Source organism: Rattus rattus, chromosome 6 (genome assembly GCF_011064425.1).
Source record: "Rattus rattus isolate New Zealand chromosome 6, Rrattus_CSIRO_v1, whole genome shotgun sequence".
Lineage (NCBI taxonomy): Eukaryota > Metazoa > Chordata > Mammalia > Rodentia > Muridae > Rattus > Rattus rattus.
Window position 1 is genome coordinate 20,224,555 of NC_046159.1, and position 144,179 is coordinate 20,368,733.

General features: G+C 48.2%; 1 protein-coding gene across 1 annotated transcript; it reads right to left on the bottom strand.

Annotated features, from left to right (window-relative positions):
- Positions 1-12,841: 12,841 nt before the first annotated feature.
- Cracr2a (calcium release activated channel regulator 2A) lies at positions 12,842-100,839 on the bottom strand. Its single transcript, XM_032905609.1, has 18 exons — positions 100,596-100,839; positions 77,888-78,127; positions 74,697-74,808; positions 73,189-73,372; positions 70,280-70,426; positions 56,409-56,499; positions 52,848-52,943; positions 50,705-50,892; positions 46,199-46,270; positions 43,506-43,551; positions 41,377-41,483; positions 37,741-38,074; positions 32,977-33,109; positions 25,541-25,622; positions 25,343-25,457; positions 17,653-17,754; positions 15,191-15,267; positions 12,842-13,778 (listed from the first exon to the last, which is right to left on the bottom strand). Exons 1-18 carry the CDS (start codon positions 100,599-100,601, stop codon positions 13,694-13,696), a joined length of 2,217 nt encoding a protein of 738 aa, XP_032761500.1. The 5' UTR covers positions 100,602-100,839; the 3' UTR covers positions 12,842-13,693.
- Between the last annotated feature and the right edge of the window lie 43,340 nt (positions 100,840-144,179).

A 144,179-nucleotide genomic window follows, 5' to 3' on the forward strand; every position in this document is an offset into this window, starting at 1 on the left:
CTGATATGGCAATGATTGCTTTCTGGCCACGGTTGGTTAGCTCAACTGGATAGCGAGTCGTGGTGCTTGAAGCCAAAGCACAGCTTCACAGTCATGGACGATGCCTTGAACTCTTGCCAACCTTGGAGATAAACAGTATTGAGGTTAGGCCTTGCTCTTCCGGCGTACAGCCGTGAGACCTGCAGCATGTTACTTGGCCTTTTGTGTCTGCTCCTGCCTGGGCTCTTGGCCTGTTAAATGGGAAGGATGATAATAACCCCTTCCTCCTGGGTTCGTTCCAGTATCAAACGCTACAGCCTGAGGAGCGGGGACAGTGATGCCCCTTGTGTGATAAGTGGCTCTCGACAGCTGCATATAAACTGGAACTCTCCCTGTTATTGGAACTGAAAGCTTCAGGTGAGACAGTACAGATAGATGCTCAAGGCTCTCCCAATGAAAGAGAAAGGAGCAGATCACCCCGTGATAGAGCCTCTTCCTGTCTCGAGGGGGTCAGAAGGTTGGCTTGTTGTGAGCAAAGATAGAAGGCACTTGACCGTATGCCATCTGGAAACAATTCTGAAGGTGGCCTTGAGGATGCCTGGATTGGGACGCTGTACAAGCTCAGATCAGGACCAGACTTGTGGAAATGTTAGATCAGCAAACACAGCCCAAGGTTGGAATGAGAGGCACCTAGGACCCAGCACCACCAGATACTAGGCAGGTTTCCTGGCAAACCTTGGGTAGCTCAGAGTAAGGGATACAGGGGTAGTTAGCAACATTGAGTGAGAAGACTTAGTCCAAATCTCCACTCTCCCACTACAGGTTGCACAACCACTAGCCTCTCTCTGCTTTGGTTTTCTTTCTTGGAAACCGGTGGTGACCCTGTTGTCCATTCCATAGCGGAAGGGGTAAGGAATGAATGTGAAGCAAGCAATCCATGCAGTGGCTACTCTCTTGCTACAGGTTGCTCCTCTGAGCAGCCATAAAAGGGTTTGAGTCCAGGAATCACATGTCTTGGTCCCCTCTGAGCATGCATGCCCCTGTGCCCACATTTTCCGTGTTGTCTCACTAGAACTAAAATCTGTCTTCCCTCCATAAGTCAGACTGTCTCATTCCAATGCCTTTCGGTATTGAAGACAGATCCTGGTTCATTCAAATTTTGTCGACTAATCAGAAGATACAGTGTCATCTTGATGCCTCTGTCACTGTGCCCATAGCTCTTATTCTTCTTGGGAACCCACTATGTGACCTTGAGTTATTCACTCAACATCTTGGCCTCTGTTTTCTCATTTATGAAGATGAAGGCGTTAACCTGGAATGATCTCCAGGTCCCTACCTAGATGGAGGGATCTTTCCCATTCTGCTGCTTTTATTTTGTGACAATGTGTCCTGGCCTTTCCAAGAAGGGCCTGTCTCCTACTTTGAGGGAGTATAATGGATGTTGGGATCATCATCATCATCATCATCATCATCATCTTCTTCTTCTTCTTCTTCTTCTTCTTCTTCTTCTTCTTCTTCTTCTTCTTCTTCTTCTTCTTCTTCTTCTTCTTCCTCCTCCTCCTCCTCCTCCTCCTCCTCCTCCTCCTTCCCCTCCTCCTCCTCCCTTTCCTCTTCCTCCTCCCCCTCCTCCCCCCCTCCTCCCCCTCCCCTCCCCACCTCTACCTTCTTCTTCCTGGAAATGGGTGATGAATAAAGATTCAAGGAGCAAAAGAAATTTCCTCCAGGGCAGCTGGAGGGCATCCTGGAGTTGTTTGATGCATGGCTACAGGAAATGGAGATGGGTCAGCAGGCAAGTCTTCTGGCCTTGATTTTTGCTTATTAGTCTGGACTCCATGGAGATAGGCTATCTGGGGGAAAATCACTTTAATAACTGAGAGGAAATAGAATTAAGGCTGCTGGCTGCTGGCTGGCAGCACTGGGTGACTCTTGTGTGGGGAGTTAATTTGTGTCTGCTCATGTTGCCTATCTGATTAGATGCTCACTCGTGTGTCACTCTGCCAAGAGTTTCCATTGAGATGGTCCCCTGTGATATGGCTTCAAGGGCTTTGTAAGGGCAGAAGACTGGGGAGGTGCCCAGGGTAAGGGGAGGTAGAGTGAGAGACTCCTAGTCCAGGCAGGACGGGTCTAAATGTGGAGCTCACATGGCAACACAGAGGACCAACATGAGGGTCATTAGCCTCCCTTTGAGGAAGGGCTGTCCTCTCCTAAGGCCTCAGTTTCCACAGAATACTGTGGCAGTGCCCTATAATCTGCACTTTGTTATGCACCTGGGCTTTCTGTCACCCACTCTATGCACAAACCATAGCCAGCTTTGATCATTCACCTATACACAGGAAAGTGGGACCTGGGACCCTTCCAGTGAGAGATGATACAGAAATTAGTTTGTCTGGAGGCCTGAGGCCCAACATGACCTCATGGTGAGGAGGGGAGTTAGCAAGTGGTTTCATCAATGTGTGTGGTACACCCAAGGCTCAGGGCAGGCAGTCAGCTCTCTGTCCTGTATGTGGGCAGTCAGAATGGACTGCTCTCAGGCTCGGCCACAAAGTGGGCTCAGCAGGTATGGGCAGGCTGAGGACACTGTTAGGCACCTACAGTACTAACCACTGCTGTCTTTCACAGAGAAGTCACCAATGCTCTCATAAAGGATCGAGACCTATTGGTCTAAACCTGGCCTGGACAAAGACAGTAACATCAAAGAGCAGAACCAAGGTCAAGGAGACATTCACAAACTTTTGAGATCTTTCATTTTCTCCTAATCCATTCTGTTATTGTTGCTACTAATTCTGTTATTGTTGCTACTAATTCTAAGGCCGCTTGATAATTCTCTTTGAGCTGTATTTCTTTACTTTTGCATCCTCCTGGAAGGTGGAACTTGGGATTTTAGACATAGTGGCACACCCTCTGTCACTGTGGCATTCTCTCAGTCTTAAATATTTTACATTTGGGACAGGGTATCACCATGTTGCCCAGGCTGACCCTGAACTTACTCTGTAGCCTATGAACATCTTAAACTTGTAATCCTCCTGCCTCAGACTCCTAAGCATCTAGGATTACAGGCCTAGGACAGGATACCTAGCCCACGGTTGTTGGTTGGCTTGCTTTTGAGGCGGATTTGAGCTATGAAGCCTCTGATGGAATTGAGCTTTTAAACCTCCTGTCTCAGCCTCCTGAATGTTAGGATTACAGGAATGCCACCACTGTGCTGGACTTCTTCCAACATCTAATTAAATAAAAATCTCTAGGTGTGGGGAGTGACAAGGATTGATTTTTTTTAATTAAGTAAAGCTATCAGAAGTAGCATAAAAGCTAAACCACTTGAACTCCCACATGACGTGAGCACACATCCAAGGTTAAGAAGCAGAGCTAAGGACTGTAGCCTGGGCTAGGCAGGCAAGAGGCACAGTGCAGGCTGGATGTGGTAGGGTTGTGCTGTGGGGCAGCACAGGGAAGGCTGACTGAGGGCAGTAGTGCTCTTTCCAGATAATGGCACATTCCTGATTTTATTGTCAGATGCACTAGCTGGGTCACTGGTGGCCATCACAGACAGAAGACAGGAAATGGAGTCACTTGTCAAGCCTCAAATAGAGGATACTCAGGAGGGTATACGGTTTAACTTACGGCAAGAGAAAGCTGGGTTAGGCTGAGGAAATCGTTACAGCCCTAGAAGGGTTCCCAGTGAGTGCAGTCTTTGGAGATGAGGGAACGGAGTGGTCTAGTACCGCTGTGGGCTACAGAACTCAGATGCCTAACATCAACAGCAGGGCTAAGGCTCTCCGTGTGTGTCCTGGGTGGGTATGGGGGGGAAACGTCCTTGCTGAAACACCAAGTGAAGACTTGGGAAGGCTGAAGACTTCAAGGGCAATGGACCAGAGCCACTCACTGGCATAGCAACCTAGGTAGGTCCCTCTTCCTGATCAGGATATGGTCACAGTCCCCATGACCTGAAGGAACCCAAGAGGGAAGGTCATCTGGGTCTTCACTTGAATACAACAATAGTGAGGAGACTCCAGTGGCCCCTGCTGGGTAGCAGCCAACAGTCAGACTCTGGCTTTCCCTCTGGGGTTCTCATGGATCTAAACAGAGACTAGCCCCAGGCTGTCGATTTTCTGTGCCTGAGAGGAGAGGGATGGGCAGAAGCAAGGTCATAGATCTTAAGAGTGGAAACTGCTTTGGGATGTGGCAAGGTGGGGAAGGGAAGAGGTACGGATGGGAGGGCAAAGAGGAAGGAGAGAGGCCTCATCTGCTTGTTTGTTGTGTGTGTGTGTGTGTGTGTGTGTGTGTGTGTGTGTGTGTGTGTGTTTCTGCATGCAAGACGCCAACTTCTAGCATATTTTTAAATCCATCAGATGTGAAAGGCTGATTTAAAGGCCATGGTGTGAGCTGGTAATTCCACTTGCTACAATAGAGAGGCTGGCAGGGCCCTGGCAGAGATTCAGCACCCCTGCCCACACCAGGGAAGCTGTAGAGCTCTCTGGGGGGACACCCAGGCCAGGTGCCATCTTCCACGAGATGGAACCCACAGGAAGGAGGGGACAGAGGATGGAAGGAGAGGACCTGGGTGATAGGGAAGCGGGTGCGGCTTTTCCCTTCATTGGGTTTCAGGATGGGTAGAGCAGGGGTGTGAACCTTGGGATTCATCTCTCCCATTGCTCCTTTTCCCAGGAGCAGAGGACCAGGAAAGCTTACTCCACTGCTGATCAGTGCTCTGTGAGGTCCATTCCCCCTGGGAGATATTTCAGCCAGAGGCTGTTTCCTGGCTCTAACTCAACCTCTGGGGCTGCTCAGAGCAAGCTTAGTGCCAACGCCTGTACTCCTGGAGTATGAGCTTCCCTCTCCCTCTCCAGCCTGTCTTTGCCAGCAATGGTTTCAGAGCAAGTCTCTTTAAAGCTCAGGTATTCCCGGGTGCTTCTGAGTGCTTTTCTGCCGTGGATGATGCGGTAGATTTCCAGGAGCAGCAAGACTCCCTTCAGTTGTCTGTTGAAGTGTTATTCAATACACTCTCTTGTACCTACTCTGGAGACCAGAGACCCTCCTGTTGGCATAGAGGGTACAGGGGTTTATAGCCCTCCTGTTGGGGGACTTACCCTACAATGGAGGAGGCAGATGCATTATCAGAAGCTTGCAAATGGTTGACATCATGCCTAGAGCCCCAAGGGCCTTCCTCTGCAGGATCCAGGGAGGTGCGGAGAATCCAGGTATTGGAAAAGGTCTGAGAGGTGGGAAGTCTGTGGGTGCTATAGTGCTGTGTGCATGGCACGTTCCTGGTGGGCTTTTAGGGGTTTCTTCCCCTTGTGTGTCTTAGCGTTCCCAAGGCAGAAAGTGCTTGTTTTCCTCTGCACCCCCTGAGCTCCTCATGTACCCCAAGAGCAACTATAAGTACCCTTGGGCTTCACTTACAGATGGGAGAAAAATCAATCCTTTCTTCATGTATACACAAATGCTTCTAAAAATGGTCTTTCTTAAATTGTGATGAAAATGGGCACAAAATTTACAGTTTAAACCCTTTTAAAATGTATAATTCAATACCTTTAAGTACATTTATAATATCACATGGAGCCATTCCCATTCTCCATTTCTAGAACTTTCTCATCGCCTCAGGGCATAAGTGTTTTATAAACCATGTGTATAAAGGTGGGTCATTTAGGAGCATGCTGTCTGAAGTATTTTCTGGTCCATCCGCCCACCCAGGATCTATTTTGTACCACACCCTGGTAAATACAGCATTGAAGGAGACCAGCACTCTCCTGGGGTCACCTTGCAATTTATAATGCCAGGCCTGCACAGCTTCAAATACAGCAGAAAGAAACACAGCATGCTTAGATAAAAGTTCAGAGCTTGAAGAAACACGATTTACTTAACTCTTCAAGAAGTAATGGGAGGCAATTTTACCCGTGAACACCCCCCACACATGCTTCTCTTAGGTATCTAGAAGTGTGTTTCCCCAGCTCTCTATCCTGCCATGCTCTGGTCCCTTGTAATGTAACATCTATGATTTGCTTGGAGCATTCAGTTGACTAGACTCTCCCTGTCTTGTCTTTCCTCCTTGCCCGCAATGGGTAAAAGAGGCCACACAATTTGTATGTGGGGCCTTATTCTGAGCAGGCCTTTGGGAGCTAGGGAAAGCTTTCAGGATGAGCACAGTGGGGTAGAAAGGACTGGTTTCATACTAGGAGGACAAAGGAGAGCTGGGCAGGGAAGCATCTGCTATGCACGGGGCATCGAGCCCGAGTCAATTGAGCGGTTGGGCTGCCCAGGGGTAATAGATTGCCACTCGCAGCTGGGGTAGCTGCGGGGGATGAGCTGGAAGCGCTCTGATGGGCTTCACACTGTCTGAAAGGCAATCACATCACAGCAACTGGAATGCTCCCCAGCATGGCATTTTAAAGCCAGAAGGAGCACCTCATTTGAACCAGCCTGAGTCTGCCTACGCCGAGAACCCAGTCTGTAGGACCTGGACCTCCAGCACAGCAGTTCCCCCACGTAGACCAAACCGAGACTACAAAGATGGATAGACCTGTCCTTGGGGCCTTAGTCCCATGTCTGTCATTCTCAAGAGTTCTGTGGTCAGTGTGTGTGAATGGGGCTCACATACAGCAGCTAGCCATTTGACTGGCATCATGACAGAGGGGGTAGGAGAGCCCACGCATTTGGCACCGAAACACAACCCAACACTATCCTTGGCCTAGTGTATGGGCTAAATGGATTGTGTTTCCATAGCCACATTTCCATGAGGAAGCCCATCGCTTCCAGAATCTCATACCCATGTATTTGGTCTTCAGGTATTTTTGCTTAGTAGTGCAGAGTTTTTATGAGTTGTAGTTTTTATAGGTCAGGTGGACCCAGACATCATTCATCATGATGGCACAGGTCTCGCTGGTCCTCAGAGTCCTCATTTGTGGGGAGAGGAGCTTCCTGGTATCATGACAAGTGCCTGCACATAACCCTTTTGGATCTGAGCCATAGCCTTGATGAAGTCCCAGCTAGGAACAAGGGTCGGTTATTGGGCCCGATTCAGCCAGGATGATAAATGACAGCACCTCACCTGTACTCTCCAGTTTCTGCATTGATTTCAGGTCCTCTGCCAAACACCATATGGTTTCCCCAAATCCCAACGTTCTCAGCAATGTTCTCCTAAGTAGGACATTCTGATTAAATTGGCCCAAATGAATCATGTGGAAGGTTCTTCAGTGTGGCTGTTACTGGTAATGAACATGTCCTCTAATAGAAACACCAACAGAGGTAGCAAGGAAGTGGTGCTGGAGATTCATCCTCACATCCGTCATAAGGAGGGAAGGGTTAATTGGTGAGAGTCAAAGGCTGTGGATCCTGGCTGAGCACAAAGAGAGGAGAGGTATCATGCTCCTAGGGGCAGGGGCAGACCAGGAAGCCAAGTAGGGGCTTTGATCCCAACCAGCAACCACTTAGGGATTAGACTCCTGCTTATAGACTCTATTTTCATTGTTTTGCAGAAAACTACCTTTTATTTTTCAAACTTCAGATCTGACGTTCAACCTTCCCACACTTGTCATCTCCTTGTGGAGTTTGGAGTGGTCTCTGATGTACATGGAAATATGAGGCCACCAGCATCCCTTCTCCCACTCAAGGGACTGAATACTTCCTTGGAGAGCTCATCTCACCAAGGGCTTCTGGGAGCTCAGTAGGAGAGCAGAGTATCAAATGTCTAAATGTTATCTTCTCTTGTTCAAAGCAGAAGGGAGGAGAGCCTCCAGGGAGGAGCTGACAAGGAGACCAGATTCCTACTGTACTATATGCACTGTGAAGGAAAGAAGGAAGGAAGGAAGGAAGGAAGGAAGGAAGGAAGGAAGGAAGGAAGGAAGGAAGGATGGAAGGAGAGATTTTATTTGCACACAGGGCAGATTTGAGACTTTAAATCTAAGCTATTTTTAAACAATATTTATGTAGTATCACCACCACCACCACCATCATCAGTGGTGTGTGTTTATGTGTGTGTGTAGTTAGAGTGCACAATTGCCACACACATATATGGAGGTCAGAAGATAATTTTCAGGGGCCAGGCCTCTCCTTCCACCATGGGTTCCTGGACTCAAGCTAAGGCCATTAGGCTTTTGTGGCAGGTGCTTTTACCTACTAAGCTATCTTGCAAGCCATTTTAAATATGCCCAAATGACCTGGGGGAAGCCATGCCTGAAGAACTTGAAGTAATGGAAATCAACCAAGACAGAGGGATCCTAACAAGGAATGACATGTATGCTCTGGGGTTATGAAGTACAATAATGATCATAAAAAATGTACCTACAATCTGTATTTGATCAGGCAGAAGAAAGAATCAGTGATTTTGAAGACAGGTCAATTGGGGTTCTCCAGACAGGCAGACAGACAGACAGACAGACAGACAGACAGACACACACACACACACACACACACACACACACACACACACACACACGATGAAGAGAAATGACTTCAAAGACCTACCGAACTGTCAAGCATACCAACTATGCATAATGGAATGTTCAGAAGCAGAGAAGAATATGAAGTAATGACAGAAACCTTCTCAAACTTATGAAAGCCATCGACTTAGTCCATCATCCAAGAAGCTCAACAGCATGTAGACAGGATGCACTGAAAGAAGCCAATAGTTGGACATGCAGATACAGCCATGAGAGACAAAGTACTTTGAAAGCACAAAGAGAAAAGAGACAGCTCACATAAGGGATCCTCAACGAGACTAAGCTAATTTCATACCAGAAACCATGGGTGCCAGAGGCAGTAAGATGGCATAGCCACAGTGCTGAGAGAGAAAAGGAAGTCAACTAAAAATTCTCTATCTCCAAAATGACACTTTCCAACTAAGGGTCAACTAAGATATTTCCAGATCAAGAAACTGAAAGACTCTCACTGTGGTGGGTATGTCCTTCTGAGAAGTACTAAAGGGAGTCCTTCAGACGACCACAAGGGAACCAGATAACATGAATAAACATGAAGGAATAAAACACACTACAAAATTATACACTTAAGCATGAAAAAGAATATACATGCACTTTAATTATAACTCCTTTAAAATAAATATTTTTATTAATTATTTGATGATTTCATATATACATATATTTCGGATCATATTCACCCCATCTCTCCCCCAACCCCTCCCAACACCCACTCCCTCTCCTCAACTTCTTGTCCTTTTTGTGTTTCTAATAACCAAGTTCAATTAGTGCTGCCCATATATCTATGAACATAGGGCCATCCACTGGAGCATGGTTGACCTCCAGTGGCCACATCCTTAAAGAAAAATGGTCCTCTCTCCCTAGAAACCATCAGTAGCTTCTCAACTGAGGGCAAGGGTTCATGAGCACATCCAGCTCTATGGCAGGATGCTGACCGGCTTGATCTTGTTCAGATCTTGTACAGTCAACCACAGCAGCTGTGAGTTCACGAGTGCAATGGATCTGCTAGGTTCAGAAGATGCTGTTTTGGCCCAGTCCTCCTCAAGCTCTGGCTCTTACAATCTTAACACCCTCTCTTCTGTGATAGTCCCCGAGTTTGGGGGTGGGGTAGAGTGAGATATAAACATCTTAATTATAGATGAGCAACTCCATTGACATCTACTCTCTGTATGTTGGCCACATCTAACTCCCTTTAAAGGTCAAACTAAAGGGTGAGTGCATAAAACAACAATTACAAATCTATTTGAAAGGTTCAGGACATATGAAGACATAACTGTTGATAATAAGACATATAGGTCAACATAAAGAAGATGAGAATAGAGGTATACAGAATCAGAGTTTCACATCTTAGTAGAATTAAGTTATTCTTGATCTAAATGTATTATCATAATGGAAATGTTCATGGGAACCCTCATTGCAAGTACCAAAAGGACACATTTTTAAAATAAAGCAGATAAGATAATTAAATGATGAACCAGAAAAAAAAACCTATTTAATAGAAAAAAAGGTAGTGATGGAAAAACAAAGAAATGAAATATATATTAGGTATAAGAAGAAAATAGCAAAGTGGCAGACAATCTTTTCTTATCATTTAGATTAAATGCAAACAAAAATTTCCAATTAAAAGATACTGGAAAATATATTTTTTTAAAAAAAAATGTGCCAACTGTATGGTGTGTACCGGAGACTCACTTAAATGATACACAGATTGGAAGGTAAAAGAAAAAATATACATCATGTAAAACAGCAAATAAAAGAGGGACCATGAAATGGACTTGAAGACAAAAATTTGTTACTCTTCCAAAGGATGCCACTATAAACTAAGATGTCATGGTTTGAATATGTTTTACCTAGCAGAGGAGCCCTCAATACACGAAGCAAACAGATCTCTGAGAGTAGCAGCGGTAAGGGCAGCTTGGAGTTAAATATTTGGCCTTCATATCCCAACCCCAGAGGAGCTTGAAATTCTACCACTAGCGACTCATTCATTTGACTGGAAGCACCACCTCTCTTAGAGTTCTCTGTTCAAGCAAGTGAGAGCTCTGGGGCGGCTAAGCTCGTTAGCACCTTAGCTGAGACTGGTTTAAGACCCCTGGAGCAGTGCTCACTGTAGAGACAGTTAAGCCATTTGGCAAAGTTCATACACATGATTAAAGGGTCTCCTGAGGAGAGTGGGGAGCCCATAATTAGATGAAGAAAGGGACAGAGGTGACTAAAGGGGAGAGGAGAAGAGAGAGCGTGCCACAGGGGAACATGAAGGCCAGCGAGGCCCAGCGAGGCTAAAAGAACCAAACCCCAAGCAGGAGCGAAACACCCGGGATACTGGTTTGGTGCAGGACTTCCTGACCTGGCAACCTAGGGTTGTGGGTGGCAGCAGACACAAAGAATCATGGGTCAGCTAAGGGCAAGAGAGTGAGGGAGCTGTGGGACTGTCATGAGCCAAGGTCACTCATAGTTAAACAGCCATGGACTGACCCCAGGTTTAAGTGGCTGCCGCAGTCCTGGAGAATGACAGAGGGGAGAGGCAGAGACTGGGGCCTGGAATCAGCAAGGACCATTGCTGGGACACAGGCCCTAGCAGGAGACCCAGGAATCCTGGGAGTCCGTGAGAAGAAATGACAGCGAGGTCAAGAACAAAGTCACCTCTGACTCGGAACCCAGACAATGGCCTGAACGGAGAGATGTCCAAACGAGCCAGTTCCAGTAAATGTGCCCGTTCTGGGCAGATGACTGGAAAGTGGGTTGGGCTGTGACTCCAGGCTACCAGTGAAACCAGGTCCTGGTACCGAAGGCTTGTGACATAATAGGTACTATGCTGAGTTCTTCATGGCTATTGCCTGTATAGCCTGTATATGCCTCTTGAGGTCTATGTGAGGTAGACATTGAAACTTTGAGAGAGATGAGCAAGAAAGGTGGCAAATCAGCAGGGGTGCAAATGGGATGGAGACAGAGGGTCTCTGAGCACTCTCTCAGCCTCAGGGCCAGGGGCTAGCCTCTGAGGGTGGCTCTGAACCACGTACTAGTATCTTTAAAAGAGTCAGGGAGAAGCTGAGAGCTGGGGACAAGGGACTCCTCAAGCCCCACCAAAATCCATAATCTTCTCTTTTCTTTATAGTGGGGCTAAAGAAAGAAACAAACCAAGGCCTCTCTGTCCCTGAGAACTCCCTGTCCCCATTCCTTCTACTCCTAGGCCTCTAGATTCATGGAACTTGTCACATGTCCAAAGGTTTGGTACCAGTGTTCTCCCTCTCTCCTCCAATCCCTTTAAGGCCTCTTATTTAAGAATGGTATCCTTAGTTTGGATATCGTGCTGGGCATTAAGGCATCAGGGGGCCCAGAGGATACCAGTAGAGTCTGCATGTCCTATGCATTCCACTTCCATCTCTGATTGGTCAGAAACAGAGGAGCTGGCCACACTGTTCATGGCCATCCAACCTTGTACCTGCCCTGCACACACACAGAGTGGGCACCACTTCTGAGTGGCTCCCATGCTCCCTCTCCATGCTCCAACCCACAAACATAACTACCACCATTGCCCTTCCTTCCCCTAGGGAAAGATCTGAGCCTCAGCTCTGGCGCTAGCCTGTGAGGAAAATGAGTATGTCGTCAGAGTCATCACAAGTCATCCTACGTATCCTAGCAGAAAGCTGGCATGCATCAAACAAACCACCCTTCCTTTAACTGATGGGGTAGGGGTCTGGGGTAGGAGCCGGCCTGTGGCGAGTGTGGACCTCCTCAAGACACGTGGGCATGGGTTCTGTTAGCATCCTCCACTGGCTCTCTGGTCCCTGCAAATGTTAGATCAGAAAAAGAGAAAAGCCTTCCAAAAGCAGTTAGGCATGTGCTTGCTGATGATGGGCCTCTCGTTCTTTGAGGGGTCTGCTGAAGAGTCTGTACAACGTGCCCCGGAACTCTAGCTTGCTGTTTCTCCTTGCTTACTTGGCTATGTGGAGCTTGTCCTTAACATTCTATCCTCTTAGTGAACCACACTTGGGTGTGGGTCCTCGGGCCAGTGCCTGGTTCTTCTGCCGAAGAAGAGAAAGTGTCGGCAGAATGTCAATCCCGGGTGAAAAGCACCCTTTTCGATCTTTCTAGCCTGCCTTCCATCTAGGACAAGGATGCATTTTCCAGGACCCAGACATTTAGTGCTGATCAGAAGCAGGGAATGGACCCTGGCAGGGTTCAGGTCATTCCCTGAAGCCTAGCGCCCTCTGCTGAAGTCACCAGCTAGAGGCAGCTCACCTCCCAAGCACCTGCAAATTGCCACTGTCACAGCTACATTTTAAAAGCCAGTACAACCTCCTGGAATAAAAGAAAATGCAATAAAGGAAGCCGATAATCTCAGACCTAGTGTTGGACGCCATTCCCCTCCACGTGCCCGCCTGTCAATCTGCCCTGTCGATAATCAGACATGATTTTCCAAAGAGGTATTTGGAGAAACCCTCAGAGAAGTGGTTTCTGTGTGCGGCATGCGTCTTAGAAATGGCCACTGTCTTTAGTCTCAGATGTCTTCCCCGTTTTGGTTTTCTTCTTCAAAGTGAAGTAGGACTATGCACGCTGTGTAACTCCAGGCATGGAGCTGTCATCCACTGTTTACCCTGGAGCCAGGGTTGCAGGGTCCTTAGGAAGCACACTGCAGAGACCTACAGGCACAGATCCAGTGAGTGCAGTGGGAGCTGGGAGAGGCCTGTGAGTCTCGTGATTCAGGAACTCCGGGAGAAGCCGAGCGCCCCGGGAGCTACCTCAGGTGTCTCAAGGTCAGTGACCTGTGTGCGGAGAGCAGCTCTCTGGTTTCGGAAGAACCGGCGCCAAAGCAAGACAGGCCACCCCAGCATCACCCAAATGGCACATCTTTGGCCTTCAAGAAGCAGCAAGTTGCCCCTGCACTGTTGTCATGGCAACCACAGTGCAGAACCTCCTGAGGGCATGGGGAGAGGAGAAGGGAGGTGGAGAAGGCACGTGGTGACTTTTCTGGAAAAGCCCATCTGCTCCTTTCTTTCAGAAAACCACACTGGAGGAGGGGAGAGGAGTGGGTATTGGGGGTGTAGATGAGAAGTGGGGAGCAGATTTCAAGATCCGGAAAAGGCAGCCTTCCTGGCTGCAGGTGTTTCCTTCCATTAGGGGAGGCAAGTCACCAACAAGGGCAAGGCAGAGTGGGCCTTGCTAGGTGTTGCTGTATATGAGCCCAAGTGCTGGTTCAAGCAGCCATGTGACCTTGGGCTTTGAAGGGCTGCTGGCTGAAGGTGACCTTGGGCATGGGCAAGCTGGCTGGGGCTAGGGAACTACTGTCAGCCACAACAGGATTTCTTCTTGGCAGGGGGGCCAACCTGAATAATGTCCTTCCTCACTGTGTCCTCTTGCTCCTTGAGTAATCTGGACAGTGGAGGGTGGAGGGAAAAGAAGAGACGGGGTCAGCAGCAGAGTAAAGGCTAAGTTGGGTGCTGGCACTGTGGACCAGCAGCCCTCCCCTGAGCACCAGTGTCTTCCTCTGACAACACAGATGCATGACAAATTTTGAGGACAGAGAGCCCGATCACTTTGGACACTTAGGGACACCTCTGCTAGGAAGCTACCCTAGACCATCTTGGCAAACCTCTGTGCCTAAAAGCACTCTGGTCCCTCTCTTGGTGACTCCATCATTCGGGGTCACATGCATTTGCTTAAGGACCAAGACTGTGTCTTTATCCTGGTGATTCTGCAGGTGCCACTGTGACAGCACATATCTGAAGCTCAGCCAATGTTCACCACTGGTTGTCAGCTCTGCAGAGGGCTGGTGCCTGTGGCCATAGCCCCAGGTTAAACATGGAAGGGGAGGGGTGCCAGCAACAGGGAAGGTCTTGTCCCTGCTCTGTGCTTCCCAGGCACTTTTGCCTCCTGTGTCCCCTTTGATGTTCCCTGGTTAGCAGGCAGGGAAGTCATGACTGATTTGCTTACATTCCCAATGTAGTCAGTGAGTCAACGGGCAGAGAAGGGTCTAGAACTTTTCTCCTCAGTATATGACATAGCCCATGGACAAATACTTGTTCTTGAGTCTTAATTGCTCAAAGTCAAGTATTTTCAGACGCCCTAGTATGAGTGCTGGGTGTAACACGGGCACCATTCAGTACTTGTTGGATGGAGGGATGCACAGAAGCTCGAGCATTCAAAAGGCTCCTGGTGTGGTTTGGTTTGCCTGGTTTTTGGTGTAGGCAGGCTCTTGGGGACTGAGTCTATGTAACTGGGCCTTTCAGCACTGCCCCTGCCTTTATGTGGCTGCCCTGGGTGCTTCCCTCTCTCCCAGCCCCACTTGTCTCTAGTTCCTCACTCTCCACCCCAAGAGTCCACTTGTTCCCACGCTGGCCCTCAACTGATCCCACTGTGATACCAGCCAGTGCTAAGGGGGGACTTTTTCTTTCTAGTTTTTTAAATCTTTTCAACGATTCTTTGTGAGTTTCACATCATGCACCCCAATCCCACTCATCTCCCTGTCCCTTCATAGCCACCCTCTACCCTTGCAACCTCTCCCCCAAAACAATTTCTGATGGGACACTTTGCAGGCACATTTTCTGGGCAAATGGCAGCCTCCGAGATGGAAGGGGACTGTGGTAGAGGTGACAGGAAGGGACACTATCCCTCCCCCAACTACTGTTTCTCCCATAAAGTCCTGGTTCTGCCTCTGCACTCGGGGGCTCAAGAGGGCAAGAAGCCCCTGTGTGGCTAGTATGGGGGCTGGGGCTGGTGGGTGGGCATCACTGGATGGCCATACATGGGCTCAGTATGTTTCACTCATCAAATGACTTTCCTACCTGGCCAGGTGGAGCAGGGACTCTTTGGTGTTGTGACCCGAACAGGCGCTGCACTCGTAGAAGATCAAATTGTTCTCCTGGAATCACAGAGCAGAGCGGGTATGTGGGGGAAACCGGAAGAACTGGGGAACCCGAGGAAGCTGAGGAGAGAGCCGTCTGCTTCTATCTATAACCTTCACCTCCCCTCCTGACCTGGCTGGTTTCTTCCTCCTTGTGCCCTTACCGGATGCTAGCTCTCTATGTAGCTATCGGCAAGCTACAGCACAACCACCACCACCTAGCGTGGCCTTGTGTTTTCACACTCTCTTGAGACTCTGTCAAGGATGTACTTGATGGTTTCAGGTTCACACCAGCCTTGGAAGCAGGTAGAAAGGCCAGGGTAGGCAACACTGTTCCCACTTTCCAGGCAGGGAAACTGAGTTGAGAGAAGCAGTGTGGCAGGTCCACTATGGTCTGGAACTTAACAAACAGCAGGGCTCCCCTAAAGCCCCTGACAGGACACCGTTCTTCTGTGGACCTTGGGCAGACGTCTTGGGGCTCTAGTAAGATCATGCTCTGGCCGCCCAGCTGTGAGCATAGGGTTATGGGGTAACTCATCACTCATCGGGCAGAGGTGGTGCTGGGACACGGGGGCTTTTAGCCAAGTGCTCCGGGCCCACTGGTCACCTCCGTTAATAAGCTGCTCATTCATGGTAACAGTGCTAATGGAATCGAGCTCTGGTCTGGATGCTCTTTGGAGGTTGGTGTCCACGGTGACCAGGGCTGGCTGAGCGTGCACACTGAAGACTGCAGCTCGGGAGGCTTTGAAAACAGCGGCTTCCAACTCAGCTGTCTTCGTCCACACCCAGAGGCCCAGCTCCAGCCTATGCCCCTGACCCCACATCTTCATACCTTACTGTCTTCTTTCTGTCCAACACTGACTCTGGAGGAGCCGCTTCAAGGATGGAAGTGTAAAAAGAAATGCCCAGGACCTAGACCTGGAAGACATGACTGGCCTCCCAGCCTCAAATGCTCTCCCTACCACTGACATACTTGGAATGAATCATTCAACGCCTGTCTCCACGTTTGTTTTTGAACAATTGAAAAGAAAATAGATTAGGGGGTCTGGCTCATTTGGAAGAGTCCTTGCCTGGTATGCATGAAGCCTGGAGTATGATCCCTAGCACCATGTAAATAGGGAGTGGTGCACACATCTGTAAGCCCAACACTTGAAGATAGAAGCAGAAAGATCAGAGTTCAAGGTCAGCCTAAGCTATATGAGATCTTGTCTCAGTATGAAAATAGAATCAAAAATGAGAAAGAACATAAGAGAAAATTGGATGATGATGATGATGGTGGTGATGATGATGATGGTGATAGTGATGTTGATGATGATGATCCAGGCCTATGTTCTTCAGATGAAATATTTTCATCCAGATTCGTTTGAAAATCCAAAGTTTTTAATTTTAGGAAGGTATCACGCATAGATACTAAATATTGCATAATGCCCTTAGTAGATCTGTGACAGCACCCTATCATCAAATACATGAATATTTCTTCAGTGGGACATTTGGATATTCAGTAGAGTGAGATAAAGTCCATAAATGGCCTCATGTCAGTTCCAGTCAGATTTCCTGCTAGATAGCATAAAAAAAACAAAGGAAAACAAACAAACAAACAACCCTCCTATCTTCAAAGCATTTGGGTTTCAGAATTTCGCACATGTGTCTGCTCGGTGACCCTGCTCAGTCAGGCCCTTCGTCATCCTCCTTTGGGTCTTACCATCTGTGCTTACCTCAGGCTCTGAGGTTAAGTCCTGTTTTGACTACGAAGTTCAGGTATCATAAGTCACAGGGCTGCTGGGTACCCTACCTCCCAGGCACACAGATCCATGAAACCAGAAGTGAGAAGAAAGCCTAGGAGGAGCCCTAATCTCTCCTGCCCCTGGTATGCCCCGCCCCCTGCCCCGCCCCCTGCCCCGCCCCCTGATCTGCCCTGCCCCCTGGTTTCTGCTGGGTCCTGCAGGTCCTGTTCATGGGCCCAAAGGCCCAGAGTCTCTCTTGAGTTTTTCTTCAGTTCTCAGCTTTGAGGCTCCATCTTCTATCAAAACCATTCTGTGGCAGGGCGGTCCACACCACTGCCTGGTGGAAAGTGAGGTTTTCATCCTCAAAGGTGATTAAGCAGAGATACAGATGGTGGAATTCCAGAATCAGAGCGAGATTAGAGAGATTCCAGTTTTCTCAGGACACAAGAGCTTCCTCCACACAAGAGGCTTTAGGACAGTTCTCCTGCCTGGTGCTCTCCAAGCAGCCTGGTCTCACATCTGCACCCCTCTTTGCAGTTGTAAATGCCCCAGTACCCAAGATGCCCCAATTGCTTCCCTTCAACAGGGCTTCCCCAAGTTCCCACCAAGGCTCTTGGGCTCACTCCTGAATGCTGGGGTCCCCACCCTGTCTAGAAAGAGGGACATTTGGGCTTTTTACCTTGGCGAGTTGCTCTCCCAGGCCCCGGGGCACTTCCCGCTCCTTCTCATTGTCAAGTTTATTGCCCAGCAGCAGGACAGGAATTCGGTCTCCCACAGCTTCCTGCAGAACAGATCATTCCCTCCACTGAGAGAAGCCTCCCTGGATGAAGCCAGAGAGTGGGCTCACGGGGCTACCTGGAAAGAGCCAGGCTCATGTGAGAGTGAGCCCAGCAATAGAGAGTGAGGTCCCTGCCACCCGTGAGTGAGTTTGTCTGTTTCTCTCCTCCCCTGCCCCCCATCCATGCAATGGTCCTTTCACCGCCCTTGTTGGCTCCTGTTTAAAGCACCTTGATTTCCCACCTGGGCCAAGGAGGATCTGGCAGGGCTATGGCCAGCAAGGATGCCAACAGGGCCGTGCATCCAAGGGATCATGCACTCCATCCATGACTTTCAGTACCACTGAGAGCCTTGCTAAATAACCAGAGCCAGTCTGACCAACCAGAACAAACCTCAGATACTAGTCAGCGGAGGCTGGAGCTGATCTCTGGCTGCTTGGATGAGAAATGGTATCTTGAGCTTCTGTGACACGTGAGCTCCCTGGGGGACATCTGAATCTGAGCCACTCCATAAGTGGCCGCTGTGAGCCTAATTGGGGGCAGGTGCTACTGGACTCTGTTACTTGGACTCCCACGGGGCCCAGCTTAAGGAAGAGCTATGTGCCGTGGCAGCTCTACTTCTCCGGCCAGAAGTGACTTCATGCAAGCTGACAACTGTGTTATCTCTTATGGTGGCTGTAGGATATCAGTCATATCCTGGGGGCTCTGCCCTATCTGCAAAAGGGGGTGCTACACGTACATGCTCAACAGCAGAACAATGGTCCAGGGACTCGCAGCCGTGCAGTAAGTATGGCGGCATTCACGTGTAAGAAGGTTTACTTTGTGAAATACTTAATTAGGGGCTGTTAATCATAATTTGGTAACGAACAGTTACTCACTGGGGCTGAATGTTTTGCTAAATAGAGGGGCTGTGGGACAGTAGACACTTAAGAGCATAAGTAACGGCTTTGCCAAAATGTCTCACTGCTTTGCCCCAGCATCTCGGGCAAATGGCCAAAGCCTGTCCGATCGGAACACCTGCTTTAAAGTTTAAATGCAATTACCTCGGAAATTAAATCCCCCATGTTTCCTTAATCCACACACTCATTTTTACTGCAACTCTGTAGGAGAAAGTAATTCTCCTTTCCTAAATGGGGATGCCAGGCTCAGAGGGCCACCATGGAACACCTGGCCACAAAGCGAGAGAGACGAAGGCCACTTAGCACACAGGTCGGTCATCCTCTGACCTTTTTTGCCCAGAGTCACATTTCTAGGAACGCTCTGCTCCTCGGAATGTTACTAAATGGAAGACTCTAAAAATGGCACCTGCTGAGAAGAGGGTAATTGGTGATCACGATGATGTCTCCTGTCTTCTGACCCACCAGAATTAATGAAATCACATGGGTAGTGGATAAGTAAATTGTACCGTCGTTCTCTTATTCCAGAGCGAGAAACCCAGTTAACAGAGAATACCGACTGCTGGCATCCCTGTTAGCTGAGTCTTAGTTAATGGGAATGCCCCAATCCAGCCTGTGGCTGCAAAGGCAACAGAAAACTTATGCAAAGAGCTTTTCACATAAAAGGAAGGAGAGAGGAGGATGCAGGGAGCTGGGCCAGAAGACTTGCTGTTTAGAGCGCACGAGAGAGAGATATTTGTAGGCTTATGTGTGAGGAATGACTAAGGTCTGTGGGATTTTCTCGACATGGAAACTCTGAAAACATGAGCATCAGAGCTGGAATCTTGGGACAGAGCTCCAACTCCCGTTTTATCAGTCGGTGGAATGGGTCATGGCTCTAACTCCTTTCCTCGAAAAGGGGAAGCCCGTTGACACTGAGTGTCTGAGTGGGATGGGGCAGGGCCCAAGTCTCAAGCCTGATATGTACCCATTGCAGGCAGAATGGCATGCTGCTCTGGGAGAGAAAGGCAAACTTCCTTGAGATCCATTCCTAAACAGAGAACGGGGGAAGGGGGTTTGGAAAAGAGCAGAAAAATAGTCAAGCACCCAACTGCACACACACTCTGGGTAGCTTGCCTCCCCTCAGTGGGCTGCCCTGAAAACAGAGAACAAGGCCCAGCTCCGAGATAAAGGAGACTCCACAAGGCTAGAGGGGGCACTAACTGTGACAAGTCCTCATCACTCTGGCCCGTCACCCACAGAGTCCTGAGGAGGCTTGCCTTTGGATGTCTGTCTTGGGATCTGCCCTGACTCCAGAACTACCTTCTTTATTCCTAACTAGGTTTTCTGCCTGTCTTGTACTACTAGGTACAAAGAGACACATAAGTACCGATTAGATGTGGTAACGATTTCCTTTTAAATTTATCGTTATTTTGGTGCTGGAGATGGATGCAGGGTCTTTCCCATGCAAGGCTAGCACTTTGTCACTGTGCTATGTGTCTGGCAGGACATCTCCTTTTGAAAGTTAAATGGGTGCCTCTGCTAAGACTGGGGAGACTTGGGTGAGCAGGTCCACCTCATCCTCTGGTGTTGATAATGCTGGAGAATCCCAGAACATGCACCACATAATGTAGGCCTTAGCTCATTGGCCAGGCACACAATCTGTCCTTAGGAGAGTGGGCACTGCTACCTTCCCTCTGGTTAATTCCTCTAGTAGCTCCCATTCTCTGAGTCTCTAGTCTCTGATATAGGCCTTCTGAAAAGTTTCTGTTCTAGAATGCTCTAACAGAGAAACCTCTCTACACTTTTGATCGCCACGGTTGCCTTTCTCTATATTTGAGTGCAATGGAAGATAGATTTGTTGAAATTTAAGATCATCCATCTCTAACTTTACAGAATAAGAGCTGTCAACTCAGCAGAGGACTGTCACTCAGCCCAGGGTGTGCAGCTGCTGGGTTGAGCTGGGGTGTGTGTGTGTGCGTGTTCACACACTTGTGCGCACACACATGCGTGGATGCGGATGTGTGAATATTTGTTTGCTGGAAGCATGAAGCAGCACTTAGCTGAGAGAATGCAATTTCTCTCGAGCCAGAAAATTTTTTTTTTCTCAGCACATTAAAGCATACCGTTAAGCTAAGAAAAAAAAATGGCTGCAAAATTATATCTTGAGGGTTTCCATATTTATCCACCCTCTGGACTATGAGTCAAAACAAGATTTATTTGTACAGTTCGTTTTGAACTGCCAGCACTTCAAGTTGGATTGTGGGGGTGGGGGGATCAAACTGCTGTTTTTTGCTCCCTGCTGTACACTGTCACCAAGGACAAAGATCACAGGCTGAGATTTCACTTGCGACCAGGAAGCAAAAAGGAAGGGGGCCAGAACCTCTATGGCTGAAGAATCGCTCTACTTTGACGTAGGAGCAAGAAGGTCTGGAAAGGAGACAAATGCACCCGTGCATTAGCAGATGTAGCATGGGCCACGTGAAGAGAAGCAGAATGCAGAGTCCTGGGCCCCAGGTTATAGCTGCGCTGTGCCTCACAAGCTGTGGGTGCCCTTGGACAAGTCACTTCCTCTCTCTGTTCTCCAAAGTGAGGTGCATGTTCTAGTGCATGTGTGTGTGTGTGTGTGTGTGTGTGTGTGGTGTGCATGCCTGTCTGTGTGTGTGTGTGTCTGTTGTGTGCATGCATGTCTGTGTGTGTGTGTGCTGTGTGTCTGTTGTGTGCATGCATGTGTGTGTGTGTGTGTGTGTGGGTGTGTGTGTGTGCTGTGTGTGTGTGTGCTGTGTGTGTGTGTGTTGTGTGTGTGTGTGTGGTGTGGGTGTGTGTGTGTGTGGTTGTGTGTGTGTGGTGTGTGTGTGGGTGGTGTGTGTATGTGGGGTGTGTGTGTGTGTGGGGGTGTGGGGTGGGGTGTGTGTGTGTGTGTGTGTGTGTGTGTGTGGGGGGGGTGGTGTGTGTGTGTGCATGCTTGTCTGTGTGTGTGTGGTGTGTATGCATGCTTGTCTGTGTATGTGTGTGTGGTGTGTGCATGCTTGTCTGTGTGTGTGTGTGGTGTGTGTTGTGTTGTCTGTGCATGCTTGTCTGTGTATGTGTGTGTGTTGTATGTGCATGCTTGTCTGTGTTGTGTGCGTGTTGTGTTGTGTGTGTATGCTTGTCTGTATATGTGTGTGCGTTGTATGTGCATGCTTGTCTCTGTGTGTGTTATGTTGTGTGTGTATGCTTGTCTGTGTATGTGTTGTTTGTTTAGCTCAGAGATGCTGATCTATACAGTTTCACCTCTCCATCCATTCTTTTTTTACTTCCTTAATGTATAGGCCTTACTATATGGTGCTATCTGAATGATTAAAAAGCAAAAACTAAATATGAAGTTCAATTAGCAGAACAGACGTTGGAGATTTACAACCTAGACCTGGGCGACCTGCCAGCCCACGTTTCTGTACCCAGGTCTGTGTCCTCAGCCTGCTGCAGATTCTCAGGGATCTTCAGCTGCCTAGGTTGTCCGTCTTAAGGAGGCCATGTGCCATGCCCCACTGGTTTCTTCTTCAAATTGGAATAGTGAGGTCCAGTGGTGATGAGGTCCACAGCGAGTGGGCGGGGGATGCAGAACTGACAGGAAGGATGGATGGCTCTGACTTCCGAGTCTCATGGTCCAGTCATCATGGGCTATGGCTCAGCCAAGCTCAAGCATATTCTGAACAAGGCCTGCAGGCATCATGGAGCTGCCCTGGTGAGGGGAAAGCTGGGAAGGGGAGGCAGGGCAGGAGTGGTGAGGACAGAGCCGTCTCATCACACAGGCACTCCTGTGCGTTGTCAGAGAGCGACCCCCAAGGACTCTCTCTGTTCTTGGAAGGATGAAGGTGGAGCCTAGCAAGAGGTTTCAGGTCACTTAGAAGGGAGTGAGGTAGTTCTTGAGAGCCTCTGGTTAGTTGTTATTATTAGTCTTTTTGAGACAGGGTTTCTCTGTGTAGTCTTGTCTGAACTCACTTTGTAGACCAGGCTGGACCCCAACTCACAGAGATACGCCCACCTCTGCCTCCCAAGTACAGCGATTAAAGACGAGTGCCACCACTACCCGGCTCTGATTCAGTTCTTGTAAGAGAGTTGTCATACAGAGAGCAAGGCAGGCTCACCCACTTCCCTTTGCCCCACCTCAACTCCCTGCTTTCCACCAGGATGAGACCCACCATGGGGTAATATAACTAAGAGGGTCCTGCCAGGGCGCAGCCAGTCCAGGTACCACAGCCCCCTGGCTGAATTAGATTTTCTTCACCTGTGGTTTCTTTAGGTATCTTGGCCTCAACATAAGAGCCAGAGAGTAATTCTCTAGCTGTTCTCTCATATGTCAGGTCTCTGATTTCCGTCAAGCTGGATAGGTCTTTAAACACTCTCATTCCTATGCTGCTGCTCTGTCGTGTGTCCTCTAAAAGCTCAATGTTATGCCCTGTAGCTTTTGCACAGGGCCATTAATCCAGGGTCCTGTTCTTCAGTGAATTGTTGGCCCAAGTATCAGGGCCAGGAAGTGGCGGGGCTGAGAGGATAAGTACTTCTTTTCCAGGGAGCTGCGTCTCTTTTCCAAAGCACCTGTTCCCTCCTCCATAACCTCTTCCAGACCACATCTTTCCCATTCATGGCAAACGCAGCAATTTAAGGCCTTGTTCTCCAGGCTTCAGGTGGACTGGGGGGTGGGGTGGGGCACTGGGAACAGCTGGCCACCATTCAGTTAATAACAAGGCTTCAAGCCCTGAAGACTGTTATTAAAGCTCCTCCCACCCTCCTTCTCCAGGCAAGGGAGTTGGCAAAGTGCTCCGAGCTCTTTGAAAGAAATAAGGTTCTCCACAAATATAAAGTACTTATTATTTTCAGTTCCCCTCAGATCAAATTAGGTGTCAAGTTTTAATCTATCACCTGACACCTCTGATTGCTGGTTGCCAAGGCAGAATGACTTAGCTTTTCAAGAATGGGGGGGATAATTACACCTATGATGCTTCTTTTCCACACCTTCAATGCACACTCAACCATTGGCACAGCCTCCTACACTTGCCCCTGAACCCTGAGCCATGGAACTGGATGCCCTTCCTAGGCCAGCCCCTCAGGCACACGGCCGTGTTCAACAATGTCCTGGCGAGGGGTCTGGGGTGCGCGGCAAATGACTCAGAGCCTGGCTCTTTGGAGTATGTAAAGAGCAGCACTGGCCTCCATGTAACGTTGGGAGGAATTTGCAATTGCATTCCCTATGCCTACATCCTGGAGTGGGTCTGCCTTTTAATAAGACTTCCGGGAGACTCCCATGGTGTTTTTCTGCATTTCCAGGCCCTGGAATGGTCTGTTTACAGGGAGGGCCTTGCCATCGATGTTGTTCAGGTGAGCCCAGTGCTCAGGCTGGGTCACACAGGGTTCCTTTAGAGCTCGTCGGAACCTTCTGTCAAACTTGTTACAAAAGACAAACCTCAAACTACAAATTGCCGACATGTAGATGATCCCAGGTTAGTGGTGTACAATTTACTACCTCAGCCCGGTGTCTAAGCCCATGGGTGAGTCAGGGGTCCTATGGGGTGCCTGCTGACAACCCCTTCCACCAGGGGGAGGCACACTCAGCACTCGGCCGTGTGAAGAGGGCCCAGTCACATGCTGTGTCTGCAATGATACCTTCTAAGAGCTCTTCCTGCTCACCAGAGTCAGCCTGCTCTCCTCTCTCTGGACAGATCCCAGCTTCTCCAGAAGCCCTAGAGACTATTGACAGCCCCAGTGACAGCAGAGAGCACAGCCTCGTGTTTGTCTTCCTCACCGCCATACGTACCAGGCATTGGGGCTTCCCAGCTCACAGCCCAACTTGGATATGTGTGTGTGTGTGGGGGGGGTGTCTAGGGAAAGAAAGAATGGTCTTGGAGAAGTGGTCAGCTCAGTTTCTTCATCCTGAGATGAAGTAATGGGTTCCACTAGATTATACCAGACTGAGTCTTTCCAAGGGAATCCCTGTTGTCTAACCACAGTGTATGCAGACCTCCCGTGTGCAAGGCTGGAAAAATGCTGGGTAGGTCAGACTGGGACAGGAGCATGTAGGACCCTGAACTGTGAGCACCGAACCTTTCCCTGCTGCCCCGCCCCACTTTCTAGGAAATGTCAGCATGATTCTAGGGCTCCAAGGATAGAAGTCTAAAAACCCCACTGGATTAGATCACCGCTAGTGTTTCTTTCGGTCCTGCCAACATCACAGGAAGAGAAGGCATGCGATGCCATGATGGCAGCGGTGGTAGTGATGATGATGGTAGGAGGAGGAGAATCCTGTCACAAATTTCAAAGTCAAAGATCATTTGCCTCCTTGATTAGCCCTGTGAAGAGACAACCTAATGCCCGATGCCATTTCAAAATCCAGCTCTTCACATTCGCAAGTGTTTTAGGGACAGGGATTTCGAGAAATGATTTGTATTAAGCAACTGTCTCAGGAACTCTTAAATCTATTTAAGACTCCAACTCCTTCATTTTCTTGGTAATGGGAGACAGGTAGACTGGCAGCTGAGAAAGGGTGTGGTCCAGCTGAGAGATGCTGGAGAGAGGCAGACTTGGGTGGAAGAAGTCAGATGTCAGGGGCAAAGGGTAGGAAGAAACCTGGATGGGCAGGCGATGGGATAAAGTTGTGAGTGTGTAGAGGGTCAGAAGGGAGAGTGGGGGCACAGACAAGAGTCTGGCAAGCCCAAGAGCTGCCAGGAAGGCGGCTGCTCACCTCCACGCTGCTCAGCCACTGGCGGATGGACAGGAAGGATTGCTTGGCTGTGAGGTCATACATGACAACTACGCCGTCAGCCTTTCTGAAGAACTGTTGACTGATACAGCGGTATCTGCCATGGGAGAGCCACTGTCAGAGGTGTGCCTTCCTTGGGAGCCCTGGGCTAGCCTGGGACCTGCAGGGGCGGCTCCTCACCTCTCCTGCCCAGCAGTGTCCCACAGCTGCAGGGCCACCTGCGCATTGTCCACAGTGACCGTCTTCACTCGGTAGTCGATGCCTGCAAGAAGAAACAATCCTGTGAGAGCTGCACTGGCCATGGGCACCCTCGGTCAAGTCAGGAACCATGGCCGGGAGTCTTCCCTGCATAGTGCCTAGGGGATGGTGTGGGAAAAAGGACTGAGCACTGCCCAGGGAGGCATGAAGCTGGAGTTCGGATCTTGACTCAGACTTGGGGCTTAATGATGTCACCAAGCCTGTCTTTGCTGTGGGCTCCTGGCTGTATCATCACGCACCTCTAGGACACTGGATGAAATTCTGCCATGGCCCACGCACAAAAGCAACATGCAGTGAGCAGATGACTTCCTGGTTGGGATAACGATACATTGGTTACATCCCTCCTTCCTCTGCAGCTTATCCCTCTTTACAGAGGTCATCTGCAAAAGGCTATGGCAAGCAAGTAAGTTTTCTGAAGACAGCCCCCAGTTTTGCATGGCTGTGATGGGTGCGCTCTGAGAGGCAAAAATAAACTTCTTCCAAGGATTGCTTCTCGCTTCAGATATGCCTTTGCTGCCTCTCTCACGAAGTTTAGTGAGTTCCTGGGTATTTACCCACGCTATTGGGCAGATCTCCTGCAGAATCGATATGAAGATGTACTTTCATATGGTAGTGCTACTTAAACAAATTGATGGTTTCGTAATTCCTGATAATTTTACAGAACTTCTAAATCCATACAAGTAATCTCAAGCTCCAATTTAGAATAAAAGCTGCAAACAGAGCTTCATGTGCCATGGACTAATGGCACAAGGAAAAGAAAACAGGCTCGGAAGACATTAATGATCAAGAAAAACATTCATTCTAGGTCAGGTCCAGGGATGAGGCCACAAGTGTACGCTATGATAAAGCCAGGCCAGGTAAAACCATTGCTTTAAAGCTCTAAGGAGCTTATAGAATGAAACACTGCTTTGAACTTATTATCAACATTCTTCTGTAACTCCCTTCGGTGTGACATTTTATCTATCGGGTGATTTCTTTCTTATATGGAAGACTTTTGTCTAAAAAGCTATAAAAAAATTGAAAGCCAAAATGAGGGTTCACTGTAGCCCTTTTCTGCTTCATCCAGCCTGCTTGTGTCTGTGTGGTGTGCCTGTCCCTCCCCCTCCCTCTTCTCTGGCTCAGGAAGAGTAAACAAACTCTGAGACTCTCACCTGCCTAGTTAGAGGTCCCTGAGCCAGAGGAAAAGTCCAAGTAACTAAGTTTCTTTTCTTAATCCCCTGCTGCTATCAGCGGGTGTCAATTGCCTGAAGCCACAAGCTTTTGGCCCCAGGAGAGCAAAAGAGAGTTAATTGCCAGAAGCCATGAGCTTCTGGTACCCAGAACAGTGAGAGTTCAAGGCTAGAGGTCATCAGCCTTTTTGTTCTTTGTCCAGTGCTCCCTCCTTAGTATCTGAATGTTGGGGAAGGACCCCTGTGCCCTCGTTCTCTTTTGGTGAAACTACTTTCAAGATGTCCCTAACAAATTTAAACACACTGAGGGATCAAAGCGTATGTGAATATCAAAGGATATTAAAATATCGGATAACCCAAAAGCGTGTGTGGAGGAGGAGTTTGAAGGGGAGGACAAAAGGAGGAGCGGGGAGGTTGGCAGGTAGTGGAAAGAGCCTAGAGGGAGTGGGAGAGTGGGACAAAGGCAGAATTCACCCTTCAGAAGGGTCTAGGACTCTCGATGATCACCAAATCATTCACGATCATCTCTCCAGCTGTGTGACCGTTCCTGGGCTGGACTTCCCAGAGGGGCAGGGGCAGGTTAGTGCTGTGCACTCTGAACCCCCAGCAGCGGTCAGAGCTGAAAATCTCAACACAGGTTCTTCTAGGATTGGCCAACCTTATGGCTTCTTTGAGTCACACCGAAGGACGGATAATTGTCTCAGGCCATACATTACATACAGTGAGGTATGTACAATGGATTGTGCACACACACACTCACACACACACGCACACACATGCACACACACGTACACACACACACTCACACATGCACACACACGTACACACACACACACACACGCACACACACACATACACACACATGCACACGCACATGCACACACACACTCACACACAAGCACACACACATGCACGCGCACATACACACGCACACAATCAGGTAATATTTTGATGAAAGTTTGTGATTTTGGTATTGGTTTGCATTCACAGCTGTCACAGGGTACACATGGACCTCTGGTCAAGGGTCGGACACTCCTGTCATAGACCTTCCTCTGTCCCGTGATCTTAAGAATGCTCAAAAATACAAAGGTGTTTTTTAAAGCCTGATTATTCATGGCTCTTGGTTGCAGAACTTGAAGACATCCCTTTTTCCCTTCACAAAGACCCAGGAGGTTCTTGCCCTGCAGGGAGGAGAGCAAGGGTCAGAAGCCTGAGCAGAGGCAGGAGATACTTGGCCGTTACAGAAAGAGGCATGATGTGTTAGAGGTCACCTCAGGCCCTGTACTTCACAGACAGAGACAAAGACAGGAATGGATTCATCTGGGATCAGAATGAGAGTAGAAAGTTTTTACTATATTTTTACATTTTCCTCCATCCTTTAGTGTCCTCGAGACATCCATGAGGATTATAATTTGCATGCCTTTGAAGATACATGCATGCTGGACACACACACACACACACACACACACACACACATCATGGATGAGAAACTACAATCAAGGTTCCTCCCATCCCTGGGCTAACATGAGGCTCCTCCCATCCCTGGGCTGGTCTACCATCCCTGGGCTGGGCTACCATGAGGCTCCTTCTATCCCTGGGCTGGGCTATCATGAGGTTCCTCCCATCCCTGGGCTGGGCTACCATGAGGCTCCTCCCATCACTGGGCTGGGCTATCATGAGGTTCCTCCCATTCCTAGGCTGGGCTACCATGAGGCTCCTCCCATCCCTGGGCTGGGCTACCATGAGGCTCCTCCCATCCCTGGGCTGGGCTATCATGAGGTTTCTCCCATCCCTGGGCCGGGGTATCATAGGCTCCTCACTCCATTTCCAGGCCCTTACCAGGAGCACCAGCTTCCTAGGGCTCCCCTTCTCCCAGACAGCCCATGGCCATGTGTGTCCATCAAAACAGATGACAACTACCTGCTGCTGAACTGGGGGCAGGTCTTCTTAGTTAAAAGCATGGGAGGGAGGGTGTCCTTCACTTTGTTGAAGCTCTCTTTCCTGCTTTCTTGCTTCTTTTAAGCAACCAGCTGTGGATATTACACCAGCAGGGCCAAACCTGAGACCACTCGGAGCCCCTGGAGTCCAAGAGCAGAGCTTTCCCTTACTGACATAGAAAACTGGGAGAGGGCAAGTGGATGTTCCTGGGGGCAGCTGATCTTGGCTGTCTCCAGTAAGCCCTCTCTGCCTCTCAGCTGATGACTAGAAGAGGGACAAGGTCTTTATTTTGCAGGGGCCAAGGTAGACAGAGGGCTGGACAGTTGTGTTCTGTGCTGAAGGGCATTTCTTTCTGCAGCATCAAACAGGCAGCTGGGGAAGCCCACCAAGGCTGGGTGTGCAGCTAGACAACACAAGGTAAGGACGGAGTGACAGCATCCAGACACCATGGCAGGAGAACAAGAGTTCACCCAACAGAAGCAGTTAGAATAGTGTGGGGCCAAGGGGCCTGGAATAATTGAGTTAAGACCATCCGGAACTTAAAGGGAGACCCAGGTTCTGCCAATGCCCAGCGGTATGACCTTGAGGATGTCATTTCACCTCAGTTTTAGAGGCTCAGATCTTGAATGCTAAAGGGGATGGAGGTTTTACGAGACCAAACCGGAGGTTCACAATCTGTAAGTTCTGCTGGAACGTTCGAGGTTGGCCTTGAGCTATCCTTCAACTTGTGACCTGATTAGTCATGGTGGTGAAAGTGCTGCAGCAGTGGTGTGAGCTAGAGTTGAGCTGAAAGGTCCCAGGAAGGTGACATCAGCCTTTATGGAGAAGATGGGCCAGGCTGTCACTACTCAGGGAGGGTAGGATAGGAGATACACATGCACAAGATGCAGAAACACCCTGGGTGCTTCAGGAATTCTCTGGAGGACAGAGGGTGGTCAAAAGAGAATAGGGTTCTGAGCAATGATTAAAATAGGTTATAAGCCAAGCATGGTGACTCGCACCTTTAATACCAGCACTTAGGAGGCAGAGGTGGGCAGATTTCTGAGCTCAAGGCTTGTCTGGTCTACAAAGTGAGTTCCAGGACATACAGGGCTACACAGAGAACCCCTGTCTTGAAAAGCCAAAACAAACCAAAAACAAAATGACAAATAAACAAACACAAAAATGGGGGTGGGTGGGTTATGAAGCAATGTGGGGCCTGAGCACTGGGGAGGAGTCCTGACTGCTGGGGAGGCTTAGTCTCAGATAATCACTCTGACAGTGTACCTCTGTCCCTAACTATCTAGCTGGATGCAAATAGAACATTTCTGAGGGTCTTTTGAGCTCCAGGTTCAACAGAAATTGTCATTTGATGTCTGCAGGTCCCCACAGGCCCAAACATCTTCTCTGGAAGGATCAGATGGGATCTTGAGGTGGGATAGGTAGGACCCACGAGATGCACCTCATAGTCCATACAAGTAAGGGTTCTACACACTATGTTCTCACGGAGTATAGGAGACCAGGTGAGCTCAGGGGAAGAATCCAGTATTGGCTGCTAAGTGGAATCATACCTGCTGTTCTCAACATGGGGTTAGCCAGAGCTCTGGATAGGGGTCAGGCTGCCATGGCCTTGGGAAAATGTGACTCTTCAGAGCCACATAATCCCCAAAGAAGTTATTTTGGTGGCTGGTGTAACAGTTGCTCAAATGTGGGACAAGGCAGGGCACATTAGTGGCTTTAGAACTTGCCCAGCTGCTGTTCTCGTGTGTTTGGGAACCATGATAAAGGACCTAATTTGGGACCTTTAGTTTGTCCTTGTAGGATTGGAATAGGAAGCCCCCCGATTGACTCATACATTTGAATATTTGGCCCATAGAGAGCACCCTATAAGGAGGGATGGCCTTGTTGGAGTAGGTATGGCTTTGTTGAAGGAAGTGTGTCACCATGGGGGTGGGCTTTGTGGTTTCAGAAGTTCAAACTCAAGGCTCACAGTCTCTCCTGCTGCCTTTGAATTAAGATGTAGACCTCTCAGCTCCTTCTCCAGCACTGTGTCTGTCTGCGTGCCACCATGTTTCTCACCATGACAGTAATGGACTAAACCTCTGAGCTATAAGCCAAATTAAATGTTTTCCTTTGTAAGAGTTGCTATGGTCATGGTGTCTCTCATAACAACAGAAACCTGAACTACAACAGGCCTCTTCCTAAAGTGTAGCTATTTCCCACAATGTGTGGTGGCCTCCTGGGAAGCACAAATGGGTCAGTCTTCCTCTTCCTCAGAACCTTCTCTCTCAGGCCTGGGGTTGGAAGTGGAGCTGGACTTGACCATACTGTCAATGACAGGTATGTGGCTTAGAGATGAGCCCATGACAGAACCCACACTGGAGCACCCTCCAGGAAAGCCATCCTGTCTGCCTACAACCATGGTGGTACCTCTCCATGGTTAGCACACTGGATTCCTCTCAAAGGCAAACTAGGTCAGATTGTCCTGGGTTTAGAGCCAGTGTCCATTCTGCTTCCTTTCATGTCTGATGCTCTGGACTGGGATGCCTTCTGACTTTATGTGGAGTAATGCAGGAGTTGGAAAAAGATATAACAGCACAAGAAAAGGCACCTCAGTAAGAACAGGGAACTGAAACATGTAGGAAGAGACCATGGGTAGGAAAGATGTTAGAAGAGTGAGTTCAGGGTGAGGGGAAAAGGCCGAATCTCCCCAGGAGAACCCAGGGGGCTTTGGATGTCTGCCCTGAAGAACTAGTTTGTCAGGAACTAATGGTATGGATGGTCTAACCAGAGACCAGGCCTTGGAAGCACTGGGGAGGGGAACCAGTATCTAATCCTTTCCTTTTCACATATCAAAGAGGAAAGTGGGGCTGTATCCTCTTGAGATCCCAGAGCCAGTCAGTATCAGAGTCAGAATGAGAACCTAGGATTTCCAATGACTCACTGAGACACCCCAACCTGTCCTGCTCCCAACCCCTGTCCACCTCTAAAGGCAGAAGAGGGACCCTGCCATTCATGGGTTGCTACATGCACACAATACAACACTGTTGGGCTACCATGGAACCAACTAGGTGATGTCTCCTGGGGAGTGTCAGCACTGATCGTGGGAATATGGATAGGGCTCCTCATCTCTCTGGACCTCAGTTTCTCAGTCTATCAGTCTGATCACAATGTGAAGACAGCGGGCAACAGCAGATACATGGTCATGGCCAATGCTCGGATTATAATACTCCATTGACATGTTCAGTTGGCTCAACAGTTCCGCTAAAGAAGCTCGCAAACATTCACACTTCATCTCCTGTTGAGTGACTTTGGGCAGAACAGTTATAAGCCTCTCTTTGAATAAAACATCATCCCTAAGTGGGAACACACTCAGCCATGAACATATCATAGCAGCCAAGCCCAGTATGCTCCTACAGCTAATTCCTAATGACTCCCAGCAGAGACGGGATACAAGACAAGTCCACGTCAGTGAGTAAAAGACGCCTTGCAGGGTGCTGTCTGCACATGTATCTACAGGCCTAAGGGCAAGGCAGGCAGGAGTAGGCTCATAGCAAAGGTGGGGTGGCAGGGCATGGCTCTGGGGGAGTTCCCATCAGATCTGGGGAAACATGAAGGTTCAGGGCCCTGCTGATTGTAGGCAGAGCAGAGGACTGGTGAGATGGCTCCGTGGTAAAAGGTCTCATCTGACAACCTGAGTCTGACCCCCACCCCGCACAGTGAAAGAAGAGAACCACCTCCCACAGGCTGTCTGCTGACTTTCTTTTTTTTCTTTCCCCGGAGCTGAGGACCAAACCCAGGGCCTTGCGCTTGCTAGGCAAGCGCTCTACCACTGAGCTAAATCCCCAACCCCGTCTGCTGACTTTCTTATATGTGTTGTCATGTGTATGCATGCTTCTCTCTCTCTCTCTCTCTCTCTCTCTCTCTCTCTCTCTCTCTCTCACACACACACACACACACACACACACACAATGTGTAATTCGTGCTTGCATGCATATATACATACATAGGATTAATTTTTTTAAGCGAGGCAGACGTATCATAACCTTGGTCAGGGCCCATAAAAGACCTCAAAACTCACCTTTGTCAACCTCACTCCCTAATACCCACCCCATGCTCCCCTCCCAATCCCACTCATACATCATGAGCTTAGCAGCCCAGCAGTGTCAGGAGAGACAGGTGCCTCCTTGCTCCTCCTAGTCCTCTGAGGAGCAGCCCCTGCCACTGCTTCTCCCATCAGCCCTTCATTCCCTCCCTGAACAGAGAACTCACCTACAGTGGCTGCCATGCCTGGGGAGAAACGGGCCTCGCAGAGCCTCCTCAGGAAGGATGTCTTCCCTACTGCAGAGTCACCCACAAACACGATCTTAAAGACCCGGTCGGGGGTTGAGGAAACCCTCTCCTCCTGTGGATGGAAGACAGTCTGGTTACCTGTTGGGCATGGCCACTGGCCTCTGCTGCTGCCAGATTGCCTTTTATTATCACTTCAGGGGTCCACTGAGACCCCAGCATCAGGAAGGCCACTTCTGCCCCAGAATGAAGTTAACATGGTCTTGGAACACAGGGCTCCTTCTGGCAAAAGCAAGAGACCATTTGGAGAAATGACAGCCTTTCACATACGCTCATACTTGATGGGGCTCTGGGACAGGCAGGCCCTGGCTGATGGAGTAGATGGGCCAGGCACATGACCAGTTGTTGGGAGTGTGGTGTTCCCAGAGCATTAAGGTTAAGAATGAGAAAGGGGGCGGGGGTTCAGAAAGGAGGGGCTTAGAGAGAAGGCAGAATTCTCTATATGGGCAGTGAGGAAAAGTGTGCTGGGTTTGTTTGTTTCTTCCTTGTTGTTAATGGGTTGGTTTTTTTTTTGTTGTTGTTGTTGTTTTGTTTTGTTTTGTTTTTTGGGGTTTTTTTGGCTGTTTGTCTTTTGTTTTTTGTCAGCTGGACACAGATAGGATCATATGGGAGGAGGGAACCTCAATGAGAAAATGTTTCCATGAAAAAGTCTATAGGGCATTTTCTTATCCATGATGGTTTTGGGAGGGCTCAGTTCACCGGGAATGGTGCCATCCCTGGGTGGCATAAGAAAGCAGGTTGAGCGAGCCATGGAAAGCTAACCAGGAAGCAGCATTGCTCTATGGCCTCTGCCTCAGTTCCTGCTTTCTGGTTCCTGCCTTGACTTCTTTTCCTGACTTCCCTTCATAACTGTGAGCTGTGAGCTGAAATAAACCCTCTTCCTCCCAAGTTGCTTCTGCTCATGGTGTTTCTCACAGTAACAGAGAAGCAAACTCGGACCACAAGGTGGTCTTTGGAAGGGAGGGAAGATAGACACAGGAGACGTCCACAGGGCTGCACACTACTGTGTAGCTCCTTTGACTTGAAACATCTCTTCCAGGATGGAGGAGGGAGCTTCGTAAGACTCGGGGAACTTCAGAACATTAAAAACATTCACAAGACTTCTTCCAAAGGTTACAGAAGCAGAGACAACTGGTCCAGTGGAGGAAACTCTCTGGAGGACGTGCCTGCAGGTTGTACAGGGAGCTTAAGGAGTAGAACATTCTGGAGCTGCCACCCATGCTGGGGTGGGCTAGTTGGTGATACAGCCGTCTTTGAGTTATTCACCCATGTTCTGGTACGTAATCCCAGTCTCGCTGGATGGAATCATGTCCCTTCTCTGACAGAGGTGCCCTGTCTACAGTAACTAATTATTAACATTCTTGTGTCTACAGGGTTATAGTCTCTGGATGGAATGAAGGCCCTCCTGAGTCTCTGCACATGGCCCTGTGTCCTCTGTTCAATTGCAGTTGTCAAGTGGGGACTTTTTCTACCCTTGTGCTAGTTCGTTTTTTGTCAACTTGACACACGCTAGGTCACTCGGAGAGAAGGAACCATTGAGGAACTACCTCCATCAGATTGGCCTAAAGGCAATATGATTAATGATTGATATGGAAGGTCCCAGTCCACTGTGGACAGTGTCACCCCTGGATAGGTGGTCCTAGGCGTATTAAAAAAGAAAAAAACTAGGGACATCATAGACACAATGCCAGTGAGCAGCCAGTGAAGCATGGTATCTGCTTCAGTTCCTGCCTCCAAGTTCCTGCCTTGAGTTCCTGTCCTGACTTCCTTCAGTGATAGCTGGGAATGTGAGGTGACCCAGAATTTGTAAGATAAACTAAACCCTTCCTTCCCTTCAGTTGGTTTTGGTCATTGTTTTTATCAGATCAGCACAGAATCCATACAAGGACACTTCCATACCCAGGAAGGTGGGAAACCTCCAGAGGCAGCCACACATTGCTCCACTCCTCGAGCCCCAGTGAATAAGGCAGAACTGGCTTGCCACCAGCCTGGGACTGTGAGCCCTGGGCCGCCGGACTTGCTCTAGGACACAGATTTAGCAGGAGATGGTGTGAGGGACAGGCAGTCACTTCTTCCAGAAGTGTGAGCGCATACCTCACCTTCAAGCTCCGCTCAGGGACTCTTTGGGGTAGATTTAAAAGTGGATTTGAGGGAATTAGCTTCTCCAGTTGAGCAAATACTATAAGGAGGCACAGCTGACATTAGCAGTACTTGAGTTTCAGAACAAAGCCACTAACAGACTTTGGGGGAAAGATGCAGTACTTAGGAGAGAATTTAAGGCCAACAATGAGAATATTAAATAAAACAATGCCCTCTGTCCCTCTTTTCCTTTATCCATTGAATACACAGGGCCCTGGCTTCCGCATGTCTCTCGTCATTTGTTTTAATGTGGACGAGCAGACATAGTGAGGGGAGGGAATGTGAAACCCAAGGTGCAAATGGCGGAGATGGAGACTGTGGCTCCGACTGCAGGGTGTTGCAGGGCTCTCAGCCCCAAGGCTCCCTTGTCCTTTCCTGGGAAGAAGTCAGCTTTTCAGGCACAAGCCTACAGTGCCATGCTGTAGGCAGCTTAACCTACAAGCCCAGGGAGGTCCTGCTTGCTTTCCTCTCTTGAGGACAGTCATCCATCAGGTGACAGACAGATGAGTTGTAGGGACTGGCATAGGATGTAAGACATGTGTTGTCATTTCTCTTGCCCTCCTACATGCTTAAAAAGCAGGGGTTAGAGTATATCTAAGTCATAGACCCCTCCCATACAAGGCTGTGAATTTCTGTCCTCAGCACCCCAGAATAGATGGACAAATAAACAAAACCTCCAAACAAAAAGGGATGTATTCTGGGCTGGCAAGATGGCTGTGATAAAGGCACCCTCCTACCAAGGCTGACAGTTCACATTCTACCCCTAGACCTCGCTCGGCGGAAGAAGGGAGCTGACTCTTGCAAGTCGTTCTCTGACCTCTGCATGCATACTGTGGTGTGTGTGTGTGTGTGTGTGTGTGTGTGTGTGTGTGTGTGTGTGTGTGTGTGTGTGTGTGTGTGTGTGTGTGTGTGCACATGCTTGTGTGTGTGTCACACATGCACCAATAGAGTAAATATTAAAAAAACAAAGTGATATATTTTAATTTTTAAGCTTGAGAAATATACAGTTGTAGGGAAAAAGCAAAAATTCTTTATAATCTGAGATAGTCACTATTCACGTTTTATGAATTTTTCAGTCTTTAGAGCTATATGAGAAAATGTTTTATTTAAATGGATTTGAGAATTACATACACACACACACACACACACACAATCCTATTTATTATAATTATTCAATAACAATACAAATCCCTGAGTCACTGAAGATTTTTTGGAACCATGCTTTTTTTAAAGCAGGTATGTAATATCCTACTAAATTATTATAATATAATTTATGTCCCCATGGTGGCCTTTTTAAAATGTTCTATTCTAAACAGCACTTACGGCCTTCGCTTTTCACTGGGAATAGTAGTGTGGGTTCAAAGGTCATGGCATTTGATTCTGATTACCACATACTCCCCAGAAGGGTGATACTGTCTCTGCCTCACTGCCTCATGGAGGGCTTCCACACGAATGGCCTTCTTTATTCTCTCTGCTGTTGCATCAAAAATGGCGGCACAGCCTTGTGAGGACATGGGGGGCAGTGGGGTGCTCTGTAAGAGAAGAGCAATTACAGAATGCACAGCTTCAGAGGTGCATGCTAGGCACTCTTAGGCTAAGAGCACAGCAGAGAGGCAGGCTGTCCCAGCTTCTCCCCTCAGGGCTCCCACTTTTTCTGGCAGTGGGGAGAACATTTCTGTCAGGCTCACAATGAAGGCTTGCCTCAACACACAGGAGCCATAGCCTCGTCTCTCAGCCAGACTCTACAGACCTCTTGGTCACATCTTAGATACTGGGTGACATCTTGGAATGACTTTGATATTGAGCCAGCTATGCCTACTGAAAGTGAGTGCAGGCCTGTGTCTTGAAGGGATTTGGAAAGGGGAGGCCCGAGGGAGATGCCATGGACTTTTAGAGCCATTTTGGAAGGCCAGGGCCTGAATGGCCTATTTCAAAGTTCAAGTCACAAACCAGAAGAGGGACATAGTTCCCATAAGGCAAAGCAGTATCACCCTTGCAGGGGGAGCATTTGGTCATAGGAATCAAGTCAGGGATTCCTTTCCCTTATAGAAGTCAGGGAAAAATCTGATTGAGGAGAGGGATGTATACAGAAATATCCTGGAGGGAAGAGGACACAGGACACTGGGGAGTGACAGAGGCTTAACCAGCTGAGATCAAGAGGAAGATGATGGCAGGCACTCTGGACAGAGTTGTATCAAATGACCATTTGTAATGGATCTTAGCAGACGCTGTACCCAGTAGGCGTTCAATAAATGCTTCAAATTAGAAGACATAGTGTGTAATATGGGAGAATGGGAGTTAACAAGGAGGATTTGTAGGCATGAGTCTCCATGATGCTCAGCCTAAAAGGGAAGGTGATGGGGTTGGGGATTTAGCTCAGTGGTAGAGCGCTTGCTAGCAAGCTCAAGGCCCTGGGTTCGGTCCCCACCTTTGGGACACAGAACATGGTGAATCCCCAAGCCAACTGCAGCTGGCCTTCTGCCTGTCCTTTGGGGCTCCTGGGCTCAAAGTCAAGGGGAAGATCTCGCAGCGTTGTCTGCACCTTACCTTGTAGAGGGTCTCTTTTCCGACAGGCTGACCGCGGGGAGAGGAAGGGATGAGATCCAAGACTGGGGCCGCCACGCTTTGCCCTTCCGTTCCCTGGTCAGAAGGCTCCTCCTCTTCTGGGCATCTGCTCAGTGGCTTCTCAAAGCCTCCTTCCAGGAGCTGAGGCAGGGGATCTTCCTCAATGGAGATGATTCTTCGGAGTGCCTGGCGACGCGGGGCCCCAGTCCCTGGCTCCCCAGTTCCTAGTTCCTCCTCCGCCTGGAGATATGCACTCAGGCCCACAGAGCTTCTCCTCCTCAGGGGGCCAAATACCTCTTCCTCCTCCTGTGACTGGCTATCAGGATGGGGTGGGGAGGAAGCGCAGAAATATCAATATGGAGGTGGAGGGACACGCGCCTGCAGGCAGCACCGGAGAAAGCTCAGGGGAATAAGAGGAGACAACAGACCCATCATTCAGCTCAGGATGCTTTTGACAGCCTAATTAGGGTTGCCTGCTGCCGAAGCTGCCACAGCTGCTACCACCACCACCGGTGATGGAGATGCCGATGAGGAACACTACCAGGTATCGACTTAAAATAAAGGCCCTGTTCTCACCTGAACTCAGAGGAGGACCAGAGCAACAAACAACACAAATATATTCGTATGAACCGGATTATTCAGTGAAGGAGAAGGTAGCGAAGAAAGGATCCTGCAGAGATACAGGACTCTGGGTGACACTCAGGTGGTGGGGCTCTGCTCCCATCACAGGATCCCATTTACTGAATATCCTCATGGAAGGACATCAGTTCCTCACACCTCACTTCCCTCTCCACAAAACATACTCCATCTGCCTAGCCTATTCATATATGAGACAATTCATAAGAAACATAGCACACAACACAGGGCATTCTCACATACGACACACCCACACAGCGCACACTCACACAGCACCTGTCCACAGAGCATCCCTCAGCAGTGGTGGGGTACAGTTGCTGTGGAGGGACCTCTGCCAACCCATGACAGATGGCTCTTGACTCAGAGACAGATCAATATGAATGGGCTTGGGTCAGAAGGTACATCTATCTCCCCACCCCCCACTCCTGTCCCCTTCCACTCCCTCTCTGTGCTCCTGAAATAGAGGGAGGGGCAGGTGGCTTCAAAGAGTTTAGTACATACTCGATTCTGGAAGCACTTGGATGCTTTGACCAAAGAGGCCAGTAGGAGGTGGAGGGAACTCTGCAGTTGGGACATCGGGAGAAGCACAGGTTGAATTATCCAAGGGTTTGGAGAGCAACATCTGCACAGATCTCCAGAATGCCAGGGTTCCTTCTCTATCTTAGTGAACAGTTCAAGCTGAGAGCATTTCAAATGAGACAGGCATGACCTTATGAACACACACACACACACACACACACACACACACTCGTGCACACACTCACTAGAGTGCACACTGACAGAAATGCAGCTGAGCCAGCAAGACGACAAGGTCAAAGGGAAAAGCAATGGAATCAAGGGGCACAGAACAGTGCACAGAAGAGCACCATTGGCCTTGCCCTGGCTTCTAGCATTTGTTATTTGTAAGACCAACGAGAGGAAGGTGTGTGTAACGACAGGGTTCACCAAAGCGAACCTAGCACCAAGTGAGCTGTGATTCCGAAGGACAAATTAAGACTGTTTATTTTCAACAGCGGTGAATTCACTTGGACAGAGAGAATATTTATAGCAATTCAAACACTTTTCCCTTTACTTAGGAAACAGGTTAAATAAAAGCCAACCAGCTGTCTTCTTTCCATCACCCTTTCTATGTTTGCTACCAAGTCCATTACCCGTATCAGAATACAGTATTCCTGTCTATTTTTAGATGCTTTTATATGTAACATGAACATGTACATGCACATACACACACCTCACATACACACACATACACACATATAAACATACACACATACACAAACATGCACACATATACACACAGACACCCCCCACAAACATACACCCATACACATACAAATATGTACACACACATACACACCCCCACATACATACACACATACACACACGTACACACACATACACATACAAACATACATACATACATACATACACACAAGCACAAACATATATACACACATATACACACAAACACACACATAAACATATACACACATACACACACATGCATACACATAAACATATACAAATACACACAAACATATACACCCACACTCATCATGTTTTCTCAAAAGTTTTTCCAACTAGAAGAAGAAACCACTTAAGTGTGCCCTAAAATGAAACACTTCTTGGAAGAAGCGTTTTATTTGGGAACATCTCGAGCACTGTTGACACTCCATAATGGCTTCGGCTTAGCATGTCTAAGCTCAGTTTTTGTTTTGCCACCAAACACTTCCTGCCAGCAGCAGAGAGAGTTGCTGCTTTTGCCAAAATCGATATTGGAATTCAGAGCGTACACTTTGACGCTTAGTGGATTATTTTCTAGCTCCGCTGTTTGGCTGTGAGCTCACGGGGGAGAGAAGGGTCTATTTTGCAAACCTCTGCTCCAGTGACTGGCCCTGCACCTCATGAACAGTGGGCATTCAATACTTATCTATGAAATGAGCACTGGCTGGTGGACAGTCACAGTGGGAATGTCACGAAACCTGAAAAAAATCTCAGGTGCAGCACCGGCGATCCATTAACGACCGTCGAATCGATCAACCTAGAAATACACTCAGCTCTGAGAAACTAACAGGCTGGCAAACACCAGGGTAGAAATCTGGCTTCCAGACTGTCCCTTGGTATTGAGCTATTAAGCTTTAATTCATGACGATCTGACCCGGGGGCTTCCCCGATTGGCCCATTTACATCCCGGAGTCATTTTTACTTTGCGTATATTTGCAGTCCATGTTTGTACATCTCGGGGAGTGAGTTTACACATCTTCTCCCTCGATCTCGATGCCTGAGCGTTTCGCTGACTTGACCTCTCTGTGTCCATCCATGTGGACAAAGGGGTGTGTGTGACTTGTGTGTCTGAATGAGCAGCAAGCCAACACTTTCCATACTCGAACTCAATTCCCGAGCCCTCCAGTGGCAACGAAACTTGTTGTCTTCGACTTAGTTAAATGTGAATCATTGGAATGGTCTGTCAATCACAAGCCCTAATTTTGTCTCTAAAGGGGTTTCAGCTGATGGGGGATTCTATATGACATTTTAATTCAGCTCACAGTCAGTATAATTACATTCCAGAAAAACCAAGTGGATCCAAGAAACGGAGCACTGTCCTCCCCCTCCCTTTATCCCTTCCTCCCTGATCATCTGCTCCTCCCCCTCCTCACCATCATCATCCTCATCTCCCTCCCCCTCCTTCTGAGTCAGTCTGCAGTACCCTTAAGCCCCTCTCTGCAAGGCCCACAGTAGAGCAGGGTAGCCTCAGAGACGGTGTCTGCCCTACAGGTTTGCTCTGTATAGTGTCCCTCCAGCTTGGATGTCACAAGAGAGAGGGCCACGCCCTCCAAGAATGAAGGCAAGTGAGTGAGACTGATCTCAGGCCTTCCTAGTAGGGCCACACCTCAAAGGAGCAGTAAATGTGGGTGCAGAGGCAGCTCCCGAGGTGGTCAGATGAAGGGAAAGAGAAAAGAGGAGTGGAGGGTGATGACTTACCTCCTGAGAACTCCCCTGCCATCCACATATTTGCCGATCACAGAGCCAGACCTTTGCTTCCTGTTTGCCTTAGAAGCAGCTGTGCTTGCCCTGGCCGCCTTATCTTTCTGCAGAAACACAAAATGCCCCGAGATCCACTCCTGTGGGTCTGTCTCGATGCTTGAGCAAAAGGGGGGGAAGGCTCTATATGGGACTCTACATGAGAGAAGCAGGCTGGGTTTTCCTGTTCAGTCACCCACACTCCGTTTTTTCCACACACACTCCCAGTTGGGATTCCTCCATCTCCTTCCCAGAAATCCCCTCAGAGGAGGGAGTACAGAGTGAAGAGCCTAGGGTTGCTTGTGCTATTTTTCACGGGACGTGGTCATTTGCAAGAGATCAGAAAAAAAGTCAAAGATATGTACTACCTGGAAGAAGAGTCGCAGGGCCCGTAAGCTCCTGGTATTTTAAGTCACACTCTTCCTTGTGGCTCCAGTCTCCCTTTCCCACCGAAGCCCATGAGGTGTTAAGCGAGGGACCCACCAGAGGAGCAGCTATTCCAGAGCTCTGTTCACCACTCCCTCGCTAGCCCAAACCTCTACAGTCCCCTGTGGAAGCAGGCTGGGTGTGGATGCCCTGCTCAAATATCTGTAACTCAGAACCGGAGGGGAGCAGGGCTTAGAACCCCATTCGCCAAGACTCTGGGACAGAGCTCCTCCAGGAGACACTGGGGATCCGATCACAGGAAGATGCTGGTTGAATCAGCCACTCCATGCTTCTGGAGGACCCATAATGAGGTAGGGAGGGACCCCCCAGCACCCTTGAGGGTGTGGCTTTAGTGATTCCAGGCTAATCTTTAATTATTGTTCTGCATCAATAGGGCCCTATCCTCTTTTCTTTGATTCCCTATCAGTGTTCTTCCCTCCGCCACACTTCTTTCGAAACAAAATGAGCTTGGCAGGTGAAGGCAAATGAGGTGAAGGAGTTACCATGGCATTTGGTCAAACGTTAAAAAAAGAAAAATCAGTATTTCTTCTAAAACAATTAGAATCATTATCATCAGACCATCGTGTGCAGGTCTAAGTCTTGTTCTGACACACAGAGGGGCGGCTGAGATGACTGCTGCCGGTCAGTGATGCCAAGACACAGTGGTGTAACAAGGACTCTTGAGATGGCCACATAAGTTGGGCAGGGCCTAATTCAGGGCAGAATAACTCTCTGAGGCTGACTGTATTTACTGCCCAGGCCAGGCTGCAACACACACTTCTGTCTCTCCCATATATATTTTTTACACACACACACACACACACACACACACATACACACACACACACACACACACACACACAAATTTGTTCTCAAAAATCCCTACGACCTGGGAGAAAGAGGACAGGAACTCCACTTCCTCATGGGAGAGTTGGGACCATGGCGAAGGTGACTAATGCCTTCTTCAGGGACATGCGAGTTCACAGCGTGATCATCTTACAACTAGGAAGTGCTACCAAGCAGCCCCGACCCTTCAGAGAATCCAGTGTCTCCCTTCTAAAAGAGGAAATGAAGAAGGCCATGCATGGTTCCTGAATATCTTCCATGTGCGTCCATGCGGCCTATAACTGTCATACTGTTGGAGAAACTATAGAGCACTGTGCTCAGGTATGGGGGAGGGGCTGTGTATAGAGCAGAGACGAAGCTGGACATGAAGTCAACTGTGTAAATGGCCGTGCGTGTGCTGTAAATTTGCTTGCTGACAGCATACAGTTTGAGAATTTCGTCAAGAGATGAAATTTTAAATGAAAGAGCAAACTGAGTGTTTGACTTCAGGTGACAATGACATTTCAGCTGTGCCATTTCCCGATGGAGCTATCACTCCTATATATAAGAAATCTGTGGCTCTCCCAAGCATTTGATTCTGATTGTGCAGAGGAAGACATTTCCTTTCACGAGGAGGAAAAAGTGTGCGCGCGTGTGTGTGTGTGTGTGTGTGTGTGTGTGTGTGTCTATCTTTTTATTGCTTGCACAATACCTTACACCTTTAACCTGCCCACAATGAAAGGACCCGACACATTGTAACTATCAGGACAGTCTTGATCAGTCCCAGCATGGATCAGATGGCTCCTGGGCCTTGTCTCAAGAGAGCACTGGCCAATTACCTGGAAAGTTATGTCCCGCTCATCCCGGAGGTGTTTGTTCCTTTCCCTGTGAATAACAAGGGAAAGATATTCAGACACGGACTCTGCTGTTGACAGATCAAGGGTTAGCCCATTAGCCAGTCAGCTGGGTGCAGGAGAAAGCACGGTATGGAAGATCCAGGAATGAGGCTATGGACAGAGAAGAGTTCATGTAAATCAGCTCAGAGGCAGGGGCATAAGACTAAGTAGTCTTGTGGCACTGTCCCTTGAGGAACACTCAGCCTCCGTTGCTTGGTGCGGGATGACATGTGTCCCTGTGACTTGCGCGTGGGCTTCCTTCTCTGCCAGGTTTGTCCATTCACGAATGAGGGGCTTGTTCCCAGATCTCCTGGGATGTAAGTGGCTTGCCTAAGTTTGTACAGCATCCAGGGTGCGGGGGTGAGCAGCTACAAAGTTCTGCACTTGGGAAGTTTGCAACACTACTGAGAAACTAAAGCAGGGGCACGGGAAAGGAGAACCAGAGCTTCATTTCCACCTGAGTGGCCACGGAAGCTCTGGCTGGTGAGGCAGTGCCTCACAAACCTGAGGGAGAGAAGAGGAGCTGGGCAGGTGTCTGGGGGAAATGGGGTTGAGAAGGACATAGGCATGGTTGTGATAATTGAGTTGGAGAAATAGAAGGGGGAGCCACAAGGCACTCAAAGAGCACCTCTTGCCTTGCAAGTAGTGGGTAGGTCAAGACTTGATTACTCACAGCCTCCTGGACCACAGCGGAACTGTGAATCCCTGTTGATTTTTCACCCCAAATGGGACATGAAACCATGGGTTGTTGGCAGGTGAGGTGGGATGTGTGGCAGATGGTGCCACGGTCTGATTCCAGCACTGAGAGGATCCCCTCGGAAGTCATGCTAAGACCACAAAGGTGCAGCCCTGAGAATGGACTGATACTTTGGAAGAAGTAGAAGTCACTGGTAACCTGGGTGAGGACAGTTTGGGTGGAACTGTGGGCGAGAAAGCCAGCCTCGAACATGGAGAACGGAAAGCCAACAGATCAAAAAAGGAGGGGTCAGTTTGAGAACTCTGGTTGGGAACAGGGATGATGTGTATGTGTGGGTGGTGGGGTAGCCTTTGCTAGGAGCACTGGGAGCTCACACTACATCCACAGAGTTAGAGATGTGGGTGCTGGCAACATGGAGCAAGCTCTGCAGACTTGTTCCGGTTCTTTCTGAAGCAGGGGCCCAAGTGGCAAGGAGGTTTAATGAAAGTTCAGAGTGGTGAGTGAGCAGACTCAGGGTGCAGGGTGCTTGTGAGAGGCAAATGGCTGGAAGGTTCTTCTCTCAATGCAAGAGGGCCAGCCCCCTCCGTCACCTCAGCTCTGTGTGACTTTGCATCGGTTTGTGCTGGTGGCCCGGAACCAGTCCATATTGCTGGAGAGGGAGGGCAGGCTCAGCGGTGGTCAGAAACTAATTATCATCATGCGGTGATCATCTGCTGGGTGTGACTGTAGGCCACTGTAAGATCACTGTGTCTTACTGTTTTCAGTGACACAGCAGGACGAAGGCAGAGGTTAGAGAAATCCTCAAGCCTCACGTTCCAGTCAGGGTCCCCGTCTTACCGCCACCTACATTCCAATGTCCTCATACCCCCACCCCCGCTTCACCCCTACCCCACCTGCACAAATCCTCTCTTTCTCCTGGATTCTTGGTGATTTTGATAAAGAAATCTGCCATGCCCCCTACCTCATCCCTGCTGAACTGTAGTAACCATGTGACAGACAGCACAGAAACGGTTGCCGGGGTATAAGTTGGAACTTCACGAATGCTGGTCTGTAAGAGCATTAAAGGCCATGAACATTGTGTAGGGTGTCCTGTCCACTCTTACTTATTCATTCTCTTTGGGTCTATTCTTCTATTATTTTTTCTAAGTACAATAGCATGAAGGAAAACACGTTAATAAACAAAAACAAACAAAAGTGGTCTCAGACGTCTTGTTCTCTTCCTAAAGCCTCCTGAGAACAAAGACCTTGTCTCCAGTTGGGTAGAACATGGCCGCTTAGGAACTCTCCCTCCTCCTGACCAGGGGAGGCCTGGTTCAAAGCCACTTGTACTTTAGAAATGAGGACCCAAAACCTTCTGTCATCACTGTCCTCTGAGGAGCCATCAGCAGGTGGCAGGTACAGCCTATGTAAACCCATCCCTCTTCTGCATTTGCTTCTCTTGGGACATTCCAGGCCAGTGAACTTTGACTTTACTTCAGTGGGATTTAGATACTAGGGAAACTCTTCTTCTAGCCGTGTGTGCGATTCATTTGCTTATTCCATGGCTGAGGTAAGAGTCAGCTGGACATAGACTTCAGCTCGGTGTTATGCTAATCCCTTCATTTGTCTAATAACAACACGCTCTTGGTTGACACCAGAATTCATCACTGCCTGACAGGCTCAATGCTTTTATTGGAGGTCGGACTGTAGACTTGCTACGGGGTTGCTGCCAGTTCAGACCTACTCATTCCCAACCCAGGATCATGAACGACCCCATAAAAACACCAAGGGTGAGGCAGAGTCTGACTCAAAGAGGAATGAACTGTAGAGGAAGGAGGGTGGAGGGCATGCAAGTAAATGTGACTACGTATTCCCAGTGGGTAGGACTCAGCAGTTCAAACTATACACTGGGGACTCGGGGAAACGTGTGCCCTCCTGGCAGGATTCCCAGTGGACCCACCTTAGGAAATCCAGCTGCTTCAGGAGGCCAGACTTCTCCCGCTGCAGACTCTCAGTCACTCGGTACACTTCCCTGAGGGGAGAGACACCGCTAGGTGAGTGGTGGCCATGAAGGGAGGGGAAGGCTAGGCTATTCTTATACATGAAGACAGCAGCATTGAGAGGGGAAAGAAAGAAGAGGAGGAAGGAGGAAGTGAAAGGAGGGGTGGAGGGAGAGAGGGAGGAGGGAAAGAGTGAAACAGAAGCAGGCACCACTGGAAACTTAAGTTCATTACTGTGCCTCACCTCTGCCTCTGTGTTCTGAACCCTGGCATAGAATCTAAGTGGCTCTCCAGTCTCACGGCCAAGGCCCCCAGCATTCCTATGTCCACGGGAGCATGGCTCTGTGGTAGAGAGTACCCAGCAGCCCACTTTGCTCATTGGGCTGTGCTCACTGGCCTGGGAGGAGAGTCACACCTCTGCCACCTCTTGATGTCATTACTGAGCAGTGACAACAGCATCAGCCTGGGGACCCTCCCACCAAGGACCTAATAGCCCCATTCCTTAAGCTTGGTCATGCCCTTCCTTTCTTCTTGTTCTTTACAGAATAATTACAAAGTCACTCGACGACCATAACAGACTGAATCAAATTCTAAGTTCACCTCAGACAATCCTAATTAAGCAACACAACTCTGCCGGCTCCTGCGGAGAAGTGAATTCCTCACATTTTATTACCAATTATATTTAATTTCAACTTAAGGGAAAACAGTGTATTTCCCATTACACAAACTGGGTCCCCGAGCCCCTGTCTAAGATTCTGCTCTGATTAGCACAGCACACACAGCCCTGCCTGCTCCAGTCTGGGTCCTGGCTGATGAAGAGTCTGTGTACAGCTGGGGGCTCTACTACCCAGCTCCTACCCCCGCCTGGGGACAACAGAAAAGCTGGCCCATGCTGAGAAAAGGCAATTCACTGCGGAGCTGTGGTCTGTGTCTTCCTTATCTGACTGAGAAAGCAGTTCCTAAGTCTCACATTATGTTGGTCTTTTCTGCCTCTGTCTATAACACCAGGACACATGCATGCACGCATGCACGCACACACACATGAACACACATGCACAGGCATATACCCAGGGCCTACTTTTGCAAATGCATGCACAGCTCTCTGTCAAGGGAACGCATATCTATGGTGACCTATACAGATGTATATGCACACACCTAGATATATTCAGCTATGGTTTTTGTGTGTTAACCGAAGGGTACCTTGAAACAGTGGCTTTTGAATATGTGATGGTCTAACCTTTTAAGTACCTCTGAACTAGAGATCACCTCCCCCTGGATGTTAGCAGACTGGGAGGGAAGGAGCCAGCTGATTTTCGCTTTAGTAGGAAGTTTGTAGTTTCCCCCAGGGAGCTGCTGCTGTTGGCTTTGTTTTAAGAGAAGAGATGAACGTTCTACAAAATATGTTGTTAAGGGAAACAGGCAAAATTAACCTGTATGCTTGGCTGACTGCCATCCTCTAAAGGAAAATGCATGTGTGTGTGTGAGTGTGTGTGTGTGTGTGTGTGTATGTGTGTGTGTGAGTGTGTGTGTGTGTACATCTGTGTGTGTGTACATCTGTATGTGTGTGTGTTTGTATATGCCAGTGCATGCTTGTGTGTATTTATGTGTGTTCATGTGTATGTATATGTTTACTTATGTGTGCGCAGATGTATATGTATGTGCATGCATGTTGTATGTGTGTCTTTATATGTGGGGATGTATTTGCACATGCGTAACAGACTGCGGAATGATCCACAGGAGATAGGGGTCACAGGAGGAGACAGACCTCGCGTGAGGAGTCATTCTTTTGTATCTTGCCTTAAACTCTATCTTCAAAAATAAAAGTTAATTAAAAATCGGCTCTGAGGTGCAGCCTCTCAGCTGGCCTTCGTTTCTGTGTTATCTCACTGCCTAAGAGGGATTTATTTTTTTTAAATCTCATCCCCCAATCTAGCTTTTCTACCTTCAATGTCTTCGGAGAATGGGAAAATTAATTTTGCCCGTTTGGAATTCTTGCTGATAAATGAGTGAGTCTGTTTATTCTGTCTCCTCCTTCTCCTGTCCTAGCAGCTCGGAAGCAGTATTATACCACAAGGTACAGTATTACACCACAAGGTACGCAGGAGCACTGACAGAAAGAGGTTTGGGGCCTGGCCTGGTCTTAGCTGACCGTGTGCACGAGTGAAGGAGGTGGGTTCTGGTCCTCTGAGCTCCCGATTTTCCTTTGTAGGGAAGGCAGTGAACAGAAGCTGTATGGTGCTGTCGGTGGTACTGGTCTGAGTCTCCATTCTCCAGAAAATAAATCAGGACCCTTGCTGTCCCCTCCCCTGGCTTCCCTGGGTGAGAGGGTTCTCTTGGACCCATCACAAGATGCTCCGAGCCCCCAAACAGGTGCTTCCCGTCTCTTGTTTCCGCCTCACTCCCTTGCCTCTGTCTTGTCAGAGATTGTACCTCTGGCTTCCTTAATTAAGATAAGACTTGGGAAGGTTTCCAATCCCCTGTGCTGAGCTGCGATGCTGGCACACGTCGTTTGCTCCCCTTCGCTGTCTTCACGTTTTTGCCTTCAGACATTTGCAGTGTCGAGAGCTTTGGTTGGATTTGAAGTGCCTGGATCCCTAATTCTGCCATAAAGCTAGGCGCCTCTGCCCTGGTGCTCTACTCAGAGAGGAGGGACGGACTCAGTCTGTTTAGGATGAAATGCATGGGTCCCCGGACTAGCCATCCAAAGCCTTGGCATGTGGGCTGGGCTTCCTTCTAAGTCTTGAGAGTCATTTATTTCTCTTACAATGGGAGATACCTTACTAGGGTGACACTCCTCTCCCATCCAGTCAGTTCATCTCAAATGACTTTGACTCTACAGGGGAGAGGAACCAGGGTTGGGTTGGGCAATTTTGGATGTATTCTGCATACTAGAATCTTGTCAGCATGCAGATAAAGTGAGGACTTTCATAGGATGTGCATAGCCTTTACTCCTGGTCAGCCCTACCATCCATCCCATGCCCTGAAGTCAGACGGTGGGTATACCTGGTGTCTTTTGAGCATACAGTGATCCCTGGAGGAATAGATGTGCTCATGGGTGAAGAGGTGAAGAGTGAAGGAAGTGGGTTCTGGTCCTGCCCAGGAATAAGTGTGCCTGGCAGCTCCTTACTCTCTGGGTATTGTTAGGGTATGTGCAGGACTTAACTTCTGGGACTTTACTTGTCTTGCCCACCAATCGGACTGACAGTACAGCAGCCATACAAGGACATGGTATGATCAAATGAAATGATCAAGTGAGGTGTGTGAGGTGTTGCAATGGGCATTTGTCAGGTGAGGACATCAGTGAGTGCGTGGAGAGATGAACAGCCAGATAAACGAGTCCCTTTGCCTCATCTCACAGCCCTTTGTCCCCAAAGGTGAAGAGTGCCCTGCCATTACCCCCACACTCCAGCTACAGGTGGAGGCTCCACTCACCTTGCTCTTAGGCCCTGCATGATGGATGGCCACTAAGAACAGTAAGCAGGAGGCCAAGTTTTGAGAGATGTGGGATTCCCTTGTGGGCTCGGACTGTCTTCTCTAAGGAACACTGCTAGAAAAAAGTGGCTAGGAATCGAGTCATGATTCCCAAGCTCTGTCACACACCAGTCACCTCACGAGCTTACCTCAGAAGCCTCTCCACTTTCATGTACCTGAGGCCTCTAGCCTTCAACAGGTAACAAGGGCCCTCTGCTCTTTCTGCCTTTGCCCAGTCTGGCTCCTTATGTGCAGATCTTTCTAACAGAATAATAAATTCCCAGGGACCAGGGATGTGGTAGTTAATCCTGCTTCCCAGGAAGAGGGAACCTTAGTTGAAGAACTGATTCCAAAAGATTGGCCTGTGGGCATGTCTGTGAGCCATTTCTCGGATTCCTTATAGATGTACAAAGGCCCAGCCCACTGTGGGCAGGATCATCCCCTAGGCTGTTGGGCGTGGGCTCTTTAAAAAACACAGTTGAGCATGAGCTATAAAAGGCAGGAAACAAGTCTTCCATAGTCTCTGGTTTAGTTCCTGCCTTGACTTCCTGCTCTGGCCTCCCCAATGATAGATTGAAACCTAGAAGCCAAATAAATCTTTTCCATGCCCAGGTTAGTTTTTGGTCAATGTTTTAGTACAACAGGAAGCAACTGGGTCAAGTACTATTGCTTGTGAACTTCCTGCTATGCCTAGCACAGAACTGCTTTGCTTAGTTGCAGACACTTGAAGAGGGTTAAGTCTCTAGGAGCAGCAGGAGTGCACAAGTGTGTGTGTGCGTGCGTGTGGTCATGCCTATCACCCCAGAGATCAAGGCCAAGGTAGGCTACACATTGGGACTGTTGAAGAAGGGAAGGATAGAGGAGAAGGAGGGAGAGAGGAAAATTTCAGGGAGTAAAATTCTCCACCTCACACGGACCAGGAAACGTCTCTGGAAGGGGAAATCCTGGTTCCCAACACAAAGCATGGCACCCTGATGTGACAGGGCTGGACTCACATCTCCTTCTCCTGCTGCAGCTCACAGGCTTCTCTTTGGAGGCTCTCCAGCTGCTGCTGTGCCTCCTGGAGTTGCTGGGAGGTGCGCTCCAACTCCCGGGCCAGCTCCTGGTTAGTGAGTCTCAGCTTGCTGTTCTCGGCCTTGGTCTCATGCTTGTCGTTGTGTAGAGCTGCACACTGGCCTTCCAGCTGCAAAGAGGGGTCACGGAGGAAGGATGAACAGGGCCAGGGCCAATGCTGGCTCAGCCCCACACGGCCCTCAAGCCCAAGTCAGCACTGCTTTGCTCCGACACTCCCACGTAGACATTTCTGCAGTCAGGAGTGACTTTCACAGCACAGTCTGCCCTTTCTGTCTCCACCTGGGACTGCTAGACAGGCCTGGGGTGGCCTCGTTCTGTAGGATTGTCAGTAGTGACATTTCCACTCGTTACCTGTGTCTTCCCTCACAAAGGCACCATGGGCTGGAGACCTTATCTAAGTCCCTTTTGTCCTCCAAGCCAATGTCTTCTTTGCCTTGATTCCTGATGGGGTCAGAGAGCAGCGAAGTGGCTGTTCATCTTAACGCCACCTTCCCTGTGGCGAGCACAGATAGGGAATATATTCATTCCCATTTTTCTCTCAGCCACAGGAGCCCAGTTTCATTCATCTAAGAGACAGCTTTGCTTGACTGCCTCTGACCTCGGAGGTTCTTGACCTTGGAGAGTACCAAACCAGGTCAAACAGACCCTATGCCTTTTCCTGCATCCCTAAAGTGACTTTAAAAATGTGGATTTTGAGAACGTCAGCTCTTCTTGGCTGGTGAGTAGGCTTTGTGGAGCTTCCAATTCTCACCAGACCAGGCAGCACACCAAGGCAAATAGATCATAATAAATTTAGCTTCATGAATGTGGCCAGTGAGGAGAGAAAGGCAGCAACAAGGAATGCCGTGAGCCTCTCACGAGGCTCCTGTGTTATCAGGCAAGCGTGCAGTAATTAAATGGAGTGGCAATCATTCATTTGAGGGATAAATTTAATTGCTATGAATTTAATGCATGTCGGAGAGGGAGCTTAGGAGGAGTGAGGCAAGGCTGCTGTGAACAGAGAATGGAAAGGCGGCAAGCAGTTCCTAGGGTTTTCAACCTCTAGACGTTTAGACCGGAAGTTTAGCCATCAGCAGGAGGAGCGGCCCCAGCCTTAACCAGCCGGTCTTTGAGCCTCGGCACACATGTTGTTACAAATAAGCTTCTCTATTCCAAGGTAAGCCAAGTGTCTGGGTCTGTCTGGAGCTGGATTCCTTCCAGGAACAGGCAAACTGAGACTGGAGACCAGTGCTACCATGGCCTCTCTCCTCCCCGAGCCCTTGCTTTGTCGAGGAGACTGCCGAGCAAGGCGCTTGACCTGGCAACATGGTACCATGAGCCAGGTGTCCTTAGCTCCAGGCACAACTGCTGCCCTGCAGAATACACCACACAGTCGGGTTCTCCGCTCTAGCACTGAGAGCCGAGTGACCAGTGTTTGCATCTAACCCTTGTCCCAGAGGCAGTCAATGCACTCCATCCAGGCATGCGGGCTGTTCTTTGAAGAACCTTTTCTAGCTGTGGGGTGTCTACAGCTATGTGGAAGAGGACAAATATGTCCCCTGAAACATCAGTGACTGTACAAGTATCTTCTGCAGGACGCCTATGCCAACTCCAAGGTTTAGCGGCCATTATTACCTTTGGGTATAATTATGTGATGTGGTCTTCGGATCCCTAGGGGTTGGATGATTCACAGGGACTATAGGGACATCCCTAAGCTGGACATCCCACTGTGGCTTTCTCTGGGGCCACCTGTGGTTTTTCTGTACATTGACATTTTAAAATGTGTAAAGATGCTTTCAGCGTTTTGAGACAGGGTCTCATTATAAAGCCCAGCCTGCACTTTGAACTCTGTCCACAAGGCTGTCCCAGAACTCACAATCCTCCTGCCTCGGTCTCCCCAGTGATTCAATTACATGCATGTGTAGATACATCTGCCTTGTGGGGGACTTTAAATGAAGTCACATGCAGACACAGAGGCCTCCTCGGAGCAAGTTAAGGATCTGTGAGCGCATGGTGGAGGGCGTGAGGCAGCGGCTAGATGAACTGGAAGAGATGAGGGCCCACACGGTCTCCGCAGTAACCTACCCTCCTCTGCTTCTGATTGAGCCGCTCCAGCTCCTGCTCCTTGGCGCTCAGCTTCTTTTCCAGCTCCCGGCTGCGAGCCTGGAATCTCTCTGTGTCCTGCCAAACCAGAGGAGAAGACAGTGGGTCCCACACCCAGCACCCCTAGTGCCCAGTCTTGTAAGCACGCACTTGAACTCACCAGCTGGGCCACAGATTCCCTTTCACATTAAGACCCTTCCCCTGAAACCTCAGACTTCAGTGACCCACTTACTCTCCCAGTGAGGATCCACAAGACCACCTTAGTGCTCCAAAACATGCTAGAAAACTGTGAAGGCGACCACGTTCTGTGGCAGCGTCCTCCTGTGCTTTCCCATCCAGAAGAGGGCAGCCACTGGTGGAGTGGTGCAGGGAGAAGAGGAGCCTGAGTGTGACTCACTGAGCAGCCTCCATCTGTAACTATGCAAGACAGCCTCCGATTTGGAGTTTCTACTTCATGCCGAACAAACACTGTCACTGCTCCCTTAAACCATACCAGCTCCGGGCACAGTGTACTACGTCAGCCTCCTGGAGGATCTGAGTGCTCACTGATCATCCACCATGATTCAGGGCTCCGGGGCCACCCCCCTCATGATGTCTGTGCCCTGTATTCAACATGCTCTTCCCTTCACACCCTAGCCTGGGCTTTTCTACCTTGAGCTGCTAAGGCCCGAGGGTCCAGATGTGATGGTGTCTGGCTGTAGTGTCACAGATAGTGCAGGGTTTCCGAGGCCTGCCATTCCCAGCAGAAACAGCCTGGGTGGAAGACTTCTAGGATTTGCACCAGGAAACTTGGGTTTGAGTCCCTGCACTGTTCAGCTAAGTTGTTTCATTTTTTTTCTGGATTTCTAAAGAATAGAATACGACTACTCCCCCCTCATACATACCCCACAGCCGCACTCCACCATGTCAAGGTAGAGACAAGCTATTGAATATACTAGAAAAACCGCACATCAGGAGCGACCGACGGCCCCGAATAGCCAATGATAGAGAAATGTGCATGAGATGGGACCAGCTGTGAGATGCTGCACTGAGTGACTGCAGGGTCTTGGCTACAGTTGTTCCTGCCTTATTCAAAGGTGCATGTGTCTTCTGGTGATGCTACTGGCTCCCCTGCTCATGTCCAGATGACAGAGCTGAGGTGGTACAGGAAGACATATGCCCATGGACACCTGAACCCTGTGCACCGGCCCACACGGGGTCTACTCAGACAGTCTCTGCCCCCATCTTTGTTTGAAGACAGTCAGCTGCAAGAGACTTACTTAGTTCTCTCGGCCACTGCGCATGGGGCGAGCACCTCATGAAGAAGGCTGGAACCGCAAGTGATTTCTGAATCCCGTGCCGAGGCACTCGGCCCCACCGGTCTCGTGGAGTATGCTGTTAATCCTGTTAGGACAGCATTGAAGGGCAGCCCCCAATCTGGAGGAAGGGGTGTGCAAATGAGTGCACTTTTTTTTCATGGTCAAATGTACTGATATAGGTACAGCCAGCATCCAAATGGCGGTCAGAGGATCTGGCCTTTTCTCTGATGTCACAGATGCTATCATTCTTATCCTAACTCTGGGACCAGTGAGTTCTGTATCTAAAGGCTTAGTGGTGCTGCCAAAGTCATCCTTGGAATCTTTATGCTCACAGCAGAAGCTCAAGTGTGAGCACTGAGCTCTCTGAGCCGGACACGTAGAACCAAGAAAGGAGAGCGCATGAGGGGACACTGTCGCAGAGTCAGGTCATCTGAAATGATGCTAACTGCTCCCTTAATTCCTTTTCCTTCAACCTCTGCTCACTCTCAGCCCCCACGCTTGTGCCCACCTTTTGTTGTCGGAAGCATACTTTAGTTACAGGCATGACCCAGGCAGAGGGGACAACACGTCCTCCGAGCTTTGTCTCCTCTGTGCAGTATGTCATAGGGATGAGGGAGGTGACTTTTCTATTTCGGATTGTGGAACTGCCGTTTTTTGGGAGCTATGCTAGATCTGCTGATGGATGTGTGTGGATTCCATTTGCCACATCCGCATCCAAGTTTCCCTCAACGCTAGAAGAGCCAGAAAGGCTTGAAGTACTGAAGGACAAACGGGGTGGTCTGGAATAGCAGCAAGCCTCCAGGGGAGGCTCTGGCCAGATATTTCTGGAAGGCATTCTGATTTCCCTGCAGCGTGAATGTCTGTGATGTTAAGTGGAGCAGCGATGTGGATAATCCAAAGCAGTCGAAATTGAAATCTGGATCAAGGGAAGAGCCCGAGACAATAGCCTGGGCTAAGCACGGAGAGGCAGCAGCCAAGACCGGCAGCCTCCTGCTAAAAGCTCACCGAGTAGGGCAGACGTAGAAGGGAGAACGGAGTTTCCTGAATCTTTTTTAAAAAGTGGAGTGCACCGGAACAGATCTTGCTTAGGCTTTGGTAGAGGAGAGGCTCCTGGCCAGTCCTCACCTCCTAAGATAACAAGGGCTGAAAAGGCAAAGAGTCAGAGGTCTGGTCACTGGGGTTCACCAGGAATGGGGGTGTGCCAGAACAGGGAGACATTGGGTACAGAGGCAAACCAGGAACACACCAGGAAAGTGTGCTCTGGGAATAGAAACATGCTGAGGACAGGGGTGTGTTGGGAACAGGGGTGCACAAGGAACCAGGGTGTATACAAGGAACATGGCTGCAACAGAGCAGAGGTACCCTGGGAACAGGGACATACTAGCAACAGGCATGCGCTAGGAACAGGGGTACACAAAGAATAGGGGTATACCAGAAACAGAGGTACAAGCTTCACATGGTGCTGAGGATGATAGACATGGGGCTATCTTGTATTGTTCAGGTTTTAAGAGGAAAGGGTCAGCAGCCTCATCTCTCATCACTGTCTCCTTTGGAACTGCTATTTAGGGAACAAGATGGGCTGGTATGTCTTGATGGGCCTGCTATCTAGGTACATGTGTCAGCTGAGTGATGCCCAATGTCCAGATTCCTTTAAGCTACAGAGGTATGCTCTGCAATTTATCCATCACACATTTCTTTCCTTCCTTGCTTGCTTCTTTCCTTCTTCCTTTTCCTATTGTCTTCTCTTTCTCACCCTTTCTTCTCCTTCTCACCAATCCATCCAACAAAACCCATCCATTTATCTTTTTTCATCCATCCATCCACCCACCCCCACCCACTCATTCTATCCATCCATTATTCCCTTCTCCTTCCCATTCCTTCCTGTCAGTCCATCCACCCACACCTCCATGCATTCACAGGTTCACTCACACATTGAGCAAACACCCTTGGGCATCTCCTACAGTCAGGCATGTTCAAGAAATGGAGGTGGGATTAGTAAACAAATAAGCTTATATGTTAGGAGGAGGAAACAGACAATATCTCACACATACACACACACACACACACACACACACACACACACACACACACACAATTTGCTTGAAGGTGGTAAGTGCCTTGAACACTAAAGCAGAAAAGGAAGGTCATAAGGAGGAGCTAGGATCTTACTAGAGAAAGGTGCTCAGAGTAGGCAGGTCTACCAGATAGCCGTTCCCCAGCGCCAGGCCCTGGGGTGAACACTCACTTTTAGGAGGAACTGTTCCCTTTCACTTTTGATCTGCTGTTCCATCTCCTCATAGAGATGCTGAATTTCTTCATCATAAGCAGCGATTTTCCTGAAGGGACAAAAGAAGAGGCTGACGGGGTCCTCCCAAGATCTACTTACCCAACAGCCATAGTTTCTGGAGCTGAGATTCCAGGACCATGGATGGTTGAGGGATTGCCTAGGTCAGGCCAGCCAAGGATTCAGGATCAGTCCTTCAAGGCTGACTAACTAGGCAAGGCTGCAGGTCACAGAGGCCAGCTGCACAGACTGTGGTCACTAAAAGGTATCGTGAGCCTTCTGTCTTCCAGATCACTGCCAGACCACTCGGGAGCTTCCCAGTGTAGATGTGCCCCATATCTCTTCCTTGACTCTGCTTTACTCCGGCACTGAACCCTGGTCTCCCGCAGGCAGACAGTCTGAAATTGCAGCCTGTAGGGGTTCCTTCCTGCTCAGCATGGTGGTATATCCCATTTCCACTTTGGGTGCTTTCTCTGCTTTTCTATACCAACCCTGACACTGGCCCTATTGCAATCACGAGCTTAAGTCCATGCCTTTCTCAAAGATTTCCTGAGAATGATGGTCTTCTGTAAAGGAAGGAGTCTCATGGTATCCTGAACATGGGGCCAGAGACGCACAGTAGGAGGGCTGGTTAATGGCTAGTAATGACACCGAGGTGACCTATTCCTGCTCCGTCTCTCAGCATCCTGTCTGCAGCATGAGAGCCCACGGGGCGTGGAGTGAGTAGAGGGATAAGCACAGGCCACTATACCTGGATTTTTCCTTTCCCTCTGTCCCTCCCTCTCTCCCTCCCTCCTTCCATCCTCCCCCCACCCTCTTTCTAATGTAGTTTCTGAGGATGGAGCTCAGGTCCTGGTATTTTCAAGGCAAGCACTTCCCCAACAGAGCTCCCTCCAAGCCCAAGATGACATCATTTTCTCTGGCCATGCATGGAGAACCTCCCTTGGTCCCCCACTTCCTGTCCTTTCCCCCTCTTGTAGAAAGAACTCCAGCTCGATGTTGTGATTCTCAACAACAACAACAACAGCAACAACACACACACACACACACACACACACACACACACACACACACACACACGGAGTCACTTGCCACACTAAACTCCAAGATGGCAAGCCCACTCTGACCTTCATGGATGGGCATGATACTAACAAAGGAAGCAGCCTGGCCATCAGCTCTAAGAAGTACAGGGAAGATACCTGGATAAAATGTAAAGAATAGGAATGTAACTATTCCCCTGAGCCCTCAGCGTTTCACCCTCATCCCATGACTACATGGTCCTCCCACCTAAGGTCAGGCTTCCATTACTGTTCCAGGCCTTGGCATGGCCTAGTCACTGTCCTTTCCTCTTCTGCAGGGAGCAGGCTTCACCACATGTACACACTAAGCAACACGGATGAGCCATTTCGGCTGGCATTCTTCCAGCTCTTGAGAGACCATGCACTGGACCCTGACAAAATACTGGCTTGAGAGTCATGGTCAGGGACAGCATCTCAGACTCACTGCTCTCTCACAAAGGGCAGAAACGACGCAATGGCACAGTGGCTTCAGGTTGTGTTCAGCAGAAGATGCCAGCCCTTCCAGATTTCAGGGCTTGTCTAGGAATCTGCTCAGCATCCAGGGAATGTAAAGGTTCCTTTGGGCGAACAGTAAGACATCCCTTCTTGTAAATGACAGGTATGTGAGCTTGTTACTTTTCCCTCTTAGCTAACCCTCATGACAGAAAGAAAGCCATGGAGGCAAAGTGAGAAGAAAAGGACCACGTTGTGCAATAAGGACACCTCAAGGTCAGGAGTAGATGTGGTTCAAAGGAAGCAAGGTGGGGGTCTCTTTGGCCCTGAATTACCTTTGCACACTTGAAAAAGCCCAGATGCTGGGTGGAAAGTGACACCAAGTAAAACTTCGGACAGCCAAATGCAACTACATAAATACTGGAGAAGCAATAAAACGGGACGAGAGCAACTTAAAAATTGATTTGGCTCTGCTCTAATTCTAATTAGAGTCATTCGTATAAGCTGTTTACCATCTATGCCTAACAGCCATGCCAAGCATTAATTCTATGATACCATTAAGTGTGTTATATTAATTTTGCTCTAAGTTTTGCTTGATTAAATTAATACTCTTGATGTTGTTCCATGCTCAGGGACAGCTTGCTTGTCGTGAAAGAACTTGTTTTAGAAACCATCATACGAGAACTGAAATGAAAGCAGACATAGTCTCTGACTAGTGCTCAATGTTACCCCTCACTTGCAAAAGCCACTGGACTAAGAAGCCTTTGATGGGTACCAGTGATGTTGGTACTCATCCAGACTTCTCTGTGGAGTCAAGGCTCCTGGGAGATTCTGCAGGCCTAACAACATGACCTTCCTGGGTCATAAACACAGAATGGGAGCATAAAGGTGCCATTTTCAAGAAAGTATCACTAAGCCTGCTCAAGAGACAGAGGACTCTGATTCCAGAACAGGCTTGTCTCCTCAGTGTGACCTTGAGCAAATGCTTGGGTGTCCTCCCAGGTAGCTCCCGCCCTAACAGGTTTTCCAGCACTGTCTGCATGGACCAAAGTGAATGCCCAAAGCACCCAGCACCACAGGGCCCTAATAAACACATGGACTTATTTATTCTTGTAATTGGGAGCAGGAGCTGCAGGGCAGAGAGGAGGAAGTGTTTGCTTTCAAGGATGGAGGGCCTGGGCTTGGAGGAGAGGAAGAGAAGGCTTACTTGCTAAAAGCTCCCACCCGAGTCTGTCAGAGGCTCCGGCTGGGCATAGCAGGAGCTTCAGAGATGAGGTGTGTGTATCTGTGGGGACTCCACAGTAGCTGTGAGTGCAGCGATGACTAGGACACTCCAAAAAGACTTGTGCATGTGTCATGCAGAAGCCCAGGCAGGTGCACCATACTTCAGAGTAACAGAGACTTTGAAGTGTTCTCTAAGAGGACCCGCCCACCTTTCCAAACTCAATGACACTCTGAACTCCTAGGACCCCTTGTGCCTTCATTTGTCCATCTTACATGGGATTTTACGTCGTCCTCCTCTATTTGGGTTTCACTGGGGGACTCATTCTCTGTTAAATTATAGACACTCAAACCTTTATATTACCCATAACCTCTTAGACTAAAGAGATTAATGCTGAAAGCCCACTTTACAGATTGGATATCAACTCAGAAGCTAACAAACCATAGTGAAGAACACTAGGTTCCGATGGCTTGAAGAATTACAGGATTGGAAGCTTTGTCTCATCCAAACCTTTTTTTTTTTTCTTTTTTAACTTGAGTTAAAACCTGCCATGGGGTTATAGAGATGACTCAGCATTTTCAGGGAACAGCGACAATGCCAGATGTTTCAGAGCAACCTATCACTCTCGTTCTGGGGGGATCCAGGTCCCATCGTCTAGAGTTTCTGTATGAACACGACATATATGTGCGTGCACACGCTCACAAGTAAAATAACAAATCTTTAAAAGATAACCCTTGCCTCTATTGACAGCAAGTCGGTTAGGACGCTTTCTGTGACTGGAGACTGAATGTCTTTTTTTTTTTTTTTTTTTTTTTTCCTGAGCAGTTCTGTCCTCCTTGGAATATTCTGAGTCATGAAGATTTGTGTTCCCATGACTATGCTCTTCAGCACAAAAGGCCTCCATAAATTTTAAGACAGCTTCAAGTTCAAGGGGGTGCCTCGGATCAGGCCACACCCTCCTCTCTTCGCTCCATGTTTTGCAAGCTCCGCCCCCACTCCCAGCTTCCTTTGAACAGACCTCAGGCTCCTGGAGCCCAAAACCCATGGCCCAGGGTACTCCTGCGATTTGTGCAGAGTGGAGCTGATCATTGCCGCTCTCGTACGAGAAGGTGCGCACATCTATTCACGCGGCTGAAAACCCGCATGAGCTTTGCTTGACAGCCGCATCGCCACTGATGGACTTCATCAGCTGGAACGTCTACATTCTGCGTAGTGTTTTTCCCTTTAAAGAGAGTTCATTCAATCTCTTTAGCCTCCACCTCTGTGTTCTGGACACAGGAGAATACCCCTTGTCATCCTGTTAGACTCCATGTTTTATCAGCCTGATGTTCAGGGATCCCACTTGGCAGTCCAGTGTCCTCAGTGACCTTCTGTGTTTTATTGACGCCATGGATTTAGCTTCTGCTGCTCGGAATAGAAGCTAAATTATCCACGATGCTTGTTTTAATGATTTCGTTTATTTGAGAGATTTTTTAATAATTAAATTCGCCTCTTTGACAATTTCATGTATGTAATGCGTTTTGATTACTTTCAACACCTCCCCTTGTTAGCTACCACCCTACCCCTGCCAAGCTCCTCTCTCTCTGTGTGTGTGTGTGTGTGTGTGTGTGTGTGTGTCTGTGTGTGTGTGTGTGGTGTTTGTTTGTGTGTGTGTGTGTGTGTGTGTGTGTGTGTGTGTGTGTGTGTGTGTGTGTGTGTTGATTGATTGGGGAGTTAAGTCCATGGTTTTGCACGTCCTGGCTAAGTACCTTACTATCAAGCTTCCTGTCTTACAGTGTCATAGAATACATCAGAAAAGTGTTTACTGCTTGGAATCTATTAACCTTTTACCTGTAGCCAAAAACATTAGTAATTTTTTATAACTTCCGTGAGAAGAATACATATTCCCCCCTTAAGATACATGATTTTTACATTCATTTCTTCAGCTTGCTCCTCCATGATTTGAAACGCTTCCCGCCTTTTAAGTCCTGCTTGCTTTCACTGCATTGCCTAACTTTTGTGTCAGATTCGAAGTGTTTGTCAGCTTTGAAAAGTCTATTTTTTTAATCTAAGTTTCTTTGTTTTTCTGAAACTTTCTTTCTGTATCCATTATCGCTGTGTTATTAGGTACATAAAGATTTATATATTTACAATTTACAATCTTGGGAGCTCCTGCAGGCTGTAAGCATTTTTGTGTGTGGACCCCTACTCATCCCTGCTTATGCATGAATTGCTTGTTTTGAGATGGTCTTGCTCTGTAGCCCAGGCTAGCCTCATGCTTAGGACGCTCCTCCTATTTCACCCTCCCAAGAGCTGACTCTTCTTTCTGGATTTTACATTGCTGTAAAACAGTCCTTTGAACCTTCTTTTATTTATGCTTCCGAGCTACCAGGAACACGAGGGCTTCACTAGCCAACCACCCTTCTTCTGCTGGACATTTCTGAGACACTCCTGTATACCCAAGCCCCAGGGATGTCTAATTACCCTTTCTCTGCTCTCTGGTGGAGGGAGAGTAGGAGGAGAGACAATAGAGCCGACAGGAAAAAGGAAGGAGTTCTGATTGAGGCAGAAGGACAGGGGAGGTGAAGGACAGGGGAGGTGAAGGACAGGGGAGGTGAAGGACAGGGGAGGTGAGGGACAGAGGCAGCAGACACGAGCACTGACACTGCCCTCAAACCCCCTGCGATGGCTGGATAGTGCTGTGGAAGGCGCCACAATAGCTCAGGTGAGAACCCAACCGCTGAGACAGCTGTGCCGGCCTCACAGTTCATTAGATCAACAACTAGGAGGTCTAGTTCTGACATTTAAGTTCTCTGGCTTTGGCCAAGTCATATCACACCAGTCGTCTCCAAGTTTATACATCAGAAAAGCCAGAATGAAGTTGTTACAATTAATCATCGTGTTAATGAGTTTTTTTTTTAAGCCTGTGGAAAAAGCTAGAACGGGCAGTAGATGCAATGCAGTTGATAGATTCTAGTTAGATAAAGTCTCTGGGACCTCCCTTTTGAGAGTCACTACTCCACAGATTCTTTGAACATCAACCAGGGACAAGAAGAAACCGGAGGGAGACCACACATCTATATATGGGGTGAGAGAGGATGCATGGGGGAGGTGAGATGAGGGGCTCAGCTGAAACAGTAAATGTGCAAAGTGCACGTCACCTCCGACATTATGGCACTGACCAAGCCTTTCTTACAGTGGAACAATTTAGATTGAAGCTCACTGGGTCCCCTAGGGACTCAGCATCTGAGAACATCAAGTCCAAACCCACACTGGGCAGAGAGGACAGGCCATAAAAAGAGCCAGGCACCATGAAGAAATCCCATCATCTCTCCATGGGCTCTGGCTGGCAGTCCCTCTGTGACCTGGCCAGAAAAAAAAGTGGAGGGAATCATCCCTTCTGCTGGTGGGGAAGAAGTTCCTGGCTGAGCCTAGGAAAGACAGATTTTTCAACAGGTGAGGGGAAGCCACTGTCACATACTGCAAGGGCAGTGATGGATCTGCAAGAATGAGTTGTGTGGAAGCCAGGATGGAAATCCCAATTCTATGTCAGGAGGGTACATTATCGCCTGAGATATCTGACTGCGGCAAATGGTCCCTCCCGTAAGATTACCACAGTGGTGTGTGTGTGTGTGTGTGTGTGTGTGTGTGTGTGTGTGTGTGTGTGTGTGTCAGTGTGTGTGAATAATATATACGTGTGAATGTCTATGTGTACACATTTCTGTCATTCCTGTGTGTTTCTCTGTGTCTCTGTGTCTGTATATATATTTCTGTATGAGCATGCGCCTCTCTCTCTCTCTCTCTCTCTCTCTCTCTCTCTCTCTCTCTGTGTGATATTAGACAAATGGGGTGCTAAGAATGGAATCTGTGAGAAGGGAGGTGCAGTGGAGAAACTCTAACTGGAGTAAGCGCTGGCTTAGGGCTGGCAGACTTTTCTAAGATCATTTGCAAAAACTCAAAGGTGAGATGCAGTTAGCAATAACTTACCTTGCCAGCCTCCCACAGGGGCTGTGAAAATTAATTAACCTTCACAGAGTGCTTTGCACCTTGGAGATGATGGTGCCACAGGAAGGAAAGCTTTGGCACTCAGCACCGTGGGGGCTCCAGTTAGCAGCACGCAGAGCCAGGCTCTTGCTGCAGACACGGCCATGTCAAAACAGGTCAAAATACTGTCTTCCTGTGCTCTCTCTCCTCAGCCTTTACTCGGTGTGTGTGTGTGTGTGTGTGTGTGTGTGTGTGTGTGTGTGTGTGTGTGTGTGTGTTAAGGATTTGGAAAGGTCTCTGAAGCCATTTAATCCAAGAGTAGAGATTCTTCTAGGTAAGGGTGTTCAAAAAGACTAAATGATGTCTCCCTTTTCTAAATGAAGGCATGGCCTTGACCTTGGAGAGAAGACGCAGCAACTCTATATTTTAGACATGCCCCACCCTGAACTTGAAGTCCAGGCAGTCTCAGAACTGGCTCCTGGCCTAGGATGGCTGTCACTCTGATGCCGTGTCTCTTTGAGAGTGGACTCTGTTAGAGCTCCTGGAATGGAAAGACAGGGAGCCCCCTTCACATTCACAGACAGAGCAGAGGCTCCCGCACAGACAGCAAGATGGCTCAGCAGGTAAAAGCATTTGACTCCCAAGCCTGATGACCTGAGAACCCACAGTGGAAGCAGAAAACCAGTTCCTGGAAGCTGGTGTCACAAACACACACACACACACACACACACACACACACAGAGAGAGAGAGAGAGAGAGAGAGAGAGAGAGAGAGAGAGAGAGAGAGAGAGTTTCTTTCGTTTTGCTCATACATGAAGCAAATGACTCAGACAGGAGACAGAAGAGTAAGGGTCAGAGTAAAAAGAAACCCAGGCTTTGAACTGGAGGCCCACTGTTCCCCCACTGCCCACCACCCTGTGATGCTTCCCCCAAGCAGCCGTGGCAGTGAAACTGGCCATATACATTTGCAGCTGACACCGTCAGCATTCCCAACTCCATCTGGAGTCTGGCCCCTGGGAAGTGAAGGCAAGGAGTGAGGCGTGGCAACCAACGGCACTGCAGGGCTCTTGGTGGACAGAAGGTGCGAGGGCTCGATGCCCTTCCCCATAATGCACCCTACCCCCACCACAGCGTGAGGACCTTCAACTGGAGAACTCTCAAGGGAAAAATAAAAGGAAGCAGGTCCAGCTGCTGCCAGCTTTGTGACTGGAGACTCACCACTGCCCTCTACTGTTTTTGTTTGGTAACCGCAGTCTCTGGACAACAAACAAAAACCCTGGTTTTTGTTTTTATTTTTTGGTTTTTTTGTGTTTTTTTCATGGCCCTTTGAGGTTGGCCTCTGTGCATGTGTTAGAATACAGATGAATGGAGGGAAAATGTAAGAGTATAGAGAGCTCTGAGGAGGGGTGAGAAGGACAATGCGCTTCAAGATGGATTCTGCCACCTGCATAAACCGCCCCTGTAGCATTCTTTCATCCCCAGAGACAGACCGCTTTTCGAGGGTCAGGTTTGCAAACTGTGGTTGTGGTAAGCACAGAGCACAAGCAGTCGTCACCTTTCAGTTTGCTCACCAGGAAATGCCAGCAATGGGTCTCTGCCTCAGATCATGCCATGCCCCCACAAGACGCGTGCATTTGATTAACCAGGGCATCCCCAAGAATCCTCTGCCTCGACCTATGCACGTGGTGGCCAAAGCTGCAGATTAGAAGGGCAGCTGGATGTTTTGATTTTTGGCGCATGTGTGTGTGCCTCTGTGTGTGTGTGTGTGTGTGTGTGTGTGAGAGAGAGAGAGAGAGAGAGAGAGAGAGAGAGAGAGAGAGAGAGAGAGAAATGTATATTGGCTTTTATGGAATCCTTCTGGAAGAACAAACTGGAGTAGCATGTCTCAGAGGGTGGTCTGCAGTCTATTTCTTTCACAGCCGCCTGGATGCTCTGGCGCCCCCATTCTCAGGCCCAGGCCCATCCCTGAGACCTGCAGGTTTACACCCCCTGGGGGAGGGGGTTAGGACTTGTGATTCACTGTATGTTCTCTGCTGAGTCCAACGCAAGCCATCATTTGACAGCCGCCAGCTGAGGCCCTGCAGAAGGCAGCGAGCACCTGTGGCATGTAAGGGACACCTGCCCTGTCCAAAACACTTTGTTATTCTATTTGGAGTTAAGGCCATGGACAGCATGGCTTCCCTCCCCTGCTGAAGTCTCCCTGTTTCTAGAGCTCCGTGCCAGGGAATGTGGTGATCAGAGGATGGCTGATGGATGCTCCCACAGGGTGCCTGCCTTACTGTGTAGTAAGTTGTCCCTGTCCTGCTCCCTTTCTGAAGTCTACGAAGGTACTCTGTACAGGAGTGTTTGGATACTGGCTGTATGAGGCTTTAATGAAAGGCCCAATGGCACCTAGACACTACCTGTGGCTTTAAATGGGGAGAGGGGAGCCTGGCTGGATAGGGAACTGAGGCAGACACAGAGCTCATTCAAGACCAGTGTGGTCTTCCACAGACACAAACCAGGAAGCCAGGCCAGTATTTCCAGGACATAGGACTGTGGGAACGGAGCCTGAGCCAGGCTGGCCGGTCAGCCTTGCTGGGCTCTGATCTTCAGCCTGAAGCTTGAGGCCCTCCCCAGGCGAAACATGACATATTTTCACCCCGATTGAAAAGAAAAGCAGACATCAAACTCCTACCCACAGTCAAGTGAACTGAACCCCTCCGAGGTGGGATCCTGACATCTTATGATTCACAAGATTCATCTGAATCCAAGCAGTGCTCATGGCTCCATCGTCCCATGCCGCTCAGACACTGCTAGCTTCTTTTTGTTTCCAGAAAAAAGATGAGTGCTGAGAACCCTTTCCATGGCAAAGCCTTCCTAATTCTGGCAGCCCCTGCTATGGTGTGCATATGAAATGTCTTCACAGGCTTCGGGTCTAAAACCCTGGTCCTTAGCTGGTAGCACTGTACGTCCTTTACAAGGCGAGGCCTCAGTGGAAGTGATGGACGTGGGAGTGTTGGGTTATCATCCCCCTTGTTTTCTCTCTCTCTCTCTCTCTGCCCCTCCATTCCATGCATGTGAGTGCCTCCTTGTGTGTGCGTGTGCATGTGCATATGCATGAGAGCATGTACATGTGTGTGTGTGTGTGTGTGTGTGTGTGTGTGTGTGTGTGTGTGTGTGTGTCCTGATCTACCAGGATGTGAATAAGCCATTACACTTCCTCAGAGTCACCCTCAGCCATTCCTTCCCAGCGATGGACTGTACACCCTCCAACCAGGAGCCAAAACCAGTCCTTCCTCCCTCCCTTAAGTCACCTGCTTGTTGGTAGGTAACTGATGTACCCCTTAGGCTAGCATGCATAGCTTACATGCTAGCATGCATTCTAGCAGGCACTCACATGCATGGGAGGGGGGGCAGGAATGGAGGGACAGAGAGAGAGAGAGAGAGAGAGAGAGAGAGAGAGAGAGAGAGAGAGCGCTGAATGAATTTCTGGGAATGTAGGAGACAACGGCAGTCGAGGTGCTGTGGAACACCCACATCTTCAGAGAGAAGAGGGAACAGTTCTCACTGAACACTGGGCAGAAGCCCTGGGCTTTAGCCCAGGCTCTTGCTTTTGGCTTTGCTTTTCGCCTGGCCTTGTGGGACTGAGGCTATTTCCCAATGGCCATACAAACACATGAAAGAGATCAATGTTCTCAAACATGTCTCCTCCTATTTCAACTATATCCATGGCAACAAGGGCAAGCAGGCCCGGGTTCTTTCTGACACCCCCCTGCACACTCTGGGCTTGGTCTGTGATGTCAAGATGTCAATGCTTTCCCAACCATCCCTCTTTCAGGGGCGTCCTCTCCCTCCCACAACCTGGGAACGGACGTGGGGTGGCAAGGGCTTTTTTCCACTTACTGCAGCAAAGCTGCAGCCCAAGGTTTCCAGGTCAGCCTGGGGAGCTGAGGACAGGGAGCGTGTGCCTCAACCAACCAAAGGAAGACCAGACTCACGCTCCCCTGGAAGCCAACTCCATTTTCTCTGGGTCCCACAGGAGGAAGAAGCAAGCAGTGTAGCCTGTAATGAGAGGCAGCGGAAACTGTCCATGCCTGTGGCCACACTGCCCAGAGCTCCAATCAGGGCTTCCTGGTCAGCACTGGGCAGCTTTCTTCTCAGCCTGCCTGGTCAGAGTGACCACACACTTCCTCCTCAAAGACGGCCACTAACTCAGAGCCTCGCACAGAGGAAGCCCTAATTAAATGGTACCCCGTGGTAACACGTAGCAGTAACACAGCAGGCGATGACTTGTTTCTGCCACTTCCAGCCTCTGTGACAGGCGATCATTTTAGCCGGAATTGAAATGTCACACCTGTCCCGAGCAGGGCTCTAGCAGAGCTGGGGCCTTCAGGCAGGCGGATCTGCAGGACACACCATTCCCAGGATGCTCTGCTTCCACCCTGCGTTCTAAAGCCCTTCTTCTCTCTGAGGCTACTTCCTTCCCCGCAGCTTGGCTGCGTCCTCCCCTGACAGGCTCCAAACTTGAAGCCTCACCTTGCGTTTTATTTTCAGAGAGACCATTTAAGACCTCAGCACGCTATTTCCAGTTTCTCGTTTGCTTTCTGAGCTGCCAAGGTTATGGAGCACATGGTACCTGACAGACCATCTGGCCCACTGACAAGGCACGACCACATTTTTTAATAGAATAAATGGGACTTTTATAAGCCTCTAATAGAAAATCTCATTGTCCCATGAAACATAAGCACGAGCTGGCTTATAAAACTCAGCTTTCAGCCGCATGTATAAATAAGTGTGCAAAGCCTGCAAGGAAAATGCATTTCTTCTTTCTGGTAGGTCTCACAATGGGTTTGAAGGAAACACTCTCCTCATTTACAGATGTTGTCAGCAAAAAGTTCATGCACAGAGAGGGAAAGCAAGTGACTTGCAGTCACACAGCGTGTGCGTGGCCAGAGAGTGAGAGCTCTAATTATTTCTCTTTCCTGTCTGGGTGTTCTACTTCCTACTATCTACAGGTCTGGGTCTATACCCAGAGGGTCAGTCCCCCTAGATGAGACAGGCAGAGAGCATATAACACCCTCCCGCAGTGCTGGCTATGATCAATCTTAGCCAGCAGGACGGTGGACAAGACGAGGGCCAAGAAGGAATGGGATGAGTGTGATCATGTGGTCAAGCGTGGTCTTGACTCTCATCTCAAGAACGTTAAACATAATTGCTAACTTACTGTCTGAGTACTTCCTGTGACCACTCTCAGACAGACGTGAGGCTAAGACGTTCCACAGTATGGTAGGGATTGGTAGGGATTGCCTTTCTTTGCAGGAGTGAGGCCAACAGAGGCTTGTGTCTGTGAGCACAAGCCAGGCCAACTGCCTCTCCATTCAGGTAGCAATTCTCCCTAGGGAACAGAAAGACCGGTCTTCCTGTGTGGGAGGGGCCACCAGTCTTTGCTGTGGCTCCATTCAAACAAGCCATCAGTGCTGGGGACAGGAGGGGAAACTAATCCTTACTCCTCACTTTCCAGATGTGAAAACAGAGGTTCAAAGAGGCCAAGAGACTCGAGCCAGGTGACAGAGTCAGTCTGTGGTCAAGCCCTGCAGGACTCTAGATGTCCTGATTCCCATACCCCACTGCTCACGGCATGGCATCAAGATGCAGACTCACGATGCCACATCTGGAATATACTTCACCTTCTCCTTTAGCCAGACAAATTCCCAAACTGATCAAGATACAGAGGCCAACGGTTATTTATTTATTTATTTTGACATTCACAGTGTTTAGACCCAAGTGTGATCCCACTGACACAGCCAGCTCTGTTAGATGGATCCTGTTCCACGTCCCTCACAGATAAGGAAGCTGAGGTTCTGAGATGTTAAAGCAACTTGTTGAATCCTGCACAGCTAGTTAACAAGTGTCATAACCAAGATCCAAGCTGCTTTCTGTCTGATCCCAAGTTTCCTCCCCACCCCTTCCTTCCTGCAAGCCTTGTGGGCTGCGCTAAAATGCTATTGACCATCTTCTGGTCACTGGGTATCCTCCTGCATGACTTAAACTCAATGAAGCAGACAGATTTCTCATGTTTTCCCCCGACACCTAGCTCTTGCTTGGTGATTATTTTGAGAGTTAGCTTGGGAAGGCACAAGATAAAGAAGGTGTGGCATGGTATATAGACTCCTATCTACCCAGCAGCACACACTCACAAGGGACCCACGGACTTGTAACTCTGGAAGAAGCATGTCACTGGGCAAGTACTCTGCAGAACTGTCCAGAAAGAGAGACATCTCACTAGGGAGTCATGGAGAATGTGAACCAGTCTGGGCCTGAACAAGAACACACAGGGGGCATGGGGTGTTTTATGAGGGTACATTCCAGATCTGCCTGCTCTGCCTTGGGTTTCAACCTCCCCTTAGGGTAACTGACCACCCTTCATCACACCACAGACAAGTCCACATTCTCTAAAACCAGCTCACTGTGTAAATGCATGTTAGATGACCAGGAGGAGCCAGGCAGCATCCTGAGCACGGTCTAGTTCTCTGGAGGGGCTCCATCTCCACAGGCTGCTTCTGATCTGATCTATTTGCCTGTGTGGACATTGGTCCAGATTGGTAGCAGTTCCTTGAGGGTCTTAGCCATGTCTTCTGACATACCATGTTGGCAAAGAGGCTACTGAGAGGGGAGGCTACAATGGGGAGGATGGCCTTTGGACCTTACAGATATACCACCTCCACAAAGAAAGGGATGCTGGGAGCTGGGAGAAGGCCATGATGCTAGGGCTTTACTATGTACAGGCAGGCAGGCTGTTCTCCCTTCCTGTCCAGGGCTGTGGGCTAGCTGCCTCTGAATCTTGTCTCTGACACTTACAAGCTGTGCATTCTTGGGCATGTTACTTTCTGAACCTTATCTCTCATCTGTAAATGTGGGTAATATTTGAGCATCCCTATCAAACGAGCTAATGTATATAAAGTATTTAGAATAGCCTCTAGCAAACAGAAGGTGCTTAATAAGGGTGCGTTGGGACTAGAAAGCAGATATGCCATGCTGGCCATAGCACTCTGTCCCCTTTGGGACATAGTGACAAAGAAGCATACTATAGTGAACCTATGGAAAAAGCAGGAGGAGAGAACGTGCAACCCACACCAGAGGAGATGGACACCTACTTTCTGAGGGCACATTCCAGTTCATTCTTCTGCTCGTGGGCTTCTTGGAGCTGAGTGAAGATTGTGGTGAGGAGGTCTTCGAAGTTGGACAGCAGGTGAGGCTCGTCCTTCTTCAACTGCAGCCACAGTTGCCTGACGTCACTTTCACTGTGAAGGGAGGAGAAACATTAATAGGGCGTGGGTAAGTGAGGCTCTGTGGGAAACATGGGGGTTCCAGACAGGGGAGTAGACACCATCCTCATCACCCTAGATCACTGGAGTTTATGGCACAGAGTGTTTTCTGCATAATGCATAATCCATCCCCACTATGACCTGGGAGAAAGCCATGATAAGTGACCATTCCTGGTACACTGCCAGAGTGCAGGCCCAGCAGCCTGACTCCTGTGCTGGTCTCTCATTTTGCTGCTTCCTTCCCTGTGATGCTCCTATCGGGCTTGCTGCATCAAGCATGTGTGACAACACACTTGCCAGCATCTCAATACTGTGAGGATGCTGGAGGCAGCTGGGTAGGACCAACACCGAGATGCTAGAGAGAGATGGTCGCCCCTGGGAAAGATATCCTCACTGTTGAGAGTTAAACATGCTGTTTTATGGATGGTAGAACGCGCTTGTCGCTGCTGGAAAGGGAGGCAAATATGCAGCAGCACCCCATGGGGGCCTGGTGGCACTAGGAGTGACTGACAGGGGAAAGGAAGGGAAAGAGCGAGGCTGAAGGACAAAGAGACGCAGGCAGTGGCAAGCCAGACTCAGAGGTGTGCAGGTCCCAAGTGAAAAGTGAAAAGTCCCAAGAATCACCCAGACCCAGGCATGTGAGGGTGAACACGCACCTACAGGAACATCAGAGACACAGGTCTTGATGACCCTTGCCACCAAGAGGAGAAGGTGGAGAGCCACCCTCGAAAGTCTACAGCCAGGACTTCGGTATGTCAAACACAAATCCAACTCATGCCCCACTAAATCCTAGAGCCGATATGATCAGAGGGCAGGGCCAGCGCCTCCCTGGATAAAGGAGAAAATTCTGGCCATTGTAAACACTGTATTTCAGAAGCTTTGCTCAGGAGTGATGTGTCAGGTCACGCCAATAGTGTCCTCATGGCATAGACATGAGTCTGCATCCAACAGAAGCAACCACTGCTGGCTGAATCCACTCACTTCTTTCTCCTTCTTCCCCTTCTCCTTCCCCTCTCCTTCCCCTCTCCTTCTCCCTCTCCTTCCCCCTCTCCTTCCCCCTCTCCTTCCCCCTCTCCTTCCCCCTCTCCTTCCCCCTCTCCTTCCCCTTTGTCCTTCCTTTCCGTCCTTTCTTACTTCTAGGCCATTCAAACATCTGCCTATTCATCTAAGCCATCATAATCAATTACCCATCCGCTCATCTATTCATCAGTCCTCCATCCATGCCTTCCTGGCCATGATGGCTTGAAAACCCTCAGGCAAAATCAATCTCCCTTGCCTTTAGCTGTTTTTATCAGTCCACAGAAACATCAAAGTAACGGAGACAGGTCAAGTCTTTCAACTCCCAATGAAATGTCATAGGGTGCTAATTGGCAAAATCATCCCACCAGACCTCCAAGAGTCTGTGGGTCTGGATGCTCACTTCCGGAAGCTACCCCTTGTGGAACTACCAAGCAGTATAGGTTAGAGAGACACAAGGAGGTCAACCAGTCCATCTTTCTGCTTCTAGAAAAACTCACATCCCTCTGTTGAGTAATAGACAGTTTGGAAGCCATTCTAACCTGCTGTGTCTGCCTGTGGTTCTGTCATGAACCGGTCCCTCAAGCTGTAGGGTGAGCCCTCATTAGTAAGGACAGGAACCTTATCTTCTGTGTTGGTCTTCACATGCCAGTCTAGAAACCATCTAGCAGACATATTGTTTTATCTCAGTTCTACACAGCATTCAACATGTCCCTCACTGTGACATCCAGTGAGCACTGACCTGAGACCCCTTCAAGAAGGTGGCTGACCGTCCCTGCCGTTTGTGACAGTGGCCTGCCCTTGGCAGTGCCCTCTCCCTTCTTGTCTTGCAGCAGGAGGCTTCATGGAGTCCCTGGCAGTGGTACCCGGCTCTGAACTCTTGTCCTTGGTGAAGATGAGTTACAAGTGGGACTAATGAGCTTTCCCAAAGACTGCCTATGTCTCTTCCCTCTCTGCCCTAAGCATCTTCCTGGGCCCATTCACAGCTGCCATTCCTGCCCTGCTGATGGCGGCAAGTTTCACGTCCTATCCTCTAACCTCCTCCACCAGCAGACTTTCTCCTGGGTCTTGGCCTGGCTCCTTCCTGCTTGACATACTCTTTTGCCATCCGTTCTCACCTGTGTTGTGATCAAGGTTCTTTCTTCTCTGCTGATCTTGCAGGATCACTTTCCAATCATTAAACCATTCCCGTTTGTGATAGTTTGAGAAAAAATGACCCCCATAGGCTCCCTGGGAGTGGTACTATCAGGTACTATTAGGAGGTGTGGCCTCGGAGTAGGTGTGGTTCTTTTGGAGAAGGTACATGACCAGGGAGTAGGCTTTTAGGTCTCAGAAGCTCAAGTCAGTTCTCTTCCTGTGGATCAAGATGCAGAACTCCCAGCACTAACTACTCTCCTGCATCATGTCTGCATGTATACCATCATGTTTCCCGCAATGACAATAACGGACCTCTGAACTGTAAACCAGTTTAGAATATTTAAAAATTTAAATATTTTCTTTTATGTGAGTTTCCATGGTTATGACGTTTCATCATAGCAATAGAAACCCTAAGACACCATCTTTCATGAACACGCATCCAAGCTGCCTCTGATGAGGGTCATCCTTTGCAAGGTGAATGGATCCAAGGTCGGAGATGATGAGGATGAACAGCAAGAAGTGAGGACAGTGGTGAGAGCATGGGACACAGTGAGTAGGAAAGTGTGGTGATCAATATGACTTACTCATCCAGAATTTTCTGGGCTCCAAGTCTGTCCATCAGCATCTGAAACTGTGCTTCTTCATCTTGGTCCACACCTCCCATATCCTCCTCCCCTCTAGATTGATACACTTTCTCCTCTTGGAGCTGGACCACCTGCTGGCCGGCATCCTCCTCTCTTTGGCTATTTTGACTGAAGAAAAAGTGACCTAGGAGAGTAGAGAACAAGGATGTGAATCAGATATCCTCAGCCCAGGGAGGACTTGGCTTGTTCTGTTTCTGGGATTCATGTGAGGTTTGCCCTAGAGAAGCAAAAGGGGATCCCTCTATAGCAAAGGTCCATGGACACTGAGTTTGTGTTCTTTGGTCTTCCATTGCATTCTGACAGAGATCCCAGAGCCTGAAGACAGTGGCTGGGAAGTAAGCTGGCTCCTTAGTGGGTCTCTGAGATGGATGTAGAGCATGTTATCTTTGGAGGATGTGGGTCAGTGGTAGAGCATTTGCCTAACATAAGCAGGTCCCTGGGTTTAATCTTCATTAATACTACCAAAATGAAGGAGGAGGAGGAGGAGGAGGAGGAGGAGGAGAGGAAGAGGAAGAGGAAGAGGAAGAGGAAAGAAGAAGAAGAAGAAGAAGAAGAAGAAGAAGAAGAAGAAGAAGAAGAAGAAGAAGAAGAAGAAGAAGAAGAAGAAGAAGAAGAAGGAGGGGGGGAGGGGTGGGGAGGGAGGGAGGGAGGGGAAGAAAAGCATGTCTTTTCTGCTTCTGTAATAAGCAATAAGCTCGTTCTCCAATACTTACCAGCAGCCTGCCTTGGCACCCCCACTAACAGCGCTACCTCACACATATAGGCAACTTTCTCTATATTCACACTGGCTGGTGTGACAGCAATCTGTCCTACCCCCTCAAGTCAATAGTAAGTTCCAGGAAAGGGTCAGGAAAGTCATCTGATATGTTTAAGGAAATCACACCACTCTTTGCAGGCAGCAGATAGATGGGAAATTAGCCTACTGGTTTACCTCATCTGAGGGTAGGATCTGTATTCGTTATCATGTTCCTAGGCCTTAGTTCTTTTTCCTGCTTGTGACCTTGAGGAAGACAGTGCTATTTAAACCTAGAAATGTCTCTGACAGCTGCTGTCTCTAAAAGCAAAAGACTCTTAAACTCAAAAGACTCAGCCAGACTTAAGCTGGGCTATCCAGTTAGGACATCTTTTTGCAAGGTTATTTTGTCTCTCAGAGCAGGAAAGATGGGGCTGAAAATCCTGACAGTTTTCTGGTGATGCCAAACATCTGAGCTCCCATGTAGGAGCCCTAGCAGTGACAGTTCATGGGCACAGAGGATGCCATGGTTCTAATGGTCAAGGGGGGCTCTTTTCGTGTGCCTACCTCACCACAACCCCAGGCTCTGCACTCACAAAGGGAAAGCAGAGATGCTCTGCAGACAGTCCAAGCATGTTGAAGGGAACAGGAAACTACATTACACAGCGGCAGGGAGCCTCCCAGCCCTGGGTCCCCAGCACCCACCAGAACTTACTAAATCCAGTGGCGAACTCTTCTGGGGTCAGAAAGCCATTGCTGTCGGCATCCAGGGCATCAAACACATCTTCCAGTTCTTCAAGACTCAGGGGCAACTCCTTATGCAGCCTCTGAAAGCAATCCAGACTGCATCTGTCCACATGTTGATGGTCATGGGGGCCTAGAGCTTGGCTCTGGCCTCAAAAAGCAGGGGTATCCTCTTTCTTACCATGTTAGTCCTCTCTATGCAATTTATAGAGAATCATATGCCTGTACACATCTTATTAGCATTTAATTCACATAATACCCCTTGAGGTAGATACTACTATTCCTTTTTTAAAGATGAAGTTTAAAGGTAAATTGCCAGCCCCAGGGTCACATAGACAAAAAAGTCAAACCCAGCTCTGACTTCAAAGCAGGCGCCCCTAGCACTATCAAGGACCAATGCTATCCAGGACTGCCTAGTTCTAGGTAAATGCCTAGAGGATGCTGTGTTCTGAAGTGATGTGAGACCACAGACGAGAAGGTTCAGACACAAATCCTGACATCTGGAAACCATTAAATCAAAGCAGGAGGGTGGGTAGGGCCTGGAATCCTAGCCACTAGGGAGGTTGAGGCAGGAGAATCCCAGGTTCAAGGTCAGCCTAGGTAACTTCCTGAGACTGTTTCAAAATAAAAAGTATGACATATGACTGAGGATGTAGTTGAATGGTAAATACACATTCAACTACACAAGGACCCAGGTTTGACCCCCGGTACCGCACCCCCAGTTAAAAAGTAGTAGGAAAGGACAGAGACTAGGAGAGACAGGGGTTCACAGAGCCACCAGGAGAGGCCAGGTTGGTGGCACTGCTTCCTGGTCTTTTCCTTTGTGCACCCTCTCTCCTGAGCCATGTTGCCCCCGCCCCCATGTGCGGGTCTTTCTTAATGGAGGCCTCCTATCCCACGGCCCCAGCACTAACTACTCTTATAAGTAGTTATAGCCATATTTTGTTCTTTAGATCTGAGGATGCTCCTTACTGCAGGTGACCCACCCCCAGTGTCCCACAATCCCTCCTCCCCATTGGCTCTGATAGGAATGTAAAATGTCCCCCACATGCTCATGAGAATTAAACACTTGGTCCCCTAGCTGATGGCTCTGTTTTGGGAGGTTGTGGGGTCTAGTGGGTGGAGGTAGGTCACTGGGGAGGGCTTTGGGGGTTTAAAGCCTGCACCCACTGACAGCATGAGGGATGAGGTAGCTAAGCTGTTGACACTTCCCTCTGGCGTCTGTCTGTCTGGTGTGAAATGGCCTTAGGCCAAAGCAAGAGTCCTCCTGTACCTAACAATCCATCTCCAAGTGAGGATCCCCAAGAGACTTGTTACCTCTCAGCTGGCTCTCCTCCTTCCTCAGGAACCCAGGGGCCAGCTGCACAAACTACTTCTGTGCAGGTGACTGACAGCCTCGGCACACACGCAGCGTGCCCGGGGCTTCGTAGGAAGGAAAGTGGACACACATGTGGACACTCAGAGTCTGCAGGTGTGACAGCCTATGACACACCTGCAGGGAGCACTGGGCCCGTGGTCTTTTAGCTGATGAGCCATAAAGCCTCATTTGGCTGTGCATAAATGCCGGCATCTAGGACACATGACCAAGTGGGAAGAGAGGCTGATGAGAAAGCCACTTGGAAGAACCAATTAAATATGAATGGGCTTTTCAAGAAAGGAAGGAGAGGGAAGTGTATGTGCAAGGACTCACAGAAGCTCAGCTGCAGAGCAGGCACGAACAGTCCATAAACCAGCTGTGGCAAGAACCACAGGGGGAGAATTCAGGGGAGGAGAGCATTGATTCTGCAAGCAGGGTGCATATCCACTCCATTAGAAATGAAAGACACCTCCCCCGAAGAGGTGGGATGAAATTTCCCTAGCTCCCAACAACCGGATCCCAACGCTTTCTTTGGGATTAGATTTGCTTCCTCCCTAGTCAGCTCCAGCCTGCTGGGTCTGGCAGAAGAGCGATAGCTTCCTTTATACTTCAGCTGGAAAAGATGAGGAAGGAAACACCAAGGTCGGCTGGAGCCCCAAGCTGCCTTTCGCTCTCCACACCTATATACAAAGAACACACAGGCGTGATACCAAGATTGTTGGTAGTGTGAACCCAGGGAGGATTGTTTACACTCAGGCGCGGCCACCTTCCTGAAGCACACGGTCGCACAGTTTCACACATGCCCAAGTGACGCTCACTGAAGGAGAAGGTGGGGCCAGAAGTGCCCACGCCGTTGGACACCCTCAGCGGTTGGAACGCACCTGATGTTTGCCTGTGCTTTGGGTCAGCTATTCTGAGCATCCTTGGGAGAGCTGAGGCTACCTCTGCCTCTGCCCCATGGTATGCTGTCATGTGCTTGGCTTTAATAGATCGCTTGGTATAGATGAGGTCTCATCAACCTCTGGGAACAAACCATTTCATTCTCAGGAGCAGTCGAGAGGATGGGGGAACAAGGTAGGACTGTCCAGTGCACGCCACCCCGATGCTGAACCTGGCCGTTGCCTAGGTTTGTATGGACAGTGAAGTGAGAACGGTCTTTTATGTTTAAAGGGGCCGAAAAATGATCAAAGGAAGAGTCATAGTGACACACAAGAAATTACATAAAGGTTAAGAGGCATTTCATAAGCGACCTTTTTTATTTTGTAGTTTCATCCTTTGGTAATTTTGAAATATTTGAACCCTTTGACTTAGAGATGCCAGGGAATCGCTCTAATAGTGAGCTATATCCCCAGAACCGTTTTAATTTTACTTTTGAGACCAGATCTCACTGAGGTACCCACTGTCTCTGAACCAACAGTTCTCCTGCCTCAACTTCCTTAGGTAGCTGGGTTTACCGTATGTGCCACCGCACCCCATTTAGGTAGGTTTATGTGGTGCTAGAGATCGAAGCTGGGGCCTAATGAATGCTGGCCAGACAGGTACTGTATCAATGGAGCCCCAGCCACCTGTGTTATGTTTGTTCCGTCATGTTACCCTCACCAGATCCTATAGTCTTGGGTGTCACGGAATCAGGGAAGGCAAAGAGCCCAACAGCAGGTAAGAGCTGAGCACGGAATGAACAGAGACCAGGTTCCCTACACAGTGCGTACTGACAACCCCTCCAGAGCAAAGATGTGGAGGTCTTTTCTGGAGAGGCTACTCCTGCCAGGCAGCCCACGCGCAGCTCCAAGTGGGGACCCCCTCACCTGCAAGTCTGTCCTAGCAATGAAGCCCTTGCCCTCGGAGTCACAGGTCTGGAAGAATTCCTGTGCTTTCTTCCACATGACACTCTGGTCCGGCACCTCCGCCTCCAGCCTCTCTGGGTGGTCCAGCTCCTCCACACAGGCTTCACTTCCCTGCCCCCCATGACAGGGTGCCCGGGAGCTGGAGTCTTCTCTTCCACTTGGGGTGGCCATCAGACCTGTGGACTTCTTTATCTTCAGAACCTGAACAGGGGAGGTGGGAAACAGACATGTGACGAGGGTGGAGTGAGACAGAAAAAAGAGCAGAAGGGGAGAAAAACGAGGTGCAGAGCTGGTCGCTGGCACGTCCTTGACATCTCTTAGCAACCGGCTCCTAGCTATCGGCGCTCAGGATCAGTGTGATCTGAAGTGATAGATCAGCCAGTCCATCGAACGAGAGAGAATCAAGAGGGAAGGGAAGAAACGCATGGAGATTGAAAGGAGGTGGACTTAAAAAAAAAAAACCCACAACACTGAAGGAGACGGATGGATACACAGGGAGGCAGGCCACAGGATGCCCTACAAACTCTGAACTTACACAACCACCCCTCTGAAGGAGATAGATGCATAAATTGCAGTACAACTAGGGGATGAACTGGATCTTGAGTGACCAGCATGGATTCATTTCAAAATAATCAAACAAACACAGGAAACCGAGGAAGGACACACGACCCCCGCTACCCTTACACACATTTATTTACAGTTGTTTGTCCAACTTTATTATTGCATTTGATCACGTTTTATGGAAAATGGAGACGGTCCTAATAGGAAAATGCTGTAGGGTGTGGAGGAATGAGAAAGAGGCGAGGGGAGATCTAGGGTAGAGGCGAACATGACCACTGCCTTCACTCCGTGAGAGTGATATCTGAATCCAAGGTTTATAGTGACTTATTCATTGATCCACAGCGGTCTCTCAGCATCCCTGAACTCTTGCCCCAGATTCGTCACTATGCTCAAAAATCTGTGAGAGCTCAAGTTCCTTATATAAAATGGGGCTGTGTCTATACATAATATATAAGTATTGTACCACATATTGTATTTATTTAGAGACAGGGCCTCACAGTGTAACCCAAGTTGACCTCATATTCATAATCCTTCTGCCTCCGTCTCCCATGTGCTGGGAGCGCAGACGTGTATCACCACACCTGTATCCTACTATAGGCCGTCTAGACATGGCTTATAACACCCGTTACAGTGTAAGTGTTATGCGAACAGTCCTTACACTGTATTGTCTAGGGGAAAACGATGGGAAAAGTTCACAGCTATTCAGTGCACACATATTCTTTAATACTTCCCATGTTTACTTGGATGGAGATCCCCCACATATAAAACACTGATGCCATTCATGCACACACACACACACACGTATGTATACGCATACAACTATGTCAAAATTTATCAAATACAACTATGTCAAAATTTATCAAGGTACAGACTTCAAAGGCATGCAGCTTCCTGTATGTCAATAACTCAGTGAGTGTATGGAGAAGGAGGGGGAAGAAAATGGGGAATTATTGTTGTGTTGGGGCCACAGTCTTATTCTGTTTCCTCAGGCCTAAATAATACAGCGTAGTGTACTGTGTGCATATATGTATATATAATTTTATGTGTATAGTTGCCTTGTCTGCATGTATGTCTGTACACTACAGGTGTGCAGTGTTCATCGAGGCCAGAAGAAGACATTGGATGCCCTGGAACTGGAGTTACAGGTGGTTATGAGGGGCCATGTGGGTGCTGAGAAGCAAACGTGGGTCCTCTGACAGAGCAGCTGGTGTTGTGGTCCACTAGCCATGCACCTCCACTAGTCTACTGTATTTAACTGAGAACCCTGAGTCTTTGACATTCAACTCTGTCAAGGAGAAAAAAAAAAACAGCTGAAAATGAAGCAATTTCCCTGTGGAAACTTCCAGACTGTGTAGCCCTTAACCCAGTGTTTCTCCACCTTCCTAATGCTGCGACCCTTTAATACGGCTCCTCACAGCGACCCCCAACCATAAAATGATTTTATTGTTACTTAATAACTGTAATTTTGCTACTGCTATAAATTGTAACGAATATCTGGTATGCAGGATATCTGATGTATGTCCCCCCCCCCAAGGAATTGTGACCCACAGGTAAGCATACAGAAGCAGGGCAGAGGTCCCACAGAAGGCCACGTATCTACTGGCATCCGACCTTCTCTCCCTGCCCCTGAAGCCCGTGCACTGATTCAAAGTCTTTGCACAGCTTGTGTGGGTTTTCTAAAGGCAATGGGGAACACAATAACAAAAGTAAAGTGGAACCTTGTCCTACACTCAGCTATCTCCCACATGGATGGAGCCCAAGGAAGCCTTCACCTTGGAGATAGATGTCTCCATGATTTTCCTTTGGAGGAGGTGGTGAGGTAGCTCACCCCATGCACTGCCATGAGAGTGTGCTAACTGGAGTTCAATTCCCAGGACCCAGGTAAAGGTGGCAGGCAGGGGAGCACTGACGCCACAAATCTATCCTCTGACCTCCACACCCATACAGTGGCATGTGTACGCACACATGCGTACATTTTTGAAATGGAAAGATTTTTTTTATTAGACCAGGAGACAATACAGTTACAAAAAAGATAAGCTAAGTTCTTCCCCCTTCCCAGTCTTCTTTCCTCCTTCTCTCCCTCCCTCTCCCTTCCTTCCTTCTTTCTTCCTGACTGGAGACTGAACCTACCTAAGGCCTTGCCCATGCTAAGCACACCCTATCACTGAGTTAATTCCCTTAGCTGAGCATACTTTGTACCTGTCTGCAGCTAAGTTTCTAAACCATTCTTTTCCTCCAGAATAATTCCCTGTAAACACTTCCCATCCAGATGGAAATTATCCAGTCCTTAAGCATTTCTGGGGAGATTTCCCAGGAACCCAGAGTAATTCTAGCAGCTTAAGTGTGCAATCAGAAAGTTTGTAGATCAAACCTAAAGCCCTCCCGAGGGGTTAAAGTGAATGTCTCTCCTAATCTGGCTTCAGCTGGTATTTCTCTCAACACTGTACCTGCTGCCAATTTGAAGGCACCTCTAAATCACACTGATTCCTCTCGAATCCCTTCTGTAGCAAGCAGATAGGAGATCAAAGTCCAAAGTTTCCCTGAGAGCCATTCAAATCTCTTGAACAATCCAGGTTTCAGTGGGAAGAGAATCCCACGGGCAGTGGGACCCCAAGTTCCCAATGACAACCTTAGAGCTGTCAGGGCTGAAGGCAGGCAACTCTTGCCAAACAACATAACACACACACACACACACACACACACACACACACACACACACACACACACACACACACACACACACCCTGCTTTGTTGCTAGGGAGAGAATGAAGTGTGAAGTGACCATCACCACCTGAGCCGAGCTACCCCAGGTCCTGCCTCCACCACTGCCTATCTGTGTGACACTAAAGGAGTTAGGTGACATCTTCACGATTCCCGTTTCCCATCTGTAAAGTGCAGGAGACAGGGCAGGCAGAGCTGGGAAGAAAAACTACCATCAAAGAGAAAGAAGGGGTTTGCTACACATGGGTTTGCATTTGTTTGGGGGACTCCACAAGCTGATTTCTTTCACCAGATCTTCCACAAGTTCTCCAGGCTACTACCTGACCAGAGGTGGCCGTTATCACTATTACTGTTGCTGATATCAAACTGGCTTCCTCCTCCTCCTCAATTGCATTTCCAAAAGGCAGATATATATATACACATATATATATACATATATACATATATGTATATATATACACACACATATACATATACATATATATGTGTGTGTGTATCTATACATACATATATATGTATATGTAATATTGTATCCATTAATAACCATTCTGTTGCTGGGATGAAATGCCATGACCAAGGCAACTTACAGAAATGGGAGTTTATTTTCACTTATAATTTCAGAGGGATAAGAATTCGTCATGGTGGGGGTGCACGGTAGCAAGAGGCAGGTGTGGCAGCTGGAGCAAGAAGCTGAGAGCTCAGATCTTTTAAACCACGAGCAAGCACAAAGCGGAAAGAGAAAACCGGAAGTGGGGAAGACTTGTCAATCACAAAGCGATGGACTGGACCTCCTCCAGCAAGGCTGTGCTTCCCAAACCTCCCCAAAATGAATATGTATGTGTATATGTATATGTATATGTGTACCTGTACATATGTATCTGTATATAAGTGAGAGAGATATATAGATACATAGAGAGGTAGAATATATATATATATATGTATATATATATATTCACGTGCCTGCTCTCCCCTATCTAAAGAGGGAAAGAGAGCAAACACATGAAGAGTCAAAAATCAAGATTGATTAAGTGACACGGACTCTCCAGCTAGACAGAACACAGTGAAGTGACCTCAGACCACCACCACCAGCAAGGGACCGGCCCCTGAAGGGGTCAGGTGTGTACAGGCACCTTTGATAAAGACCATCTTTCCCCGGGCAGCCTGTCATAGCTTTATGCAATCCTCCAGTAGGCATCCTTTCTCCTCAAATTAGGTCCAATTTCCATGTTCTAGCCTCCAGGGAGACAGGGAACAGCTGTCTTACCTCTATAAAATAATTCTTCCAGGTTCGGACAGCTGTTCTTAAACACCCCCCTGCACTCTCCCCTGATCTATTATAAGATACATTAAAGGCCCTTGCTAATGGCTTCAGGTCTCACCAAGACGGTTGCTATTCACCCTAATTCTTGTAATAATTAGTGGTTGTAAACCGCTTTGAAGATAAAAGGTATTTTATAAGAGCTAAGTCCTATTATGATTAGCTTCCCAATACCTCCTCCCCAACACTGATGAGCACATCAAAGCCAACTGCAGTCCCAGTCAGCTATCTGCTGCCTAATTAGATGTGTTTCAAGGCGGCTGGTATATATTAAAGAAACCGCTGCAAAATTTATCAACATTAGAAGAATGGCTGCTTTCTTCTTAATGTGAACAAGCTCCTTTCAAAGGCTGTCAGCGCTGATGCCTGCGAGACAGGAGCTTGGAGAGGCCCGAGTGCTAATGTAGATTCCATGTGGATGAGGGAAAGGTGCGCTCAGCTTCTGCTTTTGCATAACATCTTGTCGGCAGGGATCTACACACGCCGCCTTTTGATTTTGCAAACATGCTGTGATGTAAGCAGGAAAATGCACGCCCTTTCTGCTTCACAGACGAGGACCATGCATTTGATCATGGCTTTGAAGAGACTTACATCAGCGCGGCGGAACTGATAAACGGTCAGGTCCCAGACCAATAATAATGGGTGCTCTGGAACATCTGTCACCATTGCTGGGCTCCTGGGTGCTCTCATTGCCTGAATCTGTGCTTCTTATAAACAAGACTCGGGGTACTGGAGGTATTTGGTCCACAGAGGCAAAGCCAAGAGTTTCCTCAACACTTACCCACACTTCAGCCAGTGACGGACCTGTGTGTGAGGGCCAGTCCCCTTGTCTCCATGGGGAGTTGTGAGTTACACTCCCAGAGACTGGACCTTTGGTCCAGTTCTTGCTTTCTTTTCTTCCCTTCTGAGGCCTGCTCCCTTCCCATTTACTGGGCTCTTCTGGGCTCATTCCCTCTCCAAATCACTCACATGTAAATATCCCTCTCAGGCTGGGCTCCATGCAAGGACAACTCTCCTGTGTCAACACTCAGGAACATTTTGCCTATTTTCTCTGGAGCCCATGCTCTCAGATTCTCTCAGCTCCAAATCTTTCTTTACAAGCCACTGACCTTCAGCCCCATGTCTTCAGTCTTGGGTCTGAGTTCTCAAAGCCTCCGTTTTCTCTTGTACCGTGATGTCCCAACCCTTTCTGAAGGAAATCATCATGTCTCTCTCCTGAGTCACACAAACATCATCAAACCAGGCGGGTGCCATGAAGATGGAGAGAGGAATTTAGAAGCACTGTTTCCTTGGTGAGCTTACAGTGTAGCAAGGGAATGAGACACAAGGGGCAGCATGTATGTATGATGAAACCTCTCAAGGTGCTACCCCAAAACGAAGCTGTACCACAATAGTTCTCCACACGAATTAACTCCAGCTCGGGTCATTTACCTCTATCTATCTATCTTTCTATCTATCTATCTATCTATCTATCTATCTATCTATCTACTATCTATCTATCCTCTATCTATCTATCTATCTATCTATCTATCTATCTATCCTCTCTATCTATCCTTTATATCTATCTATCTATCTACTATCTATCCTCTATCTATCTATCTATCTATCTATCTATCTATCCTCTATCTATCTATCTATCCTCTATCTATCATCTATCTATCTACTATCTATCTATCCTCTATCTATCTACTATCTATCCATCTATATATCTACTATCTATCCTCTATCTATTTATCTACTATCTATCTATCCTCTATCTATCTATCTATCTATCTATCTATCCACTATCTATCTATCCTCTATCTACTATCTATCTATCTATCTATCTATCTATCTATCTATCTATCTATGTATCTATCTACTATCTATCCATCTATCTACTATCTATCCTCTATCTATCATCTATCTATCTACTATCTATCTATCCTCTATCTATCTATCTATCTATCTATCCACTATCTATCTATCCTCTATCTACTATCTATCTATCTATCTATCTATCTATCTATCTATGTATCTATCTACTATCTATCCATCTATCTACTATCTATCCTCTATCTATCATCTATCTATCTACTATCTATCCATCTATTTATCTTCTATCTATCCTCTATCATCTATCTATCTATCTACTATCTATCCATCTATCCATCTATCTATCTACTATCTATCTATCTATCTATCTATCTATCTATCTATCTATCTGTGAGGTAGGAGATAGCAGGTATGTGCCATGGCACATATCTGTAAGTAACAGGACAACTCACAGGGGCTTCTTCCACTGTGTAGTACCAGTTGTCAGGCATCTCTCATTACCTAACTTGGATCCGAAGGCATTATCAAGTGTTTACGAAAAGTCGGCTGTCATGGAGATCATCCAAATGGGCAAGTAATACCATTAGAGGAGCTTTCATTTAATTTGGTTTGCCCTGTTGGCATCAAGTTCCAAGCAGCACCTCAAAAACCTGCTTCCAGAAGCTTAAATAATCATGTTAGTGGCAGACTGTGGATTTAAACCCATGTCCTCTTTTTAAAGTCCTGTTTTTTTTTTCCCTCTCCCTCTCTGTAAAATGGGGCTATGACACTTTGCTTTGCAGACTTGGGAAGAATTATGTGTACTGACCATTAAACAATACTTGCTATATAATAAACATAGGCACTTATTTTGTGTGTGTGTGTGTGTGTGTGTGCGCGCGCGTGCGTGCACACACACACACACATGCGCGCGCACCTGAGTGCAGGTGCCCACACAAGCCAGAATAGAGCACCTGAAACTCTGGAGGGAGAGTTACAGGGATTTGTGAGTTGCTAGATTGGGTGCTGGGAATGGAGCTCTCGTCCTCTGCAAGACTGGTTAATGTTCTTAACCAGTGAGAATCTCTCCAGTCTTGCAATTGCTAACTGTAAAATCGAACCAAAGAGCATCCCTGTAGTCCGGATGTGGTTTCATCTCCAAAGATTCACATGCTAAAATACTACTCAAAGGTGGTGGATTTTTAAGAAGCAAGCCTGGTAATGTGGTTAATTCTCATCCCTCGGAATGGATCAGACCTAGCGTGAGTGGGTCCATTTCCTCAGAGTAGACCATTATAAATGAGTGAGCTGTGCCCTCTATGGTCTCTGGCTCCCTCTGAAGTTTGTGATCTCTCTCTCTCTCTCTCTCTCTCTCTCTCTCTCTCTCTCTCTCTCTCTCTCTCATCTCTCTCTCTGTCTCTGTCTCTCTGTCTCTCTCTGTCTTTCTGCCCCCCTTCTTCCCATCTAACCCCATGTATCCCTGACACCTGACATCTGCTCTGAGGGCCCTCACTGGAAGCTGACATTGGTAAAGACTCCTTAGAAATCCAGAACGTGAGGCGATAAACCTCTTTCTTTTATAAGGAATCCAACGTTGAATATTTTACCATAGCAACAAGGTAGTTCTCTGTGGAGAAGCCCATATCCATGCTCTTGAATGGGTCTAATTTCTTCCTAAGCACCTCTCTTGCCCTTAAACCTCCTGTCCCAGCCCATATTAAAATATCTTTATTAAATCACAACTATGCCTCCTAGGAATCTATGACAACATTGCCAAGGAGACCCCACCACAGCTTTCAGGTTAAATCTTAAACACCATGGGCCTATAATATCGCTCAGTATCAACTCCCATTCTCTGGCCCACAGTCTCTTGCTTCCATTTCATTTTCTCTTCTCTCAGTCTGCAGTGTCTAGGCATCTTCAAATCTCTCTCTCTCTCTCTCTCTCTCTCTCTCTCTCTCTCTCTCTCTCTCTCTCCATCCCTTTGTCTATGCCTTGGCCCTATGTCTACTAGGACTTAATGCCTTGGCCCAATTATAACAAGAATGCCATGGGTTGAGTGGTCAGTCGTCATTCCAAGGTTAGATAGCTGGTTTCTGGTGGTATCTCTCTTCCAATGCCAGAGGCTGGTTTCTTGCAATGCCCTCAAGCAGCAGAGGGAGCTAGGGAGTTTTCCTGAGCCTCTCAGGAAGGCATCAACCTCCTCTGGGAGAGTAGCCCTTCTGAGCTCACTGCCTCCCAAAGTTCTCTTTCCTTATTGTCATCCAAATTGGTTCAGCACAGAAATTCTGGAAGACCTATCTGTAATTCAGTTCATACAGCCCTGCCCCGGGTCCTTCACATCCTCCTGTATGCAAAATAGCTCTCCCCATTCCAGTAGCTTCAAAGGTCTTGTTCACCCCAGTGTCAAGCAGTTTGATGTGTTCAGTTTTTCCAAGACTGAGATCTCACCGCTGATCCATTAGGAACGGAATCAGCCCTCCAGATCCCCAGGCTTCGCCTCAGCAGATTAAACCAGCCAGTGATTAGCAATATTAAATAATGGTGTCTCTGCTGAGCATGTAGACGTGCCGTTGTTATTCCTGAAACAATGCAGTCTGACAACCATTTGCACAGCACCCATCCTCATTATTGGTCTTTCAGGCATGCTTTTCAGCAGTTGGGAGGCCAACTAGAGGTTATCCAGAAACATCACAGCATTTTCAATCATGGAATTGAACATCCACAGAATGTAGCATCAGTGAGGTGGGGCTGGGGGCATCTTGGAACCAATCCCCAGTACGGCTTTACTAAAACATTAACAATGGTGCTGGTATGCACGCACAGGGTCTGCAGCTGAGAGCCTTGAGGACAGATGAAGTCCATGGAAATCCGTGGGACCTTTGTCCCTTGTTCACCTGGAGCCCTCAGCTCTGGTGACTGCTGACAGATAACTGGCAGCTCCTTACACAGGGAGGGACCTTTTGCTACTGGTGACTTGAATCCCACCTAAACCCTGGGGAGAATTGGAGCATACCATGTTTACCACTAGAGACACAGTAGAAGGTACTTTATAGCAAGATGGGGAAAAGCTATAGAAAATGTACTTCCCAGCAGGACGCAAAAATCCCAGAAGGAAACGGGCCTCTTCCCAGTTGTAAAGAAGAATTGAGACAGTCAGGGCACTGCACAGGGAAGCCTGCTTAGCAACCCTAACCTGGCCTAGTGGGGTCCACTACACCCCCAGAGGCCCAGATCTCAGCAAGCCCTCCTGAAATTACTGCCTTCAGTCTGCAGATGCTACCCACAGCACCAACGCTCACCTTGAGGACAGAGTGGCAGACTGTAGCCAGATTCATGGTCCTGACTGATATGGGAATGCAGTGGGCTTTACCAGAAAGACCCACTCAGCGTCACTCTAAAGTAGTCACTGTCATTTGGTTGTGGTTGACCCCCAAGGGCTTATACTTTTTGAAAGCTGGTCTGCAGTGTGCCCTTATTGAGGTGGGGAGACCGTGAAGACGTGGTACCTATGGGAGGTGATTGGGAGCACACCCCTTGGACTGGTGTTCGTCCTCACAAAAGCATCTTGTAGCAACAGCCGGAGCCGGAGCCCTGAGCTGCTTTCTGCTTCCTGCCTTGGTGCGTGATCTCTGACTCTGGTGAGCAATCCCTCCATGACGCCATCGCTTTGATTTGATCCAGCTGCAGTTAATGGACTACATACACAGATTTCTTTTTCCAAAGAGTACCCAGCAAAGGCTATTTTGTAATAACAACACGAAATAGACTAATACAGTTCCAGAAATAGAATAGCTCTGGAATAGGAAAGGAGTGGGTTTGCTGTCTAGTTAGTTTGACTGTTAATACTGAATCAGGAGAGAGCAGTGTGGAATGTGTTGGCTAGGAAAGAATGCTGCGGACTGTGTTGGCCATTGTGATAAGACCCATGGGCTGAGAGCATGCCTGAAGTGACAGAGGAGCAATAAAAATGGAGTTAGCTATCATTCTCCACACTAGAGTCAAGGGGAAGCCGCAGCTAGATCTAGGAGGCTGGTTGGAGAGTACTGAAGAATCTGGCCTTCCTGGAGCTCACCCACTCAGTCCACAGGATGCAAAGATTCACCAGGTGCTTCCAGTTCTGTATGAGGCTACAGTCCTCATTCATTCAGTCCGAGACCATTAACCATGAGCAGATACTCTTCCGGTGCCAGAGTCAGCAGCAGGTGCCCTCAGCAAGCACAGGCTAGAGAGTGACAAGCAGTAAACACACACGCCCTGTAAGCACTTTCCCGGTGAAGGAAAAAGACACCTACGGGTGCTCGCTGAGCCCACAACTCACCAGATTTGCTAACAGGATTTTGGCAGCAACCACAGTGGGGAGGCTTCCTCTTAAACTGGTTCCTCACCAGCAACCCTCAGCAAAGCCAGGGGAGTGAGAAGACAGAAGAGAGGTCCTGCTCCCAGCTGCAGGGACCTGACTTGCTTGTTCAGTGGATGACAAGGGCCATCCACGAGATGTTGATAGCTGCATTGTTTGGATGTTTTGTCTGTGAGGGGGAATGATTTGGGTTGTCTCACAGTTTAAGGGCTTTCAGTCTGTGGTGAGCCAGATCTGTTGGTTCTGGACTCTAGTGAGTTCATGTAGATGACAGGGAGAGAGACAAAGGAGCCCGCAGATAAGATACAGCCTGCAGTACAGGCCTCTAGTGACTTCCTTCCACTAGCCAGGCAGTAACTCCTAGTTTTCATATCTTTTGAAAATAGCGAAGCCAGCTGGGGACTAAACCTTCAGCTCTGAACCTGTAGGGACATTTAATCACAAGAGTGCTCTTTCCGGGTAAGAATCTTAAAGAGATTGTTCTGATCCCCTTCTATTGTCAGTGGGTCTCAATGTGTGGGCGGAGACCCATACGGGGATCAAACAACCTTTTCACAGGGGTTGCAAATCAGAGACCCTGCCTATCTGATATTTACATTACAATTCATAACAATTCATAACAGTAGCAAAGTTACAGTTATGAAATAGCAACAAAAGTAATTTTATGCTTGGGGGTCACCGCAACGGGGGGGGGGTTGTATCAAAGGGTCTCAGCCTGAGGAAGGTTGAGAACCACTGATCTCTATTTTCTCATTTCTTGTTATTACCTATTACTGTATTTACAATAAGGTGAGGAAAAACATCTTTGTAAATAAAAAGATTGGCCTCTCAACCTTGAGTGGATAAGAAACACATTTTAACCAAACAGGCAGACCAGACTAGAGGGTGATGCTGCTTTCCAGGTTTACATGGCAAACTTCACAAAAATATGTCCTTCAAGCACTACAGACTTTCTCAAGGTCACAGAGTAAACAGGACTTAGTGTGTGAAGAGGATTCCTGAGCCCCTCTGTTCTAGGCCGGTGCGTGTTCCACTATTCCACACGCCGCCTGTAGCTTCTCTTTGCAGCTGATGCCTTCTGGAAGCTGCCAAACACCGGCTATGGTTTGAACGCCAAATGCCCCTCACAGACTCAGGTGTCGACGCCTGGGTCCCCAGTGAGTGGTGGTATTTTGAAATTCCGAAAACGTTAGCAGGTGGGGTCTACAGAGAGGAAGTCATTCACTTGAGCACGTCCTTGATAACATCTTGCCCCTGGTCCTATCTCCCTCCCACCCCCTCTCTCCTGACCACCATGAGGTCAAGAGATAAGAGTTCTGCCCACTACAAGTTCCTGGCACCATGCTGTGCTCTGGAGAACACGAGACTAAGTGACCCATGGACTGAATCCTCTGAAAGAGTGAGCCAAGACGTATCCTCCCTCCTCTACTGTGTCTATGTCGGGTGTGTGTTAGGCATAGCTATGCAGAAATAGCCAATAGGATGCTCCAGGACCTAGCTCCCTCCTCTGGACTCCTGGCCTCTGATCCAGTCACAACTGCATTTAGTGAGCTCATCTTTCCCCCAAGTCTGCCAACGCCCAGTCACTGATGTGACTTGGAGTCACCGAAGTAAAAGAAAGGTACAAGGCGGATACGTAAGCAGCCAGCCTCAGAGGAGGCAGAGTTGTGTTGGGACAGTAGCCCTTCACTCTGGATCCAGCCAGACCCTGTCCCTGACTATAATACCAAGAGAAGTCAGACAGATCCTCAAAGGTGGACGGTGAGAGTGTGAGAGACCAGTCTGATTGTCAAAAGATGCATGCTCTCCGTGAAGAGATAGCGGGCACGGCAAAATGAAAAGTGAATTAAAATCAACATGTGGGTCTCCAGGAATGAAACAGAGGTCCCTTCTGCCTTCTTTGGAACAAGATGGGGCTACTGCCCAGCTGATGAGATCTCCCATTATCTCGTCTTGTAGAGAGGTCACAGATGGCTAGGGATTGGGGGAGGGGTGGGCACAACCTATGATTAAGACGAAGCCAGCTGGTAACAACGCAACAATACAACAATGGATGAATGAAGGACACATTCATCAGAAGGACAGTTCTGCAGGACATAGGGGTGGGGGAGATGGCAGCCGGTGGCTAGAATGGAAAGGCTATCATTTGAAGAAGGAGATGTTTGCATTTTGTCTTGAGTAGGTGTGCACGTGGCACGTAGGTTCCAGTGTGTGTGAGCGTAGAGGCCAGAGGTTGACATCATGCTTCTTCCTCATTTGCATCTCAAACTTCCCGTTTTCCAAAACAAGGTTTCTCATTGAACCTGGAGTACATAGATTTGGCTAGACTGGCTGGCCAGCAGACCCCAGGGATCCTCCTGTCTCTGCACTCCCAGCACTGGGATTACAAGTTGTGCACCACTGTGTGTGGCTTTTTAAGTTCGAGCTAGGGATGGGAACTCAGAACCCCATTGCTCACACAGCAAGCACTTTACCCACTGAGCCATCTCTGCAGTCCCTGACTTGGAAGGCCCTTGGAGCGATCCTATTTGGAGAAGGTATGAGCAATGGCTGGGGAGCTGGCTTTGGGGGTGAGCCCTTTCTCTTCCAGATGTTGGTGGCTAGATTTCTGTTCTGGGCTTGTCGTCAGGTCCCTACGTATCTCTCAACTGTGCTCTGAGAAGCGAAGGTTCTCCAAGGCTGAACATGAAGCCTGGTGTCAGCACTGGGCACAGTGGCCAATGCTGAAGACGCCTGGCGAATGAGGTCACTGAACACTGCAGTAACTCCACAAGCTCCCCTGGCACCGTCCCGGTGCTCAGGCATGGGTGTCGTAGGGACACATAATTTGACTCAGAATATGTTCTCCGTTGCCATTAGATTTTCTAGGGAGCGTGTTTCTGTAAGGAGGACTATGGTAAGTTCCCTGTGTACATCATCAGCTGAATGATGTCAACACTGATAACAAGAAAACATCCATATGGCATTTTTAGGGTCCACAAAGATGTCTGCCACGTACACGCTTCATTTATGAGTTACTCTCTTATCTGCAATACACAAACATTCCCATATGACTGTCAAAGGTTATGCTATCTCATTTGCAATAAAAGCATGCCGGCAGCTACAGGTCCTGCCTGACAGCTGGTGGACGGCCAGGCCTGGGGATGCAGGTGTCTTGCCTGTACCCTTTCATGTGACACGTTTCTCTCCAAAGCCTTCCAGCTTGGCAGAGTAGCGTTCAAATGGGTGACGAGAGCCTTACATGGAGACTTGGGAGCCTCAGCTCCCATGTGACCCCCTGATGGGCATTGTTACGTTTTCTTGGTTCAAAGAACACAGGACTTTAGATTTAACCACTGAACATCTGTGTGGTCGACAACAGTTATCTTAGGTAACTTTAGCCACAGAACCTGTTATAAGAACAGGATCTCTATGGTAAGGTCATTTTGGAGGTAATGAAACACACCCCACATGGGGTCTTTAGCAAGGGGCCTGCTACAGACCCGATGTTTACCGTGTAACTGCCTGCATTGTTGTTTTCAATCTTTTGAGATTTATTTTATGCGTGTGGATATTTTGCTGCATGAGTATCTATAGACCATGCATGCTGTGCCCAGGGAGGCCAGATCCCCTGGAACTGTAGTGACTGACAGTTGTTACCCGTTGTGCCATATGGGTGCTGAATCCAGTCACCATCTTGGCCAGACACTTGGCCTTCTGGCCTCCAGCTCCTCCTGTCCTCATTGACACCCATGAACTCATCAGACTCCGCCCCTCCAGCTCTTTTCAATGGTGTATCTAGGCTGGGAACTACCCTTCCCCTCCTCCCTCGCCTCCTCTCTTCTCCAGCTTCTCCCCTCTTCTCTCTTTGCTGCTCCCAAAACAGGAGGTTTCTTAGCCCCAGCCCAGGTCAGTGTTTTGTACATGTACAAGTCTGTAAGTTACAAAGCCCTGCTTCGAATCGATTCCCAAACTTCTCATCAGAAGTCAAAAGGAGTTTCTCCTTAGTCTCACAATAAACCTTCCTAAGAAATCTTAAATTCTAGAAATGGCCTTTGCAAGGTCACATTCCTGTTCAAGAAAAAAAAAAAAGACATATAAATGACAAACGTCCGCCATGCCTGAAGAAAGAGCTTAGACCGTGAGCAGGCTCCTCACCTTCCATCTGCTCCCCACACCACGCCAGCCTCGCCAGGAAGCTGCCTCTATTCTGTTTCAAAAGACCTAACAGCCTCTCCATCTCCACGGATCCCGGTGCTGTGAGCATCTCCTGCTGTTTTATCCTTCTGCACCTGCTGCTTCTCTTTGCCCTGTGGCCTGCAGTGAGCTCCCCTCCTGACCTGTTCTGGCCAGTCACACTGAGCTTTCAGAACTGGCCATTATTTCCCCCTCCAAGCCTTGCCCCAGAGCCTCTTCAGTTGTAGTCTAAGCAAGAGCATGCGAACGCCAAAACCTCACGGTCTCCCTCTGGACAGACTCAGAACCCGCTTTCTATTACAAGGGATTAAAGTGACCGAGATCAACCGGTGTTACCCTAAAGCAAGACCAGAAACCTGGCAGGGTCTGGGGCTGCGTTTCAGGAGAGTCTGAAGCAAGAGGTAGAATCCACTTTCACATCACGGGCCAGGGCTCAGTCAGATGCTGGATCCTGGTCTGTGTTTGGTCCCTCTCCTTAGCCACTCTGCAGAAGGGTTAGCGAGCCAGGACTTCCAGGTATTTAAATCCAGAGAGTTTCCTCCTAGAGTTTCCTCCTAGCAGGAATTAAGCAGGCTCCAAAGCCAAACAAATGCACCTAGCGGCTTCACCCTATTGGCCATTTCAGAAGAATCCCCAGTCCAAAACATTGTGTTATATAATTGCCCGCTCCTGTTGTCAGTAACTTACAGCCCAACTAAAATAAATGCACACGATAAACTGAAGCCAGTCAGACAGGAGGGAGGGAGGGAAAGAGAGGGACAGAGACTGAAGAGACAAAATAGAAGAAAATCAATGTGAATGGTGGTTGTTTATGAGGCTTGTGGGAGAAAATTTCTTTACTGTTTCATACACACATTTCTTACTTTCATAATAAAACATTTTTCAAAAAGTTTAGGATAGATAAAGGACAATGATGTGATTAATGGGTCACCTGGGGAGTGGGGAGTGGGGAGTGGGGAGTGGGGGGTGCTTGCTGGGCATCTAGAAAATAAGGAAGACGAGGCCAGGCCAGTGGATCAATGAGAAGAGGCAGGGGGAGGGAAGAAGCATGGGATGTAATCAGGAAAAGGGAACTGGATAGTTAGTGCCAGCCCAGAATAGACTGAAGGGTAGTGGTGAGTCCAGAGAGACAGGGTCAAGCCTGTGCCAAGTGACTCCCTCGGTCTTTGTGTCCCTTGTTAACGACTATCGGTTCCACTGTGTTACACTTGGCTGTTTACACTTGCGTCTCATTCATTTTTAGAACCACAGTGAGTAGCACATGCAGACTTCAACAGGTTCCTGGATCCTCCGAACCCTAATCCTCTGAATTTAAGTCATGTGGTGTTAGGTGCTTGACTTTAGAAATTGGTGCTGATCGGATGGCTCAGAAGCTCAAGGTGCCTGCAGCCAGGGCTGACTGAGTTCATTCCTCTGAACCCAGGCAGAAGAAAAAATCCTCATATTGTAGGGTAGATTTCAGGATGGGAGTTCACGTGGGAATGTGACAGGCACTAAGGTAGACACTCAGAATCCTACCCAGACTCTGTAGGATACTGTTACATTCCTTCACACACTGCTCTGAACTGCTAGGTAACACGCCTGGGGTCACGCAGTCATTAGACAGTCAGTCCAGAGCATTCTGGAAACAGTATGGAGGCTGGAATTAAAGAGAGGGAAGCAGAGAGACCAGACTGGTGCAGGGCCACAGTCTAGATCTAGGACTCGGACTAGCTTCTTCTTATATGGGGGTTGCGGCCCCGCAGAGATGGGTAACTGAGTGTGAAGGTCTATGGGGCAACACTGAAGAATGCAGTCAGCAATACCTGAGGGGTGAGACCCTGACTGTGTCATGAGTGACAGCGCCTCCCCTGCCAAGCGATACTTTCTGTTCTAATAGAAGAACATAATGGCTTAATTACGGAGAACTAAGGCTACCTTATCACACCCTTAGTGTGTTGAATTATTATAGCTTTTAATTGTATTGTGTTAGATGCTTGCTTTTAAAAACTTGTGTTTTTAACTCACCAGGAAGCCAAAATGTCTGCTGCCAAGGCTGACTGCCCAAGTTTAGTCCTCTGAACCAACTCCCAACACATATCCTCTGATCTCCGTGCACATGCTGTGATATGTGTGCATGCACACACACACACACACACACACACACACACACAAACATACACACACACACACGCATGCACGCACGCACACACACACAAATAATAAAAAGCATTAAAATTTTAATTGGCGTCTGAATTACTGACTTGAGTTTCATTTAAATATCATCAAATGAATTTCGGCCTGGACATAGGACAGAATTTCCAATGGTTTCTGCAGTCATCCAAAAAATGCTTCTGCCATTTTTGTACTGGGTGTTAATGGAGGGAGTGTCCTTAGTGTTAATGATTATAACATCAAAATCTCGATTAAAGGTACAATGTCAAATAGTCAGCCAACATTTAATTTTAATGTGAGAATAACATACCCAGCTGTCTTAATGGTATGCAAAGTCTCTCTCCTCTTTAATAAATTAAAAGATTGTATGCATCAAATAATTATTTTAAAGTGAATTTTATTATGGTTTTCTCTCAGTAAATATTTGATTTGCATCCTTATTTTATAATCTGTAAATTCAGGTCACATAAAGTTTGTCAGGTGAAAAGGCTCATGGGAAAACGGTTTAAGATCCCTAATGCAGACTAGCACAGGCACCTAGAAAGTAGACTTCAGAAAAGGGGCTGGGAGGTGTGGTGCTCTGCTCTACCTGAGAGCTGACTTGTTTCTTACCAACCGCATCTTTTGTGTTTACTCTCTCCAATGACAACACAGGGATACATGGTACCCTCAGGCATTAACCCTTGCTTAGGATTGCTCCTGCATATGTGGAAGAGGGCTGTAGGTCCTCTCGGCAGGATGTGGTCAGAGTCCACTTGGTCTCTTATCCACTGTATTCCTCATTAAAAGCCCCTTGGTCTGAACAAGTCCATGAAGATGCAGACTTACCTGACCCTCCCTACACATGTCAATCCATCCTGGCTCCAGAGAAAGCAGGGTTTGGGGTGGCACAAAAGTGGCTTTGGTTTTCATGTCAGTCACCAACCAGACCAGACCACCTCTGATAATTTTCTTCTCTGCTCTGAGCCTCAAATTTCACCTATAACTGGTTTGGGCTGGACAAGAAGGTCTATGCAGTCACTGCTAGGCCTTTGGTTATATGTCCTTGTGCACTGAGAACCAGGCACCCTCCTTGGTATTTCTATGGTCATGTTAATTAAGCAATTGCTTGTATGTAAAGCCAGATAGCATATGTCTTGCTGCTTGACTCTGAGCCCTCCGAGGTCAGGATCTGTCTGTCCTGTCTTCAGTAGGGTTTCCTGTGGCTGAGTCTAAAAGAGCAATCAGTGCCCAGTGTTTGCCATGTCCTTTCCTTGCAGGCCACTTTCTCTCCTTGGCTCAGGGCATTGGTTGATATGCCTTTATCTACCCCTCAAGTCACCCTGGGGAAGCCTTCTGGTTTACCAAGCAGGAGGAGGTGTGTTCAATGCTCAGCTGGACTTCCACAGGCCCTCTGTCCTTGAGGCACAGGGAAAGTGCTCCAAGGAGGGCCACCACATCAGCAAGGATCCTTGTGTTGGCCTTGGCTCTATCTCTATCCCTAATCTCAGCCCCATGCCGAAGTCTCATGGAAAAGACCCTTATTCGGACCCAAGATAATGATCAAGAATAGGAGGCAGTGCTTCCAGAAACAAGATGATGTCCAGAATGACCACTACCTTGCCACTTCCCCATCCAGGGATCCCCAAACTGGTCCTTGAGACCCACAGCTCCCATGTAGTCTGTGCACAGCAAAATTAAGACAGGGGACACCCAACTGAAATAAACTATCACTTCTTCCAGACATAATACTCCTGAACATATACAGGAAAGATTCCACGCCAGGGCCCCACAAAGACATGTGAACATGTATGTTTATTACAGTACTAGTCGCAATGGCCAAGATATGGAGCCAGTCTAGATCCTGGTCACCAACAGACAGAGTGACAAATGTGACGTGGCATGTGTGCATGGTGGTTTTTTTTTCTGCCATAAAGAACAAAAGTGTCATCTGCAGGGGAATGAGTGGACAGAGAGATCACTGTGCTAAGTTGAATAGGACAAAGATCGAATGTGTTCTTTCATGTGCAAACTCTGAATAAGTTATGGCAGCAGGACGAGGGTTAGGTGGGAAGAGGAATGAGTCTAGAGGGAATGGGAGCAGGAGAGGGAGACAGCAGACAGAGAAGAGAGACAAATATTCAAGTTACTTCTCATAGACAGAACCAAGATTTACACACACATAAACACACACACACACACATGCACACGAATACATGCACACACACGCATGCACACACGCACGCATGCAAACATCTGCTCATGCACACACACACAGGGCATGAAAGCAGGAGAAATCAATTAGTGAAGGAAAGAGGAAGCAGTAGGGAGCTACCTGACAGTGTCAGATCACCTCACCTATCCATGGAAAGAAGATATCTACTTCAGTAAAAATATTACTCTGAGAAAATGGAACAGGAGTGTTTCCACATCCATTCTAGGACAACGGGTCACCAAATGTCAGCAGAGCTCACAATCAGTGTCTGTTGCTCTCTTCCTCCTGCCCCCTGACCAGGCCCTGGTCAAGGCATTGCAGTTCCTCGATGTTTCTTGCCAGGCACGTTTAGAAGGCAATGTCATTCTCAGGTGACATCACTGCTTCCACACTACTGGCCCTTTCTGAGCTCACTGTTCCAAATTAGGTGTGGGAGTACTAGATCAACGAATGGGGATTGTGAGCTCCTGTTTAGCACTCTGGAAGCTTCTCAGCTCCTCTCCTGCTGACCCAGCCTTGAAGTTAGAGAGAAATCTGCTTCCTGGGTATCGTTAATGAAAGTTTCACTGTGTAAGCCAGCGGGAAACAGGGCATGAAGCTGCACTCCCTCATCCCGGAGATGTCTCCACATACGAGATAACCAGCTGATCGCTAACTAGGTACACTACCAGGTTAGCTATTCTCAGTCCAAGCTGCTGGCCTGAAGACGGGATACAATAATCCCTTTGGAGAAGTTTGGAGGAAGGATACAGAATTTACTTCCAAGGCATCTTCAGACCTTCCCGATGATGCTGCAATTATCAGGATCCTTCAGGGCATGGGACACAAATGCTGTGTCCACTTTCATGAAACCACCAGTGTGGGACAGTAAAGCTTGCCCATGTGAGCTGACTGCATGGCTGCCTAAGGATCTGAGTTAGCAAGAGTCAACCTGAGATGCGCAACCTCAGGCAATCAGCTACCGCTCCATAAACATTGCACAGAACGCTGCCCACCTGAGAGATTCTTTAACTATCCCAAGGGCTCCATTTCCACGGCAAATATTTGGGAACACCCACCTTTTACCTCCTACGTTAAAATTCCTAGATAAACGAGTTCTGATCTCTTCATCATTTAGCCTTGAATGAAGTATGAAGAGGGAAACTTTTAAAATTCCTTTAAATTTTGTGTAGTTTATTTTTACATGTATAGGTGTTTTACCTGCATGTATGTCTGTATACCGCATGCTAACAGAGCCAGAAGAGGAGGTTAGGTCCCCTGAGACTGGAGTTACAGATATTTGTGAGTCGCCATGTGGGTGCTAGGAATTGAATACGGGTCCTCTAGAAATGCCAGATCATTCCATTGCTAAGCCATCTCTCCAGCCCCCAAATTCACAGTTTTTAATGGCACATACATCAATATGAAGACGGCCATAATGACTGCCCTGAGACGACAGAACAGTCACTGTATACACACCCCGATGACAGACGCATTTAGACTGGATGTAAGACTCCCCATAAGAAGTAAGGTAGCGGATCTATGTAGAAGGCAATGGAATTTGCTGCTTCCATGTAAGACTAAGGGATGGCGAGGCCTTTCCCAGCCTCTGGGAAGAGAGGAAGGAGGAAGCAGCCTTTACTGAAGCAACTGTGAAGGTAAAAGCAGAGAAGTGTGTTATTCACACACTTGGGCTAAGCCTCATATACAAGCAGAGTACCAGAGTCATGTGCTATGCTGTGGTGTGGCCTTTGATCCCAGCACTTAGGAGTTCACGGCCAGCCTGATCTATGGAGTTAGTTCCAGAACAGATGGGGCTACACAGAGAAACCTAGAGCCATGAGAGGTGGAGCTAATCTCCCAGGAAGACACCACAGATCTGGAAACTTAGCAGACTACTTGACAGGACAAACTGGAGTGAGGAATCTGACGTTGTCAATGGTGGGAATAAGTGGGGGGTGACGCCTACCTTAGCTCCATTTAAGTAAACCTTATGTCAAGACCTGAAGATAGTTTGGGGAGCACAGGGCCCTTTTGTTGTTGTTCCAATTCTGGTTTGACCATATTGAACAAGTCTTATGTGTGTGTGTGTGCATGTTCATGTGTGTGTGTGTGTGTGTGTGTGTGTGTGTGTGTGTGTGTGTGTGTGCTTATGGGGGTCAATCTCATGCATCCTCCCTCAGGAGCTGTCCACTTTGATATTTGCGTCTTTCCGGGGCTCACCAATTAGGCTAGGTTGGCCGGCCAGTGAGTGCCCATCCCCAAGGCTCCGCCTGTCTTTGCCTCCTGAGCATTAAGATCACAAGGGGCTGCTGCTGCCACACAAGCCCAGCTTTGTATGTGACCTGGAGATTGAACTCAGGCTCACAAGCACTTTGCCCACTGAGCTCTTTCTCCTCATTTGTCTCTTTCATTGTCATACCGGGGGCAAGTGGACAGGCTGCGGCACTGCCAGAACGCAGACTCTGACCCTAACTACTTCTGAAGTATCTCCACTCTGATGCTCTAAACCAGTGGGTGGCTTCCCGCTTTCACAGGAACTGCACGCTCCACAGGGGCCTCTCAGTTCAACAAGTGTTCGGAAATGCTTTACTCTAGACAGACTTCATGAGAGGGGGAAGGATACCACTATCTCAAGACTTTGTCCTTTTGCCATTTAGACTTCTTCCCTAAACAAACCTGGGCTTCTGGCATAACTTCTCTGACAATTCATAACTCTGTCCTCTAGGGGGCAGCACCAACCTCATTAGGACCACAGATAATTTCTCTGAGGAGCAAAGCTGGAAAGGTCAGGTAAGCCCTGTATTTTGATCCCTTTCCTCTCTCTGGTTCCATGAGTACAGGAAGGGTACAGGGTACATCATGGTCACCATGTGACAATCAACACAGAGGCGCACAGTAGAAATGTCTATGGTCTGAACCCATGGGAACTCTGTGGTCCCTTTCAATGTGCTACAAGTACATTCTAATCTGAGGCTGTTCGTTTCAGCACGTTCATTCTCTACAGCGTCCCTGCCAGCGCCAACAGCAGCTGCAGGACCAGAGCATTGTCTAAGAACAGCAGGCTCCCTCCCCGCCAGCTCTGTCTGCAGGCTGTTGTGGTATGTTAATGCCACACTGGGGGTGGGGAGCACCTAAAGCAAAACCCCAGTTACTCAAAGACAACCACAGAGTCCAGCTGCTGCTGCATGCAAACTGGGGGCTGGGGGGAGGGGGGGGGGGGGGGGGGCGGGGGGAGAGGGCTGGGGGAGGGGGCTGGGAGAGGGGGCGGAGCATCAATTCAGAACCACCACAGCAGCAAGCAGCCCAGGCCAGTGAGCCTGAAGTTCCCATCCCTGGACCCATCAGTCATGCCTTCCGGGTCTGATCCTCCTCCTCCCTTCTGCCTAGTGGCTGTCTGGGTGTCATTACCTTCATGAGTGTCCAACGAGGAGGCCACCCAGCTGGCAGGCTGAAGTAGGGATTGATTGAACGATCAATCAATCAGGAATGAGAAAAACTGAAGTCAGGCTTAGCCCATATTTCTGACCCGGCTGAGCCAGTTTCCAGGGAGCTCACAGCGTCCACAGCGGTGGCCTTGTCCCTTTGTCATGGACAGCCATCAGCGCTGTGGGCAGGATGGCTCAACACCTTAGCTCAAGGCCACCACTTCCGGGGGCCCTCACTTCCTTCCTTCACCATGCATTGTTTAAAGTCTTAAGACAGCCAGGAACTGCCCCGCCTCCTGACTTCAGGGTGAATCTTTTGCTTTTGCTTCTTTCAGGACCCAGCTGACACCCGCCTGCCACTCCAAGGCCACCTGGCAGCACCTCCCTGTTCTGTCGCACTGTCCTAAAAGAGCCATGAGCACGAGGATGTGACTCTCATCTTAGCTCTCAAGCCCAGCAAGGGGCCTGGCATGCAGAGCTTGCTCAATATGTCTGGGCTCTGAGGGAGCAAAGAGGCAGTGAAGCAAACTATAAAAGTGACAGATTGCAAAGGGTAAGTGCAGAGGCCTTCTTTGGGGGCATGTCCTGAATTCTCAGAGACGCTCTTAACTTCATCACGGCCACTGTCACCCAGGTGCATGGCATCACTGATGATATCCTCAGAGAGTAAGAGGTATATTTGTAAACCATATTTTCTTCCCTCCTCCCCACCCTGTGAGGCACAGGCTTCGTTTTCTTAAGCATCAAGCTGTAGAGTCGGAAAAATACAGGTTCGGATTCTCATTCCGTCTAGTGTGAGCTATGGGTAGTAGTCAAACTTTGCTATGCCTGTTCACTTGTCTAGTATCCCCCCTCATGAGGCTCAGGTGGCCTACCATGGGCTAGGGTGTTTGGATGCTCTGTCCCCATCTGCTGACGCTGCCTTGGAAGGTTCTGGAACCTTTTAGACTTGGTGCTTAATTGACAGCAGTGGGGGGGGGGGCAGGGCTGGCCAAAGCTCTCTGCTCCCTAGGATGAAGGGAGAGAGCCATGCTACCACAGGCTCCCACCCCCAACAATAGAAGCCAGTGCTCCAGCATGCCTTCCCCGCCGGAAGCCAAAATAAATCTTCCTACCTTCACATTACATCTCTTCAGGTATTTGGTTGCAGCAAAGAGAGAAACAAGTAACATGCAGCTCTACCCATTTTTATCGCTGGTTACTAAGCCACTTCCCAGACAGTGATAGAACAGCCAGACAACCCAGTCCCTCCTCTCCTTCCCTTGAGAGTATGGACCTGAGGACATAAAGCAGGCTCAGGGTTTCAGACAAAGCCGGAGATGCCCCAGCTAGTCGGGTGAGTTAGAACCCCATTTACAGAGAAGCCAGTCTTCCCGCGCGGGGGCTGAGTACATCAGCCGGCTTGGCTCTCAGTTTCCACCATGGATGATGTAAGCATTAAGATTCATTTTCATTCTTAATCACACTGCAGTGCCAACAGGCCATCAGCACTGGTCCAACCATGAGATGCTGGAAGAGGTGGTAGGGAAGATGTCGATTGGAAGTAGGCTCGCTCGTAGTATTTATAGAGACAAGCGGTATTCAGCTCCGCCAGCTGTTAGAGCGCTACAGGAAGCCAAATTCTGGGTCCTTTGGCTATTTCAAAGATAACTCAGAAATTTTGAATATTATACATATTCAGACATGATATAAGGAGCCAGTAAACTCGGGCAGCGTTGTCTATAACACTAAACGACAGGAACTACCATGTCGGCTGTACGGGGGGTCCTACGCAATGGGGAGGCAGATGCAGCTCAGTTAGCAGAGTTCTTGCCAAGGGATGCACAAAGCCCTGGGTTCAGTCACCACATGAAATCCCAGCAAGCAAGGCCAGTCTTGGCTACAGAGTGAGCTCCGAGTCCGCCTGGCCTACATAAGACGTTGTCCCAACAAATCAAAGAAAGTGAGGAAGAAAACAGGATGAGTTAAGTAGGAAAAGGTGAGGTGCAAACGAAGCATGGATGGTGCGCCAGGACTTCACAACTGCGATCCCAGCAGCGGGCAGGTAGAGGCAGGAGGATGATGAGTTTGGTGCCAGCCTAGGGCGAAGGTCCTGCTACCAAGCCTAATGACTTGAGTTTGAGCTTTAGGACTGGTCTGGTTGAAGGAGAGAACTGGGCTCCACTTGTGCATTGTCACACACACACACACACACACACACACACACACACACACACACTAATAATAATAATAATAATAACAATAAAATATATCTTTAAAAGCAAGTCTAGAAGGATACATAAGAAACCACTGAAAACCTACGAGGGGCAGGTCAGAATGCATAAATGAGGGAGGGACAAAATCTCACTAAACACCTTCCGTAAAAGGCAGTTGATTTTTCAACCGCTGTGCCTGAGAATTCAATAAACTGTGAAAGGAACCACCGCCAGGCTTCAGAGAGGCTGGTGGCCTCAGGCCCTTTGCACGGAGGATTTCCCAAATGTTAGGGAGCAAAACTGGCAGCCAAGAGACTGAACTTTAGGTTTGGGGGGCAGCAGGTTTTGTATTCGTGTCTGACATCTGGAACTCTCTGGATTGCCTAGTAGGGCACTAATTGAGCCCAGTAGCTCTTCTCCCCCAGGGGTAAGGGACACCCCCACAGCCCTACTTGTCCTGTGACGTGGGGAGGGAGAGGAAGGTACTGGTTCTCCTCCAGATCATGGTATGGTGGGTGCCTCCCTGAAACCAGCTGTAGCACACGCATTTCTAGACCAGGACCAGAGGCCCCTTGCCCCTTCTAGTTTTCTTCTCCCTGACTCTCGCGGAAAGTACAAAAGGACACTGGTGACATTTACCCGTAGACCCATCTGTATATTCCTCTTCTTGTCACTGTGAACAAATTAATGTTCTTGGTCTGAATTTTGACCTCAAAAAGAAGAGGCTCTCGTGTAGTCAAGAGTAGTCACCCCAGTATCTCAGAATGCAGTCTCATTTCGAAAGTAGGTTGTTGGGTGCAAGTAGTGATGCTGAGGCCATACTGGAGTAGAAGGGGCCCCTAAGCAAGCATGACTGCATTCTTATGAGCTGTCACACACCAAGCGTGCACATGTGCCCGCATGTGTGCACACACACACACACACACACAGAGAGAGAGAGAGAGAGAGAGAGAGAGAGAGAGAGAGAGAGAGAGAGATTTGAAGATGCCTAGACACTGCAGACTGAGAGAAGAGAAAATGAAATGGAAGCAAGAGACTGTGGGCCAGAGAATGGGAGTTGATACTGAGCGATATTATAGGCCCATGGCGTTTAAGATTTAACCTGAAAGCTGTGGTGGGGTCTCCTTGGCAATGTTGTCATAGATTCCTAGGAGGCATAGTTGTGATTTAATAAAGATATTTTAATATGGGCTGGGACAGGAGGTTTAAGGGCAAGAGAGGTGCTTAGAAGAAATTAGACCCATTCAAGAGCATGGGTATGGGCTTCTCCACAGAGAACTACCTTGTTGCTATGGTAAAATATTCAACGTTGGATTCCTTATAAAAGAAAGAGGTTTATCGCCTCACAGTTCTGGATTTCTAAGGAGTCTTTACCAATGTCAGCTTCCAGTGAGGGCCCTCAGAGCAGATGTCAGGTGTCAGGGATACATGGGGTTAGATGGGAGGAAGGGGGCAGAAAGACAGAGAGAGAGACAGAGAGAGAGAGAGAGAGGGAGAGAGAGAGAGAGAGAGAGAGAGAGAGAGAGAGAGAGAGAGAGAGAGAGAGAGATTCTAGAATATCATGTGGGACAGAGACAAATTAGAGCAATATGACTGCAAGCTAAGGGACACCTTGGCTTGTCGCTGATGTGCAATAAACCACTTGTGCCTAGGAGGGGCGTCCATGCATCACAGGGAGAGCAAGACCCTGGGAGGCACCTTGATTTCACACTTTCAGCCTCCTGCTTTGGGGGACAGGATGTTTGTGTTGTAAATCACCCAGCTTGTATTGTTACAACAGCTCTAGGAGAGACAAGCTCAGAGCCACCTCAGGCCTGACTGTCCTGTCGTGTGCTCAACAGAGACTGATGACAGCACCAGGAAGGGAAACTCTAGGGTCTTGACCTGCCAGACTATGTTTTATAGTAGCTGCTCAAGAAATCATAATTGGATACTGCCATCGTGAAGATTAGAAGAGAAATACCAGAGGTCACCAACTGCTCTAAAGGGGTTGACATTCTGATGGAAGATTCCAGGGAGAAATAAAATACAACACCGTCATGAGGGGAAAGTGAATCTCAGCTCACATATTCTTGCCCGGCTGCTGGGTTCAGCCATGTCTCCCACCATGCTGTCCCTCCTGGGTTCCATTTCCTACCCTCTCTCATTTTAGCTGCTCCCCAAACCAGTGTCGGCAGAGGCACACTTGCCAGGACTTCTGGGCAGTGTCTTAAGATGTCAGATGTCGGGGACACCCCGCCTACGGCCATTATCTGCTGTCCTTGGTCCAAGTCTCCCCATTAGCTTCCTACCAGCTCACTCTTCCTGGTGGAGGAGATATGGGTTGGAGGGTTTGAGGACCCATTTGTAGCACCAAGGGACTCTCTCAAGGAGACTGAAGAAGATACAGGTGGGTCTGAAGTATGGTTTAGAGTTGCACGCACGCATGCATGCCCACATGGGCGAGAGAGGAGAGGGAGAGGGTAAAGAGGGAAGTGAAAGAGAGAGAGGGAGAGAGAGAGAGAGAGAAAGAGAGAGAGAGAGAGAGAGAGAGAGAGAGAGAGAGAGAGAGGAAGGAAGGGAGGAGGGAGGAGGAGGAGGAGGGAGGGAGGGAGGGAGGGAGGGAAGGAGGAACCCCTTATTGATATTCAGAGCATTTATCTGTCCCAGCTTTTAGCACATCTGACATCCCAGAAAACCCACCTTTCCCAGGAAGCCTTATACCCAGGTGCGCACTTGCCTGGACTCAACTGGAACGCCTTCTGAGCCTGAGGGTCCTCTGGAGATGCTCCCAGATGGAGAGATATGGCAGAGTCAAGTGTTCACTAGACGTCCAGGTTGGGCTCATGGAAGAAGAGCAGCAGGTCGCCGCTGCTGTCCCGCCTTGATAAGCAGTCAGCCTCCTGAAGGGCAGCTGAGGTCAGTACACTGGCTGTGGATAGAACAGAGGAAAGGGTTCTTTGCTCTGACTTTGAGAAATTCACTGTTGACTGTCAGGGTGGAACAGACTTGGAGCCGCTGAGCAGGCTTGAGACAGACAGCTCTGCTTGCCTAAACAATTCCAGTCATCCCTCCCTCTTTTCTCACACACTCTGGACTCACCACACAGGGTGGCAACCTCATCTCTGCCCCCGAGTCTCAGCCTATGAAAACAAATAAGACCTTGGTTGTCAACAAGGTAGGCTGAGCTCTGACCTTTTCTCCCAGCATGAGACATAAGAAGGTTAGCAGGGGAGTTCCAGGCAACATTCACCTGGTTCCTTCTCCTGATGGATGTTGCCTGGTCTCATACATTAAGCACGGCTTCTGCAGCCACATTGTGACCAAGAGGCAGAAGCATGGGGCAGAACAGGAGGCATCCGAAGCCACTGAGCAGACACTCCTGTTCACTTTCCTCAGCCTCCAGCAGTCTATGTAGTAACTATCATTATTTAAATTCAGTGAGTTGAATTTTTTTGGGCAACCCACAGTTGAGATTATCCAAGGTGATGTATATATGCTCAGAAGTTCCTAAGATCCTATTCCAGGGTCACCAGCACATGGTCCTGATTGTAGCATCCACAGACTTCGATATCACATACTCTACTTTTCTTTCCTTCTGTATCAGGGTCCTCGGTCATTTCCCACTCGGACCCATTTTACCATACAATGGGACATGCTACAACATGTTCAAATTCTGTTATTTATGAAACATTTTGTACCTCCTCTGATACATTACATTTTTTCTGTGCTCCAGGGATTCATAAATGAAGTCTTGAAGATAATAGGAAGATTATTCAGAAAAAAAAAGTATATAACTATTTGGCCAAATGAAAAAAAATAATCCAATGCTTTAAATATATTTCTGCATTTTCTTGTTGATTTGCAGCACTATAATCAATAACACAGACAGGAAACAACCTCCATGTCCACTGACAGGGGAATAAAGTAGTTCTCTCTCTCTCTCTCTCTCTCTCTCTCTCTCTCTCTGCCTCTCTCTCTCTCTCTCTCTCTCTCTCTCTCTCTCTCTCTCACACACACACACACACACACATATCTTTGGGACCTGTTGGTCATCCAGTCTAGCTGAATTAGTGAACTTTGGGTTCAGTGAGAGACCTTGTCTCAAAAAATATGATGTAGAGCATCCGAGGAAGACACATGATGTTGACCTCTGACCTACACATACGCACAACTCATACACATATGCACTTGTGCACTCAAAGACACATGCACTTGTAAACTCATACACACATGCACTTGTAAACTCATACACACATATGTACTTGTGCACTCATACACATATGCACTTGTACACTCATACACACATGCACTTGTGCACTCATACACAAACACATGCCCTTGTGCACTCATATACACATGCACTTGTAAACTCATATACACATGTACTTGTAAACTCATACACACATATGTACTTGTGTACTCATACACACATGCACTTGTACACTCATATGCACATGCACTTGTGCACTCATATACACACATGTACTTGTGCACTCATACACACATGCACTTATGCACTTATACACACATGCACTTGTGCACTCACACATGTGCTTGTACACTCACACACACATGCACTTGTATACTCAAACACATATGCACTGTACACTAACACACACAGAGAAAGATAATATTGTTAGTCTTACTTTTGTGTAAAATATAAAACGCTAAACTTATAGAAAAAACTAGAAGAGTGGTTGCCCATGTCTGGGGTGGGCACACACAGGGAAATGCTTCTCAAAGGGTGCAGGGCTGCACTTGGGAAGTGACTAAGCTCAGGCACAGCACGGTCACTGGAGCAGCACACCTGGCATGCAGAGAGAACAGGCTCTTACAGCTATTGTGTCCCTGGTCCTTGTCTTGTGGCTTCTCTGCTACCTGCTATGGGCTCACCTATATCCTGCTTGTTGGTTATACCTCAGCATCCAGGAGAAAGCCCGAGACAGACAGATGTTCCCACTGACAGACTAAACCTGCACATACTTCTGGCTTCTGCTTGCACCCCTCCACGGAGCTGTGCCTACTGAGTTCACCAGGATCTTCCCACTGCTAGCCCAGCCGCTTGCCTGTCTTCAGAGCCAACAGCTACTCAACAGAAAAACCAGCACCAGCCTCCTCTCCTGACTCCCATCATCCCTCATCCTCTGGAACGTGAGGAGGGGGCTTCATTCTGCCATACGCCCCCTGATAAGAGGCATGGCCTTGTCACATACTCAAGAGCAGAAGGACCAAGCCATCAGGGACAGAAACCTCCAAAGCCACAAGTCAAAATCAATTGTGTCTCTCCAGACTGATTGCCCAAAGTATTGTTACAGTAACAGGAAGCAAGAACGTGTGAGTCTTTTCTTCATACCTCCAGCCATCTTGGAGTTATTTCTAATGCTCTATAGCACACTAGGACAATTATAGCAGATAAAAACTACCTTAGCATTTCAAAATAACGAGTAGAGAACATTTTGAATGCTACACACACAAAAATTTCAGGTATGTCTGTTGAGGTTTGAATTAGAAATGACCCCCTCCCATAGACTCATGTGTTTGAACACTTGGTTCCCAGAAAGTGACACTGTTTCAAAAGGTTATGGAAACTTTTTGAGGTAGTCTGACTGGAGGAAGTAGATCACTGTGGGTGGGCTCTGAGGGTTTGTAGCATAGCCCCATTTCCTGGTTAGGTATTGTTTAATTATTTGTGTGTGGGTTAGTTAGGTGTTGTTGTTGTTGTTGTTGGTGGTGGTGGTGGTGGTGGTGTGTATGTGTATGTGTGTGTGTGCATGTGCATGTGCATATCTATGCATATGAATACAGGGGCTGACAAAGACTGAAGTGTGTGTGTGTGTGTGCATGTGTGTGTGTGCATGTGTGTGTGTGTGCATGTGTGTGTGTGCATGTGTATGTGTGCATGTGTGTGTGTGCATGTGTGTGTATGTGTGTGTCTACGTGTGTGTGAGTACAGGGGCTGACAAAAACCAAAGGTGCCCATTTTCTGGGGCTGGAGTTGTGGCTTTTGAGCTACCCACTGGGTTTCTGGGAACTGAGTTCAGGTCCTCTGAGAGAGCAGTAGTCATTCTTAACTGCTGAGCCATCGTTCCAATCCTTGCAATGATTGGTTTAAAATGTCAACTTACCACAATCAATCTATAATCGCCTGGGAGGAGAGCCTGAATGTGAGATTGCCTAAATCAGGCTGACTTGGGTGGGCATCTCTGTGACTTGATTGTTAATTATGTAGGAAGATCCAGTGCATTGTGGGATGTGCACCATCCTCTAGGCAAGGGGCACTGAACTGTGTAAGAGTAAGAAAGCTTGCTAAGTAGCAGAATGAAGAAAGCATTTTTTTGAGACAAGGTCTCAATGACTTTGGAGCTCCCTGATTGGATAGACTGGAGGACTAATGTGGCCCCAGGATCCTCTTGCTCTCCCTGACCTCCCTCGCTCCCCTAGTGCTGAGATTACCAGTCTGCACTGTCACAGGGTTCTAGAGAGCTGACCTCAGGCCCTCAGTCTTGTGCAGTAAACACTTTCCCCACTGAGTCACCTCTGCACTCCCAAGAGTGTTTTATAAGCAACGAGAAGGCTTTGTCACATTACAGTGGCTCACATTTGAGTCACCTGCTTCTCGTCAGCAACGAACATTCCAAAGGAGGATGGTGAAACCCCATGTGAAGACCGTATCTGCCCAGAACAAGAGAAACAATGGCGTTAGCCAAGGACAAGAACAAGGGCTGCCATGGGCAGCCCTCATTGGAGGAAAGCTTCCTAAATGTATTTCAGAGAGGAAGAGAGAAGACCTAAACGGAAGATCTGAGATTAAGAACAGAGAAAACGAGAAAGCTTTCTTCTGTGTGTCTTGAGGAAACAGCAGATTTGTTGTGAGAAGTGTTCATATCTCACTGCACCTCTTACTGTCCAGGGAACTTGAGCTAAGTTACTCAACCTCTCACAGTGTACATTTCTTCATTGTAAAAAATCCACACAAAGGGCTTTGTGATGAATAGGTAAAGCAAACACACATGAAATAGTCCCTGCCCAGCTTCTGATGTGGAAAGCAAATCCCTTTGAAAACGAGTGAACAGACAAATAAGCGATGCGCGTCCCTCAGCAAGCACGCTAGCAGCCATTCATATTGTACATGTCTGCTGCAGAGCTCAGGACCGACACCTTCCACCGCTTTAGGTTCGATCTGTGGATCTTTTGAACAGACATATTCACGTTATCTTTGCTTAAGAAAATTTGCATCTGTACATGTGCACACTGCAGGAATGCACCCAGAGTTCCCGTTTAACTCTTGTGTTTTAAAATAACTCATTGCCTCGGTTTTATGGGGTTATTAAATCTTTACTGGCCCACCCACAGAACAGCCCAGCCTCTTTTGTCCACTCCCTTCCCCCAGAGTTCTGCCTCCGACTAGAAGATTCAACTGCTACAACCCCATCTTGATGGAGACCACTCCCTTCTACCACCCTGTCCACCGTTACCACCCCATTCACCACTACCACCACCCACCACCATGACTCTCAGTTTCATCTAGAGCTAATTTTATTGTCCCCCGGAAAGGGACAATAAAACCCATCACAGGCTTCTTAGTTCTCTGTCACTTGCCCTGCTGTCCCAAGACCAGGGCTCACACCCCGACAGTGGCATGTGATGCTCCCGTGTCCTTGGGAAAACCACTCAACATCTCTGATTGTCTCCTTATTATAAGTTAGACACGATAATTTGATCTTATTTGTAGAGCATTTTACAGCTCAGAGATTACATGTTTCCGCTGCCGTAATTTCATTTGAAATGCTAAATGCATCGTCGAGTGTATCAGACCTCGTGTTAAAATCTGTGTTTTGATATAAAGACTGAAAAGTAGAGGCTGGCAAGAGCAGCGTGAGAGGCAAATAGCATCAAGGGAAGAAAGTGTCACTCTTGTCATATACTCAGTGGTGGGAGTGGGCTCTGCAGCCCTTGCACCTAGACTTGAATTCTGATCTCCCCTTAGCTCTCTGTGTGTGGTGATTTGTGCTGTCAACCTGACAGATTCTAAAATCACCTAATTTACTGACCTCTAGGCATCCCTGTATGTGGCAATGGAGGAAGGGACAATTAGTTATCTTGCATGCATTTGTTAAAGGACTAAGACCCGCCCACTATGGGTAGTGACATTCCCTAGCAGGTATGCGGAGTCCAGTATTAAGTAGAGAAAGCAAACTGAGCGGTAGCAATCTTTGTTTGCTCTCTGCTCCCTGCCTATAGATGCAGGGTGACCGGCTGCTTCAAAGCCCAGCTGCCTTGCCTTCTTTGCCATGATGGATTATACCTTGAACTGTATGGATAAAATCCCATAGGACCACAACAAACCCCTCCTTCCTTAAGCTGCTGTCCCAGTGTTGTGTCACAGCAACATAAAAGCAACTGGATCACTGCGTGAGCTTAAGAAAGTGGCCATGCTGCTCTGGCTTTAGTTTACCCTGCATAGTACAGAGCTTTGCATGTGGTAAGCACCAAGTGAACAGGACAGACTGGAATCTACATCCGGTCAGGTGCATGGGTTGTATAACCATCCATATGTACTCCCTTGGAACCCCTCTTTTATCCTGAATGGTGGCCTCCACCCTCCACAACCCTCAGCAAATATTTACTAAAGGAGGGCAAGATCGCTGGCTGTCAGGACACACCACAACTCATTGCTACAGCCTCAGTGTTTTAATTTTTAATTTTTCACTCTGCAAAGTTCCCTCTCTGTCTCACCAGGGTCTCAGCTGTAGTGGATGGAACCCAGGGTCCAAAAAGCCTGAACCTCTTCCTCCTGAGAGTCCTCACTGACAAGCTCACAGTTCTGGACTACGAGGCAATAACTGAACCTCACTGTTCATGCTGGACCATGCAGGTCACTGTAGGGACAAAAGCCATGGAGGACTGAGCCAGCATTGACTGGTTTGTCATATGACACAGATCAGGACTGTGGCCCAACACAGAGTGGCTGGGAACTATACATAATTCTTATTTTAAACACTTGCAAGATGCATAGTGGTACATTGCCATAATCCCAGCGCCTGGAGACTGGGAGCCCTGAGGCAGGGGGATTTCAAATTCTAGAGGAGCAAGATCCAATGCAAAACAAAACCTTAACTAGCTGGCTAACTAACAGGTTTCATCTTGGTTAAAGACTTTCACTTTGTCACCTCCTAACTACATCTTTCCAGCCTCCCTCAAAGACATGAAGGGTCGTTCTTGTATAACTGAGGTTCCTGCAACCCACAGAGAGTGAGGAAGTCAAACTATAGCGAGGTCTTCTTGCCGTGGGCACGGTTCCTCTGCCGAGCTCTGGGATAGACGGGCCCACCTGCCTGCTTCCGTCGTCTGTAGGCCCAAGTCCTGAAGCAACGGCATCAAAACTCTCGTCACATTGCTTTATGCAATGAGATTGGGGACCAGGCAAGAAACATGGCTTAAAGCTCAGTTTGTGTCAAGTCCAAGAAATCAGAGCTCTCCCTCAGGAGCCTGGTTAAGGGATTCTGGAGTCTTGTGGAGTTTATTGGCCGAGCATTGTCACCCATGCAGTGAGCAGTGTGTCCTCAAGCAAGGGCATATCAGTCAGCTGTAGACATCACTATGTTCACGATGCCACACTCTTTTGGAACAGGCCAATCCTAGTGGTTCCATGGGCTGCAGACAGAGCTGCAGTGGGTGGCTACATGAACCGAGGGTACGTACGAGTGAGGCTGGGGCAGAAGGAGTTAACTGACCCCACTTATAGACCTAAGCCAGGGCTAAGGTGTGAACAGTTGCCTTTGGCCCTGTACCACAACTATATCGCTAGAGACAAGCTGAAGGGAGTCAGTGGAGAGCCTCTTCAAAGGATGACTTGTGGGTACCCATTTTCCCTTAGGGATCCTGAATTATGGGTGGTCCCACTAGGACTGAACATAAGAAAGCAGACCTGTTAAAACTTAACATCCTGAGGCTTGCTGTGTTCATTGGTGAAGTAGGGACTCCAGGACAAGGCTAACATGACACTGAAGAAGGGAGGCTAGGACCCGGCTTGGCTTGTCCTGATGCTAGGACATGACCTTGTCCTGGGTGTAGAAATGTGAGGGTTCTCTGGGTATCTGGCTACTTCACCTGAGACTTAAGTTGCATCTGCAAAGTCAGAACCCTAGGGCTTAGCCCAACCAAGGTTGAACCCCTACAGTGTAAGTGCTGGGAGGGGGGGGCACAGCAGGGGTCATGTGGCCTGTGGAGAGGTCATGACAGGCCGCAGGAAGTGACACCCGGCAGAAGATGGAAAGCCTTGAAAGAGCCAGCTCAGAAAACAGGAAATAGAGTTAGGATTGTCTGGAGCCGGGACACTCGGGGAATAAATACCTTTTCCCTCAGCAAATGCAGACGCAACCTACAGTAAGATGGGAAGAGGTGACAGAAAAGCCACCTGGCCACATCTGAGAACAGAAAGAGGGACAGTGTCCCAGTCTCTGCCTACAGGGAAGTGATTCTCCAGAGGCCTGGAGGGGACCATGGTCAAAGCGGAGTTTACACTTGAATAATAAGCATGTGATTAGTGGAAAAGCTTAATTCAGTAGTTTGGTAAATTCTATTAGCAGCTTATCTTTGGCGTATAATTAAGCTATTTTTAAGCAAATCCTTTTGGCTCAAGGCTCCAGTGACGAATCTTAATGGAACACGGTTCACATGAAATATACCCCAGTCCATCATATGGTAGAATATTTTGGGGGGATGCTAATATACCCAGGAAAACAGTTGGGTTGGTTTTACATAATTACATCCTGGGCTAGACCAAAGAGGGGGACTGGAGAGACCAGAATGAGTCCTGGCCCTGAGGCCATCTTGTTGAGTGGAACACCACATCAGAGAGGGATACCACCCCCACCCACCCCCAGAACTGAGATACAAAAACCCAGACAAAACCCAAATCACAGCCAAAGATGTGACAACTCTGGATGGTGTCGGGCAGAGCTGGAGTGAGCTCTTCTCTGTGGGTCTGTGGGGAAGGTGGTGTCCATTAGTGAGGACACCGCACTGGAGGCCTCAAGTGCCACAGTCTTCTGGCAAACGGAAATCTCTGCCCTCCCCTTTTCCTTCCCCCTTCTCCTTTCCTTCTACCCTTCCCTCCCTCTGCCCCCAGACCCTCCACATGTTGATGTTTAGCTCAGACTGGCTGTAAACTGAAGACCCTTGCGAGTACTTGAATTCTCTTTACTGAGGATAATCATCTCCTGGAAGACTTCAAATCCAAAAAGCCACCCTAGTCCACTCCACACCACAGGAAGATGCAGCGCTCCTCATAAGGACCAGTGGGCCCTTCCCCATTCCAGGTAGGCTTTCCCCATTCAGATGGCTCCGCCCACAGGAATTAAACTCCTGAGAACCTCAGGCCACCCACCTCATTCCTGCCCTGTGTGGCTCTAGGAGCCATGGCTGCCATCTAGGTCAGGAAGCCTCATCTTAGGAAGAAGGTCTCTGACCCTTCCATCCTGCCCAGACTACGAAAAGACTGGCTTTAACACACCATCACAGGGAGCATGTGTTCAACGCCCTGCAAACCTGACACTTTCATACCTCCAGAAGGATTAAAACAGGCATGGCCATAGGGACAGCCAGGGGCTGTCTTTGATGGAAATGCTGCAAGACTTGGCCTTCGGTGTTCTAGAAAGTCTTCACTCCAGGGCTCCTCCCCATCTTCTACTGCTCCTTCCAGAATCTTCGACCATTACATTAAAGGTCCCCAGCTCAATGGGGAGCTCTGCTGGAAACCTGCCAGAGCAAGTTGTGGGCATGGTCCCCTCCAGGAGAAAACACTCTTGTGTCTACCGGAACCCCTTGCCTGCTGACCCCAGCACTTCTCATGAAGTTCTGCACCATACATGGGTTACTCCTTGGTTACCCTCCACTTCCCCTCTGCCAGAGGCTGCTCACCCTTCTGGGTACAGCGTGCACACCTCGCCTCCTTATAAAACTTCAGGGACATGCTGCACTCACTTGCCTATAAACAGTAATCTCCCTGGCTGGGCTCTGAGTTGTGTCTCCCTTGGATTCCTATGCTGAATTCACCAGGCATTAATAAAGCACAGAGGCTAGTACGGTGGCTACTTTGTCCCTGCTTCCTGCAGAACCTAAGAACGATGCTGGCACCAAGAAGACCCGGCAAGGGACAGAGTGCCCCCAGACAATGGGGCTCAGCAGCAAACCTTAAGACAGGCAAAACATAGGGAGCCTTGGCCTCCATGGCTCTCACCCTTGTGATGAACACAACAGGCAGGAGACCTTCCTTGTTTCACTGAAGAGGACGAAGCTTAGTTCATGAGGGTCAGTGCTGAGGACACATGGCTGGTTAGAATCAGTACTGGGTCTACGTTAAGCATTCCGAGGAGGCAGATAAAGAAACTGTTAGGGAAATGGCCTTGGAGCTGAGCTGCCTGGGTTCAAATCCCAGCTCAGTCCCTTACTAGCTGTGTGACCTTGGGAAAGTTATTCCACCTCTCTGTGTCCCAGCCCCTTCTTGTGTAAGGTGGGGGAGGGCCAATAACCACAATATCCAACTCACAGGCTTTCTTAAGTGTTCCCACAAAGCTCCTGGACTCATGTGGGAGCATTTCTGGGCCACCAACCTCCAGGTGTGGGACAAAATGGGTTCCCTCCCCTCACCTGCACCTACAGAACTTCCCTCCTCCAGGCTACTTGACACAGGCAGTGTGGTACAGCTCCATCCGTAGACCAGGAGAACACTGGCTGGATCTGGGTCCACCCAGGTCTCTGCACTATGTAATCTCTAAAGTAAATAAGGTGAAAATAAACCAATCTTGCAGGTAATAGGAGATTTTCCTCTTGCTTGCACTGGTAATTGAGCCACTGCAGCCTCTCTCTCTTACTTTCTGGTGCTCCAGAGAGTTAAAAGGGGAATGAGGCTGTCAGCCTGGTCAGAACCACAAACTCAGCTTCTTGGAGGGAAGGGTCCCCACTGGATGCCAAGTGGGTCCTGGTGCACCTGCAGCTCCTGTGTCCAACCTCGCCCATCTCTCTTCTCTGGCTAACTCTGCCAAGGCACAGGAATCACAGATCCAGGAGGGAACTAGGAGCGTCTGGTTACTGAGCCCGCCCCGTCTCACTGCTGTATGAAGTGCCATTTCCACAGTGGTGAGTTAGATAGGCAGTGGACTGTTACCCTGAGGATTTCATATGCTGAGATTTAATCCCCATCGAGAGATAAAAGGAGGACAGACTCAACCCCATACACACACTCTGGGCTGGTGCTGGGACAAAACCCAGGGCCTGTTTTGTGTATGGTAGGCAAAGGCTCCTCACTGAACTCTATGCCCACCCAGCCTTTGTCTGTTTGTTTTGAGATGGGGTCGCACTGTATAGCTTAGGTTTGTCTTGAACTTTCCAGGTGGCCCAGGCTAACCTCAAATTCAAGATTCCCCCTGCCTCAGTCTCCTGAGTACTTGAGATGACAGGGATGTACGGCCATGCATAGCAAGAAGGTGGGATCTTGAGCCAAGTCTGGTGTTAGAAGTAGGACCATCAGAAAGTGCCTCGGTCTAGATAAGGTTTAGTGTAGGTCTCACAGGGTCCCCTCGTGGCTTTATAAGAGGAAGAGAGACACGCAGTTCCCTGTCTCTTGCTACATGATGTCCTGTCCCGCTCATAGTTCAGGAGTCACCATCAAGCAGACTTGATTTGGAATTACCTACAGGAGATAGAGTTTTGGCTGTTTCCAAAGGATTTTACCTGAGGAAGGAAGACCCACCCTGAAAGAAGGCAGCACGGCTCCACGGACTGGGGTTCTAGACTGAATACAAAGGAGAGAGCCAGTGGTTACCAGCATTCATGTCTCTCTGCTTCCTGGCTATAGATGCAGTGTGACCAGCTGCCTCTACTCCTGCCACCATAGCTAGATCTATTCTTGCTACACTGCTTTCTCTGCCATGATGGACTTTATCCCCAAACTGGGGGCAAAAACAATCCCTTCCCTCCTCAGAGGGCTTCTGTCAGGTGACTTGAATCAGTGGGGCCTGCAGACCTGGACCTGAGACTCCAGAGTGATGATCCAGAATGCGTCTATCTTCTTTCAGACTCACACAGTCCTGTGTTCTGTTACTACCAGAAATGAATTGGTATACCCTCCATCCCACAGGCTCTCGGGCCTGCCTTCCTTCTTTGTTTTCTCAGGTAACCCACCTTTTGGAGTGACCTTCGGCCCAGATATATGACAACAGAACCCCTGGACATTGGAACTTGCTTCTACTTTTCAGAATCTTCTAGAAACGTGTGAGTGTGGTAGAGCATCCTGGAATCTGGCTCCGCCCACCCTGAGCCTACTGCCACTGTAGAGCCCTCCCTCAGTCACCTGTCTAGGATGTGTCAACAACCAGCAGGAGAAGAAAGTGTCCTGCTGGCATTCTGAGGAAGCCAGAGCAGGGTGCCAAAATAAACTGACATAGGGAACACGTTTTCTGCAGAGAAACCCGGCACAAGAAAAAACCCTATGTTACGCAAGCTGGAGGACACACGGACACACACACACACACACACACACACACACACACACACACACACACACACACACAGAGCTTTGCACAGGCAGGAAAGGGCCTGCAGGACCGCTTCCTAATGTCAGCCTTCAAGAGACACCAGTATATCTACCTCAACCCCCAGTACCCTAGTCTGACAGGACGCAGCACTAACCAGGCCACAGCAGAGTAGGCTGACGGCCAAGAGCAACTGTTTTGCACAAAGTGTGCAGCTGGCTGGGCGTGAGGCCCACCATGTTCTTCCTCCTGTGGCCACAGGTGAAGTCACATGAAAGGAGCCGTGGAGAGTAGCTGAGAAGGGGAGACAAAGCCTGGGAGGTGACTCTGAAGTCCCAGCAGGGACCAGAGATGCTTACGACACGGACTCTGAAACAGCCAATTTGTCTGGGTTTGAATCCTGCCTCCACCATTGCTTTTCAAAGGGAGAAGAGCAAGGAAAGACCACGTGGACAGGGTGGTTCACCTCCCTCCTCCTCAGTTAACTTTTCTGCCAAATGGGAAAGTAGTTTTACTAGATGAGGTAGAAAGAAACTCCTGCCAACAAAACAACCAGAAAGTGCCTAGGACACACAGCCATGTCCTGACTCGGTTGTCATGGGACACACCATCACTCCCTGGCTCGGTTGTCATGGGATACACACCATCACTCCCTGACTCGGTTGTCATGGGACACACACCATCACTCCCTGGCTCGGTTGTCATGGGACACACCTCCCTGGCTCGGTTGTCATGAGGACACACCATCACTCCCTGGCTCGGTTGTCATGGGATACACACCATCACTCCCTGGCTCGGTTGTCATGGGATACACACCATCACTCCCTGGCTCGGTTGTCATGGGACACACACCATCACTCCCTGGCTCGGTTGTCATGGGACACACACCATCACTCCCTGGCTCGGTTGTCATGGGATACACACCATCACTCCCTGGCTCGGTTGTCATGGGATACACACCATCACTCCCTGGCTCGGTTGTCATGGGATACACACCATCACTCCCTGACTCGGTTGTCATGGGATACACACCATCACTCCCTGGCTCGGTTGTCACGGGATACATACCATCACTCCCTGGCTCGGTTGTCATGAGGACACATCATCACTCCCTGGCTCGGTTGTCATGAGGACACACCATCACTCCCTGGCTCGGTTGTCATGGGATACATACCATCACTCCCTGGCTCGGTTGTCATGGGACACACCATCACTCCCTGGCTCGGTTGTCATGTCATGAAGACCACCAGCACAGCAGGATTCACTTTCCTCCCAGTGTTCTGTCACTCTCAAAGTCCCCTTGCCCTGGTACTCATTACGTCAACCTGGCTCTCTGTTGCTTCCTGAGTGACAGGGATCTAATATGTACATCATCAAGGATGGCTCTACCCAGGCCAGCAGCTGCCCATGTCATGAACTTGTTACTCTTGCCTGTTTTCTCCACACTTGGTCTTTCCTCCCTCAGCTCCCACAGCTACTTCTTTTGGCCTCGTCTCTGCCTGTGCTGTGGGGCTCTGTAAGTTCATGCACAAATGTTGTCTTTACCTGAGGTTTCCTTATCTTGCACACTCCAATAGGCCAAGATTCTAGCTTTCTCAGTAAACTGTGCCTTGACAATTCACTTTTTTTTTTTTTTTTTTTTTTTTTTTTTTTTTTTTTTTTTTTTTATTAACTTGAGTATTTCTTATGTACATTTGGCAAACATCCCTTCCCTCCCCCCTTCCTTGTGGGTGTTCCTCCCCACCTCCCCCATTGCCGCCCTCCCCCCCCGACAGTCTAGTTCACTGGGGGTTCAGTCTTAGCAGGACCCAGGGCTTCTCCTTCCACTGGTGCTCTTACTAGGATGACAATTCACTCTTAGAAAAAGCAAGACCAGCTTTTTCAAGAGGTCAAAGAAGTGATGTGAACACTATAAGGACAATATATGCTGGTGTGTATGTGTGTGTGTGTGTGTGTGTGTGTGTGTGTGTGTGTGTGTGTGTGTGTGTGTGTGTGTGTGTGTGTGTGTGTGTGTGTGTGGTGTGTGTGCTGCATATGGTGTGTGTAAATATGGTAATGTTTATGTGATGTATGTATATGTATGGTGTGGTGGAGGGCGTGTGTATGTATGTGACATGTGTTTGTAGGTTGTGTGTATGTATGTGGTGCGTGTATGTGTATGTGGTGTGTGTGTATGGTGTATGCATATGGTATGAGTTTGTGGGGTGTATGTATGTATGTGGTGTGTATGTGGTATGTGTTTTTGTGGTGTATGTATGTGTATTGTGTGGTGGGGAGGTGGTATGTGTATTACATGTGTTTATGGGGTATATGTATGTTGTGGTGTGTGTATATACAGTGTGTTTGTGCTATGTGATTTTGTGGTGTATGTAAGTATATGATGTGGTAGTGGATGTGTGGGATGGGAGTGTGTGGTATATGTGGTGTGTGTGTGTGTGTGTGTGTGTGTGTGTGTGTGTGTGTGTGTGTGTTGTTTGTAAACTGAAAAAAAGAGAACACGCTGGAAATGGTCTGCCTGGTGCTGGAGGCTGTTTATACACTACCCCAGGGCTGTGAGGCGGCATGTCTGCAGGCTGCTCTCTAACTCACTTGTCTCTGTGTGGAGGAGGAGAAGGCAAAACCTGAGCATTGCAAACCTCGGGGTCTAGACCCATTTCTGTCAGTCACTGACAACTGACCGAAGACTATGATTTTCTAAATTTATAGTGCCCCCATCTGTCCTTCCAACACCCAATGCTATAACCCTGTGACTGCTCTGCACCACTCACAGCAATTCACAATATTCTACAACTATTATATTAGCCCTTTCACGGGGAGACATTGGAGGGAACCGGGATCTGGGAAAGTATGATAAATAGAAATAGTTCTCCCTCTAGGAATCCCATGTGCATTGTAGTCACTCTGGATGGCAGGAAGGCAAGGGGTACTGGGAACCCAGAGACTAGGGTTGCTGGAGACTGGAGACTGCCTGACACCTTCACACCCTGCCAAGGTTCTCCCAGCCTCCTGGGCAGTGTCCCAGCAGCCTGTAGGTTCAAGCTTCCTCCCAACAGCGAGCTAAGCAAGTGTCACAAGGGTCCACCAAGTTCCTGTCCTAAAGCTGGGCCTGCCACAGGCTGAGGTAACAAATCTATTAATCCTCCTCCTCCTCCTCTTCCTCCTCCTCTTCTTCCTCCTCCTCCTCTTCCTCCTCCTCTTCTTCCTCCTCTTCCTCCTTATCTTCTTCCCCTTCTTCCTCTCCCTACATTTAAGCATTCCACAGCATGTGTATGGGCAGAAGACAAATTTCAGGAGTCAGCTGTCTCCTTCCACCATGTGGATTCCAGGGATGGAGTTCAGGTCACCAGGCACAGCAGCAAGTTCCTTCACCTATCCTACTACCTCACAAGCTCCTCCCTCCTCTTAAGACCTGACACTTGGTTACTGACTTACATAGTTACTGGAGCGGGTCTTCCTGTGGTCTCAGATCCCTGTCCCCCACGTATTTGCTGTGTGACTTTGGAAAAACCACTTAACCTTTCTGACTCTAGATTCCTCCTCTACAGTATGGGGTCAATAATGATCTCAGGGGAATTATTGTTGTGATAATTAACACAGAATCCACACTGTAACTTTCACCCACCCACCTATCCCCCTCTTTGTACAACATTTCTGGTGTCACCCATCACTCTGCATTCCAACCAGCCCTGCTCAAGCCCACAGGGTCACAATCCCAGCTCTCTTGCAGCCTCGAGCAGCAGTGCCTTCCATCTCTGCCACAGATGCCATGTGCTTCTGAGCCCCATTCCAACAGAAGCCATCATGGCACCCCCAGGACTAATCCTAAAGCCAGACTCCCTGGTCAAACACTCAAGGCCCTCTCGCCCTCTGCCTCAGCCAATGCTCCTTAGTGTATTGAGCTTGGCATTACACCTCCTGATTCCTCAGCACAACCTTCAAGAGATGTTGCTTCCAGAGCTCAGCACCCACACTCAGCTTCTTCCTCAAGATCTGGACTGAAGGCCACATCCACCTTGGCCTGCCAGCCGCCCTCCTTCCAGAAGGAACAGCACCACCTCCTTCAGACTCCCTGTACATCCATGGTGTAATATTACTGAGAGGCCAAGGGACCGCAGGGGTCACACCTGGTTTTCCAACAAAAAATTATAGGGTAGCATTCATGGGTGAATATTACCCACGAGGATATGCACGGTCATTCCACTTGAAGAGGGCCATGAACAGGGCCCCTCAAACTGAACTCTCACTTCGTATGGACAAACTGTCCTGGCTGCACACCCACTATGCCCGATCACTGATAACACTACTTCTTGTGTACCAGCTTCTTCCAGAGACTCACCACCTTATGTGATATGCCAGTCAGGTTCTTCCTCTTGACCTGTCACCCCTGTAAACATCCACTCATTGACACTTTCTGCCTTCTGAAGTCAAAGGCTAATGTTGTAGGGATCCCTGCTTTCCTTCACAGAGGCAAACAGCGCAGGGTCCCCCTAGGGATTATGTGGTTAGTGGAAAGACCTGTCAATTGTGAGACTCTCCCAAACTCAAGGGTAGACGTCACTGTGCTCTGGCACATATGTATGGGCTTACACACACACACACACACACACACACACACACACACACACACACACACACACACACACACACACACACCTGGGGCAGATACAGTACAGGTCACTGAGTCATACAGTCAGACCACAGCACTAATGGGGATCAGGACGAAGCTAAGCCCCAGGAACCCTCCACCCCTACCTCTCCCTCTGTTCTGGGAAGTTTTCAGTGTGGGTGTGTGTTTTAATCATCTCTCTGAGTTTGTTTCCACGTGAGGTAGCAGTCTTAACCCCTGTTCTGGCCCACGTGCCAGCGGCTCCCAGCAGCTCCCCCTGCCAGCCAGCAGTGTGAATTTCTAGTCACTTCACTGTAAGCCTTAGTTTCCTCGGTAAAACAGAATCTATGTGCCTGGGTCCGAGGGCGTGGGAGATCTTTCTAAACCCTGGTGCTCCTGAGCTTTTCTAGTCCCTCTTAGAGTGCAGGCAGAGGGTTTAACCAGGCCCCCTGGGGAAGCCAAGGCTGAGATGCTGGTCCCTGGGTACATGCAGCCCAGGCCAGCCTGTCCCTTAAGCCTCATGTGTTTTGCCGCTCTGCAGGAAGTGCGGTCTCTGTTGCCCAGCACAGGGTTTGGGCGAAGCCTCCCAATACCTTCCTCCGATTACCTGGTGGGAGGTCCAGTGCAGCGAGTTGTCCCCCTTCCCTCTGGCTCGCAGCTGTCAGGAATTCGCCCGCCAGCCGGATCTGTTCCACTGTCCCCGCCTCCGGCTGCACCGCTGGTCCAGTCCCAGCAGCGCCCCCCTGCGAGCACTCCAGGATTTACATCATACCGTGGGGTCCCAGCCTAGACAAGCAACTTGTGACTGCCTGCAGTCTGGGTGGCAAGGGCGGGGCCGCTGACTGTAGAGCCCAAGACTTCCTGTGCCCTCCCTCCCTTTGGTGGTCCTTAGAGGACCCTTACTCAGTGAGCCAAGGGATTCTGTCTGCAAAGCCTCTCGTTGCACTAAAAGCCAGGCATCAGTCTGAGTTTTGTGGACCCTCTGGAGTGAGCTCATTCACCCTGAAAAACCGGCTGGCTCCAACTGCTCTCTTTGCATTTAGAAAGAAACCGAGGGGATTTTGTTCTTGATGCTTGTCTGACCTTTTTTACATATTGTACAGTGGGCAGGAATGCTTGTATAATTAAAGCCCATGCAACACGTGCTTTTAAATAAAGCTCAATAACTGTTCAAAGGCTTCCATGCTAAAGGATAGCCCTTCAGACTAGTCCACTGCTCTCTACCAAGCTATGCACTCATCTTCCAGTCTCCCCACTTGACCCTCAAACACACAGCTCAGCACTAAGCAGCTACCTGTTGCAAACTCCAGGCTTTTTCTGGCTCCTAAGACCTCTGTTTTTACCCAGAATCCCCCTTTCTAAATCTCTTCCTGTGGGAAACCTACCCTTCCAGGCTTCCTGAAACGTCAGGTTAGAGACCCTCCTCCAAACACTGCCCCTCCGCAGAAGGCCTGTCCTCCTTGGGCAAGTTTATGTATTAGCCTCACACACAGAAACACTGTCTAAACCCAGGTCACAAATGACAGGCATCCACACTCATTGATACAAATGACCACAATGTATCCTTTCTGCTTGCAGCCAGCCAGTCGCTAGCTCACCATCCCACCCCATCCCAGGCGCCTCAGAAGGGATCAATACCCTCTCACCTCTTCCCTCAGCTTCTCCTGCTCTGTGCCCTGGTTTTCCCTTCCATGTCCTGGAGAATGCTTGCTCGTGTCTGCCCTCAGTGTTGGAATGGAACAAGATGGCGCATAAGCTTGAGACCTGGCCAGCTAGGTAGCAAACGTGGGTCTCCATGTTGTGTCAGATGGACCGCTCGCCTTTCTCAATTGGCTATACTAAGAAAGGAGGCCCTTTCATCCCCACAGCCTAAGACAAAAAGGGACTGCAGAACTCGTCTGATGCAAAGCCATCTCACCTCCATTCTGCAGAGGAGAAAACCGAGGCCAGAGACATCTAAGGTCATGACCATAGTCATTCTTGTTATTAATGCTTCTTCCTTCTTAGGCTTGGGCTGGCTTCCATGTCAACAACCACTCCATGGGATGGCAATCGCATGCCCCTCACAGCTTCGTGAGCTATTAATCAGTTAACTGGTTAAGACATTAGCAGTCAAGAGCCCAGAGAAGGAAACTCCGTCCATCTTGGCAGCTCCAGCCTTGGCAAGCTATTGAAGCTCTTGTCAGTGGATGGCTAAGGATCCTTGTGACACAGAAGTTCTAACTCTAGACCTAAGGTTCAGGAAACATCACAGAAGGGGGTGGGTGAGAACCAGAGGACCAGAGTGTCTGCTGCAAGATCGAGTCTTCTATATATGACAGGGATCTGCAGCCATGCCATCTTAACAGTATGGTCACCCTAACAGGACTGCACAATGACATCAACTGACATCCCAACATGGGAGTGGGAAACCTCACAGGGCCCCACCCTTAGATAGAGAGCTACAGGCAACCTATGGCTGTGGAGATAGGGAAAGGAGTCTTCTTCAAGGACAAGCGACCTGCTCGGTTATCCAACACCAAGTGGTCAGCCCTGAACACATGAACATGTAAACAGCAGTTACTGAACACAGCAGGCCGTATTTACATGCACATCTGTGGGTGTGTGCACGTACACAACATCAAAGAAGAGGAGGTCATCGCATTGGGAGGGGCTTTGGGGGTCATGAGAAGAGCTGGGGGAGGAAGAGAGTGGGGCGGACATGATGTAAATGTAGTCCTCCTGTATGAAATTCTAAAAGTAACATCAAACTAAACATTAAAGAGGGATGTTTTGACAATGCCCGCAAACGTGTCTTGTAGGAGGAGTTAGACTGGAAGCTGCCACATTAGACAACACCAAGTTCTCCTTTCTTACTGATGCCTGTGGTCACGGTCAGCCATCACCTCTCTCAGGTGGAGTAACAGGCCAAGATTGGCTGTGATCGGTTGATGCCATCTAGGATTAGAAGAGCGTATTCTTTTTTCTTTGCCAATTAAGAGGCGACATAACCCAGCCTTGAATGAAAAAAAGGTATGAATCCCTGCTCCCTCAGTCTCCATGACTATGTGGCCTTCGTGATCCAAGGCTGACTAACCTCGACCTTCTCTATTCCTAACTGGGCGTGTTTATGTGTCAGCTGCCATTCGAACTCCTCCTAGAAGACTCTTGGGGATTCCAGCTGAACCATCACACAACACACAACACCAGGGAAATCGGCGTCCCTCCTTGGGGTTTTTAGTCTCATCACTAAGAGAATGAGAACAGTTTATAGCCAAACAGTAATAGAAAAACTCCAGGGAAGGTAAACTGTAAACGTTGCAGCTGCCCGGAAGAAGAAAATGGAGGTCAGTCACCTAGGCAACCCATTGCAGGGAGGGAAACTTTAGAAGAAAAAAAAAAAAGAGCAAGGCAGCTCAAAGCCTCCTCAGACTCTGCCAGCATCTGAATGAAAAACACAAAAGAAAAGAAAAGGAAAAAGAAATCATTACCCCTTTCCGGGTTGAGCTCAGAAACCCAGGCCGACCCAGCTAAATGAACTTCAAGCTGACTTAGCTGGTAGGGGCTGTACTGAGGGCTGGGAATTCTGGGAAGGGAAAATACATTATCTTATGGTGGACCCACCTTCCTAGGGGTGGTCTCCTCGCCAGGTCTCTGACTCGTCCCATTGCATTAGCCTTTAAGGGAGGAGACAGGGATGTGTCTCCACCTGGAAGTAGATTACGTTCTTTATGTAGAATAGGAAACTTCCCTCGCAGGGGCTGATTTTCTCACCCAATCCCACGTGCTCCTGTCTCGACATAACTCTGCTTCCTGTCCCTATGAGTCTGTGTCTAATGACAGTTTGTAGGACAGAAAAATGGCTGTCATTTGGTCCATCCCCACATATAGACACTTCAAGACAAAACACTGTGCCTTCAAGGAGATGTCTCCAATCGGCAGACACCATTCCTTTCTAGAACTGCCCAGGACCAGCACAGGATGACCTGGAGGTCAGCCGATGCACTGGACACTCTTACTCTTCCCACAGCAGAGATGGAATGAAGATGGCTCTTCTGTGTATAAATATGGGAAACTAAGGCACAGCATGCTGACTCTAGGCTACAGATCCAACCTGGAATGAAAGAAAGATGAGAATCCCTGATTTCTCCGTGACTATGTGGCCTTCATGATCCAAGGCTGACTAACTTCAACCTTCTTTATTCTTTGCTGAGCATCTAATAGGTGGCAAATAAGACCTAGGCAAGGCCAGCTTTATTGAAGTGTGACCTATGAACTCATATATAGCGCCTGAAATTAGAAGGACGTGATGCTTGATTTAATTTTCTGCCATCACATTCTTGGACAATATTAATAATGTTTTGAACAGAGCCCTGATTCTTATTGTATATTGGAAGACAGTTAGTTTTGGATGTGGCCTTCTCCTTAGGAATACTCAGCATTGGAGGAAGTCTGCCCAGGGCTGAACAGTTCAGTGCAGAATGGCAGTGGCTATAGAGGGGCAGGGAGGTGTGGCAAAAGGAGAGGGGCTCGGTCAAATGAAGCTTATCCAGGCAGCGAGCTCCAGCTATGTAACCTTCCCAGCTGCTAGCCACATGTACTGGTTCTTCGTTAGGACAGCTTTGGTTTGGGGGAAACTATAGCCTTAAATGGTGGCCACAATCCAACGGCCTGGCAGCCACTGCCAGGTCTTGAATATAATAGGAATATTCAGAAAGCACGTACTCACGAAGCCCTACTCGTTCCTTCTGTCTCTTACCCAGAATTCCTTGCTCACTCAAACTCCTGTTGGCTTTTAGTTGCCTCCGCCTGCCCAGACGCAGCCAACTTCAGAGAAAGGACAGAGGCAGTCACCCGTGCTGAAAAGCCAGCGACAGACATCAGTGGGCTATTCATGCAAAGGACACGAGTGTTTGGTGAGCGGATCTACATCCTGCTGGCCTGCATGCATGACATCTAGAAGGCATTTGAGTTCTGACAGTTGAGTGAGCGCAGACGGGCAAATGCATATGGCAAGTCCGGGTAGTCTGAAGATCATCGGCTAAGAATAAAGACTGGTTGCGTGTGGTTTGCCTTCGCTCTTGTTTAGTGGGAACTGGAAGATGAGACTCAGAGGGAGAGGCTCTCAGATGTTCAGAGGCCAAAGCCAGCAGCGAGAGGGATGGAGAGGGAGCAAGAGGCAAAGACTCGGGTGAAAGAAGATGCAGGAAGAAGTAGAGGGCTTAGGCGAGGTGGGGGAGCCCTAAAGACTCAGAAACGGGGCAGAAATGATGATGGGTGAGCAAGGAGAGCCAGGTTGTGGGAGTGAGTGGAAGGAAGTCCTGAATATCGATTCCCATCTTCCCTGGGAAACCAGGAAGTAGGCAATGTAAAGGGGTTCTGCATGCAGTATCAGCTTAAGTGACACTCAGGCGCTTGTGGTATAAGCTGTTTCCTCTCTGGAGTTTGAGAAGGTCTTTTGCAGTCTGGTTGGGTTTGCTTTTGTTGTTTGTTTTATTGTTGTCGCTGTAACAAAATGCCTAAGGCTGGGTAAAATATAGAGAAAAGAGGGTATTGGTTCACAGTATGAGAAGTCCAAGGCTCTGTAAGAGCCTTCCAGATACAAAACAATACGGTGGGTGGCATCATGGTGGAAGCACGCATGCAAGCAAGGGGGGAAAAAATCTCACGGTGAAACAGAAAGCCACTGTCTGTCTAGGAAACAAACTGTGGTCTGCTGTGAAAATGGTACACATTTCTCCAGCAGAGGAACCTCCAGTGACCTAGTGACACCCCATTGTGCTGACTCCTAAAGGCATCACCGTCTCTCAGAATTGCCACACAGGACAGACCTTCCTCACAGGAGCCTCCAGAGTTGCTTCAGTCCTATCCAAAGCATAGTGGAGCTGTCCACTGGGGTGAGGGAGCTGACGGTGTAACTGGGCTTGAACTGCCTAAGAACATCTCTAAGGACATGAGCCAGCCACCCTCTGCCTGAGTCTCCTTTCAGCGTTGTAGCAACTTTCTTCCTGGCATCTCCGGCTTGGATTTTTCTCACTCGCTTGCTATGCTCAGCTTAAGCCGGGTTCTTATTTCTCCATCCTCTCAAGAATCTCAAAGCCGCTACTGTTCCAGAACAGAAATTCCTCTGAGGCCCTTATCACAAGTGGCTACAATTGTTTTTCCCACCAGGTGGAAGACAAAGAAAGCAAACAGATCCTTCAATATTGACTCCTCAGGCTCCCGACAGAAGCAGCCTCTGCTCCACCTCCCACAGAAAAGGTCACGTTCAACAGCTGCTGAAAGTCAAGGGCCGGCCAGCTCTACCAGGAGGAGGCAACCCTGTAGTGACTTCTTTCTCCACAACACACGTGGTGGGATTGGTTGGGAAGGAAGGAGCCATTTTGTTTGAGATCACAGGAAGAAGTCAGACTACACGCTCGTAGCCATTCTGAAGAAATGAAGTGAGAATGGGGTCCCTCCTTGAAGATCTTTCTCAGGCATGGCCCCCCTTTCTGGGATTCTCAGACCCAGAATCCTGCAAGTCAGACAAGTAAGACATGATCAGTAGCTTTCTGTGTTCCAGCCAGCAGGCAGAGCATCCTGTCACTCAGACAGAGCCAGGGAGTTACTAACCGGAGTCACACAGCCAGTCCCATACAACACAGAGGAAGTGATGGCCCAGGGTGACTTGATCAGTAAACCTCAGCCTTGCAGGTGGCCACACCAGGATGATGACTTCTATTATGGTTATGATATGAATTGTGCCAAGAAGGGTTCAAGCGTTCAGGGCTTGCTCCCCACCCGGTGGTGATATCTTGCCAGGTTTTGGAAATTTTAATAGATGCAGCCCAGGTGCAGGAAGTAGGTCGTTGGGAATATGTTGTCTCTGGTCCCCTGCCCCCATCCTCTCTGCCATGGGGTGGATAGCCACAAACTCCTGCTGAGGTGATGATCTGACTCACCATGAGCCTAGAATCCACAGAGGTAGTCTATGGACTAACACCTCAGAAAGCCGAATTCAAATAACCCTTTCCTCCCCTGAAGTTTGGGAGTTTTACCACAGTGACAAGCAGTCTGAGTGATACCGTTTCCTTCCATCTCCATCCTGGAGCAATGCTGTCTGTGTGGGGAACTGTCTGACATGGGTTATTAGTTTTGCTACCAGAAAATGATGAATCCCATGTATCTGAAGCATAGAAAGGGCTGTGTGTGTGTGTGTGTGTGTGTGTGTGTGTGTGTGTGTGTGTGTGTGTGTGTGTAAAATCATGGTGTCCACCAAAGAAACCATACCAGCTAAAAACCAAGGTGTAATCCTGAGGTTCCTCATGCATTCCTGCTGCATCACCACAGAAGCCGAGAGTATAGACAGGGTTGTGGATAAAAAAAAGAAGACTCACCTCCAGCAGACCATTGTTCACAAAATGTCTGAAGAAGGGACGTACAGAAAATGTTCACTACTTTTGCTCTCTTATGAGTGCACACGAGTCTATATAAAACCCCAAAGCCAAGGCTGGAGAAATGGGTCAGCAAATAAAAGTACTTGTTCTTCCAGAGGACCCAGGTTCAGTGCCCAGCACCCACGTCAGGCAGCTCTCAACTGCCTGTACCCCCAGCCCTAGGGGATCCAAGGTCTCTCTGGCCCCTAAGGGTATCTTCACTCATGTGGTGCAGAGGCACACAGACACAAGCATAAATTAAAATAGATCTCAGGAGAACTACAAGACCCTAAAATCCAGCCACAGTATTCTGACTTCTTGTGTTATAATAAACACAGAAATGTGGATCACAGCAAGCAGGGTGTGATGTACACCCCAGAATGTCTTCAGGCCTAGAGTCTGGTGGGGCCAACCAACCATGAAGATGAGGTAAATCTGCCGTCAACAGCTCTATGGAGTGCCTCAAACTGTTTAATTTCTCTACCATTAAGCCAGGGAACATCAGTGGTTTTAATAGCACGCTTTTGGTTTTGATAAAAGAAAACATGCTTTCGGTGTTTCTAAACTGGTACACTCAACCGATAACAGATTTTGGGTATCAAATAATGATCCTATCTAACAACTTGTTGTTTAAAGAGATAAAATACAAGTTAAACTGATCTATTTAGAAAATCTACAGCTATCTCTTGACCCGTTAGAATACAAAAATAATCAAAACAACATCTGTTGATATTATTTCTAGGACAAACAATTGAGACTCTATAAAAATAGCTAAACAGATAGGAAGAAAACATCGGCATTATGAGCAGATCTGACTGCTGCTTCCTAAGGCTGCACAAATGCATCGGTCCTCCTGGGTCCATGAGCTTCCTCCACAATGCGTTTGTCTCCATGGTCACAGCTGCTTTTCCGAGGCATAACCACAGCCTAGACTTCCATGGCCTCACTCTGACCATGACCTTGGCCCCCACCTTGCGTCTTTCCTCTACCCAATCCTCCACTCTAAGCATAGCTGACCAATGATAAAAAACTGATAAAACCCAACCCAAGATTTGCCAATTCCCACAACAATAAAAAAATCTTCCTGTGTATATAGCTTCTGTGTTTGCAGAATGAGATTCAAAAATCTTTAGGCTGCTCTTCGCAGCCCTCAAGTGCCTTCCCACATGAGCTGCTCACTGCTTTCACACAAGCAGGCTTTAGAGCCCAGCGTCATTTTCCAGTAATGATGCCTTGTTAACCTGGTTTGTTCTGCCTGGAGGGGACTCCTTGCCACATATACTCTAAGCCTAGAGAAATGCAGCTCTGGGCTTGTCTGCTGCAGGAAGACTGAGGACATCACTGGGAGCTCACAACCAGGGGAGCTTCCCCTCAACCCTGTCCAGAAAGAGACACGATCACACCCATCACCCGTCCAAGCCGTTCACTGGCTTGTTGAGATGTAGGAGAATTTGAGAGATAGCGAATGTCTGCAACCTCTTTAAAAGTGTGTGTGAGTGTCTGTCTGTCTGTCTGTCTGTCTCTGTGTGTGTGTGTGTGTGTTTGTGTGGTGTGTATGCATGTGTGTGTATGTATGTACGTATGTGGTGTCGTGTGTGTGTGTGTGTGTGTGTGTGTGTGTGTGTGTGTGTTGGGGTTTGGGGGGATGACATGCATGGGCCGCAGCATGTGTGTGGAAGTCAGAAAGCAACTCTGTGAAGTTGATTTTTTCCCTTCCACCCTTCACTCGGGTTCTGGGGGTCAAACTCAGGTGAGCCTGCTTACAGGGCAAACAGCTCTACCCGTTGAGTCATCTCTCCAGGAGGAGAGGTAGAGATTTAGTAAGGAACTAGCTTTAAACTATCCATGAAGCTTCTTCAACTCCCTCATCTGTAAAATTGAGCCAAGACGGGATTTGACTCTATGTTAAGATGGTGGGGAAAGAGACGGAAACATGTCACATAAGAAACAACTTGTCCAGGAAAACACAGGTGGGGGCAGGGTGACAAAAGAATGAAAGAAAAACAACCAATGTTCTTCCGTCCTTCCCATTCCCTCACTTCAGGAGGAACCTGTCCTGTTATCTTCCATGGGCACAAAATTTAGTTAGAAATAATCCCAGGGCCCAAGGAAAAGTAGGTCGGATTCATTTTCTAAGTATTTATTATAGTGTGTGTGTAGTTGCCCATAAAGACCAGAAGAGGGCACTGTATTTCCTGGTGCTGGAGTCCCAGGCAGCTGTGAGCCCATGAACGGTGAATACTGAGAAAATTCTAGTTCTTTGAAAGAACAGCCAGACCCCTGAGCCATTTCTTCAGCCCTTGGTTAATTTGGGGGGGGGGTCCACTGTGCAGAGTTATTAGCTGGCTCTGAACTGTGTTAGACATTAACATGTTCAAGATGGGAGGAAATCCAGAAAATCTCCGTCCCAGAGAGAGTGACCTGCAGAGAGAGAGAGAGAGAGAGAGAGAGAGAGAGAGAGAGAGAGAGAGAGAGAGAGAGAGAGAGAGAGAGAGAGCTGTAGGAGAAAGAGTCTAGACTATAAATATAAAGTGTTCGTCCCAGAGCCCCTTTCCTGCACATACCCTTATCTCAGTCAGGAGACTGGGCTCAGAGAGCAGCTTCTGGCATCAGACTCAAGAGGTTAATAAACTGCCTTCTCGAAGGCAATAAACAAGGCTTGTTCAAAAATGCCAAGCACAAGCACACTGTTCTGGAAACTGATTGGTGGCAGGCAAAAAGCTGAGATGTGTTTGCTCCTGTGAACTTTGGTATCTAGGGTGGAATCAGTGTGAATCTATCGTATTCATAGCTCTTCCAACTTCTCTCTCCAGCTCTATGGTCTCATAGTTCAGTCAGGACAAGGCAGATCATCCAAGACTTTGCCCACCACGAGATTCTCACTTGATCTGAAGTAGTAGTAGGTTAAGGGGCAACCCCAGAAGCAAGGGGAATGATGGAAGTAATAGCTTCTCTCGTCAGAAATTGTACAGCTGACCATGGGCAGCTGACTAGTAGGTACTTAGCAGCATATTCCAGAAAGTGAAGCAGCCATGGAGAGATTGCTAAATCCTGGTGCGCCATGGGCTAGCAAAAGGTTGTATGCATTCCCGTTTTACAGACAGAAGCCGGCTGGCCTTCCATGCATAGGAGCTTAGAGACTACAGAGGAAACTAAAACAAAGGCAGACTTGGGGGAAGGGTCCATCTTAATGAAACTATAAGTTTGATTGAAGCATTCATTCAAGGATATGCCATTCCCCCCCCTTTTATTTTATGTACATGAGGGTTTACTTAAAAGAACAGAAATTGTGTGAGTTTCATGGTGTAACTCTGGGTTCTGAAAAGAACAGAAATGACTCAAGGCACTGCATCATCAACTCTCCTCCCCCTTAACTTGGTGACAGTTCATTAAAGTGGAAAACCCTGGAGCACCCTGCGCAGCTTTCAGGCAGTTCAGCAGGTTGAAGAGAATCCTTTCTAGGTAGCTCAGTTGGCCTGAATCTCTTCCAGGTAGCCCCAGTCATCTATGCTTCCTCTAGAAAACTCAGCTGGTCTGAGAGTATCTCTGAGCGAGCACTCTCTGCTTCTATAAACTTAGAGAGGGAAGGACATAGTGAATCTGGTCAGTTTCAGGAACTTCCTGAAGCCTTTGAATTGTTTATTTCCCGAGTTTAACAAGCTTCCTTGTAAGATGGAATGTTTTTACCTACCCTTAGAATGTCCTGTGTCTTAACCAGCTTTGCTACAAGTTGGAGGGATTATCTTGAGGAAATTGCTCTACAAGACAGAGACATTTACAGATATGTAATGCTGAGGCAGAAGCTGAGGTTTTAGCCAAACAAGTTACTATACAAGCACACAGATACTGCCACTACTCAAGAATAAACATAAATCCATGGTCTTTAATGTAATGTGTGCAATACATAGTTTCCAAGCACAAGTCGTGCAAAGTGACAGAAGATACTACTATGTTCAGGAGGAAAAGCATCCAACAGAAACCATCCCCAAATGCCACTAGATATTGGGTTAGCAGGCAAAGTCTGGAAAACATCTATTACAAATATATTCTGGGAGCTAGCAGGAACTCTGTTTTAAAGCACAGAGAAAGTATTACAGCAGTGAGTAAAATTTGAATAAAAAGATAGAAACTATAGAAATATATCATTCTAATACAAGGGTGTAGAAAAATGCCACTCATTTTCAAACTAGTAAAAAAGTAACTGTCAATCAAAATTTTATATCCAGCTAAATGATCCTTCACAATGAAGGCAAAGTAAAGACATTTCCATGTGACCAATGACTAAACATATTTTTTTCTAAAAGATTCATATATATATATATATATATATATATATATATATCCCTTTATTTAGAGCCCCTCCCCACTCCAATGGGCCCTCTTTAATTTTCTTGTCTCTGAGGTTACTCCAGGTTATATATTCACATTTGAAGATTCAAAGCTAAAAACCAAATGAGGGGAAAATATGGCATTTGTCTGGGTTATCTTACTCAGTATAGTATTTTCTAGTTCCATCATTTACCTGAAAATTTCATTTTTCTTTACAGTTATACCTTTGGGTATATCTACCATGCTTTTACTATCCTTTCATCTGCTGAAGGGCACTCAGGTTGTTTCTGTTTCCTGGCTGCCATGGTTAGTCCTCTGTCAAGCTGACACAACCTAGCATCATCTTGGAAGAGAGAACACTGATAGAGACCAGTCCTTCATACAACTCTCCTGCAGATGAGCCAGGGGAGCACCTTCTAGATTGATTGATTAATCATTGATGTGGGGTCCAGAACACAGTAAGCAGCGCCATCTCTAAGCAAGTGGTCCTGGTTATGTAAGAATAAAACTGACCAATCCATGGGAAGCAAGCCAATAAGCACTCTTTCTCCATGGCCTCTGCTGTAGTTCCTACCCTGACTTCCATAGTAGTGAACTGTAGTTGGGATATGTAACCTGAAGTAAATATTTTCCTCTCCAAGACGTCTTTGGTTATGATCTTATGACAGCAATAGAAAACAAACTCGCATTTAAGAACATACCTTTGTTTCATATATATATATATATATATATATATATATATATATATATACATATATATACACACATATATACACACACACATATATATACACACATACACACACACACACACACACACACACACACACACATATATCACCTGCATGCAGTACCTGTGGATACCAGAAGAGGGCATTGGATCTTCTAGAACTGGAGTTACAGGTATTGTGAGCTGCCATGTGTATACTGAGAAGCATCCTGGATGTTCTGGAAGAGAAGTCAGTATTCTTAAACACTGAGCCATCTCTCCAGCATCCACTTTCACATCTTTATTGGTGGCCTCTTTCACGAGTGGAATTATTCACAGGTTCTTCAGTCTTAGACCTCAAGGATCCTCAGGGTGACTGGGAGCCATGGGCATGCTTCCAATACCTGGAATGGACACTGCACCATCGTAGGGTACATCCTGTTGATCATGACAGCACACTTCAGACAGCGATGGACAAGACCAGATCTAGCTCCTTTGTCTAGGCGCTCTGAAAGAAGGTACTGTCTCCCAGCCATCTTGGTCACACCTGAAGTACTTAATAAAGAACACTTCACACGATAAAACAGGAAAGAAAATGGAATCCCACAAAATGATCAGTTCTAACCAGAGAAGGCAGGAAAGAGGAAATGTTAGAAAAGGGGCATGGGATAGATGAAGCACATGGGAGACAGTTATACTTGTGGTTGGTTATTGATCTAATTTTAAATGTAAATGGTATTGTGTGTGTATAAAATGAGAGATTTTCACGATGAGGAGGGAGGGAGGCAGAGAGAGAGGAAGAGAGAGACAGAGAGAGAGAGAGAGAGAGAGAGAGAGAGAGAGAGAGGATTATACATCAATGAGAAATGGATTTCAAAGATGCAGACAAAAGAAGAACGGGGTTCCAGATATTACCAAGCAGAAGAAAGGTGCAGTATTTATACTGATTGCATGCAAGGTGAACTCTGGCATATGATGGTGATAGACTGAAGGGACTGCTCAGTCCCTGCTGTGTGCACTTGACACCAGGGTGTCAAAACAGGTGAGGCCCAGACTGACAGAGCTAAAAGGAGAAACAAACACTCCTGCTGTTGTGGCTGCAGATGTCAGCACCCTTCCCTCAAGGACCGAGATCCAGCAAGCAGAAAATCAATAAGGATATAGCGAGCTGAATAGCACCATTAATCAGCCGAGTCTAATTGACATTTATAGACTATTTCATCCAGCAGCAGTACAATGTCCATTATTGTCAAGCTCCTATGGAACCCTCGTCACCACAGAACACACTCTAGACCTGTAAACAAACCATAACAAATTTAAAAGAATAAAAAATCATACCAAAGTATGTTCTTTCCACAATGGGATCGAATCGGAAATCAATAGCAGAAAGAAAGCTGGAAACTCTCCAAACGCACAAGGAAGAAAAGTGTAAATATTTTAAATTAAGTCAAAATTAAATGCGACTTCATCAAAACCTGCAGGATGCCGTGAAAGGAAGCAGTGGTGAGGAGATTTACAGCACTGAGTGTGCACTGGGGAAGAGGAAACATCAAAGCCAGCAGTCTGGGTGTCCGCTCTAAGAAGCTAGAAAGGGGAAAAGAACTTTAAATGCAAAGTCAGATCTTCACAAGACTGAGGCATCCACTTTCAGTCAAGTGTGCTGCTGCATGCTCATGACCTCAGCGCTTGGGAGGTGGAGGCAGAAGCATCAGGAGTTCAAGGCCACCCTCCAGTAGACATTAAGTTGGAGGCCAGCCCAAGCTACAAGGGACCCTGTGTCAAACGAGAAAAAAACAAGCAAACACTCAGTTCTCCCTAAGCCGGTCTGTAGGGGCAACATACCATACCCCATCATGCTTTTTGATAGGAGGTGACAGGTTGGTCTTAAAATATACACGGAGCTACAAAACAACCTGGAATAAGCAAGATAATTTTGTAAGAGATAAGGTCGAGGGACTTGTGGTTCACAATTTCAAATGTCATTGTAAAGCTTTCATTCCCAAGACAATGAGACATAAAGATAGGGGGGGAAGATGGGATGTTCTTAGAACAGAATGGACAATCCAGAAGATAGAATATATTCATGGCCAATTGACGGTTCACTGCAGAAGAGTAATCTTCAACAGCAGGGGCCAAAACAGGGGTGAACCTATATCTGTCTCTCATCTCACACAATAACCACTAACTCAAAATGGGCTGAAGTCTGAACACAAGACCTACAACTCTTCTAGAAGTCAACCCAGGAGGAAAGTCTTGGTGGAATCATGGGCAAGTCTCTATGGAGCCATAAACGAGAGGCGTGAAAACCTTGCAAATTCTGACATTTTACCCTTAAATGGAGAAGGCTCTCTGCTTGGAGAAACAACCCAAGTTAAACTAAAAGACTGGCCGTAGATTGAGATAAAATATTTACAAGATGCACATCTGATGGAGGATTTATCCCTGGATTATAAATAGAGGTTTTACGGCTTGATATGACAGACAGCTTAAGAATGGATGAAAGACTCGAGCAAATGCCTCATCAAGGAAGATTTAAGGCTGGTGCAGGGATACAGGAGAGGATGCCCAGCATTCGTCAGCCTTAGTTATCAGGAGATGCACACTGGAGTCTCACTGCAGTGTGCAGCACAAAACACATGCACGTAACAATTGCAACAAACAGATAAAAATCGATTTCCATGCAGACACGGAGAGAGCAAAGCGCCTGTAGGATCCTGGCAGAAACGAATGTGGTTCCGACTTTAAAAAACACCTCACTTAAGTGATTGTCTTTCTCCTCCTCCTCCTCCTCCTCCTCCCCCCCTCCCCCTCCTCCCCTCCTCCTCCCCCTCCTCCTCCCTCTTTTTTTCTTCTTTCTCTTCTTCTTCTTCTTTTCTTCTTCTTTTTCTCCTCCTCCTCTCTTCCATTCTTTTTCTTTAAATTAAACATAAACTTTCTGGAGGTCTAGAAATTTCTAGAAACTTCAATGAGAGAAAACGTTTCAAAACAAACAAAACTATCTTCTAAGTGAATGTTCACAGTAGCATTATTTATTATAGTTGCAAACTGGAACTGATATAAAAATCTAAAGAAAGGATATGCCATTGAATTGATTCAGACATTCAGTGCAATGTGATTGGGCAATGTAGAATGGATGAAACACCAGAATGTGGGGTGACATGGATTGACTTCAAGCAGAAGACTTTAAAAAGCCAATGCAAAGGCTCTACAGCGTACACTCTTCTCCGTGTGTTCAGTGTCCGGAAAAAGCACATCACAGTAATAAAATGCAGATTCCTGACAAAGCGGGGAGGGGAGGGGAGTCCGCTCACCTCAAGAGGGCACTTTTAAAGATTCTAGGATGACAGCGTTATAAAATGGGTTGTGATCATGGTTGTCCAACTCTACAAATGTCTTAGAGGTCATGAAGTTGCTCACTTGTGATAGGTAGATTTTAGGGTATTGGAAAGTAAATCCCAATAAATCTGCAAAACCAAAGAAAAATCAAACCCTACTCAAGCCACAGCAAGCTACAGTTCCATACGGATTCAGAAAATGAATGAGCCCTGGGAGAATGGGAGCTCAGAGTGACAAGCTTCACCCGTGACAAGGAGAGCCTGTTGTGACATAAATTCTTCTCCCTCTTCCTGACCTACACCGCTCTACTCAGGCCCTTGCTGTAGCCAGCCCTGCTCAGGCCATGCCCTTTCCAGCTGTCTACCATTTCTGCGGATGCTTCCATTTCCCTGCCAGAACTTCTGGGGCCATGAGCCAGGTTTGCAGCAGCCAGCTCAATCCTTTTCAGCAGCATTGAAAGGAAATCTCTTCGATGCCGGGGATGGTATAAATCCAGCTGAAATCAATTCTTATCTACAATCTTGGCTTTGAACCAAAACAGAGCTAAACACTAGAAACACTTATTTATTGCTTGTGTGTTGCTAGCCCCATTTCTCCATCATAAAAAAAACCACGCGGTGAAAGAGAACCCTGAATGACACTTTCTGTGGGACAGCTGAATACATACAAACTTCTACTTCATCCTTGATGTCTGGTCCCTTGTACACAAGTGTGTGTGTATATGAATATGTGTGTGTATGTATGTGTATATATGTGCATGTATATGTGTATGTGAGTTTGACTTGGGTGACACACCTGTGAAGGAACAAGGGGTGATGTCATCACTTACTCTGACAACTTGGTTTGGCTTATTGGTTTCTTATTTTTCTAACAGGAAGATAGATTTTTCTCCAGGCCTGCAGCTGGCTGCCCCCAAAGCTAAGCGGACCATTTTTCTCTCTCCTGCTGCTCTCTTTCTATCCGAGCCAGAAGCAGCCGAGTCTTTCAGGACCCCAGAATCCATTAGCTAACCATTTCATATTTCCTCAGCAATTCATTTCTTCATCCTTGATCATTTTACCACTGTCCTGGCTGGTTTTGTCAACTCGACACAAGCTAATCATTTGAAGGGAAGGAACATCCACTGGAAAATGTTCCTACAAGATGGGCACTGTGGTCAGTGCCACCCCTGGACTGCTAGCCCTGGTTGGTATAAGAAAGCAAGTTGAGCAAGGCAGGAGGAGCAAGCCAGCGAGCAACATCCCTCCCTGGCCTCTGCTTCAGTCCCTGCTTCCAGGCTCCTGCCCCATTTGAGTTTCTGCCTGACTTTCTTTGGTGATGAACCATGAAGTGGAAGTGGAAGCTGCAATAGGCCCTTTCCTCCCCAAGATGCTTTTGGTCACAGTGTCTCACCATGGCAACAGGAACCATAACCAAGACAACAGCAGACTTTTGTGAGCTCCAATTAGGTGGAAAAGTCCATCAGAGTTGCTTTGGAGATACAGGGACAGAAAGAAGGACTTTCCCTCAAGTAACTCACACTCTAAAGCAGGAGATGGATAGGAGGCATAAATGACCACACTATCAGGTAATGGGTGAGAACCTAGGCACCAACTACACCATCAGTCTTGAGGAAGGGGACAAACCTTTGAGCTACAACAACGGAGAAGTCCTTGTAGGAAAAGTGTCCTTTAAACTATGGCTCAAGGTTGGATAGAATTTTGATTGGCAGAGTTGCCAGCGTAAAGGAAAAAGGGACCGGAGGGAAGGCCTGTGCATGGAAGAGGCTTTCGGAAGTGGGGAAGCACGGGGTATGTTTGGGAGGAAGACAGAGCCTACATCTGCTTGTGGGAAGCCGATGAGTCTATAAATACAAGCCGGAGTCACATTATGTAGGACATTGAATGTCAGCTGTGATTTTAACTCATCTCTAGACAGGCAGGTTAACCTTCTCTCCACTCAAAAGGCATTTAAATAATGGAGACCAGACTCAGCTCTCCCTTGACACGATGCATATAATGTGCCAGGAGAAATTTCCCAATATGACCACAAGCATATGGGTGGTTGTGCTAGATGACAGTCAGGCCTCACCCAGTTCTAGAACTGTAACATCTGGTGGTCTCTGGAGGGCTATGAACATAAAATAAACTCTGCCTTTCGGTGCCATGGATGTCTAAAGCTTTGTATCCCTCCTGAGTGAAAGTTCTGTCCTCTCTGAGAAGTGCCAGGGGCAGGGTTTGCTTGGAATGTGTCCCTCTGGTATATTAGAAAACGAGTACCATTCATGGTACGGGGCACAGACCTTTCAGATAGATGGTTATGCCTGGGTTTCAAATACCAGGTAGACTGGTCTATGTTACCCACACAGTGATGGGAGAGACGGGTGGTACGTCCCATATAGTCTTTTTTTTAATATTTACTTATTTATTTTTATAGGAATACACTGTAGTCATCCACAGACACACCAGAAGAGGGCATCAGACCCCATTGCAGATGGTTGTTAGCCACCATGTGGTTGCTGGGAATTGAACTCAGGACCTCTGGAAGAGCAGTCAGTGCTCTTATATACTGAACCGTCTCTCCAGCCCCCCATATAGTCTTATAACCGGTGAAACTCTTGTTTATTTTACTCTAAGCAGTCCCATAGAGGAAACGGGGAGAGCCCAGGCGAACTTTGATATGAGCTGAAGAAGTTTGAAGTAATTCTGACTCTCCACCTGCTTCCCCTTCCTGAGCCGGCTTGAGCCGGCTGGTGTCATGGACACAAAGCACCTGTTTGCATAGAAATCCTGCAGTGGGTGTGGAGAGGAGCAGAAGAGGGCTTGCCGACAGCCACCACACTCACCGCACTTCTAAGTCAGACGAGCATGAAGGGGGCTGATAGAGTAGTGGCAGGTGAGGCTAGAACTGCCGTGGAACGGGGGTTAGGGGTCACCAGTGCCATTCAGTAGATACGATTAGCCAAGTCTCCCTCCAGCTCCATTCAGAGTCGGGCACTAGGCAAGCTACAACTGGGGCTTTTCTCCATCGCTCAGTTGAACTGTGCGAACTTTGAAGTCCTCTCTGCCTGGACTCTTTTCTACTCCTTTGATCTAGTAAACTCCTGCACTCTCAGCATGTTAAAGATTCAAAAATGCCAAGGCATTTGGGGGGGAAACTCTAAACTTTCGTCTGGAGACAAAATGACTTCATATTATAAAACTGAAAAAAATATTTTATACAGAAGCTCAATATGTTAAATTACACTACCTTTTGGGATTTTCTTTGATTATATAAAAATGAAACTCTTTCTAGAGACAGAGTCAAAGAGTTTGAAGTAGAAATGGAGAGAAGTAGACTCAAAAGTCATATATTTAAAAGTCTACCCAATTCTTCCCTCCACAAACCCTTCCCCACCCCTTCATTTGGCTCCCCCAGGCTGCTCCACAACCTACCTCTAGGCTCCTGCCAGGACCCAGCCTGCGGTGCCCTCCCCGGAACCTCTCCACCCAGTCAGATCCTCCACACCCTTCTGCAGAGTCTAACTCCTCAGCCCTCATCATGGAAACTTTTCATCACTACATAGACTACAGCCAATCAACATGCAGAATTGTGGAGCCCAGAGCCCAAAGGGTGCATCGATGACACAAGTCCTGCACCTGGGGGACATTTTGGAAGAAGAAGCAGAAAGATTATAGGAACCAGAGAAACAGGAAGTCTGCAATGAGCTCGTGTCTCCTAGGATTATCAGAAGCCTCATCCGTAAAGTGTCACCAACATGGCTGCCTAACCTTGAGCTTAACAGCAATGATACCGATAGACACACGGATAGGAGAAAGCTCATGAGGCCACAGCCCTACTCCAAAAAGCCACTAGAATGTAAAGGATGCTAAGAATAGGAGAAAGTCTTCCCTAGGTAGAACATGCCAACTGGTTATCACATATCAAGTGGTAAGCCTGGAAGCATGTCCATATGACTAACAGTGCACAGACTATGAAGGCTGTATCTGTGGATTTAAGAATACACACACACACACTTATTGTATGAAAGTAATGAAAACAGGCATGAATTTGAAAGAGAGGAAGGAGGTTCCATGGGAAGGTTTACAGGGAGAAGGAGAGGGGGAAATATGTAATTATAATCTCAAAATTGGAGAAATAATAATTTTAGAAAGAATAATATACCCTCCCCCCACGGGATAACATCATTCTGGTCACGTCTCCGCCCTGTCCCAATATATTTAACTGAATGCAAAAGTCACAGAAACATGGACGGCAAGTGGAAATACCTATAATCTAATTCAGCTTGTTCTATGATTTTAGAACCCTAGTCTGTTCTGTAGATGAAGTCCTTCTTGTTAACCCCATCCAGCCTTGTTGCTTCTGCTCCTCTCCCTGAAGAGCATCCCACCAGTGACACCATTAGGAATTAATTATCTTTTACTTCTTTTTCTCTCCGGACTCCTTCAGCCACTAAATCTACCCACCAAGTCTTCTAGGATAGACTGATGCTTCTGCTTCCCAACCCCATACCAACTGTTTACTTCAAACCCTTGTAGCACTTACCTGAACTATTGCCATAGTCTCCACATGAAACATGTTCCCCTACACGGGGCCTGTAGTGAGATGTCCCCATGAGGGCACTGTAGTGAGATGTCCGTCCTTCCATGGTGCTTATGTTTAAATGGCAGTGCTAGCTAATGAAAACGCAACTAGGAGAATGTCAATAATGGTATGTTCTAGAAGGCAGACGAGCTGTAACAGGAGAGAGAATAACTGACGGCCGAGGAGCTGCATAAACAGAATGGTTACAGAGGACACATGCGAGCAGAGGCCTCATGTGCTAGCGAACACCTAAGACCAGCAGCCTTTCCTATAACAAGCTAGGAATGGGGGATGAGGTGAGGCAGTTAGAACAAAGAGCAGAGAAATCACTGGGCTTTGCCCCAGGAAATGGCAGAGGGGATCAAGAAAAGCAGACCGAGTCAGGTTAAGTTTCACAGAGACTAGACATAATGGACCAATGGCGGAGAGTTGGAAATGAAGCCAAGTATTCAGTGGAGAGCAGCTTGGGTAACTGATCGGATGAATCATTTATTATGCTGAGAAAGAAAGGAAGGCTTGGGACAGAAGAGAAGGCCATGCCAGTGGAGGGAGTTCTAATTTTGCAGCTCTTCCCCATCCCTCTCGGAGTTCTAGGCACGTCTCCTCCGTGCCGCAAACATGTCGTCCCTTAGCATAGTGTACATGCTGCTTCTCACTTAGACCCAACTTAACATTCCAAGGTCTCCTGTCTGCTTCCTCTCGGAGCTTTAAAATTGCCTCGCGCTCATCTCAATACACAGCGAACTCTGCTGTTAGATGAAACTGGAATCAGGGTTTTATCGTCTTTGCCCTTGCAGTATCGGTGCGGGCACCTTGTGGTCCTTAATAAACATTGATGGGACAAAAGGAAGGAGGAAGGAAGAAAAGAAGGAAGGAGGAAGAAAAGGAGAGAGAGAAAAGGGGAGGGAGGGAAGGAGAGGGCGAGGAAGGGAAAGGCTGTTCTCTTAGTGGGAACACTCTTAGGAGAATGTGGCGGTTAGCATCTGTGCCATCCTCTGCCCAGCCTGTGTGGCCACAGAAACCTTGAATGGAGTGAGACGAGCGCCATCTAGAGGTCAGAAGACTCAAGGAGGGACCTATTGGGAAATTTCCTCCAGAAAAGTAGGCAAAGCAAGAAGAGTTTACCCACATCAACTAATTTTTTTTAAGGCCGTCCGCGGTAACATTATCCAGAATATGTTTCGCACGTGTTTCTCACGGGCCCCGTGGGAAAACCCAGAACAGCAACAAAAGTACTGAATGACCTGAAAGATGAATTTATTAAATACAAATGCAGTTGTAGTTATCCTCTGACGGCAGAGCCCCTGGGTATTCTTCTACTTCACGTGCTCAGACCCCTTGGAAGCTCTGTTCCTTCCATATCAGTTGTAGTCCATTCATGACCGGATGAGACTCTGTGCAGAGAAGCCAATCGCTTCCATCACCTGGTTTGCAGGAACATCTGTGAGGCAGAGTTGGCCCCGGCTGAGGGCGTGCGCACTGCAGTAGGGGTGGGAGTAGGGGCAGACGCAGGTCCAGGTCCGTGACAAAGCAGCTTCTTGGCTGAGTGAACCCAATAAGCCCGGGCCCCACACAGAAGCCATCAATAGCTAGGCTGGTTAGCTGGGAATTGCCCACTAGAATTGCTCTCTGCTACTGAGTGGCTTTCTTTTACAATGTAACGAAGAGTGGAGAAAATGGTGGGGCAGTGGCCGCAATTTACACGTTGAGCCAATGGCTGCAGGGACCACTGAGAGGGTATTTTTATCTTCTTGGTTTTGGTTGAGCACCACGGACTCGGGAATGGTTAGGTTTGGTTTGGCTGTGGAACACAATACTCCATTTGTTTATTTATAAAAGATCCTGCTACACTGTACTCCGAGACTAGAATAGAGGTAAAAAGACTGAATTTTTTTTTTTACCAACTGTATGATCTC

What these genes read in the sequence shown, in the direction of transcription:
- Cracr2a (XM_032905609.1), bottom strand. An exon ending in GCCCAGAAAATTCTGGATGA is followed by an intron (nt 70,427 to 73,188) that starts GTAAGTCATATT and finishes CTCCCTTCACAG; the next exon opens with TGAAAGTGACGTCAGGCAAC. An exon ending in CTGCAGCAGGAGAAGGAGAT is followed by an intron (nt 46,271 to 50,704) that starts GTGAGTCCAGCC and finishes CTCTCCCCTCAG; the next exon opens with GGAAGTGTACCGAGTGACTG.